The 103,889-nt window shown below is 49.3% G+C and overlaps 6 protein-coding genes across 7 annotated transcripts; 2 read left to right on the top strand and 4 right to left on the bottom strand.

Annotated features, from left to right (window-relative positions):
• Window positions 1-758: 758 nt before the first annotated feature.
• On the bottom strand, window positions 759-10,985 carry LOC122378178 (BRO1 domain-containing protein BROX-like). Its single transcript, XM_043358934.1, has 11 exons — window positions 10,918-10,985; window positions 7,334-7,354; window positions 6,467-6,670; window positions 5,706-5,801; window positions 5,450-5,535; window positions 5,081-5,173; window positions 4,605-4,780; window positions 3,780-3,861; window positions 3,452-3,602; window positions 1,621-1,789; window positions 759-1,420 (listed from the first exon to the last, which is right to left on the bottom strand). Exons 1-11 carry the CDS (start codon window positions 10,983-10,985, stop codon window positions 1,307-1,309), a joined length of 1,260 nt encoding a protein of 419 aa, XP_043214869.1. The 3' UTR covers window positions 759-1,306.
• A 3,673-nt stretch (window positions 10,986-14,658) lies between these two features.
• On the top strand, window positions 14,659-34,705 carry LOC122378181 (synaptotagmin-14-like). The gene is made up of 10 exons (XM_043358937.1): window positions 14,659-14,809; window positions 21,248-21,415; window positions 22,012-22,221; window positions 26,274-26,494; window positions 28,376-28,543; window positions 28,810-28,918; window positions 31,121-31,278; window positions 31,869-32,038; window positions 33,370-33,511; window positions 34,124-34,705. Exons 1-10 carry the CDS (start codon window positions 14,797-14,799, stop codon window positions 34,319-34,321), a joined length of 1,557 nt encoding a protein of 518 aa, XP_043214872.1. The 5' UTR covers window positions 14,659-14,796; the 3' UTR covers window positions 34,322-34,705.
• Window positions 34,706-39,642: 4,937 nt separating this feature from the next.
• LOC122378179 lies at window positions 39,643-42,328 on the bottom strand. The gene is made up of 4 exons (XM_043358935.1): window positions 41,428-42,328; window positions 41,018-41,067; window positions 40,327-40,537; window positions 39,643-40,011 (listed from the first exon to the last, which is right to left on the bottom strand). Exons 1-4 carry the CDS (start codon window positions 41,473-41,475, stop codon window positions 39,643-39,645), a joined length of 678 nt encoding a protein of 225 aa, XP_043214870.1. The 5' UTR covers window positions 41,476-42,328.
• A 3,289-nt stretch (window positions 42,329-45,617) lies between these two features.
• LOC122378184 lies at window positions 45,618-51,858 on the top strand. Its single transcript, XM_043358942.1, has 7 exons — window positions 45,618-45,818; window positions 47,156-47,373; window positions 47,831-47,960; window positions 48,615-48,751; window positions 50,222-50,322; window positions 50,834-50,949; window positions 51,167-51,858. The coding sequence occupies exons 1-7, from the start codon at window positions 45,755-45,757 to the stop codon at window positions 51,256-51,258; spliced, it is 858 nt and encodes a 285-aa protein (XP_043214877.1). The 5' UTR covers window positions 45,618-45,754; the 3' UTR covers window positions 51,259-51,858.
• Window positions 51,859-55,043: 3,185 nt separating this feature from the next.
• Window positions 55,044-73,569, bottom strand: LOC122378182 (carbohydrate sulfotransferase 12-like). Of its 2 annotated transcripts, none has more exons than XM_043358940.1 (6): window positions 72,446-73,569; window positions 69,747-69,943; window positions 63,307-63,500; window positions 61,858-61,997; window positions 58,594-58,700; window positions 55,044-55,726 (listed from the first exon to the last, which is right to left on the bottom strand). In XM_043358940.1, exons 1-6 carry the CDS (start codon window positions 73,041-73,043, stop codon window positions 55,484-55,486), a joined length of 1,479 nt encoding a protein of 492 aa, XP_043214875.1. In that variant the 5' UTR covers window positions 73,044-73,569; the 3' UTR covers window positions 55,044-55,483. The 2 variants fall into 2 exon arrangements, with proteins under 2 accessions (XP_043214875.1, XP_043214874.1); XM_043358939.1 differs by having other exon boundaries at window positions 63,307-63,503; window positions 72,446-73,565.
• A 3,941-nt stretch (window positions 73,570-77,510) lies between these two features.
• Window positions 77,511-87,310, bottom strand: LOC122378183. The gene is made up of 7 exons (XM_043358941.1): window positions 87,167-87,310; window positions 84,783-85,003; window positions 84,273-84,402; window positions 83,398-83,534; window positions 79,797-79,897; window positions 79,355-79,470; window positions 77,511-78,031 (listed from the first exon to the last, which is right to left on the bottom strand). The coding sequence occupies exons 1-7, from the start codon at window positions 87,210-87,212 to the stop codon at window positions 77,856-77,858; spliced, it is 927 nt and encodes a 308-aa protein (XP_043214876.1). The 5' UTR covers window positions 87,213-87,310; the 3' UTR covers window positions 77,511-77,855.
• Window positions 87,311-103,889: the final 16,579 nt, after the last annotated feature.

Raw genomic sequence — 103,889 nt, forward strand, 5'->3', positions numbered from 1 at the left:
ATGCGATTATGTGGGTCAGGCAGCCTTTGGAGCCAGCTTAGGTCACGTTTTGGTCAAGGTCAGGTCAAGGTCAGGTCAAGGTCAGGTCAAGGTCAGGTCAAATTAGGTCAAATTTCAAAGTTGGTATTTTTGCATAAAATTGGTATCGAATCGATGCAGCTCGTCACGGGGAGTTCAATGGTGGTCTTTGTTTTGCCGTTCGATGTCTAGAATCGCTAAAAATTGAGTTCAAAAATTTGACGTCATGATTTTTGAACAGTTTTTTTCGCTATAACTTGGCCAAAAAACGAGATATCGATCTGAAATTTGGTATGTATATAGAAGAGCGCTGGGACTATCACATATATTCCGTTTTTTCGAAATTCGGAAAAATTTTGGATTTTTTCAAAGTTTTTCTAAAAAAATCAATTTTTTGAATTTTTTTCCAAAAAATTTGAAAATCCGAGATAGCAGTTTTGTAGCGCCGCTTTTTGTCTACTAGACCATATAAAGAACTTTGAAATTGCTTGATAAGTGTAGATTTGGTGAGCGTTTCAAGATTGCATGTTTTTTGCTCATTTTTGCTCGAACATGACCTCAGTTTGACCTCAATAACTCTTGACCTAAGGTGACCTAAGACTTGAAATTTGGTGTGAAGGTGTCAAATTGATGCCCAGGAAGGTACTGAAAATTTGGCGGCGCTGCGCGCCGCCGTTTTCTTGCTATTCAGGAAAAACCACAGGGGGGCCAAAATGGCCCCCCCCCCAACGGGGCGAGGGTGCAACGCCAAATATCCCATTGAAAAGGCATCCCGATGAATGTTCACAGATCAAGACAGCGTCCTTACTTTCAGGCTGGCATGTATCCAAGAATACTGATTATTAAAAGTGGCGTAGGTTTCGGAACTCGATACGCGGTTAAACTCCGAATTAACACGCCAAGAAGAGAAGATCACACAGTGCCCACCTGCGCTCGTGTAGCGGCCACCCCGCAGCACCTGCGCTGGTATAGCGGCCACACCATCTCTGGTAATTTACCACGCCCCCTCTGAATTGCTCCAACTGTTCCTACAAGACCCGCGCCTGCAGCACGGGGAGGGAAGGAGAGCGTCGGCCCCAACACACCCGCAGCACTGGCTCCATCCCACGGGCCCCGCACAGCCGGACAGGGTAGTTGGGCCAGCACGCGCCCGCAGCACTGGCTCCATCTGGCTCCATCCCCACGGGCCCCGGTACCGCCGGGCAGGGGTAGGGTAGTTAGGCCAGCACTGGCTCCATCTGGCTCCATGCCCACGGGCCCCGGTACCGACGGGCAGGGGAGGGCCAGTTTAGGAGAGCACGCACCCACTGTGGTTGTCCTGGTCCTTGTCGGTGTCATTCTCGTTGACCTCTTTGACCGGCGGCAGATCGCCCTCGGCCTTCTCAGCTGCCGCCGCCTTCTTCTGCGAACCACGGCAGATCGTCAGAGGCAGCACAACGCAGACACACAGTGAGTCAGGAAATGCGAAATATCACCTCCGTACTTTTACTGATAAGACAAGGAGGTTGAATGCTCGAAATGGCCAATCTCCAACAGCAAGTGTGCGTGCAGTCATGCCCCTCAACTCGAACAGAGTGATGAGCTGCGGGGTGTAGCTCTTACCGCGTCGGCGGCCCGGTCGCCCAGCCGGCTGACGTCGAACGCGGCGAACGTGACCGGCGTCCAGAGCGGCGACGGCGCCGGCATGCCGAACTCCTCGGGCGCCACCAGGCCGTACGTGTTGTCGCGCAGCTCCAGCGGCGGCGCGTCGTACGGCACCTTCTGGTGGTAGCTGAAGGCGCAGCGCACGCCCGTCAGCCACGCAGATGGCACTGACACCAGAGACAGTGGGGATGGAAAGCGCAACGCCCACCCGGCAGCCACCGGGCGGCGCTGGGATAGTTTCGGGAAAATATTGTTAAAGATAGGACAGCATCTTATGGCGAGATCAGTAACTTGTACGTGTATCACAGGAAAGTCCCGACATTTGGTACCTACTCATATGAAGCCGTTCTCCCGCTCGGTACCTACTCACATGAAGCCGTTCTCCCGCTCGGTACCTACTCACATGAAGCCGTTCTCCCGCTCGGTACCTACTCACATGAAGCCGTTCTCCCGCTCGACACCTACTCACATGAAGCCGTTCTCCCGCTCGGTACCTTCTCACATGAAGCCGTTCTCCCGCTCGGTACCTACTCACATGAAGCCGTTCTCCCGCTCGGTACCTACTCACATGAAGCCGTTCTCCCGCTCGGTACCTACTCACATGAAGCCGTTCTCCCGCTCGGTACCTACTCACCTGAAGCCGTTCTCCCGCTCGGTACCTACTCACATGAAGCCGTTCTCCCGCTCGGTACCTACTCACATGAGGCCGTTCTCCCGCTCGGTACCTACTCACATGAAGCCGTTCTCCCGCTCGGTACCCACTCACATGAAGCCGTTCTCCCGCTCGGTACCCACTCACATGAAGCCGTTCTCCCGCTCGGTACCTACTCACATGAAGCCGTTCTCCCGCTCGGTACCTACTCACATGAAGCCGTTCTCCCGCTCGGTACCTACTCACATGAAGCCGTTCTCCCGCTCGGTACCTACTCACATGAAGCCGTTCTCCCGCTCGGTACCTACTCACATGAGGCCGTTCTCCCGCTCGGTACCTACTCACATGAGGCCGTTCTCCCGCTCGGTACCTACTCACATGAAGCCGTTCTCCCGCTCGGTACCTACTCACATGAAGCCGTTCTCCCACTCGGTACCTTCTCACATGAAGCCGTTCTTCCGCTCGGTACCTACTCACATGAAGCCGTTCTCCCGCTCGGTACCTACTCACATGAAGCCGTTCTCCCGCTCGGTACCTACTCACATGAAGCCGTTCTTCCGCTCGGTACCTACTCACATGAAGCCGTTCTCCCGCTCGGTACCTACTCACATGAAGCCGTTCTCCCGCTCGGTACCTACTCACATGAAGCCGTTCTCCCGCTCGGTACCTACTCACATGAAGCCGTTCTCCCACTCGGTACCTACTCACATGAAGCCGTTCTCCCGCTCGGTACCTACTCACATGAAGCCGTTCTCCCACTCGGTACCTACTCACATGAAGCCGTTCTCCCGCTCGGTACCTACTCACATGAAGCCGTTCTCCCACTCGGTACCTACTCACATGAAGCCGTTCTCCCGCTCGGTACCTACTCACATGAAGCCGTTCTCCCACTCGGTACCTACTCACATGAAGCCGTTCTCCCACTCGGTACCTACTCACATGAAGCCGTTCTCCCGCTCGGTACCTACTCACATGAAGCCGTTCTCCCGCTCGGTACCTACTCACATGAGGCCGTTCTCCCGCTCGGTACCTACTCACATGAGGCCGTTCTCCCGCTCGGTACATACCCACATGAAGCCGTTCTCCCGCTCGGTACCTACTCACATGAAGTCGTTCTCCCGCTCGGTACCTACTCACATGAAGCCGTTCTCCCGCTCGCACTTCTCCAGCGTCCGGTTGAGGACGGGGCCGAGTTTCCTGAAGAAGAGCAGCCGCTCGGGCTTCACCTTTGCGCCCACTCCCTTGGCGGTGGCGTACTGTTTACACAGCTCCTCGGCCTCGCCGTAAACTGAAAACGCCGCGCCGAGCAGACCGGTCAGGTAACGTACAGCGGCAGGACAGCCGCTCGGACCCGCGGGGCGGGAACTCGCGCGGGGAAGATAACGCACAGTTTATAAAGGCAGGTCAAGTGAATGTGGACAAACGCATTCGATGACTACTGCACGATCGATGTAGAGACGCTCACATTTCTTGCTCTCCTGCAGACAGCGAATGGCCTCTCCACATTTGTCCTCTGCCAGCAGGTTTTCGCCCAGATAGTTGTACGCCTGTCGGTGAAATGGAAACACCAGTCAATAACTAAGGCATTTGTGATCCTGATCTCGGATCCGTCGGGATCATAGATCCCGTTCTTAATTTATCGAGAGATCCGTAGGGATCATGGATCCGAGTCTAATATTTTTGCTTGAGATCCAGTGAGATCATAGATCATTTATTTTTGTCAACACAGAAATCCAAAAACTGACTCGTTGCAATTACTCACAAGCGTTCTTATTTAGTGACTTATGTGATAGCACATCATAAGCCATAGTTTTATGACACTTACTGACATAAAAACACTTGAAAACTTAGTTTCAAATGTTGTGCATGGTGAGATCCACTCAGATCATAGATCTATGTTCTTGGTTTATCATCAGATCCTGTGAGATCATAGATCGAGGATATTTTTTTCACGCCGAATCCGGTGGGTTCATAGATCCGCACCTGCAGTTTGCTTCGAGATCCACTGAGATCATAGGTCCATCACGCTGATCCATGCACATGTCTGGTATGGATCATTCTGGTACAGCGTGAATGTGTCCATAGAGATTCACGAACGTTTACTAAGATATTCAACACTATGACGAAGAATTAACTTATTTGGAAGGGAAGACCTCTTAGGATTCCTGTAGCCAGTGTTTGGGAGAGGCTCCTGTATTCGGCGTTAAGGGACTCCTTTATCTGTGTAAGGAGACTCAGATGAGCAGTGTGTGTGGTGTACCAGTCTGGAGGCCTGGCGAGGGGCACTCACATAGGCGGTGTAGACGGCCGCCTTGAGCTGCAGGTACTTGCTCCAGCGCTCCACCTTGCTGGGGTCCAGCGAGCGCAGGGCGTCGGCTGCCGTGGTGAACATCTTGGACGTCTCGTGGGCCAGCGCCGAGCACAGGCCCGCAGAGTGTTTCAGCTCGATGGCGCGAGCCATCGTCACTGCGCGGGAGTAACGAGGGGTCAGCGACCACCGGGCCGGGGGGGATGGGGGCGTCCTGGTCACCGGGCCGGGGGGACGTCCTGGTCACTGGGCCGGGGGGGGGATGGGGGACGTCCCGGTCACCGGGCCGTGGTGGGACGGATTGCTGGTCGGGACAATACTGACAAACAGGACAGTGCATTGGCTCGGTGACGTCACTCACACTCACTCTCCTGCGCCTCGGCGGTGCACTGGGTCGGTGGGTGACGTCACACCCACCCTCGGCAATGCATTGTTTGGCTCGGTGACGTCACACTCACCCTCCTGCGCCTCGGCGGTGCACTGGTTGATGGTGGCGGTGATGACACGCGTGTCGCAGTCGCCCTCCTTCAGCGGTTCGTCCTGCAGCTGACCTGACATAAGGCGACATCACACACACACAAAAACGGTCAGAACCGCACCCGAGTACAGAGCCCAATACATCACTACGACCAGCGTTAGCGACACTACCGTATACGATGCATCGCCAAACTGACCATCGCTTCCTTATCCCATACGACATAAATGCCACTAATTTTGCTGACGTTCAAGAGTAAAAGCCCCAATGGATCAGGTTCTTAGTTGGAGCCGGACGCCGCGGCCGGTGCGCAGGTTTCGCTGCGCCGACGGCCCGCCATCTGACGGCTCACCGATGTAGCGGTCGTGGACGGCCTTCACGAGTCCGGCGGCGCGCCGCAGGCTGCCGTGGACCTCCTTGGCATCCTCCATGGTGATCCTGGCACGGGCGTCCACAGGTCAGACCGGAGCCGAGCTCAGACCGGCGGGTGACAGGCAGCGGTGGTTTCATTTCATTTCATTGGCCTATACTGTGAGCATTCCGTAAGTACAGTACTACCCACCCCGGCGGGATGGAGCTTCTTACGATACGCCCCACCAGTTTCTCACCCTTCCTTTCCAGCGATCCTGGCAGCGCGCTTCATGTACCAGAGTGCCACGTTTTGACACATGCTGACGACTTCGAACACCGCATCCTGGCGAGCCCTGCCGCGCACATCGGCACAACGAACTCAGACATCGGCAGCCAGTGGCAGCATTGGTTACTGGTTAGTCAGGGCGAAGTCAAAGACCGTACATGGTCCATCACAGGGCGATACAGGATTGTTAAGGGCCATACAGGGCCGTCCAACAAAGGGCGGTATGGTTCGTCACGGGGCGGTATGGTTCGTGACAGGGCGGTATGGTTCGTGACAGGGCGGTATGGTTCGTGACAGGGCGGTATGGTTCGTGACAGGGCGGTATGGTTCGTGACAGGGCGGTATGGTTCGTGACATGGCGGTATGGTTCGTGACAGGGCGGTATGGTTCGTGACAGGGCGGTATGGTTCGTGACAGGGCGGTGTGGTTCGTGACAGGGCGGTATGGTTCGTGACATGGCGGTATGGTTCGTGACAGGGCGGTATGGTTCGTGACAGGGCGGTATGGTTCGTGACAGGGCGGTGTGGTTCGTGACAGGGCGGTATGGTTCGTGACAGGGCGGCACGGGGTCCATGCAGAGTGACGAACGGTCCGTCCGAGTGCAGTATGTCATGGGGCAGCAGTCCACCGCAGGACGAGACACAATCCGTCACTGGGCGGAACAGGGCTCTGATAACAGGCCTGCGTGACCTCTGTCCCGGCGGTCCCTCGGCCTGCCCGGTGCCCACTCACTCGGGGGTGTTGCCGAGCAGCGTGTGCGTCCAGCGGAATCGGAGCACGTGCCGCAGTTTGCTCTCCTGTCCCGGCTCGTCGGGTGCCTGCAGGAAGGCCGTGAAGAGCGCCAGGTAGGCGGTGAGCGCCGACTCCAGCTCCACCGAGCCGTGGCCGGCATCTGGCAGCAGCTCCAGCAGCCGCTGGCGCGCCTGGCGCAGCTCGCTGGAAGGTGCGGGGTCAGGAGTGACAGAGCGATGCAATGTGCAATGCCCACATAAAATCTGCACCATGCTCACAACAAAAAGTCTGCAGCAATGATGTAGCCTGCAACAAGACAAGACCTCTTTAAAATTGACATACCTACTGAACTCTTGCCTTTCCATATCTTCCTAGAAATAAATAAGCTGCATTATTTCTAAAGAAAAAGGATATCAGACCTAGGCAGCCATGATAGAAACTCAAATCACAAAAAACTGCCCTGCCAGACTGCAAATGATGACAGCAGAGTCAACAAGCAGCACCAGCCAGGGTGACAACTCTGCACCAGCCTACACCAAGTGACCAACCAAGCTGGAAATCCATTCCAGCTAACAGCAAACAACACTTATAAATTTTACTAAGCAACTGGGAACTTTTCATTTCGGTGATGGAAAACTGCAATGTAATATATATTAAACCGCGAGTAGGTAGAACAAATCTTTTAAAAGTCTAGCTGATAAGCGAGACGTTTAAACCAAAGCAGTTGAAGCCAGCAAAGCAGTTTAACACAGTGCCGATGGCAGGCTTGGAATGAATCACTATCAGATATGAAATCAGGAGGTCAAAACACATTGTATAGTGTGCATTTCATAATCAGATTGCCACTCCGACCTAATATATAGGTACTCATAATGCAGGCTTGTGCCACTTCAATCCAAGGAAAATCCACATTATATCTGACCACATCACTGCAGTCCGATTTAAATTCAGACTGTGATAAAACGAATTCAATTTTATTTTATGTCATTGCCAAGTACTATATTCGGTACTCTCTTAGCAGACGTCACCCCAATTGCCAGATCTAATGGCCAGTTGAAAAATCTAGAGACTTTTTGAAAAGTCTCTAAATGGGCAAGAAAATCACCCTAGGGGTCAATTAGGGGGCGGGGAACACGAATTTGACACTTATTTTGGCCTAACTCCCCTCCTTCATCCCTTAATCCTCCCTTAAAGGACGGGGGGCGTCAAAAGTGCCTCAAGGATTCGTCTGATCGCCAAAATAAGGGTCGCAATCGATTCCTCGCGTCAATATGTGGCCGCAGCCTCACGTTCCAGATGTGTGCAGCGTATCCCTTATCCCTTAATCGTCCCTTAAAGGACGGGGCACGTTTAAAGTGCCTGAAGGGTTCGTCTGATCGCCAAAATAAGGATAGCAATCGATTCCTCAGGTCAATATCTAGCCGTGGCCTCACGTTCGAGATGTGTGCAGACTGCAGCGTATTCCTTATTCCTTAATCGTCCCTTAAAGGTCGGGGCGCGTTAAAAGTGCCTGAAGGGTTCGTCTGATCGCCCCCTCCCTACGGGGCGCGATTTAAGGGGCATTTAAGGGGTAAGGGACCGGTGCCAAACATCTGGACTGGAACCCAAAACTGCGGCTAGATATCGACCCAAGGAATCGATTGCGACCATTATTTTGGCGATCAGACGAAGACTTGAGCCACTTTTGACGCGCCCCTTCCTTTTAGGGGCGGTTAAGGGGTAAGGGACCGGTGCCACACATCTGAAACCCAAAACTGCGGCTATATATCAACCCGAGGAATCGATTACGACCATTATTTTGGCGATCAGACGACGCCTCGAGGCACTTTTGACGCGCCCCGTCCTTTAAGGGACGATTAAGGAATAAGGAATACGCTGCAGTCTGCACACATCTCGAACGTGAGGCCACGGCTAGATATTGACCTGAGGAATCGATTGCTATCCTTATTTTGGCGATCAGACGAACCCTTCAGGCACTTTTAACGTGCCCCGTCCTTTAAGGGACGATTAAGGGATAAGGGATACGCTGCACACATCTGGAACGTGAGGCTGCGGCCACATATTGACGCGAGGAATCGATTGCGACCCTTATTTTGGCGATCAGACGAATCCTTGAGGCACTTTTGACGCCCCCCGTCCTTTAAGGGAGGATTAAGGGATGAAGGAGGGGAGTTAGGCCAAAATAAGTGTCAAATTCGTGTTCCCCGCCCCCTAATTGACCCCTAGGGTGATTTTCTTGCCCATTTAGAGACTTTTCAAAAAGTCTCTAGATTTTTCAACTGGCCATTAGATCTGGCAATTGGGGTGACGTCTGCTAAGAGAGTACCCTATATTCAACTTACCTGCAAATTTTCAGTGCTTGAGGCTCTGATGCAAACAGTTTCAAATCGAAATTCACATGACCAGTTGCCTTCAAACCTCCTCTATGAAACCATTGAGACATGGCTTATAACTGGCTCACTGTATTTAACAAATACCAGTAAGTTCACGCCAGATAGGCAATGGTCTCAAACACTGAAACCATTCAATAACTCAAAACTTCGGAATGAATGGGAATGAATGGTAATGAATCATCATTCGCAAAGTTCGACGGATTTGCTACTGCAAGTTTTGTACTTTGTGCGCCAGTTTGCGAATCAAAAGTATTTTGGCTGCTCATTAATCTGCTCCTCCCTGCAGCCAGAGAAGCCCAAAGAAAGGAAACAAAGATTTTTGCATTACAAAATATTTTTTAATGCTTCATGACTGTCCATTTATAGTTCAGTTTGAAGAAACTTGAATTTTTCCAATTAATTTGTCAAATGTCACGCAAGCACTTTGACTCAGTGCTGATTTTAGTTTTGTCAGCAGCAGCTAGAAATATGACCTTGAGCAGGAGCAGCATCGCAGCAAGGGACATGAACAGCCTTTGAACGGTCTAAACAACTGCCAAGAATAAATAGTCGTTCCGAAACCGTTTAAAGTAAAGCAGCTTTAAGATAGGTGGCTTTTGAAAGATTTTCTGTTCTGGGTTGCGCCTATTATTTGAGATTTGAGTTTGAGATTTGATGCTCCAACCACCTTCTTCTACACTTAGCACTGTTAAATTGGATTTTTATTTCTTAGCCCCACAACAATTGTTTAAAGGAAATAGTTCACTTTTTAACATGGGTTTTGAACTGGAATAGCAGTTCCGTAGCTTGGGCTGAGACGAGCATAAATCAGGAGCTTTTACAGCCCAACGATCACCCTAGGCAAAGATATTCTATTTCTCGTCCCGAAAAAGGTGTCTTGCGTTGAGGATGTGTGCCTTGCATATATTTCCATCCAGTATGAAAAGAGCATGGGTCCCGAAAATTCTTCAGAAACTAGAGAAATTATCTACGAGAACTCTAGAGAAATTATCGTACTGATCAATTAGGACATTCAGGGGAACATTATCAGATCGAGCAGATCGCCCAAATGCCGGTGGCTGCGATAATTTCTCTGTTTCTGAAGAATTTTCGGGACCCATGCTCTTTTCATACTGGATCGCGTGTGCCTTACAGAAACTGAAAAGTTCTTCCTATATCAAAATATAGAAAAAAAATCTTTTGTTATAAAAAGGTTTTATCTTCTTTGCTGATTATTTTGAACATAAAAAATAATAAATCGTTGCAAAAAAAAAATAATTTCGTGAAAGTGAACTATTTCCTTTAAAAGCTTGCTAAAATTCATTTTACGCGTAGGTACGACGGAGTAATTCTGCAAGCAGCAAGCACTGTGCTTTCTTTATGTTGCTCCACCCGGGTATATCTGGGGTCGTAGGTCAGCCACTGGCTTCACTCTTCAGATTCCAGACGGCCTCTCATGCCACGGGCCAACCGGCCAATGTTGAGGTCACGACGATGAGGTCGTCGCAGAGAAGAGGTGCGCGAAGGTAAACATTTTTTGAACCAGATTCGAACGAGATTGGACTGGACATTTCTATAACCAGCCGGACCCGGTCGAAGTAAGAATCGGAACCAGGTAGACCCGTTGATCCCTTAAGTCAATATGAATAGGTACAACCTATGTAGGTACCTACCTACCTACAATCATTAGGAAGTATCAAGTAAAACAGACTTTTTCATATGGGATCAGGTGCTTATGAGCTGCAATGCGCAAAAAAAAAAACACAACATGAGCAAAAGCTGGTTTTCCTTTCACCTATACCTACTTCATAAGTAGTGAGTAAGAAGAATGGTTCACGGTATGACCCGGTTGGACCCGTCAAATAAAACAAAATCAGATACCGGTCTGGACCCATATAAGTCCAGACCAATTCAATAGCCCGGTTCCTCGGGTCCACATTAAACATTTTGCCACCTCAATCGCAGAGCCACAGAATCGCAGACCGCAGAGTCCAAGAAAATGTTGTCGACCATCCTCCGGCGCAGGCCTGCGCAGCTCGGACCCGATAGCCCCTGTTTTGTGTCAATTTCCCTCCTCACTGCAGACGACACACGAGTCCGAGCTGCTTGGTGCCGTACCACCGGCCTGATCCGGGGCAGAGCTGCATGGGAAGGCGGCCGATGTGGCGGAGGCACTGCGTGCTACTCCCCTGTGACCGGTCCACAGCTGGTGCACGTTTGTCGCCTCACTTTTGCCCACGGGGGAGACCGAGCACTTCATCCGGTCCCCAGAACCCGGCTCAAACAGCGAGAGGCCTGAGGTGAAAAGCCCGACTCAAACAGGGTGAGTCCTGGCCAAACACCCGACTCAACCAGCTGGCGAGCCTAAGTGAGTCATCGTGGTACAGTACCCACCGAATCAGCCGTAGTGCAGTGCAGTACCACTCAGGCGTATTACCTAAATACTGTGCGCGAGTATACCAGCCCGCAGCATTGTACAAGCTGTGGCTCAGTATTTTACCAGCCGGGTGCAGTAGTTTACCAGCCTTGGTGCGGTACCGTACCAATCGTATCGCAATACCGTACCAGCCGTGGTGCAGTAGGTACCTACTGCACCAGCCGTGGTGCGGTACCGTACCGGTCGTATCGCAATACCGTACCAGCCGTGGTGCGATACTGCACCAGCCGTAGTGCGGTACCGTACCAGTCGTATCGCAATACCGTACCAGTCGCGGCCGGATGGAGACAGCCGCCTCGAGACTGGACGCTGGACCTGGCGGGGCGCTGTCTAGTGCCTAATGACTCTGTCACCGCGGCTGAATGGCGACACATCTGCCTGGGTGAACAGGGGAGTAGGCGCTGCCCACGCCTCGCGGATGCAATCGAGCGAACGCTCCGGACGAGGCCTGTGCGGCCGGACAGCTGAGACCGAGGGGCAGTCGTATCAAGGCATAAGGCATTGACATACATCCTCCAACAAATGTGGCCCGTCCCTCCCATCATCGTCGCGGCAACGAAACGTCATCATGACTTTAACGCTCAAGGTGTGCAGTGTTAAAGGTAGACTGCCACCTTTTTTTCACAAAACGGTTTTCACTAGAGCTGAGCCACCTACCGGGTGTCCCAAAAGTAAGGTCATGATTTAAAACTTAAATATCTCGAGAGGTAAGAGTCCGAATCACTTCCAATTTTAACACGTGCAAGGTACATCCATAAAATTATTTTCTTGCATGCTTAAACCATTTTTGATCATAACTACACCGAGCAGTAGGCATAAAACTGAGAAGGTCGAAATTCAACTCTTAGAGAGGGTCCGTCATTAAAACAAAGGGTAAATACCGCCCAGTTTTCGGCCCTAAGCAGACCCTATCAGCTCGCCCTATCTCTGAACTCATGCATAGTTTCGCCTCAACCGGTAAAACGTCAGAAAAAAGGTATAATGTACGCACAGGGCATGTATACTTATCCACCTGTGCTTCGAGGTCCTGAGGACGACAGCGGGAATCGGGTGACAATAAATCAAGAGAGGTGGCCGAGAGTCCTCCCAGTGGTTCTTCCGCTCGTCGCAACGCAGCTGTGCCGACACCATCAGCCAGCAGTGGTTTCAGCAGGATGGAGACTATGCTTGCACCGTCCTGAAGATCATGTATTGTCTCCGAGAGTGGATGTGAGATCCCGTAATTTTCAGTCAGGGCAACGCCATTGAATGGCCTCCGCGGTCACCTGACGTTACACCTTCATATTTTTATTCTCTGGATACACAACGGAAAGATTGTCTTTTAGGACAACCCAACGAGCCGGGAAGAACTAAAGGATGATCCCTTCGAGCAAACATAGGCGGCATCTCACCAGAGAATCGCTCCAGAATAGTGGAGGAAGTCAAACGTAGTCTATTCATGCACGCGGCCCGAAATGGTAGCCATGTAGAAAAGCAGCAAATGTGGGGCTACGAGCCAATGTATTGACTCATATGTATGTCAGAATAAAATTTTTATAAAATGCTCTTTCATATGATGTCCTATTTATATCTATCCATCGCGTATTTTTGGCAGTGTGGCCAAAACAAATGATGACCTTACTTTTGGGACACCCGGTATGTCCCAGACTGAAGTCGGTTTTCCGAAATTCGAACCCGTTTGCGAGAAATCGGAGACCAAAGTTCAGTTTGATGCCATTTTTTTAGTCCAAGAAAACCGACATCTCTACTGTTTATCGATAACTTTGAAACATGAATTTTCTTATCTTTTGGTAAATATATGTCAAAACTTTGATTGTTTCGAGATCAGAGAAGAATTTTGGAGTATCAAAATAAAAGTTAAACTTATATATTCAGTAGTTCATTTTTTCCAAAAAAGTGTGGGAAATGGGGTTTAACATGGGCCAGACCCATTCCAAATGAGCTATGATTTTTTAAATGTTTTACGAACTTAAATGCAAAATAAATTAAACATGGCCAATTTCTTATGAAATCATATATTAGTAAATCATAAAATACCTTACTTTTTCAAATAAAATGTAATAATCTTATGACCTTGAATTCTAGTGATGTGTAAACATTGTCGCTAGACATTAACCGATTGATAATTGTATGATAATCGACAATTTTTTTCGCGATTCACGTGATGATACTTTGTCAGGTCAATTCTAAAATTTTGTTTTGTCCAGGGAATAAATCATAGGCCGATCTGAGAAAACTTTTTGAAGGTGGCAGTCTTCCTTTAAGGTCAGACAATAAAAGTATTAGTTGTAGGTGACCATCGCACATTTTTATTCTGAGCGATAACTTTAAATGCCGAACCACTTACCACGGCACAGAGATTGAGGTACCTACTCGTACAGGCGATAGCCATGCCGTTCCGGCGCCCGAGGTACGGTCCCTTGCAACCTTATAGGTATGATAGTGTCCAGGGAGTTATTTGAATGCCAAGTAGTAGCTTTTATTAGTTTGGTAAGAGATATCTGTCTGCTTTCTTTGTCGTTTATCTTCTGAGTGCTAAAAGAGAGAGCGAGAGAGAGAGAGCGAGAGAGAGAGAGAGAGAGAGAGAGAGAGAGAGAGAGAGAGAGAGAAAGAGAGAGAGAGAGAGAGTCGTCTCGTTTATCTGTGTTTCTTCCGCACCACTAAAGTGTAAACAATCAGTTGTATCGAAATTTTGTCCGTCGCCTCTCTGGCAGGACCCCGTCCTACTGACATCGGTGCCCCAGCCCTGCTGTTCCTGTATTCCGTTCTCGTCCCCTGGCTGCCCAACAGTAGCGTAGAATTGAATGCGCGATAGCCTCGCAGAAAAACGCAATTACCGGCAGTGCGCTGCCTATAGAATTCCGAGTCCGTTAAAGTCTATGTAGGTAGGTACCTAGGTACCTAGGTATAGTACCTATCAATAACTACCAACCAATAAGTAGCTAGGATCGTGGAATAAGTGCAGTACCTATAGGTAATACCTTTTCATTTTTGTGCCTTTCCATGAATAAAATGAATCGTAGGTACTTCAAAACCAGTTTTAGAACTTTATTATTAGGAATACCTAATGGAAGAGCCACCATTAATGAGCTCAATGACTCATTTTCCATGTGCCAGTTTAGATACGGCCATTTCCAGTCTGAGGACATTTGTGAAGGGACAGTGTCGCCTTGACACAATTGATTGTTTGTAGACTTAACATTTCCGTCCAGGGAACCGCTCGCGTCCTGCCTGGCGCCTGCCCCGACGGCGGGACTGTTTCATTGCTGGCCGGTATGTATGTACTGTAACAGCGTTCCGTCGGCGGCGCGGCGGGCCGCCGGGCCGCGGCAGCTCGCCGTCTATTGATCGCCCTGCCGTCGGCGGCGGCGGCGGCCGCCCGGCCGGCGGTCAGTAGACGGGCCGACGCGCCGCCGGTGTCTGGGACGCTGTGTCGGCGCGCTGCGGCCGCGGACTGCCAGTGAGCGGCTCATGGTGACGACACCGACAGCCGGCTCCGCCCGCCGAGCGACGCCGCGGCCATGGCAGATATCGGTGAGTGGCGTCCGCTCCCGGGGCGCGGTGAGGCGCGGCCTGCCCGCACTGCTCGGAGCGACTGCGAGACAGGCAGTCTGCACCGACAGGACTGGCGGGCCGCGGGCGTCTCCCCTGCACCCCTGGTTCAAACTGCCGAGTGCCGCACTGAGACAGTCAACACAGATTGCCAAGCACAGCACAGACCATGACAATATACAGACTACCTACTCAGAAGTGGACTGGCACTGACGGCCACTGGTAGACGACACAGGATTACACAGGATGCATCATTCACATGGTTGTCAAACAAAAACAAAACAACATGCTCCGAACGACCTTAATCGGAGTCGTGAAATATGAATTTCTGATTCGTAAGAAATGATACATCAATGGGTCCTACAAAGAAGTGCTTGGTACCTACATACCTACACAGGCGGCGGAACGGGGAGGGCACCGGGGCACTGTGCCCCCCTTTGATTTTGGTATTTTAACATTAGCCCTATGGGCGTTGCATGGAAAGAACTGGGACCAAAAGTCGGCAGTGCCCCCTTAATTGAAGGTGTTCCGCCGCTACTGGCTTGGTGGCATTTCTGAACACCTCACAAGACAAGAAGACGTCTTTGCAGCAGCAAGCAAGCGCAATAGTGGGTCAATTGGCAACTAAATATCTATCAAATATGAGCCCAATCAGCTCAGCCGCTCATGAGATGTAGGAACGGTCCCTACACGAGCGCACGTGCAGCACACATCCTGAATGTGATAAATGTAGCTGCGTTTTCCGGTAAGAGGCCATCCATTGTCCGATAGACCATCTCAGCTGCAGGGATTTGGCAGATGGCAAGTGCCGTAACGAGCGGCCGAATCCATTTAGAGTATACTCGCTAGTCGTAGGTAGGGCACAGTGAGACAAGTCACCCCTAAGCTAAAAATGCTCTCGAGGACAATCTTGAGGAGGATTGTCGCTAAATGAGCGGTTTTATTATCCCTCGCCCTGGCAGGGGGTTGATGCAACCCCCTAAGGGTTTTCAAAGATAGCGTAGTAACGGCGACGGGCAGCGCCGCCAAATTTGGCACAGCCTATGGGGCAGCCTTTTTACATATGACCTGAAAATTCCAGGTCCCGGAGTGACCTTGGGTCAGGTCAATAGGTCAGAAAGACCAGTACAAGGTCATGGTCAAATTTCAATTTTCTTTACGCGCCTGTCCAACTCACAGTTTTGGACTGATTTCCTTCAAACTTCCAGGATGTGTTAAGTTCACCGAGTTGTATAACATAGTTCGTTTTTCTATGTCACTGACCTGAGGTCAGTTAGAGGTCATTACGTCGTAATGTTAAGCTTATGGGAAAATGTTCTATTCGTATTCGGAAAACAGTGGAGATATCCGCATCGTTTTATCACTTTTGTGTTTTGAAACCACAGTCCTACTTAACCCGCGCCCCACTGGGGGGGCTATTTATAGCCCCCCTCCCGTTTTTCAGCAATAGCTTCCAAATAGCTTGACCGATCGACGCCAAACTTTCAGCACCTTCGGCTGCATTAATTTGACACCTTGTGTCAAAATTTGAACTTCGTAGCTACCATAGGTCGGCCGGAAATGACGTCAGAGTGACGTCATGTTCGTCCGATTTCGACGCAAAACATTGAACCACGGCAATCGCTCCCAAGAGCTCAGTTTTTAAGCTAGATCCAATTTCTTTGCATGAATGGACTCAGAATTGACCGCGCTATCAAACTGATATCTCGGATTTTCAAAATTTTGAAAATTTTGAAAATTTTATATAATAATATTCAAAATTTATATTTTTATATGTTTTTCAAAAAGTTTTTGACTTTTCGAAAAAACCAGAGAATATGTGACAGAACGTATGATTATGACTAACTCTAGCAAGTTTTAGCTAAATATCTTCAAAAATGGCCAAGTTATACGCATTATTGCAAAAAATTCACAATTATTAATTTTTCAAATCAATTTTTCAGCACGTATTTGACATCGTACACCAATATAAATGGCACCATCGTGTTCCTGAGCTCAAACTGCATCTAATAGACACCTTTTTTGTTGAAAAAAATTAACTTCAAAATTTGACCTTTTTTGACCTGAAAGTGACCTGACCTAAGCTAAATTCGACTCAAAATGACCTCGAATGACACAGACGACATCAAATTCGAAATCTATGGCCTAAATGGACCATAAAGCATGTGTCACGTGACCGACGCATGACATAATATTTCCGTGACCTGTGATGACCTGACCCTGACCTGAAAATCAAAGTACAAGTTTGGTACCCTCAAGGTATCTAGAGCATCTGTTCACGAGTGTGGAAACCAAAAATGAGCCCGATCTGACTTGTAAGACGGCGGCCAGAGCCCAAAATGTGAACAAGCCAAAATGCTAATAATTTTTACTTTGACCTGACCTGTGACGTCATCGGTGACCTCGAGGTCAATGAAATTAGGTTTCGCTCGACAGTTTTTCCGGGGCTATCAGACGCCGTTTGAATTTTGACGATCGGCCCAGTAGTTTCGGAGTTAAGAGGGGGGGCTATGAATAGCCCCCCCCCCCCCCCCAGAAGGGCGTGTTATACACAGACCCCAGTGGGGCGCGGGTTAACAGTATGTCACTTGGGGCTTCTTTGTTTGGTGTACTTATCCATGGGTCAGGTCAAGTGAGGTCAACTGAGGTCAAATGACGTTTGTGCCAATAACTTGTCACATAATACAGTTAAAGCTTTCAAAATGGTATCATTCTGTTCCTCTTGAACAGCCGAGTCGAATGGTATTTCTAGTCGAATGGTTTTTGGTATTTCTAGGTGCCATAGGAGCCAATAGCGAGGGGAGGGGTTAGCATCAACACGGGTCACGGCCTGGCCCCCTGCCACGCCGTGTTATGGAAAATGTCTTGCCAGGGCGAGGGTTAAAACGTATTCATTTTGCCAATTGATTTATTACGCAAAACACCCACCAAACTCCTGCATCTTCTCCCGCGGGGTGAACGCCCACCCCGCGGCGGAAGATGCATGAAAATACAACGCCTCACGATTGCTTGGAACGCGTTAGCGATAGAGAGCTAATAATTGGTATAACTGACCTTTGATCCAATCAGGGTGTTTGGACACCAACAGTTTTTAATGTCAGGTAATGTTTCTGATCCTTGACACTTCCTTATGACGTTCATGTTGCAAGGGGGCCTCTTGGTCCAAAAATGTCGAAACGCTCTCAGTGCGAATGAATCTTTCCCAGAGAGGCGAAACCCTCGCCGGCCGAGGGGGGAAAGGCGGATGCCGCCCCCCATAGGGTTTTTCGCAATAGCTCCGAACATGCTGGTGATAGAGAGCTGAAACTTGGCATACCTGAACTTTAATTCAAGCCGGATCTTTTGACACCAGCCGCATTTTTTGGTCAGGTCAGGTCACTGACCTATGACGTCATAAGTGAACCTCTGCACGGTCTTAAGATGTCGCAACTTTGCAACGCCCTCACTGCCAGAGGAGCTATTACAGGGAAATGAAACTTGCAGGATCTAGTATCCATTACGAGCCTCACAACTTGTATATCTCGGATTTTTCCTTAAGGTCATATGAGGTCAGGTCATTTTCGTGACCTCACCATTATAAGTCAATGGGGGAAAATGAAAACTGCTATTCTGGCGCCAGGAACGATCTCCAACTATCTCAAGCACGCAGAATCGTGATTTGATGCACTCCTTGCAAGGTAAGATGCGTCACTTTTGCAATGTTGACCTTGCGTGACGTCATTTATGACGTCATCAAGGTCATATTAGTTTTTCGCCAATAACTCCCGATCAAATTGAGCTAGTGAGTCGGGAAAGCCACCAATGGACTCAGGAAGACCTGCCGGATCGAATGATATGCGAAATGACCTCTATCGACCTGGGGGCGCTGACCTGACCGTGACCTGAGGTCAACACCCTAAGTTGACCTGACCCAAACAAAAGTATATCATTCGGCGCGCCTGAGCGAGGCGAACACGATGCTGCCAAAATCGCGGCTCTGCGGCCGTTTTTTTGCGAAGTTATTCACCAAAAACTGAACCGTACCTTAGGGCACTTGACTTGACCTCAGAGGTCTCCGGTTGACCTAGGACCTTTAAGTCGGGAACCAAGCTCTGCGTCTCGTAACGGCGCACACGCTCGTTTTTTCCGGGACGCGCTAGCTTCACCAGGGGCGAATCGGCGTGGGGGGGGGGGTCGTACCCGCCCCCTCCCCCCTTCCTCCCCTCGGCCGGCGCGTATGTAGAAAACCAAAAGGTCCGGCGAGGGTTAAAGTAAGTAGCTTTATAGCAAGCTTCCGAGTAATCATAACTTGAAGGTACCTATAATTCAGATTTCTCGTAATGGACACATTTTCCAGTGCAGTGTGTCAATTTTACCTGCATCCCGATGTTGAGAGTGTCTAGAATGGCGTTCGTGCAAAAGAGACGCTTTTCACTTTTCTCCCATTGACAATTATACCTAATGGAGAGGCCGCAAAATTGTCCTGACCCTAGGTCGCCGATATCAAAATTCCGAGGTATACATTTTGTACATACTGTTACTCATATCAATCGCTGAAAGTTTCAAGGCGATCGTTCAATCGGTGTAGCTATGACGAGAATTGAAACTTTTTCTGAGGTGAGGTCACTTGACCTGACCTGGTGACCTGACCTTGAGAGCCCTGGGTCTGAAATTTTCACAACATGTTTGGAAAAGATGCATAAACAGGTGTGCCAAAAACGGCGGCGCGATACCTGCGAAAAAACGCAGGGGGATGTTCAAAACACCCCCGGCCCGGCGCGGGTTAATAAAAACTACTATTTTTGGAGTTTTTGCCCTCTGGAGGCTAAGCCGTTGACCTGAGGTCAATTCTGAAGACACAATCTAGAAAGAACTTTAAAAGGGCTATCGAATGCGGCTTGCTGCAGCGCTGTCGCTCTATCGGTTTCCGAATTACGCACCGACATTAAAAAAAAAAATGGTGAAACAGGAAACATTTTAACTTTGGTGACCTCCGGTGACCTCACCATTGACCTTACCTGATAAATGACCGAAGTGTCTTCGTCCTGCTTTTGGGCGCACTTTCGAATGCCACTTACCATGTGTCGGTACGTGGCCCAGGAGCCGAATTAGACGGGGGAGGTGGTGTGCACTGTGCAGACACCCCCGGCCCGGCGCGGTCGGCACCGAGCAACGGCCTGGCGCGGGTTACCTTTTTTTAGCCGCGTTTTTAAATCTAGTGGTGCCTATTATTTTTTCAGAGACCAGTTTTACCAACAGAAAAATAGCCGCCTGCCGGAATTTTTTGCCTAAGGACTGCTTCACATATGGAGCGTAAACGGTAAAGCCCTATCCGCTTACGTGCCCATCGCGTTTACGCTACGTATGTGAAGCGGTCTTCAGGCAAAAAATTCCGGCAGGCGGCTATTTTTCTGTTGATAATACTGACCTCAGTTATAATATTTATTTCGAGTAAAAGTTCAAAGGGGCGGAACAAACGGCCATAAACACCATCCAATTGATATGTCATTTGTAGGATCAATGCTGTCTTTCGATTCTAGATATTCCAAAAAGTGACTCGAAGTTCCGATGCAGTTTTATTGACACGAGGTTCATGTATATCTATCAATTTTTCAGGGAGGCTTTTGGCAAAATTTTAGAGCAATCGTGACCAAATTACGTGTAAAATGGCAGGGTGCCGTATTGGTGCTCCGCGGCCGGGGTCTTTCAGCTGGTCAGCCAGGAGCTCTCCCTTTGTCGTGGACACATGGCCGGAAGGGTTCGTCCTGGAAATGAGAGCTCGGCGAAATTCCTGGTGTATCCTTAGTTTATCATCAGTGTGCGCGGTCGATTGTCAGCGGCCTTGAGCGAGGCCGCCCAAACGGCGCAGCCCCCGATCGACCGGCTGGGGGTGAGGCTGGGCGCACGCGGTCCGCCCGGCGCACGCCACCGGGCCCGGTCAGCGGCCACCGCCGGCCGGCCGGCCGACACAGCGCACAATGGATGGGCTCGATATGTGTCTCGACAGCGACAGGCGCCCGCTTATTGCGTCCCTTGCTGCATAAAGCCCACAGGAAATGAGCAAAGTGTGGACTGTTGACACTCGGTTCTGCGGGTGCAGTCGTAAAAGGAAGGTCATTATTATTCATGTGTTAAATTCCTAACGCAATGCTTGTTGTGCTTTTTTAGGCACTGTAAATGATAATTTCGTATAGACCCGTTACTGTTTAATGTTCATGGGAAACTGATGAGCTGGGTTTTCAGTTTTCACTTAAGCTGTTGACTTCAATTGATATAGAGATGGCAAAACCTGGTATATCTTTTCACCATTCACCGCAGTGCCGGCCTGATCTGCATGTATGCGTGTATTGTATTTAGCTGGCGGCGGATTCCAGTTTCGGTGAAGTGTGCCATCGCCCGCCGCATTTCCAGCTGACCGGACAGTCTCCGGCTGTTTGGCAGTGCCGGCCGAGGCCACCGTGTTTCTCGGCGCCGTGGCCATCATGGTGCTGCTGCTGCTGCTCGCCTTCCTCTACATGAACAAGAAGATCTGTCTGTACGATCTGGGCGGCGGCTGCTGTGACGAGCTGCTGGCCAAGCCGGCCCACCACGCCGTCAGCAGCGAGATCCGTGAGTGACCCGCCCCTCGCCCCCAGCTGCTGACTCTCCCCGTCAGCAGCGAGCTCCGTGAGTTACCCCTTTCCATCCTCGCCTCCACTATCAGCCAGCTCCGCGAGTGCTCACTCCCTCCTCCCTGAGGCAGCTCCAAGTCTTCCTGCACTGCGGCACAGTCTCGCTCCCAGGGGTCCCGGGAACCGGTCTCATGTTTGCCATTTTGTCATTACGCCATCATATTCATGTCAGTGTTTGCCATTACGTCGGGGAGACATCCGCGAAGAGCTGTGAAGGTCGCTGTTGAGTATCTCTACGTCTCGTCGCCTAGTGTCTCATGTCTCGCAGTCTGGTGTCGCAGTATATGCCAGTAGTGTCTCATGTCTCGCCGCCCAGTGTCTCATGTCTCGCCGCCCAGTGTCTCCGGGTGTCGCCGCCCACGCAGTGTCTCCGGGTGTCGCCGCCCAGTGTCTCCGGGTGTCGCCACCGAGAGCCGTGTGTCACGGCCGCCTGTGTCGGGTGTGACCGCCGCGCGTGTCTCCGGGTGTCGCTACCAAGAGCCGAGTGTCACGGCCGCCTGTGTCGGGTGTGACCGCCGCCCGTGTCTCCGGCAGATGACGGCGAGGACAGCTGCTCGGAGCCAGACGAGGCGCTGGTGCGGAAGCTGCGCCTCTCGGCGCCGCTGGGCCGGCCGACGGCTCGGCGCGGAGAGTCGCTGGACGCCGCCAACCCGATGGCCGGCGGCATTGGCTACGAGAAGCCGAGCCTGTACCGCCAGTTCAGCCTGCAGCCGCCGCCGGCCGGCGCCGAGCGGCCGGCCGCAGGTGAGAGGGCGGCCCGGCCTCGGGACCGACGCAGTGGCCACACACAGCCCAGCCCGGGGAGTGGGCGCCCCAACATACATCCTGGCGTTTTATGTAGATCGGGGTGTCTTACATTGGCAAGGGTAGCATCGATAATGAAATGTGTCCGTATCGCCAAAGCCCACTGCATTTTGTATGGCTGCACTGACGCCATTCGGGTTCCCGGTTCTTGCTCTTCCCCTCTCCCGCTCTGCTCCCGCCGCTGCCGCCGGGCCAGGCGGAGCCAAATCGACCCTGCGCCCCACTCGCGGCGACCTCCGGCGACTTCGTCAATTACTAACCAGCGCGGCTGATTAAATGGTCCTCCAGCCGCGGCGCCGTGTCCGCGGCCCGAGGTGCGGCCGCGCGGCGCACGGTCGATGGCCGCTTCCGGAGCCGCCGGCGGTGGGGCGCCGCCAGTTGGGTGGAGCCGCCGTCCGCCTGGCCACTGGCAGCAGCCTCCGCCTCCGAACAGTCGACGTAACGGCGGCGCTGGTCCCTGGGCCGGACCCAGGACCGGGACCGCTCAGCACGGTCCAGGTGTACAGTCTGTCCTAAAAGTACCGCGCAAAGTAGCGGTGGATCCATCACACCTGACCGAGGAGGGCCTGTTTGGTATCGGTACCTACACCAAAAAGTTGGTATCCGATTGACATATTTAGCTGGCTGCGCGACTGACTCTCAGACGCGCCTCCAGCCCGACACCATGAGAAAGTCGACACACCAACACACCGACACACCGACACACACCGACACACACCGACACACCGACACACACCGACACACACCGACACACACAGACACACTCAGACACACTCAGACACACTCAGACACACCGACACACCGACACACACCACACACCGACACACACCGACACACCGACACACACCACCACACCGACACACCGACACACAGACACACCAACACACCGACACACACCGACACACCGACACACACCGACACACACACAGACACACCGACACACACCGACACACACCACACACCGACACACACCGACACACACCCACACCGACACACCGACACACACCACCACACCGACACACCGACACACAGACACACCAACACACCGACACACACCGACACACCGACACACACCGACACACACCGACACACACACAGACACACTGACACACTCACACACACCCACCGACACACACCGGCACACGCCGACACACCGACACACCGGCACACACCGACACACCGACACACCGACACACACCGACACACTCAGACACAAGACCCGGCAGCGAGGAGCCGCGCAGTCCCCGGGACACGCCGGGAAATCAATGCGTGTATAATGCACGGTCCGACTCAGGTAGCATTGACGTCACGCCAGGTGTAATATATTCGCCGCGCTGTGCCACGGAACGCCGCGCCCTGGGTCAGCAACAGCCGACAGCGACTCCGCTGTGGCGAGCCAATGATGGATTCGATCTCTGCGCTGAAAACTAGTACCTGTACTCTGCGGCCTGCACATGTGCGGTTCTGTTTGCCGGTATGTAGTATTTTAACGTAAGAACAATAATGAAATACGTAACGAAAACAGAGTTCAAAAATAAGCGCCAAGAAAACACGTCCAGCCTCGACCGGCCGCACCGCGCGCACTGCCTGACCCGACCGCCGCGCCGGTCAGCTCGGCGGGGTCGCCGCGGTCGTGGCGGCTGCCGATTGGTCCGCGCCGGCCCGGTGCCGCTGAGTAGGGCCCGGCGCACACAGGCGCGGCATGACGGAAAGTTTCACAACACAGGATCACGATACCACACGGTACAACTGTCTTTTTTGGCATATGCGGAAACAGCCCCCCGGCCCGGTGCAGGCTAGGCAAAAACCAATAGTACCTACATACTATCTCAATCTTCTTGTCAATTCGCAAGTCAAAATATCGATTATCGACCTTATATAATAAGGGCGATAAATATCGACTTTAGGCCATCGTATCAAAATTCCGAGACATACAAATTTTAGGTAACAATGATCTTATTACATCCTACAATTTGCAAATAATTCGGTCATTTACTGCTCTGACATGGTGAAAAGTTCCAAAAAAGGTGATTTGAGGTCGGGTTATTCAAGGTAGCCTGGTGACCTGACCTTGAACGGTAAGAGGCTCAAACTTTCACAGTGCATACCATGTGCAAAATTGATGTGGGAATAGTCATACCAAATAGCTCAGCGCTTTGCGCCGCAGTTATTCCGCTATTTACGAAAAACTCAGGATGGCGGATGCCCCCCCGTCGGTGCGCCGGTTAAGCAGAAGCCTGAAAATATTATTATCATTTTAATATCAAAGTGTCTTGAAGTTGCAATACTGTAGAAACGTTCAATTTCAAACACAAAGACACCAGAATGAATTTGTGTTACGAGTATCTATGCATATGCCGCGCATTTACTGTGTTTTAGAGGCGACATCACAGTGCTAAGTCACCTTATCAAAATATATTGCAAATGAGAGTGGGACGTCGGTCGCTGCAGGGGCCTCGGCGGCACCCTCATCTGCTAAGTGGCGGCCTGCAGGCCCGGACGGGGTGGTCCAGTGACGTCACGAGACCGCTCCGCGGAGCTGGACGGCTGGCGGCTGTGGCGCGCGTCCGCCACCGACCGCCGGCCCACATCACCTCCGTCGTAGTCAGGCTGTCAGTCGCGGCGGCCGTGCGGCGCGCTCTGCTGCCGGCCAGCAGCAGGACGTGATCCTACGATTGGAGACTTGTTTATAGAGCCCAGTCCCAGGAAACATGCCAGATCGCGAGAATGCGGTCACCGCGCCGGCCGGAGCACCGACAATGGAGAACCGGCGCGACAGGCCTTTCTGGGGCACAGTGCAAGCCTGGAAGGCCAATCTCGGTTTGTTTGTTTGTCCGGTAAGGTCCATTCAACTGACCATCATGCCGGTAAAATCACCCACCGACATCACTGCCGACCACTAGGCATTGTGTCTGATTGTAGCAGGTGTGAATAGCAGCGATCTGGCGGTATCCTCGCCAGCCTACTGCCCCCGCCAGCGGTCCGGGCCGGCCCGGAAGGGCTCACAGGGCTGTCCGGCTGGCCGAAATGTCTGCAGCCCGGGTGTGACAGGGTCAGGACCGGGCCGGTCTGGTGCGACTCAAAGGAGCCGGACGCTGGCCAGCCCGGCCGCGGCGGCGGCTCCCCAGTGATTCGACCCGGGCTCTGTACACAGCCCAGACTCTGTCTGCCCGGGCCCGCGCCCCCGGCAGGGGGAGGGGTCACCCGGCGCCCCCGGCAGGGGTGTGGCCGGTCAGTCGGAGCTCCGGCGGGGGGGGGGCGGTGAGGGGGCATGGCCAGTCAGCCGACAGACACGTGATTCCCAGTTGTCGGCTTCTATCGCCGGCTCTGGGAATCTGTCCAACAGTCTAAAAAATGAATGAATTGTATGAACAGATGAATTAAATTCTTCCTACAATGAATTGGTTGCAAAACAACTAAACTGCTCGGTAACGTTTTTCATGTGTTATGTCGAAAACGTACAGGCTGCATATTTTTCGGTTTAATTGATTTAGTTAGCTACCATTTGTACCTCCACAGCATTTTTGCTATTGCGTATTTATTCATATCATTTTTATAACAACTAAGCTTCCATGCAACTTTGACTCATGACAGATGTGGTAGCACAGCTCCATTCATGTCATACATTTTCCAGAGTCATGGCTAATCCGAAATAACTCTGCTTCTTCAGATTAACTGCAGGCGCCGGAAGTCTGACAAGACTGGGCAGTGTTTGCTCCCGGCTAATCGAAACTCTGACACAAGGCCTGTAAATCACGCCGCTAATGACAGCCACTGAGGGACGCTGCCAGTGTTTATACGGGCCACAGCCTACCACTGCGGAAGGACCGCGACAGCAGACAGCTCCATCAGGCATCCACTCCCCGCCCTCGGCCTCCTTCCAATGTACAGCCCTAGTCCCTCCGATAGCAGACAGCTAGCAGTGCCAGTCGTCCCACACCCCGTGCAGCGGACGCTGGCCCCTCTGACACGCGGCCGTCTCTGGCCGGCAGGCGCGGGGCTGCAGGCGGCGCGCACCGACCTCAGCCTGGCCGAGCGGGGCAAGGTCGGCGGCGGCACGTCCTCGTCCTCGTCCTCGACTACCTCGGGCGAGGACGAGCTGGCCTCGGCGCTGCGGCAGCGCGACGTGCGCCGGTACCGGGCGCTGCCGGCGCGCGCGCCGCGCAGTCTGAGCGGCTCGCCGGCGCACGAGCCGCCGCCCGCCAGCACAGAGGTGAGAGACGAGTAGCACAGGGGTGAGACAGGCCCGGCAGACAGCACAGAGGTGAGACACGGCCCGGCACGCGCCCATCCGCCAGTGCTCAGGACGGGCGATATCGATATTTTCCCTTTGACGCTTTTATCGACAATAATGCTGGTTGCAATAATATTGCAATGATGTTATTCACTAAACCATGCGTAAAAATTCCATCATGGTTCACTTCCAATATATTCTATATAACTACTCGTGAGATGAAATGTGTGCTGTTTTGCAAGTACATATGTAATGTTTGATTGTTCGACTGAATCTAGCACCTTAAATTCGCATATTGTGGATGGTTTCGTTTTGTCAACTAACGTGATTATTTCTTTTACGTCCCATGCATTTTTCCGACTAGAGTTGGAATGCAATTTATCGAATATTCTCGTATGCATCGGATATTGTTGACAGTTCGTGCAACTGCGCTGCGTCGTGCGCTCTGCCGCGAGGTATAACTATAGAACCAGCGCTGCGGCACAGCATGTGTACAGGCGCTCGTTGCTAGTGACATCTGGTGACAGGATTTGAAGTGCTGGGTTGGATGAACGCTGCGGCACAAGCATGTGTTCAGTACAATGACATCTAGTGACAGGATTTGAAGTGTTGGTGTGGATGAAGGCTGCGGCACAGCATGCGTTTAGGCGCTTGTTACTAGTGACATCTAGTGACAGGACTTGAAGTGCTGGTGTGGATGAGCGCTGCGGCACAGCATATGTTCAGGCGCTGTGTACTAGTGGCATCTAGTGACAGGACGAAGTGCTGGTGTGAATGAGCGCTGCGGCACAGCATATGTTCAGGCGCTCTTTACTAGTGACATCTAGTGACAGAATTTGAAGTGCTGGTGCGGATGAAGGATGCGGCACAGCATATGTTCAGGCGCTTTTTACTAGTGACATCTAGTGACAGGATTTGAAGTGCTGGTGTGGATGAAGGCTGCGGCACAGCATGTATTCAGGCGCTCGTGTTTAGTGACGGCTAGTGACAGGATTTGAAATGCTGGTGTGGATGAGCGCTGCGGCACAGCATACCTTCAGGCGCTTGTCAATAGTGACATCTATTGGGAGGATTCGAAATACTGATGAGGATTAGACGCGCCGATCAATATCTGTTGCTTTGTGTGGGATGCGAGTATGTATAATAGGTAATATGTAATAATTAGAAACAGAGTCCTCGCAACCATCGGGTTTGCGCATAATTTTGGCTGCTGTCGACCATACCTGGTGCTGTAGCATGGATCAGCCGGTCTGTGGAACATCCGAATGCTGAATCGTCACTATTCGCCACGCCTGTCCCGTAGCGCTGTACCGCCGCCGCCACCTCCAGCTGCACTCCAATTGGCCGCGCCTGCCACCCACTCCGGGGAGCTGTAACGAGCGGCTCGCAGGGTGCGGCTGGTCGTAGTCGGCCGTCGAGAGGCTCGGAGACACCGGCCGGCGCCGGCCCCCGCGGCCGCGGCACGTTACGGCCCGGCCGGGCGGCGCGGGCGTGCTCTCGGCGTGCTCAGCTCCGGTTTACTGCCCGTCCGAGGACACTCGAGGCCGCGGCGGCGACCCCTCCGGAGCTGGGCAACGGCAACCGATAGCTTTGGAGCGCGCCACCGTTTGTCCGATGTTTGTCAGTTTATTACTGATTTGGAGTGGCAATGCTGAAAGGGGCGTTACACTATATAACAGTACACGTATCCCTAGCGGGTGAATTGACCGGCACGAGTTTTGCTGCTGTATTTTCGCTGGGCCTGCTGAGGTTGATTTGTTGTTAGACGGGATGAGTTCGGTCCATGGAGCGATGTGCAGCCGTACATCCAGCGACTGCGTCACCGCGCAGCGCTCACCGGGCTTCTGCACCTCTCCCCAGGAGCGGCTCTTTGACGTTGCCGACCTGGATTTGGACGGCTGCGGCTCGCGCTGCGGCGCCCTCGAGGTCGCCTTCGCCTACGACTACCCCACGCGCAAGCTGACCGTGCAGGTGTTCCAGGCTCGCGATGTGCCCAGCAGGGACCGGGGAGGAGCCAGCAGTGCTCAGGTCAGTGGCCTCTCACAGACACGCATACACACAGACTGAATGAAAGTCACCTGCAGGGTCGGACCGGCTCTGTAGGGATTTCTTACTTCATTTGACTCTGTCTATCACTGGGTAATGTGCATATGGACGGTGCTAAATAAACTACAAGTACAAATTCAAATGCAAATATGTATAAATGTACATTCAAGTAAAAATGCAAATTTAGGTAAGAAGAAGTTCTGACTGTCCCACAAAAGATAGCTTACAGACATATTTAACTGTTTTAGGTGCGGCTTGTCCTTTTACCCGGGAAGAAGCAGAGGCTCAAAAGTCGCGTGCAGCCCAGCGACAGGCCGCAATTCAACGAGGCGTTCGTATTTAACAAGGTCAATCCAGGTAAGCAGTGTTGGCTACGTAAAAGGAATGGCCAAGAGATGCATTTAGATACCAAGATAGCGCTTTATTGGCTTAAAAAAGGCTGACTTTAATTCCTGGTGTTGAATAATTTGCCCTACCTAGAGCAGCATAGCTAATGCAATGATCATTGATCATCTAACATATTCAATTAGGCAGTTCCAATAAACCTACCGTTATTCGGTGGTTTATATTTTTGGTGGATTCCATACGTTGAAAAAGGCGATGTCGGATGTGAGTATCTATAAAGTCACAAAGAAGCCCCTGCTAGCACTATGAAGACGGGGTAAGTTAGAGAAATGCACCCCTTGCTCGCTTCACCCTGCTAAAAGAAAATAAAACTCAATAATGATATGTGACACTGACTGAGCGGTGTTGTGTCACTGACCGCTGGTGACCTGCGCTACGTTGTTGACCGGTGACCTGTGCTGTGTCACTGACCGGCCGGCCGGTGATGGTCTGCTGTCACTGACCGGCCGGCCGGTGGTGGTCTGCTGTGTCACTGACCGGCCGGCCGGTGATGGTCTGCTGTGTCACTGACCGGCCGGCCGGTGGTGGTCTGCTGTGTCACTGACCGGCCGGCCGGTGGTGGTCTGCTGTGTCACTGACCGGCCGGCCGGTGATGGTCTGCTGTGTCACTGACCGCCGGCCGGTGATGGTCTGCTGTGTCAATGACCGGCCGGCCGGTGGTGGTCTGCTGTGTCACTGACCGGCCGGCCGGTGGTGGTCTGCTGTGTCACTGACCGGCCGGCCGGTGGTGGTCTGCTGTGTCACTGACCGGCCGGCCGGTGACCTGTGCTGTGTCACTGACCGCCGGCCGGTGATGGTCTGCTGTGTCACTGACCGGCCGGCCGGTGACCTGTGCTGTGTCACTGACCGGCCGGCCGGTGATGGTCTGCTGTGTCACTGACCGGCCGGCCGGTGGTGGTCTGCTGTGTCACTGACCGGCCGGCCGGTGGTGGTCTGCTGTGTCACTGACCGGCCGGCCGGTGGTGGTCTGCTGTGTCACTGACCGGCCGGTGGTGGTCTGCTGTGTCACTGACCGGCCGGCCGGTGATGCTGTGTCTGCTGTGTCACTGACCGACCGGCCGGTGGTGGTCTGCTGTGTCACTGACCGGCCGGCCGGTGGTGGTCTGCTGTGTCACTGACCGGCCGGCCGGTGGTGGTCTGCTGTGTCACTGACCGGCCGGCCGGTGGTGGTCTGCTGTGTCACTGACCGGCCGGCCGGTGGTGGTCTGCTGTGTCACTGACCGGCCGGCCGGTGGTGGTCTGCTGTGTCACTGACCGGCCGGCCGGTGACCTGTGCTGTGTCACTGACCGGCCGGCCGGTGGTGGTCTGCTGTGTCACTGACCGGCCGGCCGGTGGTGGTCTGCTGTGTCACTGACCGGCCGGCCGGTGATGGTCTGCTGTGTCACTGACCGGCCGGCCGGTGGTGGTCTGCTGTGTCACTAACCCGCCGGCCGGTGGTGATCTGCTGTGTCACTGACCGGCCGGCCGGTGGTGGTCTACGTGTCACTGACCGGCCGGCCGGTGGTGGTCTGCTGTGTCACTGACCGGCCGGCCGGTGGTGGTCTGCTGTGTCACTAACCCGCCGGCCGGTGGTGGTCTGCTGTGTCACTGACCGCCGGCCGGTGGTGATCTGCTGTGTCACTGACCGGGAGGCCGGTGGTGGTCTACGTGTCACTGACCGGCCGGCCGGTGGTGGTCTACGTGTCACTGACCGGCCGGCCGGTGGTGGTCTGCTGTGTCACTGACCGGCCGGCCGGTGGTGGTCTGCTGTGTCACTGACCGCCGGCCGGTGATGGTCTGCTGTGTCACTGACCGACCGGCCGGTGGTGGTCTGCTGTGTCACTGACCGGCCGGCCGGTGGTGGTCTGCTGTGTCACTGACCGGCCGGCCGGTGGTGGTCTGCTGTGTCACTGACCGGCCGGCCGGTGGTGGTCTGCTGTGTCACTGACCGGCCGGCCGGTGATGCTGGGTCTGCTGTGTCACTGACCGGCCGGCCGGTGGTGGTCTGCTGTGTCACTGACCGGCCGGCCGGTGACCTGTGCTGTGTCACTGACCGGCCGGCCGGTGGTGGTCTGCTGTGTCACTGACCGGCCGGCCGGTGGTGGTCTGCTGTGTCACTGACCGGCCGGCCGGTGGTGGTCTGCTGTGTCACTGACCGGCCGGCCGGCCCGCAGACGACCTGCCGTCGGTGGGTGTGCGGCTGCGCCTGTACGGCTGTGAGCGGCTCCGGCGGGAGCGGATGATCGGAGAGGCCGTCGTGCCGCTCACATCGGCTAACATGGAGCAGCAGACGCCGCAGTGGCTAGTGCTGCAGCCGCGCGCCAGCATCACCGTAAGCGCCGCCATCGGGCGAGCGGGGGGAAGGGGGGACGGCATCACCGCGGGTCTCCGTGACTGCTACGAGGATCAACAGCACAGCCAGGTGAAAAGTGCGCTTGATTGGTCTTAATTAATGTTTTTGATGTGACCCGTGTGACCCATGTGACCCATGTGACACAGTTTGAGCCGGGTGACCCAGTCTGACCCATGTGACCCAGTCTGAGCCTTGTAACCCGGTCTGACCCATGTGACCCATGTGACCCATGTGACCCAGTCTGAGCCATGTGACCCGGTCTGAGCCATGCCATGTGACCCAGTCTGCCCCATGTGACCCAGTCTGACCCATGTGGCCCGGTCTGACCGCGGTGGCTCGTGTGACCCATGTGGCCCGGTCTGACCGCGGTGGCTCGTGTGACCCATGTGGCCCTGTCTGACGCCGGTGACCCGTGTGACCCATGTGATCCGGTCTGAGCCATGTGACCCGGTCTGACCCATGTGACCCGGTCTGACCCATGTGACCCGGTCTGACCCATGTGACCCGGTCTGACCCATGTGACCCGGTCTGACCCATGTGACCCCGTCTGACCGCGGTGGCTGGTGCAGGTGGCACCCAGGGGCAGTACGGGGGACGTCAGCTCGCTGTCTCGGAGTGAGAGCACCAGCAGCACGCAGAGCATCCACCGCGGCGGGCTGCCCGAGCTGCTGCTGGGCCTCCAGTACAGCGCCGCCACCGGACGGCTGGCCGCCGAGCTCATCAAGGGCTCCCAGTTCAGGTCAGTGCGGGACTCAGCTCCCAGTTCAGGTCAGTGTGTGTCTCAATTCCCAGTTCAGGTCAGTGCGAGACTCGGCTCCATGTTCAGGTCAGTATGGGACCAGAGGTCTGCTCGCAGTGCAGGTCAGAATGGTGCATGGTGTCGCTGGGACATATTATGGTCCAACTGTAAGTAGTGAATAAGCGATATTGTTCTCCGTCTGGAACGCCCCGCACATTTTTTCACGAGGAAACTGCATGTTACAGAACGTGACACGAGTATATATGTACCAGAGATTACAGGTGATATTGGGTTCTCGCGGGATGCATGGCTAGAAGATGTCTGTGCAGTGTTGGAGTGACCAGTGAACTGTTGCCGGCTCGGTTCTGCCTATGTGGGTGGGGCGTCCGCTGGCCGGGCCGCCGCGGCTCCGGCCGCCGGCCGCCGGCAGCGGCGCGGGCCCCCGGTGTAGTGACGCGCCGGCCCGCTCACCTAGCCTGGCCAGATCAATAGCCGACCAGCGGCGTCGCTGCCTGTGTAGCGGTGTACGGACGGCGCGGGCACACCGCCCGGTCACTCACCCGAGTCGGCTCCGGCTGACTACTGGCTAGGCAGGCTGATCACCTATACTACTGGATAGGCAGGCTGGTCACCTATACCACTGGATAGGCAGGATGGTCAGCTTAACTACTGGCTAGGCACTTGGTAGACTCGTAACCTAGTCTTTTACAACTGGCTAGGCAGGAAATCAGGCACTCACCTGTGTAAGTTCTGGGCTGGCGAGGATGACATCTAATCGGCAAGATTATCTAGGGCGGACGACGGGAACATCAGTAGGGATTCTGTGACCTCTCTCTCTCTCTCTCTCTCTCTCTCTCTCTCTCTCTCTCTCTCTCTCTCTCTCTCTCTCTCTCTCTCTCTCTCTCTCTCTCTCTCTCTCTCTCTCTCTCTCTCTCTCTCTCTCTCTCTCTCTCTCTCTCTCTCTCTCTCTCTCTCTCCAATACACACACTCTCTCACATTTTCTCTCTCGCTCTCTGTCTCATTTTTTTTCAATCATCGATCGCTTGACCTGGTGGAGGGCAACCTCCTAGTAGCAATTACGGAGCCGGGCATGCTGAAATATCGAGCCCGCTACGGAATACGCCGCGCTCATAACGAAAAATCAGCGAACGTTCAGTATTGACGCGGCGTGCGTCGATTCGCGCTGAGCCTGCGGTGCGCTGGCCGTGGGGGCTGGACGGCCGACCCTGGCGGACGGTGTGGGATCGACTGGGCTCTGCCGGTCCGCACACGTCTGCTAGCGGGGCCGGGCGGTGGGCTGCAGCCACTCAGCCGCTCCGCTGACCGGCAGGTCGAGCTGCGGCGGCAGAGCGCCCGACACCTACGTGCGAATGCACCTGCTGAGCAGCAGCGGCCAGGAGCTGGCCAGGAGCAAGACGTCCGTCAGGAGAGGCCAGCCCAACCCGCTCTACAAAGAGACGTTTATGTTCCAGGTCGGTCACACTGCTATCGGGATATTTTAGATCCTACTCCGGTCGACGTGTTCTGACACACTATGAACCGTATTATTTGATTCACTTAGTCAGAAATGTCCATTCTGTGTTATTCGACACTGCACAGGGGGAAGAGAACTCCCATCACTTTTAGCCCACGATCGAGCAAAAGCTTCACGGAAACATGTTCGTGTCTCGTGCAACTGTCCATAAAGATCTTGCATCCTTTATTTTTTACGAGTTGTACGAGCTTTTAGTTCCGATTCGTCTACGTGTTCTAGATAGGCACTTGTGAGAAAAAATCAGACGGAATAGTATTACCCGTATGTCGACGAGAGAAGGGCTAGCAGGAAGGTCCACCTGCCTTAGAGGCCGGCTACCTTCGCCATAGGGACCCTCTTGGCTATGGTCCTTCGAAAGGCAAAGATTTGTGACCAATGTATTACAAGTTATAAGACATAACAAAAGGCATCATGAGCACCGGTTCCCAGGGGTGCAACGTTTCCTCGGTGGTCTGTATCAGGCAGCAGTGTTGTGGCAGCGGCACACAGCGGTAGCCGGCCCAGCTGACACAGAGTCTCCCCTCCCCCCCCCCCGACTCTGTCCGGTCAGGTGCCGCTCTTTCAGCTCTGCGAAGTGACACTGATGGTGAGCGTCTACAACAAACGCAACATGAAGAAGCGGGAACTGATCGGCTGGTTCGCGCTCGGCTACAACAGCTCGGGCGCCGAGGAGCGTGCGCACTGGTCCGACCTGCGCGCCGCGCGCGGTGTACAAATCTGCCGGTGGCACGTCCTCTGCGAGCACTGAGCGGCGCCGTCGCAGGCAATGGGCGGCACTGCGACTCTAGACGGCCCCCGTCTCAGGCGATAGGCGACACCGAGCCGTCAAGCACCTCTCGCCACGGCAGCCGGCGCCCTCTATTTTGGGAGTACAGATGCGGCTGGCAGCCGGAAATTTATCTCGCAGAGGGGTTAGTGATATGACTGTGTGTCAGCCGCGTGCATGGTATGACCTGTGGACGCTTTGACGACCTCTATATGCGTGGGGGGTCGCTTTTTACATCTCCAGCGGTGTATGAGATTCATGTATCAGTAATTTACCCAATATTGCGGTCAATACGTTATGAATGGTAATTTTTGAAGTGTATTGAATCTATGCGAGTTAATCAAATGTTTATGGCAATATGGGGAATTTTACTTTTCATCTGGTCGCCGATAGTGATAGTAAATACCCTGAAAAATTTATTAACGACCCACAGCATCTATCAAAAATTAGGCAAAGTGTGGATTACTGCATGGATGAGGGAATTAACTAAAACATCCAGGTCAATGAATTGCTCCAAATGCTGTGCAGATATTGTTTGCAATTTGGTTCCCACTTCCCAGTTTCATTCAGTTTATACTGCAGTGTTCATGACTGATTACAAGGGTTGGGTGATAGGATGACCGACGGTGGTGATAAATGCAGTATCAGTTAAATCTCAGTGAACCAGCACGTGTGTAAGGACAGAAACTAGGCGAGACCTGCGGGCGACTAATACCTGTTTTTATATATCAGGCCGGCTCGCTGCACGTGTAGTCGAGTGTGTGCTGGGCTCAAATGGCGGCGTTCTCAGCCGATTGGATTGTGCTGTGTGACCTACCGGTTGGTGTTTCGCACAGTTTTTACACTTTTAATGCCGCTGTCGACGTGTCAGATCTCACACTTCAGGTGATGTCCATTGTCTATCGCTTAAACTGATCAGTGATCATGAATGATGGCACATTAGGCTTCAGTCGTGTAAATGTCGCGTGCTATCCGATCATGCGATATCTGGGATGCGTGTATATCAGCCTCAAAATCGTGCTATTATTTATCAGATAGCATGTTCTACTTAAATCAAGCATAGAAATATCACATTTTACTCCTCACTTAATTGCACGATTGGCTTGGACCACATTCGTTGGGTTGGGAAATTTTATTATGGAGCCAGTTACTTTACGCTTAGCATTTCTAACACGCAAAGGAAATATACCTACCACTGTCCTCAAATAAGGCTTTGCTACAGTTTTATGATTTTTATGCTTAAAATGATCAAAAAGAAATGGATAATATATGCAAAGGAATTTTTAAAGTATTTTTTAAACAGGAACAACAATTTCCATATTTGGTAGAGGCCAAACAGTGCTTGCAGCGGTAGCGTAGCACACGTTGACCAATCATAGGTATTGCGTACCTAGTTCAAAACCAACTTCATGCCAATTGGTCGACGTCGGCCTCTGCCATAGGTGGCTGCGTTCTTGGCATTCTTCCGTAAGGCACCGCATTCCTGTGTTTGATTTCGGAAACGAGAAAGGGAATATCTTTGCTTAGTATCGTTGCTTAATATCGTTTGACCGTCAAAGGTTCTGATTTGTGCTAGTCTCAGCTCAAGCTACAGGAATGCTAGGTATTTCAGTTCAGACCCCACGTTCAAAGTGATATATTTCCTTCAACTGAAATGCCTACACGACTGAAAATATATTTAATTTATTTAACGATAAATAATTCTGATAATTAAACGGTAAAATAGGGATTCTACTCGAATATCGCCTGCTCAATTATGTGTTGTGTTTCCTCACGCGTGTGTTATTGTTGTGGGCGAATACGCCAGCCCGCCGGGTATGGCGCCCCGTGCTTTGGTACGTGTTATCTGCTGTTGGCGGTGCGCGATTTTCGTGAGAGCTTATCTGGACAATGACTCGTCACTTTTGGTCCAGGAGCTTTCCTAGCGAGCAGCGTTTGAGCTCGGGCGTGTACGTGGCGAGCAGAGCGGCGGTTTGTCTGGTTACCTGCTATGCCCTGTGTCCGAAATGGTGCGCACTGCACAGTGCAAATGTTGGTGTTGGTTGCACGTTGTTTTGGTTCCGGGATGGTCGGTCAGGCCAGGTCTGCTGTGGCCTGTCCGGCCGGGGTACGCTAAGGCAGAGCGCACAGCACGACCTGTCTAGGCCGGAGCACAGGCGCCCTTTTCCAGCGCACCGTTCCGTCCCTCTGTACCATTGGCTGGGCGAGAGACACCGGTGGGTAGCACACGGGACCCTCTAGGTGAGTGCTCCTCCGTCGAGACGCTCCATGCCTTGCCAGTTCAGTGCTGGTGGTGTCCGCAACTCATTCTTACTCTCCTGTAATTGTTAGTCGCGGATCTCATGCACTAGCTGTAAACTGCGTTTGTTTACAGGCATTTAGAGCTTTTGAGGAACGAAACATTTTTTTCGTTTGGAAGCATCATGGCAACAGTAGATAATAAAAATTGGTCACGCCAATTTAGCCGCTGACACCTGGTATCACTGATCTGTCACTTGACCACCCGGTGACTTACGGCGTCACTTCATTGACATAGGCGCACTGCTCCCGCTTGGCTGCACTGCAGTGCACATTTCGCGCCTCTAGGTGCTGTCAGCGCGGCGGTTGGTGGCGTGACCCGTCGGTTGGTGCCTCCCCCATCCCCCAGTGGTGACCTGCCGTCACGAGGGGGAGGGGGTCCGGTAGCCCGCCACCACTGCCCGGCGCTGGTCGGCACCCCGGCTGCCCCAGTGCGCGGCGGTATCTGCTTTCCGCCGCCCAGACGAGCCGCGGTGGCTCCGGACTCTCCCCTATTTTGATGTTTGAATATAAGATCTTTGAAGTATTTTCGCTATTCGGACACCCGCTAAGAGGCGTCCTTTGAAATGTTGCCACAATACATACTTGCTCTTGAAATGCCTGTGTTTTGATACGGATATCCGAAACAACAGGCAAACTCCAAGGCCTTGGAGTGGCCTTGCAAGGTCATAAATATTTATATGTATCATATAGCATCGGAATGCAGATGCAAGAACAGCTCCGTATGACGTCATATTGATAATATACCTGCATTCGACATTGCTGTGCATTCATACAATGGCCATGGGTCAAACTCGAGTAATGAAAATTGAAAAATGTGACTATACATACAGCTAACGGTAACGGCTAGGCTAGATAACGATATGCGATATACCTACCAGGAGTGTTCCAAAAGTTCCGGGCTCAGCCCAGGGCCCCAGCCATGAGGGAGTTGGAATTTCGGCCTCCAACGCGATGTGTTCACTGATGTGCTATTGGGAATGTCCACTTACGTAGCCATTAGCCAATCTGTCAGATTGGTTCAGGGTGTGCTAGGATCGCCCGCGCCCCGTAGGGCTATCGGCGGATCCTACCACACGTAGCTGGGGGGGGGGGGGGCATTTCGCCCCACCCCCCTAAGGCCTCGGAAAGTTACCGGCTGATTTTCAAAATTCAAACGGCGTTGGATAGCCCTACCAAGGACCTACCTTGTGACCTAATTTCATTGACCTCGGCCTAACCGATGACGTCACATGTCAGGTCAAGGGTCGAATTTTCACCGTTTACAGGCATTTCAAGAAATGCATTGTAAAATCGGGTAAAAAGGAATGCCATTGAAAATCATTGATTGGGAACTGTCCGTCAAACACATATCCTGCTATTTGAGGTCACTAATACCCGGTCAGGTCACAGAGGTCAGGTCACTGAGAGCCAGAATACAAAAGTATAGTGTGATACATGTTTTATGGTCCATTTTACATGACAAATGCGATTATGTTGGTCAGGCAGCCTTTAGGACCAGTTTAGGTTATATTTTGGTGAAGGTCAGGTCAAGGTCAGGTCAAGGTAGGTCAGCTCAAGGTGAAGGAGCCTGTCCCGTAGCTCAGTTGGTAGAGCACCGGACTCCCGGTAGTGAGAGCCCGGGTTAGAGACGCTCCGGCGCTCGATATTTGAGACTCCTGACGGGTATGGTCTGCGGTTGGTGGGAGCATCCGCAGCCAGCTGAAGTCAGTTGAGTGGAACATTGAGGCCGTTTCCGGCTTTGAAGGACACGTTAAACTTTGACATCTTAATTCTCCCGTTACCAGGAATTGCGCGATCGGACGGTAGGGTAGGGGTCGGGGTCTACGCAACAAGCTCTGCTTAGCGTGGGCTACGGCTCTGTTAATCCGTCCATTCAAACATTTGAACTTAATTTATAAAAAAGGTCAGGTCAAATTAGGTCAATTTTAAACTTGATATTTTACATAAAATGGGTAAAGATTCGATGCAGCTCAGCACGGGGAGTCTAATGGTGGTCTTTGTTTTGCGCTACATGGTCTAGAATTGCTAAAAATTGATTTTAAAAATTTGACGTCATCAATTTTGAATAGTTTTTTCGTTATAACTTTGCTAAAAAAGAGGTATCGATCTCTAATTCGGTATGTAGATAGAACACGATATGGACTATCACATGTATATTTCGTTTTTTTTAATTCAAAAAAAAAACTTTTTGGATATTTTTTTGGCTAATATATCAAAAAAAATATTTTTTTTGATTTTCGGCGGTCAAAATCCCTAAATTTCAAAAATCGGAGATTGCACTTTTGTAGCCCAGTTCATTCTACACCTTTTATGTCTTGAACATTGTTATGTATCTTGAAAGCTGTAGAGCTGACAGCTCTTCCCGCGAAGCCTTTTTTGTGTCGAAAATACAAGAACATGACGTCATTCTGACGTCATTTGCCGCCAACTTACCAAAGTCTCTAGAAATTTTTGTCACAATGTTTAAATTGATGCTGTAAATTGATGCCCGGAGGAGTCCTGAAAGTTTGGTGACGACTGACGATATCTCCAGCCGTTTTGGGAGATATCTACGGAAAAGTACAGGGGGGGGGCCGTTTCGCCCCCCCCCCCCCTACGGGGCGAGAACTAAGCCTCGCCGGCCGAGGGGGGACGGCCATAAGATTTTTTCTCGATAGCTCCGAAGACGCTAGCGATGGAGAGCTGAAAATTGGCAAACCTGACCTTGATTCAAGCCAGACCTTCTGACACCAACCGCATTTTCGGGTCAGGTCAGGTTGCTGAACTATGACATCATAAGTACCTAAACCTCTGCCGGTCTTCAGATGTCGCAACCTCGAAGCGCCCTCACTGCCAGAGGAAAATTTCACAAAGAGATGAACCTTTCAGGACCTAGTATCCATTAGGAATCTCACAACCTGTATATCTCAGATTTTTACCAAAGGTCAGGTGAGGTTAGGTCATTTTCGAGACGTAGTCAATGAGGAAAAATGAAACCTGCTATTTTGGCGCCGGGAACGATCTCAAATTACCTCAACCTTACGGAATCGTGATTTTATGCAATCTTTGCAAGATTTGATACGTGTTACCGGCGGAAGCCGGATCGGCGGTGCCGTGCACAGCCGTCGGAGGCGTGCCATCCACGGCTGGCCTGGCCACATCGGCGCGATCAGCGTCGCGTCGGCACGTTGCGCCTCGATGATGTCGAGAACCCTCGGGATCAGGCGAAACGGCGGGTTTACCCAATTGTTCTCGGCGCCCCAGTCCGTCTGCCCCAGCGCGTCCACTCCTGACGAGCATGGGTCCGCGAACCGACTGTTGTAGGTAGGCAACAGGGCCGTGCCAACCGCCGCGAAGCGGTCCACCGTGTGCGGCCCGAACATCCGGTCCAGCTGTCGAAAGATGGACGGGTGCAACACCCACTCATGACGCGCCGACATACGAGACAGGGTGTCGGGGCCCGTGTTCGAGACACCCGCAATGTGATGCGCTACCAGCGAAACGTTATTGTCAAAAGCAAACGACCAGATGTTCTGTGCGATGCTATCTAAGCTAACATTGGATGAACCGAATTTGTTTATATGAGCGACTGTAGTAACATTGTCCGACAGAACTTCTACTGTTTTTCCAACTATCGAAAAACGGAACGAGCGAAGAGCAAAATAAACCGCTAATAGCTCTCGATAATTCGCCGACTGTCCGCTCACCAGCTGATCCCAGAATCCGGACGCCAGCTGACAGCTGGGCGTGGAGAGAACGGCCCCCCAGCCGGAGCCCGACGCGTCGGTGGAGAGCTGCAGCTCGCAGACAGCCGGCGGCACCAGCAGCCTGCCGTTCCAGCCGTCGAGGGAGGACACCCACCACGACAGGTCCTCTCTCGCTCCTGGCGACCACAGGAGCCGAGCCTCCCAGGATGACCTGGAATTGAGGAGACGGTACACATTCCTCAATTTCAGCTTTGCCGGAAAGACTGCCGCCAGCATGCTGATGCACCGGCCAGCGATCCGAGCTAGCAAACGAGCCGAAATGAAACTACGCTTCAGCGCCCTCGAAATGTCTTGCTTCAACTTTCGAACTTTACACTTAGGAACCGTAATCACAGGAGGGCTCAAAGCGGTAGCACAGCGAATTTCAAAGCCTAAATAAGTTACCGACTCCGAGGGCGTGAGATGTGACTTTTCAAAATTCACAGCGAGACCTAAGGTACTGAGCGTCTCTAACAACACACCAAGGTCTCGATCAATGCTTGCTTTTGTGGAGCATAAATAAAAATCGTCAACATAGGCCATGAGTGACAATGATTTGACATCACGCAAATATTTAACAACGGCACGAATACATTTGTGAAAATAAAACGGAGAGCATTGTAACCCAAAAGGTAAGCAGCACCACACCCACCAAGAACCACCGTACTGAAACCCTAAATACTTGCGATATTGTGGCTCGATCTGAAAATGAAAAAATCCGTCACGTAAATCTAAAGTTACAGCCTGCTCAGCATCACGTACTATTTCGGGTAAAACATCGATACCTTCAGACGAAAATCGTGGTGTATCACAGTGTGAGTTCACATACCTGAGGTCACATATCAGTCTGAACTTCCCACTAGGTTTCGGCACAACCTTTAGTGGGGACACGCAGTGAGGCGTCTCTGACACTCTCTGAACGACACCTCTAGATTCCAGGTTAATGAGTTCATTGTTCAAAAAATCAACTTCAGTATCAGTGAACCTTGGATTAGAAAATACTTTTGGTTCAGGCTCACTTGAAAACGGTATGGGAACCCCATCCGTTACCCATTCGATTACCACATCAGACGCGCCGATCTCCGACCAGGCCGCCGGCCGAAGCACCATGGTTCCCGTCACTCAGCGGCGTGCGGCCCCGGCCCCGCTCCGTGCTGCAGCTGACCGGGCCGGGACAGGTCACGTGACGGCTGCGGGTAGCCCGGGCCGGGTCGACCGCGGCTCCTCCAATCAGCCGACGCTGGGCCCGCGCCGAACCGCGCGGCCGCCGGCGGCGGACCGCGCCAGCGGGCACGGTCGGGCACGTGACTGACCTGGCGTGACTGCTGCCGCGCCCCGGCGATCGTCACCGCCCGCTGAAGGTTTTCCACCGCGCCCGGCGGGAAAGCCGCCGGGTTTTGTTGCAGAGTCTTGAAAAGCTGAGCGGTCGTATCGTCGAACTGATTTGAGACAAGCAAGTTGGTATATTCTTCTTGTAAGTAACGGGTTTGGGCTAACGCGACTATAGTGAGTTGGTTTATCACAGGATCCGTAGCAGAAGCGGTTGACAAAACCTTAAGAACGGTTTCCTGGAACCTCGCGCACCTTTGAATCACTTGAAAACGCGGCAGGTCGTTCTTCCCCACGCCGGCGCGGGAATCTCCAACGACCAAGTCCTGCGGTAACTTGATCTTGGCCACTCCTTCACGAACAGTCTTTAGTTCTGCCTGGAGATCACTGTAGGATCCAAAATCGAACCCCTCTGTACTCACGGGTTCAGTCGGCTCAATAGCCTGTTCTGGTTGAGCCACGTGCCGACGACCGGCGTTGGGCTCCTCAAGGCGGTCGTTGATTGCACTCACTGACGCCTCAATCACAGTGAACCTGTCTGACAGGGCACGGATAGCCGTACTCAGCTCTTCCATCACTGGACACGGAGTCCCACACCGCCTCTAATACCGGCGACCGGGGAGCGCCCGAGCTGCGCGAAGGGCGAGCACGCACTGCTGGGGCGGGTCAGACTGACCCGCCACCAGCTCCACTAGTGGCGGGTCACAGTAACGTTGGTTTTATGAAATTCACTTTTGCATTGTTGACCTTGCGTGACGTCATTTATGACGTCACTAGGGTTATAAGAGTTTTTCGTCAACAACACCTGATCAAATTGTGCTAGCGAGTCGGGATAGCCACCAATGGACTCGAGAAGACCTGTCGAATCGAATGATAAGCAACATGACCTCCTTCGACCAGGTTCGTGACCTGGAAGCTCTGACCTGACCGTGACCCGAGGTTAAGTGGTAAGCGGCATGGGGTACGCACGGACAAGGTCTACAGTTTTTACTAAAGTCGTTTTCAGGTCAGGTCAAAGATGACGTCCCAGAGGTAAAAAAGTCGAAATGGCGGCGCTAGATATGAGTTTTTCTCGAATAACTTTCGAAGTAGCCTAAACTATTGGCACCATCCTGATCCTCTTGTCAATTCGCATCGATCCATATATAAGTTGACCTCGAAAGGTCAAGGTCAAAGGTAAACCTCAGGTCACGTGACCTAAAGGTCAAAATGTATATCATTCGTTGCGCCTTGACGACCTGATCACGATGAGACCATCCGCGCGGCTGTATCTCGTTCCTGTGAGGAGTTATTAGCAAAAAACCTTCGGTGACCCTTGAAGTCACATGACCTTACAGCTGCCCAAGAGCAAAAACGGCCTCAAGGTAGTCAAGGTTGATCGTATATAAGGTCATTTATGGTACATATATTGGGCCATTCCGACGGGTTTTAGTGGAAAACAGGAAGTTGATTCTTCCTCCACTGACTTATAATGGAGAGGTCAAGAAATTGACCTGACCTTAGGTCATCGATATCAAAATTCCGAGATGAAATAAAAATGTAGCTACTAATGAACTTATTACATCCTGCGACTTTCGAAGGCCTCCGTCGTCTACTGTAGCTCTGACACGGTGACAAAGTTGCAAAAAAGTGATTTGAGGTTGGGTCATTCGATGTTACCTGGTGACCTGACCTTGAAAGGTAAGAGCGGTTCAAACTTGCACACCTTTTGTAGAATTGATGAGGGAAAAGTCATGCACAATTTCGCGGCTCCACATGCCGCAGTTTTTACGCTATTCACGAAAAACATCAGGGGGCGGTCAACCGTCCCCCCGTCGGTGCGCGGGTTCAAAGGTTGCCAATTTGGGTTCCACAGATGCTTATATATATATATATATATATATATATATATATATATATATATATATATATATATATATATATATATATATATATATATATATACCTCAATCCTCATGTTTCAAATTATCAGACCTTATTTCTGAGGTCAAATTTCCAAATTCAGCTCTCAAAGTCAAATTAAATTTCATTCAAAGCGCTTCGACGACAGTAACACGATACTGGTAAAATTAAGGCTGAGACACTCTTGAGTCAAAAGTTATTGAAGAAAAAAACATTTTTTCGTAGAAACGGCCATTTTTCAGTTTTTGCCCTCCGTTGAGCTGAGGTCAAATCTGAGGACATATCCCAGAAATAGGGCTAAAGGGGCTATCGAATGCGCTATTTCGCGACGCTCTAGCGTATCCCTATTGGTTCCTGAGTTATGCGCCGTTGTTTCGAAAATTGTTCAAATAGGCAAAGTTTAACCATTGATGACATCTAGTCACCTGACCTTTGACCTGACCTAAAACATGACTGAAGTATTTTGTCACTATTTTTGACGCTCTTTCGATTTCCGCTTACCGCGTGTCGCTACTTGGCCCAGGAGCCGAGTTAGACGAGGGACGTCAAAACACCCCCTCCCCCCTTCCAGCACACCACGGAAAACTGAGACCAACAGCACGGCGCGGGATAATATGTTTAAGATCTATGCAAGATTTATCCCCCGTTTCCTGACTCCAGAAAAAAGGAAGCTCGAAAGGAGGCGTAACGCAAAGTTTTAGCCCGTAGATCGGACAACGATAAGTTGTCATTGGACAACTTGCTACCGTGGAGGAATTGTGGGCGTCAAACGTTGCCCCTGAGGGCATGATCGAGCTGCGCAAGTGGAAGCACACTGAGTAGTGGCCACCAAATAAGTACAACGTCGGGAAATCAGTCGGCAAGGTGATAGGGGCTGTTGTGATAGGTGATAGATGGATCCTTCGATGATAGTTGTGAGCGGCAGATATCGAGGAGAGATCAGAGAAGCGCGAAGCTGGCAAAAAGTATGCGCCTGATCTAGGACAGGACCACGCACCTGCGCACATGAGCGGAGTGACGATCAGTGAAGCGATGAGCTGCGGCTTCGAGTTATTGTAGCACCCACCTTTTTCTCCGAACCCTGCACACCCTGGTTGCCCTTTTTCCCCAACACAAGGAAATCGTTTCGCAGTCGCATCTCCTCCGACAGCAGGGAAACGAAAGCAGCCGTCTTGGACGTGCCGGATGGGTCCAAAAAAAAACCTTGGTAGTTGGTTATACTCGTATAGTCCCTGATAGCTCTCGTGAAGCGCTACGCGAAATGTGTTTGTCTTCACAATGTTTTTGAATAAAAGAACATTTCTGGTCTAATATGTCGATGCCGTATCTTTGCTCCTTCATAATCGGTCCGCGAACTTTTTGAACGCCCCTCGTAGCTAACGGTCAGGCTATGGCCGGATGACGTTGAAACCCTGCGATTATGTGCATGTGCACTGTGCAGTCAGTCAAAAGTTACGCGCAATAGTGCGGGGGATCCATCAAGCCCGACCGTGGCAGGACTGCTAAATTTGGGTCACCGAAGCAATTGACATCCTCGTCCAATCCCCAGGTCAATATGGTTCGGTGACTTTCAAATTATAGCAGGCCCTTCCTCGGCCAGACTTAATGGATCCACGGCACTGTGGCGCGGTACTTTTGATACTGACTGTACATACATACCTATAGCACGGGGTGAGGTAATAGCTTGCCATTGGTGCCATCTTTGGCAACCAGGTGACTCCGAGTGTTTTTTGTTTATCTGTGACCAGGCTAAGCAAAAATATGCCCTTCACTTACTACTCGCGAATACTACTCCTTTGGGAAACAGTGGATGTCAGATTTGACCGAAGCCTCGCCGGGACATGCCTTCGCTGTAATGTAAGTCTATCAAAACATGCCGTCTGCCGCCGGAGGATCCGCCATCTCATCCGCCGACCTCCGATGGCCAAGGTCACGTACGGCACACTGCGATGACGTCACTGTCGCTGCGTCACCGGGCAGCCGGTCGGGTCCAATGGGAGGCGGCGGTGCGGCCGTGACTCGGCAGCTGGCACCGGCAGCGGCCTCGGGACGCGGCCGACGCGGGCGGCGGGCTCGCGGGCGGAGACGTGGAGCCCGCGGCTGAGCAGACACAGCAGCAGTCAGCAGCAGCAGCCCGCCAGCAGACTGAGTACCGAGCATGGCGGCGTGGCCGATCTGCGGGGCGGCCGTCCTACTGGTGGCAGCCCTCTGCCTCCTGCCCGGTGAGTTGATCCGCTTTTTAGCAATCAGATGCAAACGTTCCAAATTCCCCTGAAAATCGGAAAATGTGTTCGCAGTTTATAGTTAAAAGATGCCTGATACATTCATGTAAACTATGTCAGTTTAAGAATTAAATCAATTGATATTCTTCAAGGCGTTGATAAGGACTGGAATGTTGACGGAACTACGGCAGAACCACAAGAGTGCACTTTTGCGACGCTCAATGTGGTATTAGGTATATTGATTGGACAGCATAGAAAAAAGGATTGAACTAGCATGGAGTTTAGACGCTTAGAAATATTGGTGATTGTTTGGTCATAACTTTCGGACGAAGCATTCACCCTGACAGCAGCAGTTAAGTCCCGCTCCCACCCCCTCCCCCCTCCCCCCCCCACCCCCGACCGGCGCCGGCGCCGGGCCGTAAATGTTCGGCGGGAACCCCCGGGCGCCGACTCGTGCCCCTGAACCGGCCGTCTGCAGCTGCCGGAGTCTGTAGTCACGACTCCGCTCCGGGAACTGTGTGGTGACAGCTCGGATTTGAGTCGCTCCGGCACTTCATACGAGGATATAAGACTCTTGACGGGGGTGGTGTGCGGTTTATTATTTACATTTAGATTAGCCCGTTACCTGCAGAATAGCCTGATCGCACGGCAAAGGTCGGGGCCTGCGCAACAATCTCTGCTTAGCGGGGGCTCCGGCTCTCTAAATAACTACCCGGTCATAATTTCATTGTCCGTGTCCTCCCCGTGTGTGGCGCTCGTTTCATGTGGGGCCGGACGGTGCGGGATATGGATTACACTGGTCGTCACCTGATCTGCGCAAACGCTGGCGTGGGGGGGGGGAAGGGGCAGCATCTCACTGACCACGCTGTGACTACCGACCACGACCTGAGCCGTACTCCCCGGCCGCTGACCACGACCTGAGCCGTACTCCCCGGCCGCTGACCACAACCTGACCCGTACTCCCCGGACGCTGACCACGACCTGACCCGTACTCCCCGGCCGCTGACCACGACCTGAGCCGTACTCCCCGGCCGCTGACCACGACCTGAGCCGTACTCCCCGGCCGCTGACCACGACCTGAGCCGTACTCCCCGGCCGCTGACCACGACCTGACCCGTACTCCCCGGCCGCTGACCACGACCTGAGCCGTACTCCCCGGCCGCTGACCACCAGACTGGACTGACTCTGATAAGCCGGCTGATCGGCTGGTCCATTGCCAGAGTGGCGCAGACACGACTGGTCCGCTCGGTCCCGGCTCACGGTGTCACCTGTTCCTGATGCCCCGGCGCTTGGAGAGGCCACCCACCCTCCCTGACGGTGCCGGGCCGCGCCACCAGGCAGCGGAGCGCTGACAATGGGCGGCATCAGCGTACCGGCGCTGAAAATCCGCGGGGACGTGGCCCACCTGAGGTGCGGGTACCAGGAGCACGACGGCGAGGGCGCCGGTGCCATCAACGTCACCTGGTTCAAGGACGGCGTGCAGTTCTACCACGCCGTGAACCAGGGCCTGAACGTGGACATCACACTCTCCGATGTGCCCGGCGTCGAGGTCGACGTGAGTATCGACGACCGAATGGCGCCAATCACGCATATATTGAGTGCGTGCACGGTAATGTCCGTGAAGTTGACGTCCACGCTAGCACTTGTGTCTAATGCCTGAAACAGACTCTTTCCGCAGTCAGGAAATCGCATGTGAGAGCCTATTCAAATACATGGAAGCACGCTCGCATCAATCGCACGCACCTCCCGGATGCGATTGATGCGAGAAAAATTATAAGTATTTAAATAGGCTCTCGCATGCGATTTCCTGAACGCGGAAAGAGACTGTTTCAGCCTTACGACAAGAAGGAAACGACTAAGAAATGAGCAGGGTAGTGCAGCTTAAATGCAGACTAAGGATGCTTGAGAACTCGCTAATAACAGAATGCAACATACTTAACCGTTGCGAGCACTTAGCGGTGCTGTGTAATTAAATCAAGCGTGTTGGATTACTTTTGACCCATCGTTCGCAGAAAGAAGATTCGGGTTTTCGCTCGCTGACTCTCAAGTCGGTGAAGGTGAACACGGCCGGCAAATATCACTGCGTTGCCTCGTCGGCCAAAAACTCGGTGTCTTCGCAGGAGCAGAGCATGCTCGTGATAGGTGAGCGTTAATGTTTCCTTCCGTGAAGTGAATGGTGAAAAACTCCTATAACGAAAACTTATATAAATGCTCAATATTTGTTACAAGAAACCACACAATGAAGAGTTTGTTATGCTTTACGTAGCAAAGGGCATTACAAATAAGAAACCATTTACCTACCTACATAGCCACCTAAGTAACTGGTAACATGTCTGCTAATCGAGATGTCTTAGTTCAAGGCTCAAGCATCATGCGGAATTATTAATTAATTAAGCTGCTCTTTTCATTGGGGTAGCTATTTTTTTCTAGATGCTATATTTTAGGCACTGCGATATAAATTAATTCCCTATGGATTATACTATCGGTCTCAAGATAAGGGCCCAGGCGACCTGTAGTTCGGATGCGTTGAATACCCTTACCCTCGCCACAACTTGAGTGTGGGTGGGGTTAAGTGGGGGTGAGGGGTTCACTCAGCCCGAGCTGTGGCAAGGGTAATGGTATTCATCGCATCAAAACTACAGGTCGCTGGTCGCCTGGGCCATTATCTTGAGACCAATAGTACATGTGAAGCAGTACTGCTTTCTTTCGGTCTTCAGATTTTTAATTGATGCCAGATTTGCTGCCAGTTGTTTGTGTTTATTTGCATTCCTTGGTACGTGTCCCGTTGCCCCACAGCCCCGCCCACCTCTGACCCGGTCATCAGCGGGTTTCGGGAGGCCATCTGGGTGGCCAACGGTACCCTCGAGATCAACTGCACCGCCGGCAAGTCCTTCCCGGCAGCCAACATCACCTGGTCCGTGGACGGAAAACCGGTACGTGCGTAGCGATGCCCCAAAATGATCCCAATAGGATGGTGTATGTAGATATTACACACGACACACATGAGACAACTATAGCGATGTCATTTCGTCATATAGGTGACCCTTATCTCGACCCCTGCGGTAATTGCTTATCCGAACGCACCCTGCCGAGCTGGAGCCGATTCTGTCATCCGTTTTACCCCTAAACGGATGGGTGCAGAAAAATGGAGAAAAGCCACTCAAGCAATCTGTCGCTCGGCTACACTATCACACAAGGTTAGCAACGCCAGAGAGACATGCATCTTCATCATTTGGGTCATACAAGGGGTAAGCTTCATAGACAAAGCTAATCTTGACCTTCCTTCTATTCATGCATGATGATATTCTTTCCATTGTCTTTGTCGCAGGGCAGTTTAGGCTGCTCACTTCTGTTAATTACCGTGGCAGTCTCTGGGGTATTTCACCTCCCACCTCTGTCGGGGCAGGGAGGGGGTCGTTTAACGTCCCCAGCCGATAACTCGAGAACCAATAGTCGCAGCGGGTTGGACGAGGTGGCAAACGACAGTTTGTAACAAGACGTTTTCAACACCCCCCCCCCCGCCCAACAGGCCGGGGGTTAAAATGGGTTGTCTAGTATCACTGCCCCCTCGAACCCCCAGTACTGGCCTCCTTGTAGACCAATGATAGACCTCGCCATTAGTCTGCTCAATGGACTTATGTGTCAAAAGGATGCCGACATACAGCATCCTTTTGCCGTATGTAAATTTAAGCTTTGCGGACTTACGTGTGAGGGCTGGTTTTGCTCTTTCCCTCCCCTCCTCCTCCCCATGGGATGCTGGCTAGCTGGACTTACTTTTAAGCGGCAAACTGATCCATGTTATATCAGCTAGGTAAGCGTACACGGTAATAAATGGCACCACTTAAAAACAACTGGACTTCCCAAATAGATAGTAAGCCGGGTTGTTGTTTGTTCCTATTAAGCTACCACACTAATATTGCAAGCAGCCGAGGAAGTCAAACTGTGTATTGCCATGAGAATATAGCACGCTCGATATGAAGCTTTATTTTATATGAATAATGCAATGTTAACTATGCTCCGATGTGTTTGCGATGTACCAGATGGCCGTCGTGAAAACGGCTAATATACTTGAAGCATATTAGCCGTTTTCACGACAGCCATCTGGTACACATTTGGTGCACATTTGGTGCAGATTAGGTGCAGATTTGGTCAAATTAGGTTCAGCGTGTCTCTTAATAGCTATCAGCTAGGATTGCACTAATTGCTTATATGTCTGCTTTATCAGCTTATCAGAGAGTATCATCGATTAAAACACCGAAATAAATTCATAAAATGAAGATATTTGTTGTAAAAGAGATTAGGTGCAGATTTGGTCATATTAGGTGCATTCGCCGGATAGCCCGTCGTGAAAAAGGCTATTATAGACCGCCCTTCGCTCAACGTACATTTCAATCGTTTGACAGGCTGACCATGGGCGGCTGATCCGCTGGCCCACGGAAGTTGACGAGGAAGGTCTGCAAACGGCCCGAGTCGGTCTGACGCTACAGCTGGGCCCCGACCCCAGGTAAGCCCGAACAATGGCAGCCAATACCCGTCCCCTACCTGGAATGTCCTGGGACAGCCAAAAACGCGTTAGCCTGTAAATGAGTGTGATGAAACTGCGTCTGTTGTTGGGAGGCTGTCCCTTCTCCAAATCGGAGTGTCTCCGGAGGCGGCCCGGAGTCGGCTGCCAAGCGGCAGTCGTGGCCCGGAGTCGGCTGCCGAGCCACAGTCGTGGCCCGAAGTCGGCTGCCGAGCGGCAGTCGTGGCCTGGAGTCGGCTGCCGACTGGCAGTCGTGGCCCGGAGTCGGCTGCCGAGCGGCAGTCGTGTGGCACAGGCACCGGACAGATGGCGCGGTGAGCGCACCTCGTACACCTGCCCAGTGCCTGCAGTTCCACGCTGGGATTCGGTCACCGCTGGGACGCCATCCGTCAGAGCTCCTCAGCAAAAAGGGCTCCTCGGCAGCCGATTTCTTTTATTTAAAATTTAATGTTCTATCCCATTCACCATTGGATCACAATGTTTTCTGTTGCAGTAAGGAAGAAATTCACGTGACATGCGAAGCCGACATCAAGAAAACGGTTATCCACATGGGAACGGACGTTGCTACAAGAGACGACCTTCACTACCGACGGACCACGGATTCAAAAAGTACGGTAGCTGCTCGAACTCACTGTTAGATAAATTTGCTGTTTATTTTTGATGATGGCTGAGAATATGTATGCATGCATCTTCAGGTGGTGCCCTTTAAATTGGATGTATGCAGCGTCGCACGTAAAGGTATGATGCGTGCAGGGCTGCTTTATCAAACGAGTCCAAATGTTACTCGCCTTTGCGCGGTGTGACGGCGCGGTGTGTTTGATTCCAGTTGGTCCGTCGTCGGGCGCGGCCCGGTGGCCGGTCGGATGGGCCGCGGCGCTGCTGGTGCTGCTCCCATCCGTCTCCGCCCGCTGGACGTAGGCGCTGACACCGGGGTTTGGCCAGCGGCACCGTCTGAACGACCAGCACAACTGCTGGCTGCCTGGCCGCGAGCGACTGCTGGAGCTCTGACACGGCCAGGACCAAAGGCTGAACACCTGCCGCTGGACACTGGACCAGCCTTGCTGGACAAGTGATCGCTCCCCTGCAGTGTATGTATGTACCTACTACATAGGTTAATTAGATGGTCCTTTCTGAAGATGGACCACTCGTCCTTTGGTTGCTGGATTTCTTGGATTATATAGCACAATGATTGACGCGCAAGTTAGAGTGTGTGTGTGGTAATGACTCTGAGACTAGCTGATGAGAAAGAGCTCATCGCCTTTTACATATACAAGAGCGTTGATGAGGCGAACAATTTTGACGGATGCATCGAGTTAAAACACCCGTGTAGGATTCATCATTGCCTTGACATTATGGATGCGTTAAGGCTCCCTGCAAATGTTTTGACATCGGCAGTTGAGTTTTGTGTGGTGCGGTTCAGCCTTACCATGACTTCAAGGGTAAACGCTATTTTCCGCTGTTTTCCGTTGCTATTTAATCAGCTAGTGCATGATCTTTGAAATATACTTAATGAAAATACGAAGTTGAAACATGAATTGTGACGAACACTAATGTAACAAACATTTCAATTTTAGCCATTGCAATACGTACTACATATGATCTCTACAGCATAGCGATAACTAGCCCTCGCCCGGCGAGGGGGGTGATGCGCCCTCCCCCCCCCCTAAGGTTTTCCGCAAATATGTAAAAACGGCGGCGAGTGCAGGGGCGAGATCTCCTATGGGCCCACCTATCCTGTACATTTGGAGTTCCTAAGTGCCATAGGAGCCAATCGTAAGGGGGGGGGGGTCGTACCTCTCCGTCCGCTTTATGAAAAAGGCCCTCGCCTGGCGAGGGTAAATAATGTCACTGTACCAGCTTCTTTAGTACGTCTTGGTACTATATAACTAAGGTATTTTCTTATCCCTGATGTGGTACCTAGCCACCATCTAATCAATATCATGCCTTTTAGACTGCTTTTTAGATCTGTGAGTAACGCCTAGCCATGCACGTGCTATTCTGTATGGCTGGTCATTGTCCCGAAAGTATAACCACGCGTTATATGATCGATACGTGAGGAAATGGGGCACGATGTTACGTTTAAAAAGTTTGGCATAAATGCCCAGTTACAAGCCTTTTGATTTCATTGCTTGAAAATGCATGGAATTGCTTGAAAGTAGGAAATGTGATCACGTCTCCCATCAAAGCAATTTACCTACCGAAATCTCATTTTTCAACCACCGGAATGCAAGGCAAAAGCATATCTGATCTCCCTGGCTGCATTTATGTATATCAGTAACATAGTCGGGAACATAGCAATAAAAGGATAATACAAGAAAGCCGTCAAATACAAAATTATCTTACATAAGAGGATACCAGGATTTCCTTGCCCTGTCATTACTCTCTCTCTCTCTCTCTCTCTCTCTCTCTCTCTCTCTCTCTCTCTCTCTCTCTCTCTCTCTCTCTCTCTCTCTCCCTCTCTCTCTCTCTCTCTCTATCTTTCTCTCTCTCTCTCTCTCTCTCTCTCTCTCTCTCTCTCTCTCTCTCTCTCTCTCTCTCTCTCTCTCTCTCGCCGATGGAGCGGGTCCCGGGTCATTGGGAAGGCGTCAGCGCCTCGGCCGCGCAGTAGTGGGATGCAGCTTCTGTTGTGGGGTAATGGGATGCACATGCCGCCGCGCCAGGGAGGCCGCCTCCTTCCCCGGACGGCGCCGCTGCGACAGGAGCGTGGTGACCGTGTCTGACGGCAGCCGGGGCGGTCAGTGGGACCCCGGCGGCAGATCGGCGAGATCAGTACCCGGCTCTCAGCTCTGGCTGGAACGGGGAGCTCGGCGCGCAGGGCTGGCGAATGGCGATGGAAGTCAGACTCGCTGTGAGCGGTAAGCTGATCTGTTGTGAGTCGCCACTGGCAATATCAGAAGAACGGTGCGGAACTCTACCATGGCGGATACCTCCATCCCTGCGATGCCTCTAACGGCGTGCTATATCGCCTTTGTCATGCTGTTTGTGTCGCCTGCTATTCTGGTATCTCCATTCTCTAGGAGGAGGAGTCGGCCCGACAACCCACCGCCCTCCTATGAGGTCGGGATGACACATTCACCCAACGTCTTCATTATTCGCGTGTGCAATATGGACGGCGCAGCTAGTGCAGTAGGTATGATACAAGTGCATATCAAAAGAATGAGGGCAGGCGGATCGATAAGCAGGGTGAAGTAAGGCCACTATCACGGGTCGGTACCTACCGCAGCTTTGTTGGCGGTTTCACGTGCACGTGGGCGTCATCCACGTGCTATGCAGTTGTTTTGGAGGTGCTGTTTTGTTTGTTTGTTTTGTTGGGTTAGGCCCTTTCGGTCCAGTAAGACCATTTCAGAGCCGGGAGGATTATAGGATATAGGGGGAGACATTGGTCTGGGCAAGCACCCTAGTGAGTCGCCGGGGCTGAGCCCATCCGAAGACAGGCCACCCAGCCCCAAGGCACTCACTGCACCCGGCTACGGGGTGCGCTCCCTCGGGAGCAGCGGTGCCGCTCCAAGGGAGCAGCCCGCATGAGATAAAGTTGCCTGTCCAGCCCGGAGTGGGGTGGCGGTGTGGAGGAGAAGGATTTCAGTATCCTGAGGATAGAAGCATTGAACGGTGGAGGTGCTGTTGTTTTGCTGTTATTTGTTCGAAAACAATGCGGAGTGTAACCTCGATTTCAATTCTATTTCGGGTGTGATTTCGATTTCGGTGAGTTCTAGTGAGCACGAGACAGTTGTTCGTCTCGCCCGGACAGGGTAGGGCGGGGAGGGGGGGGGGCTGCAGCAGCGTATGTTCCCGCCTTCGCCAGGGGCCTGGGCAGACTCCTGCCCGCAGGTCAAGTTCAGGAGAACCGGTCCCGAGAGTGGTGCGCGGACCGTCCTGGCGACCTTGAGCCGTTTATTGACCCGGTCCGGCCGGAGCGGGCGCCGGGCAGCCGCGCTGACCGGTCCGCCGGGCGCCGCCCATCGGGCTGAGGCGCGCTACCGCCTTTCGTGGGCTCGCTGTCACGGGAACGTCACGAACGCAAATAGGGATGTCGGAGACCAATAGGGGAATGGCGTTACCACAATTAGCATGATGGGTCGGGATGATCGGACACCCAGTTTCTTGAATCCCACAAAAAAAAAACTTGAGACAGATGAACATCAAATATTACGATTGGATCTATACCATTTGGTAGATATCCAAAATGAGTGAAGTGCATCTCTTCTTCATATAACTATTGTCGATCTAATCTAGCATGCCTACATAATAATACCTACAAATGAAGTTTACAGCAAGTTTTACAAAGTCACACGTTCATACAAACTGCACCATCGAGCTATTGAGTTTAACTGGAGCTGAAAGGCAGGAATTCATGATTTGAAGTTTTTGCCTGATCAGCATCATACATTTCTACGTTCTCAAGCCGAAATTGAGCTTGATGTGACATGGGGACATAACCCCAGGTTAGAAAACGCATCGATGTCGAAAACTTCTATTTGAGCTTCGTTGTGACGTGACCAGTGACCTCCAGGTCTATGTTATTAGGTCTCCTCCGTCAATTTTTCCGGAGCTATCAGTCGCCTAATGATAATGGAAAATGAAAGCAGCAGTTTTGGAGATTAGACGGGGCTTTAGAGTAAAGCCCCACCAGTCAATCTCACGAATAATAGCTACACCCAGCGCTCAAACGCCTTTTACACCTGCCAAGTTTCAAAATGAAATGCAAAAAGTGTGGCATATATTGACACATACCAGTAACCAGCCCACTTAAAGTTAGGCACTGCTCTATGCAGCGCTCCGGCACGCAATATGGTATACAAATATGTAAGTACATTCATTTCGTACCGCATTTCGTCCACAGCCCACATAGTCGCTGAATCACACATTTTAATTCCTGTTGATTGGCAAGACCCATGGAAATGGCACCTCAACCCCAAGAAGCTCTCACTGGCTTAGTATCACGTCGCTTATTGATTGATATCAATTGATTTCGTACACCACCATACATCGTGTGGCAGCGGTGAATCGGCTACCTCTCAATAAAACCTCTAGCGCGCCCTTCCGTACATTCGTGTAGCAAAGCTCATTACATTGGCAAGGTGTAAGCTCTTTGTTGAGTCCAAACGGAGCATATCCAGGGGAGAGAGAGGTAGCAGAGTGCCGGTCACTCGAGGTCACACGGCTGTCTGCGCTGACAGTGGCCGGACAGGTCCAGCATGACCCTCCAGTCGTAGCCGAACATGTGGAAGTCGGGCCGGAAGAGGCGGCGCAGCTGCTGCACCGAGTCGCGCCGCAGGGGGCCCAGGTAGGCGCGCAGTCGTCCGTCCAGCGCAGAGGCCGGCCGCCGCTCCCCGTGCAGCCACGGGATTCCCACCGTCTTGTATATTCCCAGCAGGTGCCACAGGTACTGACAACACACAGATATATACTGTCATGCACCCAGCGTCTGCAAGACAAGTACTGAAGATACGGATATATTAAGAACTTTAGCCCGCGCCAACTTCGCACCGACGCGGGGGGCGGTCATACGGCTGGATCATTGTCATTGTCAATCTACATCAAATCATATATATGTTACAGGGAGTTTGAGAAATCCGTGAGTTTGCAAACTCCCTGACCCATCAGTGAGTTTGCAAATTCACTAGGGAGTTTGCAAACTCACTGACCGGTCAGGGAGTTTGCGAAATTCCAGAGCGATTGGGAAAAATAAAAACAAGTGTGCAGCAGGTGGGTGGCATACCTGCCGTCCCGTGATGTTGACACGCGCACCGACGGGGGTCTGCACCAACTTAGTACCGACGGGGGGAAGACCGCCCCCCCCCCTGAGATCTCGAAAACGAAGCAAGATAGCGACAAGAAGTAAACGGCATCGGATACGCACGGACAAGGTCTATAATTTTTACCAAGGCCATTTTCAGGTCAGGTCAAAGATGACTTCACAGGGGTTAAAAAAGTTAAAATGGCGGCGCTATATATGGAGAGAGTTTTTTTCTCGAATAACTTTCGAATTAGCCAAGATAGGAACAAACTAAGGATATCATCGTGATCCTCTCGTCAATCCGCATCGAATATTATATATGTTGACCTCGAAAGGTCAAGGTCAAAGGTTGACCTCAGGTCACGTGACCTCGAGGTCATCATGTATATCATTCGATGCGTCTTGTTGAGCTGAACACAATGAGACCATCCGCGCGGCTGTATCTTGTTCCTGTACGGAGTTATTGACAAAAAAAACTTTGGTGACCTTTGATGACGTCACATGACCTTACAGCTGCCCAACAGCAAAACAGACCTCAAGGTAGTGAAGGTTGATCGCATATAAGGTCATTTATGGTATATGGGGCCATTCCGACCCGTTTTAGTGGTAAAAACAGGTAGTTGATTTTTCCCCCATTGACTTATAATGGGGAGGTCGAGAAATTGACCTGACCTTAGGTTACCGATATCAAAATTCCGAGATAAACAAATTGTAGCTACTTATGACCTAATAACATCCTGCGACTTTCAAAGGCCTTCGATATATACTGTAGCTCTGGCACGGTGACAAAGTTGCAAAAAAGTGACTTGAGGTTGGGTCATTCAAAGTGACCTGGTGACCTGACCTTAAAAGGTAGGAGGTTCAAACTTGCACACCATGTGTAAAATTATTGACAAAATGGTGTTACCAAATTTCGCGGCGCGTAGCGCCGCGGTTTTCCCGCTATTCGCGAAAAACCTCAGGGGGGGGCGGATATCCGCCCCCCCCCGTCGGTGCGCGTGAAACAAAGGCGGCTAGTTGTACGGCCTATTTAAAGGTAGTGTGCCACCTTTGAAAGATTTCCCATTTTATTTTTCCTAGGATAAGAAGCTTCTGTTTTTTCCTAATATCGCAAAAAAAAATCAAAAATGGGCCTGGAATAGTGCCTTTTTTGCCTAAAAGTTTATCGGTTTTTAGATATGTATAACAACTGTAGTGGACTCACCTGCAAACAGGCGTCGGGCAACAATCGCGAATGCGGCGCACTTGTGACAATAAGCAAAGGTCATTATAGTGTTACGACCATACGACGTACGGGAATGAGTTATCAGCTGTCTAATCGTAGACAACACAATGTCGAGCCTTAAACTGTAAGCCCGTATTGGTATTGTTTCTTTTATTTGGCTGTCGAACATTATTTATGGTTTGAAATATGATTTTATGTAAAATAATTGATATGAAAAAGCCGTCTTATTAGTTATGACCCCATTTCACCACACGCAAGTGGCAGAAATGACAATGATCAGCTGACGCATTTTTCTTGGCCGAAGTCAGAGCGCGCAGCCCGACGCACCACCACCGCACCACAAAGTATGAGCAGAAGCCGCGCCCAAAGCCAGGGCCCCGGTAACGTGAGGTAGCCGAGTCGGGGCAGCGTGCGCTGACCCAAGCCGGGGCCGCAGCTTTGGGCGCGGTCTACCGCATCCCCGCGGGCAGCCCCGGGCTATCACATGACACCGGGAGGACGCGCGGCTCCGGCTTGGGTCAGCGCACGCTGCCCTGACTCGGCTACCTCACGTTACCGGGGCCCTGGCTTTGGGCGTGGTCTACCGCACCACCTAACAGGCGTGTTCGAAACCGCAGGAGCTGATGATGAACGGGTTTATCGAAACTTGATTGGATGAGCATATCGGTAATAGCGATTTCAGTGTGTGCATTTATTGTTCATAGTGGTGTGAAATGTGGTTGGGGTACGACCGACAACCCGTCGGGGCGAATTTCGCACTGGGGTACTCAAAATTTGAAGAATTTAAGACGTTTCCATGAGTTTTGAAGGTATGGATAAGTTCTAAAAATCCGGTTCTCCTTATCTGGGCCATTAACTCCATACGGTCCAAGAAAGCTGGCACACTACCTTTAACAATCGCACGCTGATAAAAAGCCTACAGATGTAAGCTTACAGATGAGGTGTAAAACGCAATTTTTCGAAAACTTTTGCTTCCAGGACCCCAATTTCGAACTTTTTTACTTTTTTTTAGTCAATCTGAAAGTTCACAATAAGAGCAATCGAATGGCGTTTGTTCCATCAAGATCGAACGTTTGGTTTTCGAGATATCAAGGAGGGGCCGAAACGGCCCCCTCCACCAGTTAACGTAGTCCAGAAAGCCCACCAGTAAAAGGTTTAATGCAAAATATCCACATTTGTTTATCTCTATGTCATCGAAATTGCAGGTGACCACTAGACCAGGTCGGTTGTCCACGTTACCTACACTGCACAGGCCGACCACTAGATCAGGTCGGTTGTCCACGTGACCTACCTTGAAGTCGTCGGTGCCGGTCTCCAGTTTTCCGATGACGTCATAATTCATGTGGCACGGGGCGCACTGGCGCCAGTACGGCGTCCAGTGGCTATCGAATGAGTCTCCTGGCGGCGAAACAGCATATCATTAGCCGCGTTTACATAGGGCTAGTTGCCAGATAGTGGAATTCCGTTAACGAGACATTTATTCCACTAACGAGACATTTCAGGCACATTCCGCTAGTTCTGACAACCTATCCGGCCTATTAGCCTATTGGAATAAATGTCTCGGTATCGGAATTCCACTATCTGGCAACTAGCCCTATGTAAACGCGGCTAGTGTGAGGCTGGCTGTTTTAGGACAGGGCGGAGACTGGCAGTGTTCCATCTCAAAGAACATTCAGGAACGGCATGTCAAACATGTGCACTGTGCACATCACGCAACGTGAGCCGCTAAGGCCCGACCTCCGTGGCACTAGACCGTCGAGAAGGGGCGACCCGTGGCGTCGCGCCGGGACAGAGCTGGGGACCGGAGAGCGCGACGTGTGCCTCGCCCAGACACTACGCGGTGCGTGTTCAGACCATCTGACCCCGACTGCCAATTTATAAGTACTGGGAGTAATAATTAAAACTTATAAATTATTACTGGAAGTAATAATTTATAAGTACGGGGATACCCTGTAAGTAGGGTATCCCCGACTTTGGGATACCCTGCTTACAGGGTATCCCCGACTTTAGGATACCCTGCTTACAGGGTAGGTATCCCCAAAGTCCCGTAGCGTCCATTTTACCACGATTTTTGCCTTTGCCATGATATATGATTATACAGTAGAATCCGCTTAATAAATCCTCGAATAATAAACCCAGCCGCTTAATATGACCGCTTAAGCTGTTCACGGATTTTTCCATATAAACCCATAGTTAATAAATCCGCTTAATAGGTCCACGTACTCCACTTACTAAAGCCACTTGGGAGTATATAAGTTTGTAGTGGCATCTCCACATCAGAATTGTGGCATCCAGCCCGCTCCAAAAGAACCGCACTGGAGCAGCGGTCTGCAGCAGTGGGAGTTCTAAAAACCGAAGGAGTTCAGGGCTACCAAGAGCGCAATCACCATGCACCTCAACGGAATGTTCCCGGCATAGCAGGCACGCTCGACTGTTTCGTTGGCATAACAGGCATGGCGGGGAGTGATCATGGGTGGACATGTCGACTATATCGCTGTGACAGCTTTGCAGCGTGCGCTGGTCACTTTCAGGGGCTCCACTACGGTCGCAGGCTGGGGGATGTCATTGTCCAATCCTAAAACGCACGCCTTTATGCATTAGGCAGCATTACGAAAGTCAAATTATTGGGGGTCTGGACCCCGCGACCCTACCGGTAGTGCAGCCCCTGGTCACTTTCATTAGAATAAGCAAGGCAATGAGGATTATTAGCCAATACGTTTGTATTGCAGGGGAACGAGACGTGAAGCTGCGAACATGTTTTTAGCCCTATTATTGGTGGGGGGGGGGGGGGGGGGGGGCTGAATCGGCCCCCACCTGTAGTTTTTTCGCTTTCGACGGAAATGACTTAAGCCAGGGGCTCGAAATTTGGTGACTTTTCCTTGCTATTCATTAGGCACATTGCGTCAAATTTTTGAGCTTCTGGCTTGCGCAGAGGCATCTCCAGGACGAGTTTCTCGGGGGTAGTTTTGGCCCGGCTTTGACCGTTTCATCACACTGAATTTCACAATAAGAGCAATCACAATAAGAGCAATGGAATGGCGTTTGTTCTATCAAGATCGAATATTTAGTTTTTAAAATATTAAGGAGGGGCCGAATCGGCCCCACTGCGCCAGTTAGCGTAGTCCAGAGCTTCCATGTGCTTCCATGTATTTGAATGGACTCTCGCATGCGATTTGCTGATTGGGGAATGAGTCTATTCCAGGCTTTAGCCCTCGCATGCGTAGGGGGGGGTCGGATGGACCCCCCCCCCCATGGTTTTTCGCGGATAACTCGCGCAAAAAGGGGCTGATTGCGACGAAACTTTCAGTACACTCCAGTTGATCAATTTTACACCTACTCTAAAAACTTCATGACCCTGACCCAAGTGACCTTTGACCTGTGACCTATTTCTCGAGGCCATGTTTGGCCGGAATCGCGATTCGGCCTACGTCGGCTCGCATTAGCCGCGCGTTTGCAAGCTTTTCGTCGTTTCAAACGTTCAAACATGTGATTCAATGCTGCTCCTATGCATTAGGGTGGATGTCAAGGTCACCTGAAGGTCAGGTCAGTGACCTTTGGTGACCTCGGTTCACTTTTTCGAGTTTTACATGTCTCTAGGCTAGTTTTTGGAGCTGAATTCAAATTTAGCAACCATTTGAACATTTACGAAGTAGTTTTGGTGCCTTCGTAACATGTTACGAAACTGTCAGTGGCGGTTGACACCTACTACGAATACTCGCCACGACCCGTACTGGTTGACCTGACCTGACCTGACCCGACCTGGTCAAAATGCTTAAAGACATCATCTGTGATCAAAACTAATACGATAATCGCGATTAGCACCCCGAAAAACCCCAGAGCAGCCACACTTTACGACTTTCTAACAGGTTTCGATTTTCCCGACCTTTGGATCATTGACCTGACCTGGAAGGTCAACCAATGACCTAGGACCTTAAAATTGGATATCATCGGCTTCGTCTCGTGACGGGCAACACGCTCATTTGTTTGCGAAGCTCTAGCTCGATCAGGGGCCAAACGGCAAGGAGGGGGGTCCAACTGACCCCCCCCCCTACACATTAGAAGCTGGCAAACGCCGCACACATGCGAGGGTTAATGGGGGGGGGGATTTATCAACCCCCTGGCCCGCGAGGATCATTCAATAGGCTATGTTGTGTATTTAGGATGGTTAATTCCAAAGTATTGCACCATCCTGCACAGAATTATCAAAACAGGGAACCAGTCGAGAAAAGGAGGTTCCAAACAAGAAACCGGTGGACCAGCAGGTTTTGCAGACCAGCCACTCACAAAATGACTGGAGGGCAGGACCCGTGCTGTGCGCTGATGTGCCCTATACAAGCAGACCTATAAATGGGATCCAGCTATCCGCTTGCCGTAGCTTTTCTAGTTCCGTTTTTATCAGCACCAATTACAGGTATCACATTCACCATAATATTGTCTGAGGTGGGAATATGCAGTCGGACTCTGAGCTCCTAGGGCACCAAGGTCAGCGGTGCAGACTCCTGAGTACATTCCAGAAGCGCTCACCAGTGAGCTGGCCGCTCAGGATAGCGCTCACCAGTGAGCTGGCCGCTCAGGATAAAGTCCAGAAACTCCTGGAAGGTCGGCACGTTGTTCCGACGCTCTGTCTCTTTCTTGTAGTCTGCTAGTTCTGCGTAGTATGCCTTGCTAAGCTCGTCCTTCTTGTCTGGATAATTGCTGCAAAAGACGGGAAGCATTTTCAGAGACGTGCTATCCGTGACATTGCACAGGTATCCGGAAAGGTTCAAAGATTGTTCAGGTGTAATTTAACCCGCACCGGGCCGGGGGAGGTTTGAACACCCCCTGCGGTTTTCGCAGATCATGCATCTTTTCTACACATGTTGTGAAAATTTCAGACCCAGGGCTCTCAAGGTCAGGTCACCAGGTCACGTCAAGTGACCTCACCTCAGAAAAAGCTGCAATCCTCGTCATAGCTACAGCAACTGAATAATCGCCTTGAAACTTTCAGCGATTGATAAGAGTAACAGTATGTACTAAACGTCAATCTCGGAATTTTGATATCGGTGACCTAAGGTCAGGTCAATTTTGCGACCTCTCCATTATAAGTCAATGGGAGAAAATTCAAATGCGCCTATTTTGAACGAATGGTGTTCAAAACCCTCTCAAACATCAGTTCATGGGTAAATATGACTCACTAAATCGGAAACATGCACCTGTGACCCTTCTGTGTGCACCTGAGGTCATCTCAGGTCATAAACGGTCACCAGCAGTTTTTTGGCTATAACTTTTGATAAAGACGTGCTAGAGCGATGAAAACACGTCGGATGTATTCAGCTCGACGATACGGATCGACTGATATGCAACATGACCCTTTCTGGTCAGGTCATGACCTTGAACTGAGGTCAAATTTTCAAAATGAAATTTCAAGGTCAACAAATAGTTCATTCGACGCGTCTCGACAAGAGGAACACGGTGCTGCCAAACGTTATGTCGTGGCTCTCTTGAGTCAAAAGTTATTGACAAAAAAAAACATTTTCGTGAAAACTGCTATTTTTACAGTTTTTGCCCTCTGGAGGCAAAACCGTTGACCTGAGGTCAAATCTGAGAATATCGATCAGAAAGGTCTGTAAAAGGGCTATCGAATGCACTTTTTCGCGGCGCTGTAGCTCTATTGGTTCCCGAGTTAGCCCTTGGCAGTTTCCAAATTTGTTGAAATGGACTACATTTGACCTTTGATGACCTCTGGCTCTGGCGACCTTACCTTTGACCTGACCCAAAAAAATGACCAGGGTATTTCCGTCATTATTTTTTATGCTGTTTCGAATGCCGCTTACCCCGTGTCGCTACGTTGCCCAGGAGCCGACTTAGACGGGGGTGTTCAGACCCCCCGGTCCGGCGCGGAAGTCGCGGAGCACCGGCCCGGCGCGGGTTAAGGGGTTACTGTAGCGTGTCAACTGGAACACATTCTAAGACACAAAGCACCAAATTCTAGTTTGAAGTGACCATTGTGTGAGCTTTGACGTACCTGTACATTGTGATAGCCTTCTTCAGAATAAATCGATGCTGATGTGCCGCGAAGATGGCTTCACGGAGCGCCAGGAGGCTGGTGTGGTTGGCTCGCATCACTTTGTCCTCGTAGGCGGAGATGAGACGGTCCATCGGGTGGCGAACGAACATCACCTTTATGTATTTTTGGCGGGCCATCTCCAGCTCTCCCGGCTTCTGACGGGCGGCGAGAGGGAGAGAGAGAGATAGAGAGAGAGAGAGAGAGAGAGAGAGAGAGGGAGAGATAGAGGGAGAGAGAGAGGGAGAGAGAGAGTGTGTGTGTTTAGGCTACTGTTCGAACTTCTTTGCACTACGCTAGTCTAGTTATTGATTGCGTTGCTCCTCTTTGTTAAAGCTTATTCAACAGGTACTACATTTGGATTTAACTTTCCGATATAAATCGGTGGTTCTTTTCCACATCCTATTTTGGTTTCTGGGTAGCACGTAATGGTCTAGAAAATACAACAAAAAATTACAGACTCGAATACTATGCATCGATAACTCTTTAATGCAGCTAGCTTAGCATTGCTTCTTATAAATTGAGAGGTCCCCAATCAGGTTCAATCAGGTCCTCGAACCATCTTCAGTGCCATAGAGCATAGGTACAGTAACAGTGGCAGATCCAGGGGAGGGCAAAAAGGGCAATTGCCCCTCCCAAACGGCAACATTTTTAACCCTCGCATGTGTGCGGCGTTTGTCAGCTTCTAATGTGTAGGGGGGGGGGGATCGGTTGGACCCCCTGCCGTTTGGCCCCTGATCGAGCTAGAGCTTCGTAAAAAAACGAGCGTGTTGCCCGTGACGAGAGGAAGCCGATGATACCCAATTTTAAGGTCCTAGGTCATTGGTTGACCTTCCAGGTCAGGTCAATGACCCAAAGTCGGGAAAATCGGGACCTGTTAGAAAGTCGTAAAGTGTGGCTGCTAAGGGGTTTGTCGGGGTGCTGATCATGAATATCGTGTTAGTTTTATCACAGATGATGTCTTTAAGCATTTAGACCAGGTCGGGTCAGGTCAGGTCAGGTCAGGCCAACCAGTAGGCGTCGTGACGGGTATTCGTAGTACGTGTCAACCGCCTCTGACAGCTTCGTAACATGTTACGAAGTCACCAAAACTACTTCGTAAATGTTCAAATGGTTGCTAAATTCGAATTCAGCTCCAAAAACTAGCCTAGAAACATGTAAAACTCGAAAAAGTGAACCGAGGTCACCAAAGGTCAATGACCTGACCTGACCTTCAGGTGACCTTGACACCCACCCTAATGCATGGGAGCAACATCAAATCACATGTTTGAACGTTTGAAACCATGAAAAGCTTGCAAACGCGCGGCTAATGCGAGCCGACATACGCGGAATCGCGATTCCGGCCAAACATGGTCTCCGAAAAGAGGTCACAGGTCAAAGGTCAATTGGGTCAGGGTCATGGAATTTTCAGGGTAGGTGTAAAATTGATCAATGCGAGGGTACTGAAAGTTTCGTTGGAATCGGCCGCGTTTTACGCGAGTTATTCGCGAAAAACCATGGGGGGGTCCATCCGACCCCCCTACACATGCGAGGGTTTAACATTTCGCCTATATATAACATACAGTGCATGGAAAGAGCCACCAAATTGTTATTGTTTGCCCTCTCAAAAATCTGAGCTGGATCCGCCAGTGTCTAGCAGACCAGTCCGAGCACAGTCTGGTGTATGTAGGCCCTCGCACAGGAGAATGTCTGATATACTCCCCATTGTTCTCAGCAGTAACCTGACCAAGGCTGACCAGTGTTTTGCCATAACCGGTTCTTTGAACTGACCAACCAGTCCAAAGAACGCACACAGTTGAGAATCAGGCAAGTCCAAAGCCTTTGAAGCTCAGTATTTGACAAAAAAAAACAAAAACATTGATTTAGGATTTTCTGTAGGGTGCCAAACCTAGACGTAATTACGAGCGAGCGAGCGCAGCGAGCGAAGCGAAGTCTTTTCAATATAACGGAAAAATATCAGTACAGGGTGTTGCAGATAAATTGGGACTAAGTTCATGACCTTACAAAAAATTTGGTATGCGGAGGAACATCATGGAAATTTGACACAATATAATTTCAACCATTGTTTTTCATTTGCTATTGAAATTTTAATCCTAACATATCGCGCAGTCATGGAGCAGCGTCGGAGGGAAACGATTGGTGAGTTAGTTCGCGCCGGACAGAGCGCGAAGGACATAATAAGTTTCACTGGGTACCCAAAGTCTACCGTGTACCGAACTATCCCGACTGTAGGAGCTGGAGGGGATGTCGCTCGACGTTCTCACACACCTCGCAGTGACCGAAAACGGACACCAACATTCCTGAGCGGCTTGAAACGCTCGATACAGGCCAAACCGAGGACCTCGATGAACAAGCTTGCGCGTGCCCGTCACGTGAGCAAGAGCACCATCAGCAGAGCCGTGAGAGAGGACCTCGGGATGAAGTCGTTTACCAGAAAACGACGAAGCCTCCTGACCGAACCAGCAAGAGCGATACGAAGGGAGAGGGCACCGAAGGTCCTCAATCTCCTCAAGCACCTCGGGAGTGACGTCAGAGTATTTGTCGATGAGAAAAAGTTCATCGTAGAAGAGGTCGCCAACCGCAGGAACTCGCGGGCTATCGCCTACAGCCCTGATAAAGTGGCTCCCGTGATGAAAGGCAAAAATCCGGCATCAGTAATGGTGTTCGGGGCCGTCGCAAGTGATGGCCGCATAATGCCGCCCCATTTCATGCCTGCTGGTGTGATGATCGACACTGACGCGTATTTGACCATCCTGAAGGAGTCTCTCATCCCCTGGATGATGAAATACTATGACTTGAGCAAAGTCATGCTGGTGCAAGACTCCGTCCCAGCACATGCTTCCCAGAGGGTGCAAGATTTCCTGAGCCAGAGGATCCCCCTATATGTACCCAAGGACATATGGCCCTCCAACTCGCCTGACTTGAATCCATGCGACTTTTGGATGTGGGGCGTGGTAGAACAAAAGTCCAACTCGACCACTCCTGCCAACGTTTCTGACCTGAAGAAGGCCATCAGGAAGGCAGTCAGCACCATTGACCAGGACGAGGCCCGGCGCGCGTGCTCCGCTTTCCGGCGCCGTCTCGAGAGGGTGCGGGACGCCGACGGCGGTCACATCGAGTGACAAGGCTGTTCGTACATGACACAACACACGTGCGAAGTTTCAACTTTCTGTGTTTTCATTCACCGTATTAATAGCATGTTGAAATTAGGTCTGAAAATTCCCAATTTACCTGCAACACCCTGTATGAGCGGCCCGGCCCGGCCTGTAACGCTTTTGAGAGGCTTGTATCTCAGCAACCGCTGGACCAATTGGCCTGCGGTCTTTTTTGCTGGGTATCCTCTTTTTTGCTGGGTATCCCTTCTACCCCGTAATTGACTACTTTTGACACATCTCAGTGACCGTCGTGGCACGTGCCACGTGAAAAGTCTACTTTTGACCTATGTGAGTGACCCCCACTGCACGTGCAAAACAAAAAAGAAGAGGTGCCAAGTTTGTTCCCATTTCAATAACTCGGTAATTACTGGGGCGATTTCGCTGAAACTTGGCATACAGGTAGGCACCCACCAGGCAATGCATTTCCACGTGTTGCGGTTAGGGTGCTACTGCACGTACGCACGTGCAGGGGGCGCTTCCAGATCTCGAGAACGGCTGGGCCGATTGCGCTCAAATTTGGTACACGGTTGGGGACCGGTTAGTAGGGTGCCGTGCAAAAGTCAGTTTGGACCCCTTTTGCACGTGCGCACGTGCAGAATGCCGCTTCCAGATCTCAGGAACGGCTGGACCGATTGCGTTCAAATTTGGCACACCGCTAGCGACCGGTTAGAAGGGTGCTTTGCACAAGCCCCGTTGGAAGTACCCTCTCGCCCTTCCGCACGTGCAGGGCTCACTATCTCGCTCGCTCGTTCTTCGCCCAAAAGGCGTTTTACTGGTAGTACTAGATATTACTAAGATAGTACTAAGTACTATCTTACTAAGTAGTAGTAAGTAGATAGTACTAAGTAGTAGATAGTACCTACAAAGCTCCTCTGTCCTATCGCGTTATGGAAAAGGCGCTGGCCTGGTGAGAGTAAGATTATACGTCATAAATTGCAATAAAGCACACTTTTTGCCTCTATCAATAGATAAAGAACGTCACTCTGATTTTATTAAAGATGATATTATCGTTTTGATGAGGTCTCGAAAACAACAGCATATATCTCCATTTTATACTGTTTTGCACAAGTTCAGTTTCAGAGCCAGGTCGTTCAAGGTCAGATTACTAGATAATAATGTGAACTCAAGAAAAATAGGTAAATGTTCGCCAAGGCAACACTGATTGAAGGATTGCTTGGATTTTTCTGCACTTGGCAAATGTGACATATAATACATATAATACGCATGTCTCAGATAATTTTATATCGGTGAAACGAGGTCAGGCTAATTTTGTGTTCTACCATAGCTTGATAAATGGAAGGTAATCTAAATACGCCTCTTTCAATATCGTACGGGGACCCGCAGTTGCTACTGTACACGAGCCCCATCTCTAGCCGTCTGTCCTGTCCAGTACCAACCGATAACATTGATATCGACCGCCGGTCCCTGTACAAGAGCAGCTGAGGTTTTCTTTGCGTGCCCTCTGACAGCTTATCGTTGTTCCCTGTGAGGGTGCTGGGACAATTTACTCAGGGTCGCTGTACAGTAGCAAATGCGGGTCCCCGTACCTATGTCAGATTGGTATCGAATGACAAAATGTTGAATTACACCCTTAGACCCACGTGATACCGCTGAGTTCGTCTAAAGTAATGGAAGAACATCAGCATTCTTTTGATAATCAATAACCATTTTCCCGACGGGCCTTCTGGTGAATGCAAATCAATTTGACCAAATCTGAACCAAATCTCTTTTAACCCGCGCCCCACTGGGGGGGAGGGCTATTCATAGCTCCCTCCCGTTTTTCTGCAATAACTTCAAAACCGCTCGACGTATCGACGCCAAACTTTCAGTACCTTCGGCTGCATCAATTTGGCACCTTGTGTCAAAATATAAACTTCGTAGCTACCATAGGTCGGACGGAAATGACGTCAGAGTGACGTCATGTTCGGTTGATTTCGACGCAAACAATTGAACCACGGCAATCGCTCCCAAGAGCTCAGTTTTTAAGCTAGATCCAATTTCTTTGCATGAGAGGACTCAGAATAGATGGCGCTATTAAGCTGTTATCTCGGATTTTCGAAATTTGGAAAATTATATATAATATGCTTGAAAATTTATATTCTTAAAATTTAAAAAATTGACTTAAAAAAACGGAATATATGTGATAGAACACAAACTTATGACTTACTCTAGCAAGTTTTACCTGAATATCTTCAAAAATGGTCAAGTTATACGCAAACGCATTATTGCAATAATTCACAAATATAATTTTTCAAATCAGTTTTTCAGTACATATTTGACATCATACTCCAATATAAATACCAGCATCGTGTTCCTGAGCTCAAACTGCATCCAATAGGCACCTTTTTTGTTGAAAAATTTTAACTTCAAAATTTGACCTTTTTTGACCTGAAAGTGACCTGACCTAAGCTAAATTCAACTCAAAATGACCTCAAATGACACAAAAGACATCAAATTCGAAATCAATGGCCTAAATGGACCATAAAACATGTGTCACGTAACCGACGCATGACACAATATTTCCGTGACCTCTGATGACCTGACCCTGACCTGAAAATCAAAGTACAAGTTTGGTACCCTCAGGGTATCTAAAGCATGTGTTCACGTGTGTGTAAACCAAAAATGAGCCTGATCTGACTTCTAAGACGGCGGCCAGAGCCCAAAATGTGAACAATCCAAAATGCTAATATTTCTTTCTTTGACCTGACCTGTGACTTCATCGGTGACCTCGAGGTCAATGAAGTTAGGTTTCGCTCGACAGTTTTCTAGGGCTATCAGACAGACACTGTTTGAATTTTGACGATCGGCCTAGTAGTTTCGGAGATAGAAAGGGGGCTCTGTAGAGCCCCCCCCCCCCCCCCGGGTCACTCGCGCTATGGAAAATACCCCAGTTATGCGCGGGTTAATCGAAAATAAAGACTGATACTTCAAAAATAAGTTATGTAGGCATTAAAACAACCTAAACTGACAACTTTTAAGAAACACAATGAGCCTAATTTGACAAAATCTGCACCAGATCTGCACCTAATCTGAACCAAATGAGAACCAGATGGCCGTCGTGAAAAGGACTAACACTAAATTTTCAAGGAGGCATGCTAGAGCGATGAAAAAACCTTTGCTGTTTTTAACCCAGCAATCCGTGTCTACTGACTTGTATCGTTATTACTTTCGCGTGGGGAGGGGTCTCACCTCTGGTCTGAGTACCCCGGCGTGGGAGCGGTGCCCAGGGGGGGGGGGGGGTCTCACCTCTGGTCTGAGTATCGCGGCGTCAGCGTGCGGGCTGGACAGGCTGTTCGTGTACACGGGTACGCCGCGCCCCTCGAGTTTGAGCAGAGTGCCGAGCAGAGACGTGGAGGCCACCTTGTTCACCAGACACGCGAGCGCCTTCAGCCGGGGTGCCGAGCTCAGATGGGAGGCCTTGATCTCCTCCACCAGGCCACACTCTGTCCAATCACAAATATGGGCCGATCATACCGATCGTGCTGCTGCATCATCGTGACTTCCTTTGCCTGAATAAGTTCTATTAAAAAGGCCTTTGTGATATTGTTGTGTTATAAAGAGGAAGGGCCGCTTTTTCGCCTAGCTTAAATTGTTATACTCGTATATCAGAGAGAGAAAGAGAGAGAGAGAGAGAGAGAGAGAGAGAGAGAGAGAGAGAGAGAGAGAGAGGAGAGGAGTGAAAGCAGTTACACTCCTAATTGACAAATACTAGATAAACATTTGGATCGATATATTTTCCTCTTCTCATAGCGCACCTATACTATTACTTAACTCATACCGCGCCCCAGTAGTGGTCTCAGCCAACTTCGCTATTGTGTGTGTGTGTGGGGGGGGCATATGTTACCACCCACCTCTAAATCAAAAACTAAGAGGGCTAGGAAGACGCGGTAAAAAGCAGTCCATAGCTCTCAGTGCGTACGTTTGAATGTATTCCTGTCATTTTTCATCTTAGGGTGATATTGGGGTTCCCAGAGGTCATCAAAAGTCAAACTTTGCCAGATGTCATTATATTTTTTCAGAAAACATGTCGTTATTTCAGGGACTATGATAGCTAGAAAAATGCATGGAAAAGCAGTCGATAACTTTTGATCTCTCCTTTTGATGAGGTCATAAGCAAAATTGATGTCAGGTCATCGGTGAAGCCTCCATAGGTCAATAATTGTGAAAATAGCTGTTTTTGGATGAAACTTTTTTCACTTTTAACCAGCAAAGATGCAGAATTGGCATTGGCACTATCGTGTTTCTCTCCTTCAGTCGTTTCGAAAAAAATATATTCTACCTGGAAAGGTCAAGGTCAAACTTTCACCTCAGGTCAAGGTCACGTGGTGACCCAAATAGGTTATATTGCATGCCATTCGATGCGTCTCGACAAGACAAACACAATGAGACCATCCCAAGCGTTCTATCTCTTTCCAATCGCGAGTTATTGGCAAAAATATGATTGTAGCCTCAAATGACCTCGGATGACCTTTCTAAAGGCTATCAGCAAAAAATGATACCTTGGTCATCACGGGTGGTTTAAATCATTGTGATTGTGAAATATTTGGACTGTTCCTATGCGTACACACGGATCTAGAGGCATTTTCATTTTTCTCCATTGACTTATAATGGAAAGGTGACGCCACTGTCCTGACCTTAGGTCACGGATGTAAACAATCCGAGATATGCAAACTATAGGTGCCCATAGCATCATGCCATACACCAAGTTTAAAACCTCTCTGACAAACACTGCAGGCTGGACCGTGGACATGATTGGAAACTTTTTAGGCTTGGTCAGTTAACTTGACCTGGTGACCGCACCTGACATGACATGGGGGCAAAAGTTTCACACATTGTCGAAAATTGATGTACAGCAAGCTACTCCAAGCGGCGCGGCGCGTTTTTTATTCACACGCAAAAAACGCGACAGGGTGGTAGCATGCCCCCTCCCCACTGGGGCGAAGGTTTAGACCTGCTAGGGAAGACCGGGGTAAAGCAGCCAACCGGAGCAAAGCGGCCACCCTTCGTTTTAGCCCCGCACAACTGGCGTCAGCTCCAGTTTATGGTTGCCGTTATACTTCTCTTCGCGGTTGTTCGAATGGCCCAGACCGGGATTTCCGGCCCGTCACCATTGTTTCGTGGCAGACAGAAAGGCAATGTTCCCCAGATTGTTCTTATTATCCCAATATTCGTACGCTTTTTAAAAAAAAACGCGTCCCACGGGGGCGCGGTTTAAAAAGCGTACGAATATTGGGATAATAAGAACAATCTGGGGACCTGAAGAACAAGGTCATATCTCCGAAACCACAAACCACAGAAACTTGAAAGCTTCATTGGACATCAAGAAAGGATAGAGAAGCAGTTATACGAAAACTCAGGCTTCCAGCTCTAAAAATGTTGAGTGCAGAGCAGAAAAAAAAACTACCTAGGGGTGGCAACCACACCCCCACTCCCCACCCTCATGTGCGGAAGAGGATTAAGCTGAAAATGGCCTGAAGTGACACAGGCGACACCGAATTTGAAATCTATTGCCTAAATGGGAGCAAGGAAGTCGTCGGTTTCCGCTTTACCCCGGGGTCGGGGCATAATGATCAAAACGCAAAGGTTTAACGTTTTGCCAATATATCCTATATGTTATATGACACCTTTAGAAATGAAATAAAGTTGAAATAAAAAGGTAATTTGATTGGGATCACGTTGGCAGAGAAATCTTATTTCTAAGTTTCAAAACCAAACTACGGCATCACAGGAAACGCTAGAGTGGCCGCTGTGCCCCGTCCTATCTGCTGTGAACAGCCGTCGGCACAAGACCGCCGCTTTCCGTTCCGGGCCGTTCCAGTTCTTAGTCGACTGTGTGACACCTGCAGGTACAACTACACACAGAGCTGAACCAGCCGGCACACCAAGGTGTTTCGACTGTTTCACTAGACGTTTCTGTCCCGGTGCGTGTGGCGTGTTCCACTCACTCGTGTCTCCGCCGCGTGTTGCGAGGTCCGGGCTGCAGCCGTCCCCGTCCCCGCCGGCCAGGGTGACGTTGAAGCGGCGACAGGCGGCGGTGAGCACCTCTCTTCGCCGCCGCTGCTCCCGGTAGCGGCGCCACAGCCACTCGGTCGGCAGCGGTCGGTGCTGCTCCTCGCTGGCCTCGGGCACAGCTCGGTCCCAGCGCAGCAGCCGCTCTGTCGGACGGCCGGCGCTGCCACCCCCCGGCTGAGCGTGACCTGACCTGACCTGAGCTGGCCCATCGTGAGTGGCTGGCTCCCCAGCGGCCACCGCACTCTCGGGAATACCCAGGCCGCTGGAGGGAGACGTCTCCGGAGCTCGCCTTTGGTCCGAAATGTGTCTCGCAGCCCCGTAGAACGGCAAAGGCTGTTCGGGGGCTAGTCGCTCCGAGAACATGTGACTGCGGTGCCCCGTGGTTTTGCCGAGGGCACTGTTGAGCGTGGCATTCGGCTGCCTTCGGAGGAGCACCTGTGTGATGGCCAGCGTAACCAGAACGGTCAGCAGACACAGTGAACGAGTGCGGCGGAGCGTCGCACCCGGCGGGGCCGGAACGCAGCGCAGCATTGTGCCGACCCACGCCTCCACCGCAGGCAGAACCAGGTGCTAGCGCTGTGGATCGCAGTTGGCAGCCGGCCACGCTGCTGTTCGCGCGAGTGCAATACACATAGGCAGTTCCGGGACACTGGTTTACCCCGACATGTGACTTAGTGGCGGCCGTCTGGTCACGCGACCACCGAGCGACTGGCAGCTGGTGCCACCGTTCTGTCTGAAGATGCACGCACCAGCTCGCTCGACATACAGTCGGAACTCAGACTGGTGCGGCCGCACTCCTGCGGCACGGACACACACTGACACACACGGGCAGAGAGTGACGGGCCGAGCTAGGAGCCGCCGGTCACAAGTCCTCTGAGTCGCCGGCGCGGCGCTGCTACCACACCCGACGAGTGACGGACGAACGGTGTGCACGGCTCGGCCGCTGCGGCACCACTGAGCCCCAGCGGGCCACTGGCCGACACACGCGGTCAGCGCGGCCAGAAAACCGGACTGTCTGCGCAACTAGAGCTCTGCGAGCATCTCTGACAGGTGGACGGTGAAAACAGGGCGCCGGAGGGCAATTAGTCGCGTGACTATTATAAACTTCTCGCCTTCCACAACATAACTGTCAGGTGCCCATTTCGAGAACCTTGATCAGATCGCCCCAGGCGCGGTGTTTTCACCGTCCATCCCCTAACAGAGCTGGAAAATGGAAACAAATAGAATCTTCGAAGGAGGAACGGCAGTTATACGCAAGCGATTGTTAACCCTCGCCGAACCCATTTATTTTCTACATACGCGCCGGCCGAGGAGAGGGGAGGCGAGTACGAACCCCCCTCGCCGTTTTGCCCGTGGTGGAGCTACCGTTGAAATAAAACGCGTCGCCGAAAAACGAGCGTGTGCGCCGTTACGAGACGCAAAGATTGATACCCGATTTTAAGGTCCTAGGTCAAACGGTGACCTCTGAGGTCAGGTCAACTGCCCCAAGATACGGTTTCGTTTTTGGTGAATAACTTCGCAAAAAACGACCGCAGAGCCGCGATTTTGGCTGCATCGTGTACGTCTTGCTCCGGCGCGTCGAATGATATACTTTTTGTTTGGGTATGGTCAACTTAGGGTGTTGACCTCAGGTCACGGTCAGGTCAGCGCCCCCAGGTCACGAAATTGATCAAATGAGGTCATGTCGCATATCATTCGATTCGGCGGGTCTTTCTGAGTCCATTGGTGGCTTTCCGGATTCGCTAGCTCAATTTGATCGGGAGTTATTGACGAAAAAATAATATGACCCTAATGACGTCATAAATGACGTCACTCAAGGTCAGCATTGCAAAAGTGACGCATCTAACCTTGCAAGGAGTGCATCAGATCACGATTCTGTGTGCTTGAGATAGTTGGAGAATAGCACGGCGCCAGAAAAGCAGTTCTCACTTTCCACATTGACTTATAGGGAAAGACGGGGGAACACCGACCCCCTTAACCAGTTCATCATTGTGTGTTCTATCACATATATTCCGGTTTTTGCGAAAGTCAAAAACTTTTTGAAAAATATTTAAAAATATATTTTTTTTGTAATTGTAAATACATATTTATCACAATTTTCAAAATAAAAAACCGGAATATATGTGATAGAACACACAATGATGAACTACATTTGCAGGTTTTAGCCCAATATCTTCAAAAATAGCCAAGTTATTCGCATTATTGTAATAATTTTACAACTTTATGTTTTTTTTTTCAAATCCATTTTCAGTACGTATTTGACGTCGTAGAACAATATAAATGGCACCATCGTGTTTCTGAGCTCAAACTGCATCTGATAGGCACATTTTTTGTTGACAAATTTCATTTTCAAAATTTGACCTTTTCTGACCTGAAAGTGACCTAACCTCCGGTAAATTCAGCTGTGAATGACCTCAAATGACACAGACGACACTATTTTCGAAATCTACGAGTAAAATGTACCATAGAACATGCGTCACGTGACCGATACATGATATACCATTTTTGTGACCTAGGATGACCTGGCATTGACCTTAAAAATTCGAAGTAAAAGTTCGGTACCCTCAGGGTATCTAAGGCATCCGTCAAGGAGTGCGTAAACCAAAAATGAGCCTGATCGGACCGGCGGTCCGGTGGTCAGAGCCTAAATTGTGAACTAGCAAAAATGTCGATAACTTTTACTTTGACCTGACCTGTGACGTCATCGGCGACTTCGAGGTCAATGAAGATAGGTTTCGCTCGACAGTTTTTCCAGGGCTATCAGACGCCGTTTGAATTTTGACGATCGGCCCAGTAGTTTCTGAGATAGGAGGGGGCTCTGGAGAGTCCCCCCCCCCGCCCAGTCACTCGCGTTATGGACAATACCCCAGTCATGCGCGGGTAACATGTGTGCCAAAAACGGCGGCGCTCCTTGCCGCCGTTTTGGAAACATCTGCCTGGCGTAGGTTTTGCTTAAGTTTTTGACCAGAATACCAAACTTAATTACGCTCTTCGACCACCAAATTGCGTAAGTAGATGGCTTTTGTGCAGGTAGTACTTAAGTATGTCGACCTGAATACGAACTTTATACTTACGCAAAAATATTTACTTACGCCGTCAACCTGAATACGGGCCCTGTTTTACAATTGAGCAGCTGTAAGTTCATGTGACGTCATCAAAGGTCACCGAAGTTTTTTTGCCAATAACTCCTTACCGGAACAAGATACAGCTGCGCGGATGGTCTCATTGTGTTCAGCTCGTCAAGGCGCATCTATTGTTAATTGTTATGCATGATGACCTTGAGGTCACATGACCTGAGATCAACTTTTGAACCTGACCTTTCGAGGTCAACACATACATGATTCAATGTGGATTGAGGAAAGGATCACGATTGTGCCATTAGTTTGTTCCTAGTTTCCCTACTTCGAAAAATATTCGAGAAAAAAAAACTCCTCAAATCTGGCGCCGCCATTTTGACCATTTTGACCCCTGTGACGTCATCTTCCACATGAACTGAAAATGACCTTTGTAAAAATTGTAGACCCTGTCCCTGCGTGTCCCATGCCGTTAACCGTTTTTTTCTATCTTGCTTAGTTTTCGATGTCTCAGGGGGGGGGGGGGGCGGTGAAACGCCTCCTCGCTGGTTCTAGCTTGGCGCGGACCTCCGTCGATGCGCGGGTTAAATCTTTTAAAATAACAGTCAGAGTAGGCTTGCTCAGAGATGTAGGAACAGGGGTCGGAGGGGCTATCAAGAAGGTGGGCATTCCACGATAGATCGACCAAAGACGTACACCCTCATGTGCTATTTTTTTTTTTTTTTTTTTTGCTTAAGATTGGTGTAATGTGTTGTGATGGGCGGGCAGCCAGCTGTGGCAAGGAATTTATTTCGAACAACGGTTTCCGAGATATAGCCTCAGGCAATTCCTGGAGGTCACGCTGCAACCCTATGTTCGGCGGCTTATAACTCAGACACTATTGATTTGCTATGAGGCCAAGTTTATCTTTCAACTCGCAATCAACCAAAGAACGTTTTCTCTATCTCAGATTTCCGATTTTTTTAAAATTTCGATCACCATTACATCTTGACCTATTTTTCGAAGAGTGACTTTCATATTTTCCCACTGAAAACTGCAATTTTGTCTGATGACGATTAAGGCCTTATCCTGCGCCCCACTGGGGTCTGCGTATAACGCGCTCTACGGGGGGGGCGGCTATTTATAGCCCCCCCCCCCTCCTAACTCCGGAACAACTGGGCCGATTGTCAAAATTCAAACGGCGTCTGATAGCCCCGGAAAAAGTGTCGGGCGAAACATAATTTCATTGACCTCGAGGTCACCGATGACGTCACAGGTCAGGTCAAAGCGAAAATTATCGATAATTTGTTTGTTCACATTTTGGGCTCTGGCCGCCGTCCTACACGTCAGATCGGGCTCATTTTTGGTTTACGCACTCTTGAATAGATGCTTTAGATACCCTGAGGGTATTAAACTTGTACTTTGATTTTCAGGTCAATGTCAGGTCATTACAGGTCACGGAAATGTTATGTCATGCATCTGTCACGTGACACATGCTTCATGGTCCATTTAGGCCATATGTTTCGAATTTGATGTCGTTTTTTGTCATTCGAAGTCATTTTGAGTTCAATTTGGCTTAGGTCAGGCCACTTTCAGGTCAAAAAGGTCAAATTTTGAAGTTGAAATTTTTCAACAAAAAAAAGTGTCTTTCGGAAGCAGTTTGAGCTCAGGAACACGGTGCTGCTATTTATATTGGTGTGCGATGTCAAATACATCGCACAAAATTGACTTGCAAAATCAATAATCGTGAATTTTCTTGCTTTAAAGCGTATGTAGTAGAAAACCAATAGGTCCAGCGAGGGTTAACGTTTCTATTTGAGACATAGCTATGGTCCTTACGAGCTTGTGGGAAAACATTATTGAAACAGAGTCGCAACTTTCGAACAACGAATGAGGTTATAATTATGCACCTAATTACAATACCTCGCCAGTCACGTTCCATGTAAAGTAATTAGTAGTGTATTCTAAACCGGTAATAACTCTAAGACTTGTGTAAAGGAAGGCAGTATAATTGATAGCCTCTAAGTCATCAAAACGTGCAATGTCCCACACATTTGAACATGGGTAACAAGAAAAGGATATCACTGCACTGGCCGTCACTAGGCATTGCCTAGTATTAGTCAGTTGACCCCTAACGTTGCACATGGACGTAAGGAGAATGCGCCATCATCCACAACCGATAGCAAATGCGCATAGTAAAAACATTTTGCCATTCGTCATCAATGCGCATCAAACGGTCCAACCAGTCCCGCTATCAAGCACGACAGGCGTCTCCCGGTGCGGCGCTGATCTAGCAGTGCCCCCCGCCGGTGCGGCGCTCGGCAGTCCACAGTGCGCCTGTCCCCCAGACGAAATGCAGCAGCAGCAGCAGCAGCAGCAGCAGCGGAGTGCCCGCCGGAGCCTTGATGGGCGCGGCGGGGGACGAGTGGCCCGCCGCCGAGCCGGACCCAGCTCCCGGCGGCGTCACTGTCGGCATAACGTGTGTGACAGGTAACTGCACCGCTGTTCACCAGGTGCGGCCAAATTTACGCATGTACACATCGCAGGACTGCACTAAAACATCACTCTGGTGAGCATGTTACCCCGCCACCCGGGGGGGGGGGGTGGGCAAAGGGCATCCTCTGTGGTTTTCGCAGATAACCTAGAAACGGCTGCAAATTTCGAGTCGCTGCTTGCAGTACCTCTCCGGACATCAAGTTTACACAAATCCTGAACACATTTGAGGTCTTAGGTTATCTCAGATCATGAGTTATAGAGGCCAAACTAAGGGATAACGTTCGGCCATTTTTGGTCAACGAAGAATTAAAAAACTAAGAAACAACGAAGAGAATAAAAGATTTGCCATAAGTACATAAACCCATTGCAATTAAAATGTTTACTTTTAAATTTCCAAAATATAAAAATGTAAAGATATTGAGATTTTATAACTCAAAAATTAGATCTCCTGCTACATTTGTCAGAAATCAGAATCAGAATTTTCTGGTATTCTGCGCACTGGTATTTCTAGTGCCTTCGCTCGCTTCCCTCGTTCTTTTTGAATTGTCAGAAGCTGTCAGATGCGGTTGACATGACTACGAGTACCCGGCTGGACCCCTACTGGTTGACCTGAGGCCAGTTTTACCAATAGAAAAATAGCTGCCTGCCGGAGTTTTTTGCCTAAAGACCGCTTCACATATGGAGCGTAAACGGTAAAGCCCTATCCGCTTACTTGCCCATCGGGTTAACGGTCTCTAGGCAAAACAAAACCTGCAGGCGGCTATTTTTCTGTTGGAAGAACTAGTCTCTGACCTGACCTGACCCGACCTGACCTAAATGCATAAAGACATCATCTGCGATCAAAACTAACATAATATTCGTGATCAGCACCCGAAAAATCTCATCCATAGCAGCCACACTTAACGACGTTCTAACAGGTCCCGATTTTCCCGACTTTTGGGTCATTTACCTGAACTGGAAGGTCAACCGATGACCCAGGACCTTAAAATTGGGTATCATCGGCTTTCTCTCGTCACGGGCAACACGTCGTTTTTCCGCGAACCTCTAGCTCGATCAGGGGCCAAGCGCGAGGGGGCGAGTCGTACCAAGCCTTGTACCGTCGAAGGACGCAAACTGGCCTGTGCCTGCGAGGGTTAATCATCTGCTTCTTCTGTCCCTGCTTTAAAGAACAGTGGCTGTCATTGCTGTTTCTTTTATGGTGTGGTTTACGAGGACCTCCAGCTTGCAGCTGCCGATCAAAATACGTCGTTTGGAAACACATCGATGCAAACATGTGGACTAACAAAAACTTACATGTTTTGTCAACAGTTTTGGCAAAGCGGAGCCTATGCAACGTTGAATGTTTCTCGGTAGGTTGAGTAACCGTCTTCTCAACAACAGCATCGCAAGTGACATAGATTATTTCATTCCTGAAAAACAAAAGAAGCACAGCAGTGTCAGTCGAGTCAATTATAATGTAACTGCCTGCGTCGATCGTTTGTACCATTTATGCTTCTTATTGGCCGTTTGTGTGGCTCAACACACAAACACTTCTATCGAACGCCGCGCTCAGAAAACGCTTCCTCACCGGGGGGAGGGGGCGTTTGTCACCTCACCGCAGAACGTAGTTAGCACCAATACAGTCAGTACACACCAATACAGTCACCAATACAATATCACAGTACACAGTAAGTTTTTTTTCGAGCGCGAGCCCATGTGATAAATAACTGCTTCAAGGTAATTATCGCCATCTCACCTTATATCATGACCTAGCTGGATGGATAAACCGAGCCTAGAAGTTTCAAGTCCATCTTCATCAACTTCCGTGGGATATTCAATCAGTCTATTCCTCTCAACCTGCAAAAGGAACGAGAGCGGTAGTAAATTTATAAAACGACATCTTTCTAAAACCAGCATTTATTCAAAGCCTAGGGGAGAGCGGGGAGAGTAGTTGTATCATGTCCAAGTTGTATCAGGGCGAATTGTGCCAAACTTATCCAATAGATGGCGCTCGTGACACGACCAGCCGACGAGTTTTTTTCCGGGCGCCACCTTTCCCTGTTCTGTCGTGTGGCTGGGTGGACGCGTCTGGAGGTGAGAGCCGATTTTATGCTTTTTTAATGTCATTCTAAAAAAAATAAGTTGCAAGAAAATGTGTGTTTTTGGCATTTAGATGTGCACGAATTTGAAAGATTTTTGTAGCGGCGGTGAGGGTAGGTTCTAAGGCTGCGTGAGTGAAAATGGATTTCTCCAGCTGTCCGCTGTTTTTGAGCACGAGGATGTTTTTCCAAGATGGCGGCGAGTTACATGTTGTATCAGAGCCGGGTGGGGTATGTTGTAACATGTATGTATGTATGTATGTATGTATGTATGGGTATGTTGCTTTTGATCGCGGAAGCTAAGCCCTGGCTTGCGTTTGTAGGTAGCTAGTCAATACTCATTTCATTTCGGCACAATGTGTTGGCTTCTTTGCTCTTAACGTTGATGTTTCGTTCGTTTCGATGTTTCGTTCGGATTGACCTAAGCTTGGTCTAATAAAAGTGAAGCCTTTGAGCATATACATTGTATTAACCCCATTTAATGTTGTTGTTATGTTCAAAACCAGTAGAAAGCACGCTCCCTGAAGCGTGAAATAGTGATACAAATTACCCCACCATGTGATTCAACTCACCCAAGCCATGGGGCAAGTTGTATCAAAAACATTATTCTATTCGGCAGACCGTAGAAGAAAAACTGGTAGAGGTAGCGGAAAAGTTACTTTGCACAAAAAGCAGAAGAATCAAGGAAGGAGATAGTATGGAAATAATGAGTTTATCACGGATAGTTACGAGGTTATGGGTCTCGGAGTAAAAACTGATACAACCCACCCCACTCTCCCCTACTACACGTATATACACCTAGAGCTGGGTCTCTGCACCTGCACGTGGCATACATGTTACTAACGTCGTTCAAGGTCATGACTGGTCAGAAGCTGTCAGAATTTGAATAAATAGAGCTCATATTTGGTATAGGGCGGATAGGGCTCATCTCGAGAACGGCTGGGCCGATTGCGCTCAAATTTGGTACACGGCTGGGGACCAGTTAGTAGGGTGCCGTGCAAAAGTCAGTTTGGACCCCGCTTGCACGTGCGCACGTGCAGAATGCCGCTTCCAGATCTCAGGAACGGCTGGGCCGATTGCGTTCAAATTTGGCACACCGCTAGCGACCGGTTAGAAGGGTGCTTTTCACAAGCCCGTTGGAAGTACCCTCTCGCCCTTGCGCACGTGCAGGGCTCACTATCTCGCTCGCTCGTTCTTCGCCCAAAAGGCGTTTTACTGGTTTTACATCTGTTGTGTAAGTTTGAGTCACCTATCTTTTAAGGTCAGGTCACTAGGTCACTTTGAATGACCCAACCTCAAGTCACTTTTTTGCAACTTTGTCACCGTGCCAGAGCTACAGTAGATGTCGGAGGCCTTTGAAGGTCGCAGGATGTTACAAGGTCATTAGTAGCTACAATTTGTTAATCTCAGAATTTTGATATCGATGACCTAAGGTCAGGTCAATTTCTCGACCTGCCCATTATAAGTCAATGGGGGAAAATCAACTTCCTGTTTTTGCCACTAAAACGGGTCGGAATGGCCCCATAAGCCATACATGACTTCATATACGATCAACCTTTACTACCTTGAGGTCTGTTTTGCTGTTGGGAAGCTGTAAGGTCATGTGACGTCATCGAAGGTCACCAAAGGTTTTCTTGTCAATTACTCCGTACAGGGACAAGACACAGCCACGCGGATGGTCTCATTGTGTTCAGATCGTCAAGGCGCATCGAATGATATACATGATGACCTCGAGGTCACGTGACCTACGGTCAACCTTTGTCCTTGACCTTTCGAGGTCAACATATATATCATTCGATGCGGATTGACGAGAGGATCACGATGATGCCCTTCGTTTGATCCTAGCTTGACTAAGTCGAAAGTTATTGGAGAAAAACTTCCCATATCTAGCGCCGCCATTTTGGCTTTTTGGACCCCTGTGACATTATCTATGACCTGACCTGACAATGATCTTGATAAAAATTGTAGACCTTGTCTGTGCGTATCCCATGCCGTTTACCGCTTGTCGCTATCTTGCTTCGTTCTCGAGATCTCAGGGGGGGCAGTCATCCGCCCCCCCCCGTTGGTTCTAAGTTGGCGCAGACCCCCGTCGGTGCGCGGGTTAAGATCTCGGAAATTCAGCGGCCGATTTTTAAAATTCAAACGGTGTTCCGTTTGAATTTTAGCCCACCGAGAAACTACCTTGTGACCAAACTTCATTGACCTAGGTCAAACCGATGACGTCACAGGTCAGGTCAAAGATCGGATTTCACCGTTCACAGGCATTTCAAAAAATATGTTGTGAAATCGAGTAACTTGGTAAGTTAATGATGATATAATCGATGGTGAATTGTTCGTCAAACACATACTTTGCTATCTGAGGTCACTGATAGCAGGGGTCCCACAGAGGTCAGGTCACTGTGGGTCACAATATGAAAGTGACGTGTGATACATATTTTATGGTCCATTTTACATGAAAATGCGATTATGTGGGACAGGCAGCCTTTGGGGCCAGCTTAGGTGACGTTCTGGTGAAAGTCAGGTCAAGGTCAGGTCAGATAAGTCAAATTTCAGAGTTTATATTTTTGCATAAAATGGGTAGGTACCCATTCGATGCAGCTCGTCCCGGGGAGTTAAATGGTGGTCTTTGTTTTGCCCTAAGTGGTCTGGAATTTCCAAAAATTGAGTTTGAAAATTTGACGTCATCATTTTTGAAGTTTTTTTTTCACTCTAACTTGGCAAAAAAAAGATATATCGATCTGTAATTTGGTATGTAGATAGAAGACGGTAGGTACTATCATTTATATTTCGTTTTTTCGAAACTCAAAAAACTTTTTGGATTTTTTGGCTAATATATTCAAAAATATTTTTTTTGGGGGTCAAAACTTAACAAAATCCGAGACAGCAGTTTGTAGGTTTTTTTAATTCTACACCTTTTATGTTTTGATCATTTTTCTGTATCTTCAAAGCTACAGGCCTGACAGCTCTTCTCGCGAAGCTCTTTTTCCGGTAGAAAATGGCAGAACATGACGTCATTCTGACGTCATTTGCGGCCAACCTATCATAGCCTCTGGAAAGTTTTGTCACAATGTGTAAAATTGATGCTCAGAGGGGTCCTGAAAGTTTGGTGGCGATATCTGCAGCCGTTTAGGAGATATCTACGGAAACCTTTTGGGACCGTTTGGCCCCCCTACGGGGCGCGGGTTAATTTCCTTCACTTTCTGCGTCAATTGCAGTACACTAACCCAGCGTGAGCAGCTTAAGCACAGCGACACTTACCGGTTTTCCGTCCACGGACCAGGTGATGTTCGCTGCCGGGAGGGACTTGCCGGCGGTGCAGTTGATCTCGAGTAAACCATTTGGAATCCAATCAGTCTTCTTCAGACCGGAAAGTACCGGATCAGTGGTAGGTGGCGCTGTCAAGAAAACGGATATTAACTAGCTTGCAAAAAATCACACGGTACGCGGAAACTGCTGATTTGGTCAATAACAAAGCACTTGCAAATCGGCGAACCGCAACTTCATGCGGAACCAAGCACACAAAAAAGAATATTTGCCCTCGCCGTTATGTGAGGGAGGGGGGTCGAACGGACACCCCCTTGGTTTTTCACGAATAACTCACGTAAAAAGCGGCCGTCCGCGACGAACCTTTAACCTTCGCCCCAGTGGGGGGGGGGGCATATGTTACCACCCTGTCGCGTTTTTTGCGTGTGAATAAAAAACCGCGGCGCTGTAGCGCCGCGCCGCTTGGGTTAGCTTTTTGCACATCAATTTTGGACAATGTGTGAAATTTTTGACCCCAGAAATTTATGAAATTTTTGACTAGACCATTTAAAGAACTTTGAAATTGCTTGATAACTGTAGATTTGGTGAGCGTTTCAAGATTGCATGTTTTTTGCTCATTTTTGCTCAAACATGACCTCAGTTTGACCTCAATAACTCCTGACCTAGGGTGACCTAAAACTTGAAATTTGGTGTGAAGGTGTCAAATTGATGCCCGGAAAGGTACTGAAAGTTTGGCGGCGCTGCGTGCCGCCGTTTTCTTGCTATTCAGGAAAAACCACAGGGGGGCCAAAATGGCCCCCCAACGGGGCGAGGGTTAAATGGTTGACGCAATCGACCTGAAAGGTGACTACTGCCCGAAGTTAACTTACCCATCACAAACAAAGTTTTGTTTCCAGAGGTCACCGAGTTCTTGACTGAAGTGGCGCTGCATCCATAGCTTCCACTGCTACTGATTTCAAGAGACATTAGAGTCAGGCGCCCAAAACCAGATCTTGATTCCTGTCAATGGAACAAATGTAACTCATATATATACCTACAGTAGTACTGAGCACTTTGAAATAGCAATGGGTTACTGCATGCGCATATTACTAGCACGAAAATGTAGAGAAGTGCATGCAAAACATTTCCAAACATCCATTATGTCTCATGATATGCTTGTCAGAGTTCTTACTCGTAAATCACCTTGCCTGGCATAGCTCGTATCAAAGGAAAATGCTGCTCATTTTGCACTGCAACTATGAAAAGTTAATTTGAGTAGGAACTTTTTCCAAGGACTGGTCTGGATGGTCTCAGCAAGGTTACAGCATTGATTAAACATAGGAAATAAGCTAATGACATATGAACTCACATTATTCTTATCACATTACAACAAAACTCACATTAACTTTGATTCCTGGAGTTTCCTTGACCGTGATGATTTTGCTATTGCCGTTGTTCACTGAATGGTAGAACTGCATCCCATCTTTATGCCAGGTGACGTTCACGGTTCCTTGGGACTCTTCATAGGTCTCTTTTACGAAACCACACTCCAAGATGACATCATCTCCAACTCGGTTCAGACCACTGACGCTTATACCGTCCATCGTCAATGAGAAGCATCCTGTAACAGATCAAAGGAAGCAGTCATCACCGGAGACACGATCAAAACAGTTAGTACCAGTAAAACGCCTTTTGGGCGGAGAACGAGCGAGCGAGATGGTGAGCCCTACACGTGCGCAAGGGCGAGAGGGTACTTCCAACGGGCTTGTGCAAAGCACCCTTCTAACCGGTCGCTAGCGGTGTGCCAAATTCGAACGCAATCGGCCCAGCCGTTCCTGAGATCTGGAAGCGGCATTCTGCACGTGCGCACGTGCAAGCGGGGTCCAGACTGACTTTTGCACGGCACCCTACTAACTGGTCCCCAACCTTGTACCAAATTTGAGCGCAATCAGCCCAGCCGTTCTCGAGATCTGGGAGCGCCCCCTGCACGTGCGCACGTGCTGTAGCACCCCAACTTTAACACGCGCAGTGGAAGGGTTGCGAGTACTACGCCCAGTGGAAGGGGGGGGGGGCGGATGTCGCCCCCCCTAAGATCTCAGCTCCCACTGGAGCTAGAAAGACGAAATTTGGAGGGTAGGTGGGGGCCATGGGGAACTCTGTTGTGTGTGAATTTCATGACCCTAAGTCAATATCTTCAAGGTCAAATGAGGTCAAATGTGGTCAAATCTGCCATATTAGCGACTTTTTTGCGTTTACACGCCGATAACTCAAAAAGTTACCGGCCGATTTTTTTTTTAACTTTCACTATCCGAAAGAGCAAACATTTGTGAGTATGTATGGTGAATTTCTAGATAATCGAACAATAAATATGGCAGTTAGAAGCCTGCTAAGGGTAAGATGTCGCCGGCTGAAGCGGCATCGGCCGACGCGGGAAACGCGGCAATCACAATTTTGTGTTTACACACTCATAACTCAAGTTGTTACCGGCCGATTTTCAAAATTCTTTGACCATATGATTGCCTGTACATTTCTCAGTCTTGTCACCGAATTTGACGCGAATCTAATATAATCAGCGGTAAGGAGCGCGATGTAAAGACGGAACCGTCCCGCCCCGGCACAGTCTACAATTCAGGCGGCGCGTAACGGCTAGCGCCGGCCGCCGCGCCGCCGCGCCGCCGCGGCGGCAGGATGTTTGACTTTACACCGCTATTACTAGAAAAGTTGTGAACCGATTTTCTTACTTCTTGCACGAGAAGATCCGCAATTCAATTCTGGACAGGTAGCCAAAATTTCACATTGATATTATGCTTGCGGCGCGAGTTATTGGCGAAAAACAGGAGGGGTGGGCGAAATCCGCCCCCCCCCCTTCCACTGCGCGTGTTAACACATGCAGATGAATTATCTGATGGAGACCTAACTGTGTACCGAGTTTCCATTCAATCGGCCCAACCGTTGTGCCGTAATTGAGGTTGCAATTTTGGGGTTCTTAAAAAATGTCCAACTTTACCACGCGCCACGTGCGGTGGTTGGCAAGAGCGCATGGTGGCCATCACACCACAGAACTTTTACGTCCAAGTGACATTCAGTAAAGAAGACCGCTTGTCAATCGGATGTCCCGTTCCTAAGATATTAGCTATTGAAGAACGTCCCCACGGCCGGCCGGCCGCTCATACTCATGATTTTCCCTTAAAGGGGCCCTCCCACCTTAATATGCATGGGACCAACATCATTTCAGATGTTTGAACGCTTGAAACCACGACAAGACTGCAAACGCGCCGCTAATGCGAGCCGACATACGCAGAATCGCGATTTCGGCCAAACATGGTCTCGAAAAGTAGGTAACGGGTCAAAGTTCATTTGGTTTAGGGTCATGAAATTTTCCGAGTAGATGGAAAATTGATCAACTCGAGGGCACTGAAATTTTCGTCGCGATCGGCCGCTTTTTACGCGAGTTATTCGCGAAAAACCGAGGGGGGTCCGTTCGACCCCCCTATACGGGCGAGGGTTAATCTATTGGCGCCCTTCTGGGAGAATGGCGCCCTTCCTTGTCATGGTCTCTCGGCGCCCTTGTAACCTTCTGGCGCCCCTACGTCCCCTAAGTGGCTTGGCGTCCCTACAGCTGGGCACCCACATTCATTTTGGGAAAAAATACACCCCTGTCTTTCACTCTGCTTCTCTGTATGCTTCCCAGTCTCTGTATCTGTCGGTCGGTCTCTTTATCTTTCTGTCCCTCGGTGCCCTCTCTCTCTCCGTGCACAAGGTGTTGGCTGCCTCCTGTACTCACCCGACACGCAGAGGAGACCCACCAGCGGAACCAAGGTCGTGCACATGGCGCCGACAGCGTGCGGACCACGCTACCTCCAGCAGAGCAGCCCACCGAATGCCAGCCCCGGCGCGCTCCAACGCTGACCTTGAGCGTCGGCGTCCGACTCTGCGCCCGCCTGCCGACAGCGCCGCGCCGGTGCGTGCCGCAGGCAGGATGACGTAGTCTATTTCGGGACGGTCGGGAGTCGAGGTGGCAAAATGTGGACCCGGGGACCCGGTCTATGGACCCGGTCTGGACCCCGATGGGTCCAGACCGGGTCCCCAAAATATTTGGCCGGGTCCAACCGGGTCCTATCATTTCCCTGTGCTTTATGGTAAATGTTAATTTCCTACATGCCGGGGTATGTCTTAAGCACAGCACGAGCCGGGCAGTAAAACTATGACCAAGAAACTGTCGGTGTCAAAATGCCATGTTATTTGATAGGCCGGGCAGGAAACAAAAGTTAACTGCCTGGGTTTACTGCCCAGGGCAATGACCTCTAAACTACAGTTTATCGCATTAGCCCAGAGGTATAGGGGAAGTTGGGGCAATGCCGGAGTTGGGGCAAAGCCGAAATTCGAGATATTTCGAAAACCGTAAGACATGGATGCCACCTGTCAGTGATGCTCTGAAGCTTAAGTGACTACAATTATCGCATGTTTGTTACGAGTCGTCATTCGGAATACTTCGGCTGTGAGGGCGCCAAGAGCGTTTTCAAGGTACGCGTTCCTTGTACTACATGCGCCTTTGAAGCTGCATTTCTTACTCATTATGCTACCGTTTGTCTGGCCAATTCGGTCAAGTAATCTTCAGCATGTCTTTGCATAAGTGTGCTGCCTATTTGACATTTATACGGCACGTTGAAAAGTTATGGGCCTGCAAATGAAAGTATGGCTGGCTGGGGTAATGCCGAAAACGTGGAATTACGCACGTTAAAGCATGCTACGTGGACTTTACTGCTGTAGAATAGCAACGCGAATTTTTAGTCACACAAATTACACTTTCAACCGACACAACGGCCTGTTACCTATAAGAAATTATTTACCTGGCATTTTCTTATTATATCACACAATTATAACTTCCGGTGTGCACCAAGCATCCTCAAGCTCTTAAAACGCGTGTCAGCTTTAATAAATTCTGGATAAAGTTTGAGATAAAGTGGCAAAACATCAATGTCGGCATTCCCCGTAGATCATTTCTCCCATTTTCGGCTATCCCCGCAGTCCGGGGCAACGCCGAAAAAGTCACTTCTTTGATGTTTTTAGTTTGTGCGCTTAACGGTATGCGAATTCATCAAATGCGCCTGGTATGTTTGAAAGGCAAAAGACTGGCCTCTCGAATGACGCCAACAAGAATAGCTTATGTTGTCTACCTTGCGTGCTACGGGCGTCAGAAAAAAAGTATTCGGCGTTCCCCCAACTTCCCCTAATTGATAGGGAATGTATAATTGACATAATTATTGCATGATATTTGCCGCGTAAAATTAGAAAACCAACATTTTTTGGTAAAAAATATCTGCTCTGCTTATCAAGGGGTTTGAAATACTTTGTATTGGTTACAAAGCCGAAATTATGGCAAGATATGCTTCTATTAATCGAAATCCGTTATCGCTTGTTTTTTATCTTCGTTTGATATGTCCACTGATACCTTGGGCGTAAGTTATTGCGTTATTATTTGACAGTTGTAGTCCTTTCCTCAAAACAAACAAGTAAAATATGGAAAATATAATGTATTTCACAAAAGCTTAGCCATAGGTCATCAACAAAGTACGATTACATAAATAAAGAAAAGATACACTGAAGGACAAAGATTCTTGCAAGAGCACTGGAAAATTCACGTTTAATCACTAGGAATATTATACCTTCTACCTTCTTCTTGTTCTTATGTCGTGGCAAATTATTCATGTATGATGTTCCTTGGATATTCAATTGTTGTGCCATTCTGAGTTGATATTTTCAGACGCGATTCTTTTTGAAGGGAGGTATTTTGATGCATTTTCTTCAATAAATTTCCTTTAAAGCTTTATCCACAGCAGTAGCGCAATCACTGTTCGGAAATTATGGACAAAACAATTGTATAAACGTGTCACCAAAACCTGTCGAAACTACTTTGCAGGTATACGGCATGTAGGAAAAATCTTACTGACCTCAGAATATATAATCTTTTATGCTTTGGAAAACATAGTTGATGCAGTTTCCAGTCCATAAGTCCCAGTTCCAGTTTTGAAATTTAATATTTCTGCAGATTGGGCTACCTTTTCTGTAGCATACTGGTCAGTCTCGCTTCAATTTCTTATCTTTTCACCTACAACAAAATAAACAAGTTCTAGCTTCTAAGTGCTGGCAATCCAGGAAATTTTTCACCAAATGTTTGTGCCTTCCATTATAGGTGGGAGAGACTGGCAAACAAGATAAATCAAGGTGTCAAGCTCACAAGACCCATAGCCAACGCAAGATGTTGGATATTTGTCATTTGGGTCATGACTTGACCCGAGGAACAAGGTCATATCTCCGATACCAAACACCACAGTAACTTAAAATTTTCAGTGGACATCAAGAAGGGATAGAGGAGCAGCTATACGAAAACCCAGGTTTCTAGCCCTAAAAATGTTCAGTACATAACAGAAAACGACCTGGGAGATGGCAGCCCCCCCCCCCCATATGCGGGCAAGGTTTAAAGGTCGTTTATGATTGATTCAAAGCCGCTAATCAAAAGGCCGTGTAAGGATTTTTGGATGAATGGAAATTATTATGCCACAGTGATAGCCAATTTGATTAGTCTCGCTTACCTTGGTATGCGCTTCTTGAATGTTTGTACAGAACTCAGTAATTCTTGCCCTCGTGTCCAAATCCTTGTAAAACTCAGTGGCTTTACGCTCAAAGTAAACCTTAAGTATGGCTTCTTGATCGGGTTGATACTTGATTATCGTCACTACTCTTGAGTTTGCTGGTTCTTGTGGTTTCACACAGCGTTTTACAACCACGAGGCCTCCAGACTGCAACACTGCCCGTGATTCCAGTATGTATCTGCCACTTTTTCAGTGCCGCACCCTGCCGCGCAGCTCATTTGAACAGCTGAACAAACAGCTGATTTTGGCATCGTGCCAGTCACGTGACAACGGTTTTCATGGTCAAGTCGACACGCACTTCTATGACCGATGCGGTTAGAGCCACACTTCCTGCCATCTAGCGGCTACCAAGCGAGACTAAATGGGCAAATTTGGCATAGGTGGCGCTGGTGAGGAATCAAGGCTAGGAAATATGCATGGAAAGGATGTGAGGAGTGGAAGACGGTGAATAATTCTCACACTCCCCAGGCGAGATGCTTGACAGAGGAGTCAAGCATGTCATGTGTTTTCTTCTGCCATGAGTTGGTTGTTGTTAAGTGGTGTGATTGAAGTTTGATGTGAACAATGATGATGATGATGTGGTACACTTGTTTGTGCGCTTGATTGCAGGTTCTACAAAGAACCTGACCGGATCAGATCCTGAACCAGTTGCCTCTGTCCACTTGCCGCTCGTCTTGCAGGGCGAACGTTCGGGCGCGAGATGTCAGCTGGTGGTTCTGTCCTGAGACTGTTTCCGTCCACTCGACTGTTACACCCATCCGCGGATGTCCCAGCGTGAACAGCCCGCACCTCGAGCGGGTACAACAACCGCGTGGCATACCGACCTTGTCCTTTTGCAGTCTTCAGGATGACCTGTCGGACGCGACCATCGTTGCTGTGAATGAGTTGTAGAACACGTCCCATCTGCCAGTAGACTCTGGGCCGGTCCCTCGTGTCGATCAGAACAATGTCTCCCACCGATATCTTGTCAATCCACTCGGACTGGAACACGTCACGTGAAGTTTCTCTCAGACTCAGTAGATAATCACTGTACCACATTTTCGTGTATTTATCTTGCAGCCGTTGCTGCTCTTGTAGTGTGTTGTTCATCTGTTGATGCACATCATCTGGAGTTGAAGTCCAGAGTGGGTCGTCGCGGTCGTCTTCGCAGATCAGCCGCAGACGTGGGTTGGAGTGCACCTTCAGGATTTTGTTGGGAGTCAGAGGCTCGATCTCTTCCAGTTGACTGTTGACGTATGTGATTGGTCTCCCGTTCACGATATCTTGAATCGCGGCAAGGTGAGTGATGAGCTCGTAGTATGTCAGTTTTGCACGACCTACTGTTTTGTGCAGACACTGTTTGATTGTTTTGACTTGGCGCTCGTAAACGCCACCCACCCAGCTTGCGTAGGCTGGAATGGTCTTGTGGATGATGTTGAGTCTTGCCAGATGTTCTCTGAAGTCGTCTGATAGAAAGAAGTTTTCCATCAGCCTCTGAGCTGCGATGAAGTAACTAGCGTTGTCTGTGTAGAGTGTGTGGGGAACACGATATATGCTGCAGAAGCGAGAAAATGACTGGATGAATGACTTCACCGTCAGGTCCGGTACTACATCCAGGTGCACCGACCTGATGGCCAGGTCGGTGTAGAGAACGATGTACACTTTTTTCATCTCTCCATTGTCATCTTTGACATAAATATGTCCAGTGTAATCAATCGCTGTATCGTGATAAGGCTTGAGGAAACGCACTCTCTCCTTTGGAAGGTCTGTCAGCTTGGGGTAGGAAAATGCGAGACTGTTGTGCTTCTTGCAGGTGATGCAGTCTTTCAGTATGCGCTTCACCACCTGTCGTCCAGCTGGTATCCAGAACCCACGTTCTCGTAGAGCTGTGAGAGTAGTGCCGATGCCAAGATGCTTGCACTTGAGGTGTTGATCGTTGATCAGAAGTGAAGTGAGCTGATGTTCCTTCGCTAACAGCACAGGATTGAGCGTTGAGTATGAGTAGTAGTTGAGTCGTGACAGCCTCCCTTTACATCTTAGGATGTCACCCTCATCTAAGAAGAGATTGAGGTCGTTCACGAGTTTGGGCGGCGGTTTCGACGCCTGATTTTCTTTTTCTCGCAGGAAACGCAGTTCTGCTGGGAACGACTTCTGCTGCATGCGGCGAATCCAGTAGTCCTCGGCTTGCTTGTAGCAGTCTACCTGTCTGCCTTTGAGCTTGTTGATGAAGTGGTAGACCCGAGCAGTGACACCGTAGAGCCTCTTGAGACTGGAATATTTACCAGGGTCCAGCAGCTGCTGACTGGTATCTGGATCGTGCTGTTCTGTGAGGTTTGTGTTGACCTGCATCGCGCGTTTGGTGGCTTCGGACAGACAGTTGAGCGTGTTCTGAGGCCAGGCGTCTGTGTCGGCCAGCCAACTCGGGCCTGACAACCAGGTGAGCATGCTTCTTTCGAACTCTCTGTACGAAATACCTCTGGTGACCATGTCGGCGACGTTGTCCAGCGTGTTGACGTATCTGAACGTCACTTCACAGTTCAACAGCGTTTCCAGGTCCTTTTTCTTCTGTTGGGCCGTCTTCAGCCTGTTGATGGTGAATCTGCTCTTGGTCTTGGTGCCACTGTGAAGCCATTCCAAGACCACCTGAGCATCACACCATACGAATACATCATCTGGCTTGATGTTCAGTGAAGTTGCGATTGTTGACACACAATCGAGTGCCATCAGTACAGCAAGAAGTTCAGTTTGTGGGATGCTCTTCTTGTCAGGGGCTAACTTGCTGTGACTGTAGACAAGAGATGTCTTCTCTCCTTGTTTGATGTAGCAGGCGACGCCGTAGCATGATCTGCTGCCATCACAGAACACGTGGAGTGTGATCGGATCGTCTGATTCCAAATCAGCAGTCTGTCTCGGGAATGTCAGTGATTGGAGAGCCTCAAGGTCCACTCGAAGCTTGGCCCACACAGCCTTCACTTCAGAGGAAACCTCTTCATCCCAGTCGGTTCCTTCATCCCAGACCTGCTTCATCAGGATGCGACCCCTGATCGTGACTGGAAGAGTGAGTGCAAGCGGGTCAAACACCCGGCTGACGTTGCTCAGCAGTCGTCGCTTGGTCAGCCTCCTGCTGTCATCAAAGTGAATGTCAGCGAGTGACATTGTGTCAGTTTTGGTGTCATATAGATAACCGAGTGTCTTCTCACTTGATGATGAGTGTGAGTGAAGAGTGCCTTCACTATCCATTGTGTTTAGCAGGGTTGGATGGTTCGACTTCCAACTTCTGAGGTTGAATCCTCCTTCCTTGAGTATCTTAATACTCTCATGGTAGATGTCGGTGAGTTTGTCCAGGTCGGAGGAAGTGTAAAGGAAGTTATCCACATACAGGGATTGCTTCAGGGCAGAGATCGCCTCGGTCTCGCGGAATCGCTGCAGGTGCAGTTGAAGGATGTGGTTGAGGATGAACGGACTTGCGTTCAGTCCAAAGAGAATGGTCTTGAACCTGTACGCTTTCACGCCCTCTTCAGTCTTCCACAGGAAGCAGAAGTGATCCTGGTCGCTCTCATACTTCAGGTGAACTTGTAAGAAGGCTTTCTCGATGTCAGCCATCATCATGAACTTGTTGGTGCGGAACCTTTGCAGAAGACTGGTCATGTTCGTGAGCAGGTTGACACCTGGGAAACAGGCATCATTGAGTGACGGCGAGCCTGTTGTCTTGAAGCTGCAATTGAAGACAGGCCGTATCTTGGTTGTAGTCTGCTCGTCGGTTTTGATAACCGGGTGATGTGGTATGAAGACTCGTCTTTTTGAAACAGACAAGTCGATTTCCTCGATGATTCCATCGTTGACTTGCTGTTGAAACACGGCTGAGTACTTTTCTACAAGATTTTTCCGCTGCAGGGACTGGTGTACCCTATCTGTAAGGGCCATGGCGTTGTCAAAGTTTTCGGGCACCTCTTCCACGTTGGAGTAGAAGGGTATTTTCACGAAGTACTTTCCGTCGCGAAACTCCACTTCGCTCTTGAAGTCCTCGAGGACGTGTTCATCTGCAGCTGTCAGTTCAACATCGTCTTCGTCTTCGTCACGGAGAGTCTGCGTAGTTTGGCTTTTGACGTTCGTCTTCTCTTGAACTGTTGGTGGTTGCCCATCTTGTTCCCGCTGGACAGTTAGTCTTGGGGTTGAGTTTGAGCTTGAGCTTGAGTTTGTGTTTGTGCTTGAGTTTGAGCCTGAGTTTGAACTTGAGCTTGAGTTCAGACCTGAGCTTGAGTTTGAGTTTGTGCTTGAGTTTGAGCCTGAGTTTGAACCTGAGCTTGAGTTCAGACCCGAGCTTGAGTTTGAGTTTGAGTTTGGGTTTGCAGTTTGAGTTTGAGCATTTGAGTCAGCTACGAGGCCTGCATCTTGAGTAAGCTGACTCCCTTCTTGATCTTGAAGTTTGGTAGCCTCTTTGGTAGCATCACATAGGACTTGCGGCTGCGCTTGCTGTCCTACCGTGCTGGCTTCAGTTTGTTCTTCAGGTGTTGTTCGATGCTGATCTTGTTGCTTGATGTTGATGTTGGTCTCGTTGATCGTTTGTAGCAGTTCTTCCTCATCCTCGGGCGTCGGTTCACTTGTCGGACCAGACAGGTGAGACAGGTGGTCTGGAACCAGACCAGCCAGATCTCCGAAGATGATGTGCCCTTTGTCGACCTCGTAGGCGACACTCTGTCCCAGGCTGACTGTCCGGAGAGGGGTGAGGTCAGACAACACGTTGACGCCCAGCAGACAGTGGATGCTGTTGATGTCGTCAGTCTCTTGATCTCTGTAGAAGCAGTCAGCCAGTATGACGCCTTCATGTTGCAGTTGCTTCACCGCACGTGATACGCCTGGGAGATTGTAACTGAGGTCCATGTTTGGATCGATGAGGAACTCTGCCTTGATCATGCGTTTCGGTGTGATTGCGATCTCGCAGGTGACGACTCGGTGTCTTTTCTCTTCTGTACCGATGCATGTCTTCACTGTGAACGTCTCCTCGTGTCCCTTCTCCTCCAGCTTCAGCTTCTCTGCCAGTGCCTGACTGATGTAGCTCGCCTGACTCCCGTGATCTATCAGCGCTCTGGCCACTTCTGCTTCTCCACAGGCACAGATGACCACTGACGTCGTCGGCAGCAGTGAACGGCGGCCGTGCTGCTCGCTCATCAAGCAGAGTCGACTCTGGGTGGAGTTTCCTGGAACACAAAGTGCAGTAATGTGCGACTTGTCTCCACAGAGGGTGCATGGGTAGTTCAAGCCCTTGTCCTTGCCGGGGCAGCTGGACAAACTGTGTTGACCACTGCAGGCTGTGCACAGTTTCAGTTCGGCCAACCGTGCACGACGTTTTGTTGCGTCCTGAAACGAGTTACACTTCAGCATCGAGTGTGTGCCCTGACACAGTTTGCATGGTTTGTATTTCAGAGCCTGCTTCTGTGTATCAGTCTGAAATGTGCTGATGTTCTTCATGGGTGCATGTTGAGTTGTGTGAGCAGGTGTCTTCGACTTTCCGGTCGGAGCAGTTTGCTTTGACGCCTGAGAGTCTGGGTGTGGTTTCTTTTCTGATAGTCTCTCAAGTGTTCGGAGGATGTCACCATAGCATTCCAGCAACTGTGCTGTTGTGGGTGTCATTGTGTCCATCCGTTGTTTGAAGTTTGTTGGTAACTTCTCCCATAGTAGGAAACTTATGATCCGGCTGCCTAGTGAGTCGCCATCTAGAGCATCATATCCAAAGGTTTTCAACTCATAGATGGATGTGCGAGCTGTGTTCATGAACTTGCGTACAGCCTCTAGGTCACGTGCCGGAGGGGCTTGTAGTTCGTAGATCTTTCTGATGTGATTTTCAACAACCTTGTCTTTGTTCAAAAACTCCTTCTTCAAGAACTGCACCGCCAACTCGTAGTTGTTGCTGTCATTGGAGAGGTGCTTGATCTGGTCCAACGCACTGCCTCGTAGGTAGGTCTTCAAATACAGCAGCTTGCTTCCTCCACCGATTTTGCTGTTTTTCCCAATCAGCTCCTCGAAGAGTGTGAAGAAGTCATTGAATTCCATGACATCTGCTTGTGTGCCACTGAACGTGGGCAGTTTTATTTCCTTCAGTTTGGCTGTTGTTTCTGTAGCGATGACACCCTGCTCAGCAACATCAGTCTTCTTCTTGATTTTCTCCATAGCTGTTTTCATCTCCAGTTGGTACTTTACCTGTTCGGCCAACTCTTCTTCATATCCTTCACCTTCTCCATCTTCATCAGCCAGCTCCGTAGCAATTGACATGTCATATTCCTCTACTTCCTTCAGCTTTTGTTGTATGCTTGACACACAATCACTTGCAACGTTTGGATGTACTTCCTCTTGCTGCAGGCTCTTGAGCGTTAGAGTGATGACACGTTTGACATGACCTCGTTTGACCTTCAAACTTCTCAGGTCTGGCTTTGAGTCTGTCATTGTGCCTAAACGTTGAGATAACAAGAAAAAATACAATTATGGCGCAGGATGAGCAATGTTACCACAATCTTGTGAATAACAACCTTATAACTATATGATCTGGTGAAGGAACTATCAATCACTTGCGACAGTCCAGAGATCTTCAACCAGTGAAGCGACACGATCAGCAGCTCGGAAAGTGTCAGTTTGTGAGTGTGAATGAGACGACACAATCAGCAGCTTGGATAGTGTCAGTTTGAGGCTTGAGTTTGCGAGTGTGAATGTGACACGAGCAGTCAGTCACAGAGTATGTTTGAACTGAACCACTTCAGGTTCTGCGTGTTTGATAATGACGAAAAATATCACCCAAGGAAATAGTTGACACAGAGGGAAGTTTGGACGATGAACAGTGAGTTACCATGAGTTTTACAATTTTCTTCTATGTAAGGATTTTTGGATGAATGGAAATTATTATGCCACAGTGATAGCCAATTTGATTAGTCTCGCTTACCTTGGTATGCGCTTCTTGAATGTTTGTACAGAACTCAGTAATTCTTGCCCTCGTGTCCAAATCCTTGTAAAACTCAGTGGCTTTACGCTCAAAGTAAACCTTAAGTATGGCTTCTTGATCGGGTTGATACTTGATTATCGTCACTACTCTTGAGTTTGCTGGTTCTTGTGGTTTCACACAGCGTTTTACAACCACGAGGCCTCCAGACTGCAACACTGCCCGTGATTCCAGTATGTATCTGCCACTTTTTCAGTGCCGCACCCTGCCGCGCAGCTCATTTGAACAGCTGAACAAACAGCTGATTTTGGCATCGTGCCAGTCACGTGACAACGGTTTTCATGGTCAAGTCGACACGCACTTCTATGACCGATGCGGTTAGAGCCACACTTCCTGCCATCTAGCGGCTACCAAGCGAGACTAAATGGGCAAATTTGGCATAGGTGGCGCTGGTGAGGAATCAAGGCTAGGAAATATGCATGGAAAGGATGTGAGGAGTGGAAGACGGTGAATAATTCTCACAGCCGCTTTCAAAGGGAAGTGGATTCTGATTCCGATTCCACCAGTCACTGGCAAGGTGGAGTTGATTCTGATTCCGACTATAGCTTTGTCTCAATCCATCCATCTTAACCCTCGCCGGCACGGGGGGTTGATGCAACCCCCCTTAAGTTTTTTGCGAATAACTCGCGTAAAAAGAGGCCGATTGCGAAGAAACCCTCGCATTGATCAATTCTACCCTGAAAAAGTCATGACCCTGACCCAACTGACCTTTGACCTGTGACCTCTTTTCCAAGACCATGTTTGGCCGGAATCGCGATTTGGCGTATGTCGGCTGGCCTTAGCCGCGCGTTTAAAAGCTTTTCGTGGTTTCAAACTTTATAAAAGGTGATTTGATATTGCTCCCATGCATTTGCGTGGGTGTCAAGGTCACCTGAAGGTCAGGTCATGTCATTGACCTTAAGTGACCTCGGTTCATTTTTTCGAGTTTTACATGTTTCTAGGCTAGTTTTGGAGCTGAGTTCGAATTTAACAACCATTTGAACATTAACGAAGTAGTTTTGGTGCCTTCGTAACATGTTACGAAGCTGTCAGAGGCGGATGAAAGGTACTACGAATACCCGTCACGACTCCTACCGCTTGACCTGACTTGACCCGACCTGGTCTTAACGCTTAACGACATCTGTGATCAAAACAAATATGATATTCGTGATAAGAATCCCGGAAACCCCCTGGCAGTCACACTTTACGACTTATTAACAGGTTCCGATATTCCCGAATTTTGGGTCATTGACCTGACCTAGAAGGTCAATTGATGACCTAGGACATAAAAATTGGAGATCATTGGCTTCCTCTCGTGACGGTCAACACGCTCGTTTTTTCCGCACAGCTCAAGGTCCATTAGGGGCCAAACGCCAGGGGGGATCGTACAAACACCTTGTGCCGTCGAAGGACTAAAAATGGCCTGTGCCGGCGAGGGTTAATAGGCTAGGGAGGTATCTTAACAACCCTCTTCAAACTCAGCTCCAGGGCCACGCAGCGACACCCAATTAGAGGCAATCGAAAAACATCCAAAATAAGGACAAAACACCTCGGTCATTTTTTGGGTCAGTTCAAAGGTCAGGTCACCAGAGGTCACTTAAGGTAAAATCTTGGTTAGGTTAGGTTAGGTTAGGTTAGGTTAGGTTAGGTTAGGTTAGGTTAGGTTAGGTTAGGTTAGGTTAGGTTAGGTTAGGTTAGGTTAGGTTAGGTTAGGTTAGGTTAGGTTAGGTTAGGTTAGGTTAGGTTAGGTTAGGTTAGGTTAGGTTAGGTTAGGTTAGGTTAGGTTAGGTTAGGTTAGGTTAGGTTAGGTTAGGTTAGGTTAGGTTAGGTTAGGTTAGGTTAGGTTAGGTTAGGTTAGGTTAGGTTAGGTTAGGTTAGGTTAGGTTAGGTTAGGTTAGGTTAGGTTAGGTTAGGTTAGGTTAGGTTAGGTTAGGTTAGGTTAGGTTAGGTTAGGTTAGGTTAGGTTAGGTTAGGTTAGGTTAGGTTAGGTTAGGTTAGGTTAGGTTAGGTTAGGTTAGGTTAGGTTAGGTTAGGTTAGGTTAGGTTAGGTTAGGTTAGGTTAGGTTAGGTTAGGTTAGGTTAGGTTAGGTTAGGTTAGGTTAGGTTAGGTTAGGTTAGGTTAGGTTAGGTTAGGTTAGGTTAGGTTAGGTTAGGTTAGGTTAGGTTAGGTTAGGTTAGGTTAGGTTAGGTTAGGTTAGGTTAGGTTAGGTTAGGTTAGGTTAGGTTAGGTTAGGTTAGGTTAGGTTAGGTGACACATACGTCCTGATTGTTCCAGATGTTATACATCGGTGCTGAAAATTCCAGATTTTCCCAAAACATGGTCCTATGTTATCCTAAATATCTCTTAACACGTTAATGTTATGCAAATGAGTCCTTGCACACTCATTAAGGAAGAACGAACCTATCGTTTGACACCTTTTATTTTTTCCTACCATTTGTAATAACAAAGCTAGAGAAGCGCAAAGTTGGTCGAAAAACGGCGAAAAATGATCTCCTTAGAGAGCGTGTCCTTATTATTCCAGATCGGTACTTAAAAATCCAGGGCTAAGGAATGCCCTAATTAATCCAGATTTTATGCAAATTGTCTTCTTTATCGTTTTTTGCAATTCAATCATATGCAATGAGTCATGCTGATTCTGAAAATCCAAGTGAAATTATTGTAGGAAAAAAACTACTTGAGTTATTAAGCAACAAACCTCTAAGGAATTTCCTTAAGATTCCAGCAAAAATTTTCAATCGTTTTTTTTCAACAAATTTTGGTACCAGACGATCAATCATGTCCTTCTGACTCCAAAAATCCAAGAAAATTTTAGGTAGGATAAAAATTGCGAGTTATACGCTATATTTAGTTTTTACCCAAAATCAAGAGAAAAACTAATGAATATTTTTTAATAAAAACCTTCTAGTCCTATGAAGTTTGACATGCTGAGTTCAAAAAAGCAAGTCTCAAATCTGTATCTTGAGTAGTTTTCCCACAAGAAAGAAAAAAACAATTTTTGCAAAAAATACATATTTTTTAATTGAACCACCTGTAGCATCTACAAATTTCAAACAAGATGTATTGTTATGTATTAGAAAAATTGCTCTTTGGCAGCACTACAAAACTGCTATCAGCGATTTTTAATATATGGTAGTAAAAAATAATAAAAAAATCGGTATACAGCACCCAACATTTCAGTTCAGCCAAAGCTACAAATATAACCACTGTAAAGACGTCCTAAACAAAGTCAATTCATTCTTCTTGGTGATGTTCCTTATGTAACTTTTTGTCCTCTTTCAGAAAATCTGGTTTTAAAAAATCTATCTTGTATAAAACTCAAAATTTTTCAAAAAAACTTAATTTTTTGAAAATTGCTTAAAAGATGCTCCAATCAATTCTGAACATATTACTAATATATTTGCGTTAGAAAATATCAGTAGTTTTGATGATATCGTTCATTTAGTACGGCTACTACACGGTTTCATAATGTTAAAGAAAACCTTGTTGACAATTTTTAAGGATGAAAACGAGTATCAACTGTTGTAAATGTTTGTGATTATTAATAAGTTCGTCCAGCTCTATCAGAAGAAAGAAAAAAAGTCAAAATTTTGAGAAAAAAAATTTTCAAAATTTTTTTTTGTCAAAATTTTTCATTCAAAATACCACTAAAATGTTGGTAATAGGTAGCAGAAGCACCCCAGAAGAGCAAATAACCAAAATCGCGGTAGTTTGCTCTCTAGAGGTAAATCTTTGAAAAATTTTACAATATTTGATCATCTATAGCTCAGGAACTAAATAAACTAGGACAATGTTTTACATCTTAATGTATAGAACTTTTGATGTTCTATTAGACCTGTAACCTATAGTTTAAGTACTTTGTTATTTTAACCCTGAAATTTTGAGTCAAAAGTACAAAAAGTTTAAAGTAATTTTTCGCCTAGTTCTCAAAACGATATCAAAAAACTTTACTTACCTTTTAGATAGACGATAAGAAGTTCTACAACATATGCCCATCAAAATGATAACACTTCCTTTTGTTTTTGTAACAATTAGTGTCAAACATAGCAAAAAATACAATTTTCAAACAACTGTAGAATCCGCACTGTACAAGTAAGGTATGATCTGAGCGCACCATTGGGCTTGTCTTGCAGAGAGCTTTCCAATGATACCCAATTTTGATGTTTTACTTGAAAAACAAAAGATTTGGAAAAACTTAGAAAATTTACAGCACCACGTGAAGTTTCTAAGTGTTTCAGTAGTACTATTCAATGCTTAATATCTCGTTAAGTATCCATATTCGCTTAAACATGTATATTACAAACTTTGATATGACCATCTCAAGAACATTTTTGCAAATTTTGAAAATTTTGAAAATTTTGAATTTTTCAAAATTTGTGTCTTTGCCATTTTAAAGAGTGGATTATGATAGAATGCGACGTTCTGAATCGAAAAAACATAACTTATCTATATACCAAAATGACCAGAAAGACCTTAGAAACGGCCTTGAAGGTGAAAAATTTAAGTTCAAGGTTGTTTTAATAAGATATCTCGGCTATTTTTTAACGAATGTCAAAAATCTGGGTATCATTCGATAGCTCTTGACGAGGCGCGTCGAATCATATACAGCAAAATCTGTTATCACCTTTTTTGAAAAAGATAATCCCAAAAAACACACTATTATTTTAATTTTTTCAGAAAATCAGTCTGCAATGAAAAAAGCCGCATAGGCGATATACTACCCCGGAATCGGTAGGCCGCTCAATTCCCTACAAGCTCAATACACAAAAAATCCGTTTGGATGAAAATTTTTAAAGATATGAGCAAAAAACCAAAGGCAGTTTTGGGAAAAAGTACGTAAAGGGTTGAAATTTCAAAGGCCTCTAGAAACTTAACGAAATAGGCTAGAGCGAATTTTCAATTATCATTAGATTCAGCTCGACGAGATCTTTCTGATTATGGGCATGAAAAAGTCAAAAACTCAAAATTTCGAAAGTTACAAGCATGTATTTTTTCAATGTTTACACCTAAATATCTATGAAACCTGAGCAGATACGCGAATTAAATACCTATCATTTAAAAGATGTTATTGTGCTCTATTGATTCCATGCAAGAAAGTTTTTGATCCACTTTGTAGGATTGCACAATAAATCAATCAAATAATAGTGATAAGTGAGTAATTTTCCAGTTTCTTGGATTTTACTCGGTTTTGAGTTAAGTGAGCGAAAAACTAAGACCAGGGTTGGATGCGCCATGAAATTCTGCATCTAATGGTGGGTTGATTTTTGGTCTAGCGCCATTTTGAATTTTGATCAAAAAATAGCAAAAATTCATTAAAAAATCATAGCTCGCTTGTTTACCAACCGATCTTTTTGAAACTTGCAGGGTGTATGGACAATGATACAGCAAATCGACTCATGCCGAAAATTTCCAAAAAAATTTGAAAAAATCAAAAATTTTGGGCAAAAACCAAAAAAATTTTTTTTTTGATTTTAACCCGCAAAATCGATAGAGGGCATCAAACCAAGGTGCATGCACGAAAAAAACCGTTTTTTGATCCATAAACACAGCCCCAGGAACCGCTGAAAGATCAAGGGTTGATGCGTCAAAGTGGACATTTAGAAGACCATATCTCAAGAACCAGTGCACCGATTTTCAAAAATCTTTTTTTAAAAGATACATCTTAACAAGTTCTATCTTTTATTCAGATGACATTTTACTCTCAGTTTTAAGAATAACGAAGCAACCTCAAAAAGTGCTAATATTAAGGTTTTTTTGCGTTTTTGGAGGTGATGACGTCATTTTTTTGAAAAAAGTTATTTGAAAAAGTTGCTTAGCGTCGCAAGATACATCTAAAACCGTTTTGTTTTTGCAAAAATGTCCATAAACAAAAAAGTTAGTTTTTCCAAAATTTTGTTTTTTCATCCCCATTTCCACATTTTTTGCCCGATTCACTCAAAATTTCTGTCACAGATAGAGCTCATCAAACCCTATCGACTGTTGAAAGAATCAAGTTGATCCGATTTCTAGAACCGACTCTGTGCAATGTTGACTGAGAATCGGGAAACTGTTACCCGTCAGGACTTTTCGGTACCTATGAGGATATGTAAAGGCGGACCCCGTCTTCGTGAAATTAAGCAAAAAATTAAAAGCCGAGGTAGGATAAATCCAACAGTAGTGTTTTATGCAGGATAAAGAGATACTGGGAAACCCAAAAAACCAACCCCTTAGGAAAAATTTTAACGAATTTAGGATAAACCAAAATTTGGGCAAAAATGCCCAAATCGCAAAAAACTTAAAGGGCTATATCTTTTGAACGAAAAGAGATACAGGGTTTAGGAAAACAGATTTCGATAGAGAATTGATGGGGCTACCCTTAGAAAAAAGAAAACCCTTAAAACGACCTTTTAAACCCTTTTTAGGAAGGTTCAAAGTCAGGTCCTGATTTTTCCAGCCCCCTGGAACTATCAGGACAAAATCTGGAACAATGAGCACAAATGGGTATGTTAGGTTAGGTTAGGTTAGGTTAGGTTAGGTTAGGTTAGGTTAGGTTAGGTTAGGTTAGGTTAGGTTAGGTTAGGTTAGGTTAGGTTAGGTTAGGTTAGGTTAGGTTAGGTTAGGTTAGGTTAGGTCGGTTAGGTTAGGTTAGGTTAGGTTAGGTTAGGTTAGGTTAGGTTAGGTTAGGTTAGGTAGGGTAGGTTAGGTTAGGTTAGGTTAGGTTAGGTTAGGTTAGGTTAGGTTAGGTTAGGTTAGGTTAGGTTAGGTTAGGTTAGGTTTAGGTTAGGTTAGGTTAGGTTAGGTTAGGTTAGGTAGGTTAGGTTAGGTTAGGTTTAGGTTAGGTAGGTTAGGTTAGGTTAGGTTAGGTTAGGTTAGGTTAGGTTAGGTTAGGTTAGGTAGGTAGGTTAGGTTAGGTTAGGTTAGGTTAGGTTAG

The sequence above is a fragment of the Amphibalanus amphitrite genome, unplaced genomic scaffold (genome assembly GCF_019059575.1).
Source record: "Amphibalanus amphitrite isolate SeventyFive unplaced genomic scaffold, NRLGWU_Aamphi_draft 000056F_arrow, whole genome shotgun sequence".
NCBI lineage: Eukaryota > Metazoa > Arthropoda > Thecostraca > Balanomorpha > Balanidae > Amphibalanus > Amphibalanus amphitrite.

Coding starts and splice junctions, on each gene's coding strand:
- LOC122378178 (XM_043358934.1), bottom strand. CDS start 10,985: ATGCAGCTCTGCCCCGGATCAGGCCGGTGGTACGGCACCAAGCAGCTC. Junction 4,781..5,080: donor CACCGCCGAGGCGCAGGAGG/GTGAGTGTGACG, acceptor ACTCCCGCGCAG/TGACGATGGCTCGCGCCATC. Junction 3,862..4,604: donor CGGCCGTCTACACCGCCTAT/GTGAGTGCCCCT, acceptor TTTCACCGACAG/GCGTACAACTATCTGGGCGA.
- LOC122378181 (XM_043358937.1), top strand. Junction 31,279..31,868: donor AGCCGCGCGCCAGCATCACC/GTAAGCGCCGCC, acceptor TGGCTGGTGCAG/GTGGCACCCAGGGGCAGTAC. Junction 33,512..34,123: donor AAGAGACGTTTATGTTCCAG/GTCGGTCACACT, acceptor CTGTCCGGTCAG/GTGCCGCTCTTTCAGCTCTG.
- LOC122378179 (XM_043358935.1), bottom strand. CDS start 41,475: ATGGTGCTTCGGCCGGCGGCCTGGTCGGAGATCGGCGCGTCTGATGTG. Junction 41,068..41,427: donor AGATCGGCGCGTCTGATGTG/GTAATCGAATGG, acceptor TTTCATTTTCAG/ATCGAGCCACAATATCGCAA. Junction 40,538..41,017: donor TTTCAGTACGGTGGTTCTTG/GTGGGTGTGGTG, acceptor CCTCAATTCCAG/GTCATCCTGGGAGGCTCGGC.
- LOC122378184 (XM_043358942.1), top strand. CDS start 45,755: ATGGCGGCGTGGCCGATCTGCGGGGCGGCCGTCCTACTGGTGGCAGCC. Junction 47,961..48,614: donor GCAGAGCATGCTCGTGATAG/GTGAGCGTTAAT, acceptor GTTGCCCCACAG/CCCCGCCCACCTCTGACCCG. Junction 50,323..50,833: donor CAGCTGGGCCCCGACCCCAG/GTAAGCCCGAAC, acceptor TTTCTGTTGCAG/TAAGGAAGAAATTCACGTGA.
- LOC122378182 (XM_043358939.1), bottom strand. CDS start 73,043: ATGCTGCGCTGCGTTCCGGCCCCGCCGGGTGCGACGCTCCGCCGCACT. Junction 63,504..69,746: donor CCGCGATACTCAGACCAGAG/GTGAGACCCCCC, acceptor GCCGCCCGTCAG/AAGCCGGGAGAGCTGGAGAT. Junction 55,727..58,593: donor CCGGCACCGACGACTTCAAG/GTAGGTCACGTG, acceptor GTGTGTTGTCAG/TACCTGTGGCACCTGCTGGG.
- LOC122378183 (XM_043358941.1), bottom strand. CDS start 87,212: ATGTGCACGACCTTGGTTCCGCTGGTGGGTCTCCTCTGCGTGTCGG. Junction 84,403..84,782: donor CTCCAGGAATCAAAGTTAAT/GTGAGTTTTGTT, acceptor TTCCATTGACAG/GAATCAAGATCTGGTTTTGG. Junction 83,535..84,272: donor CAAAACTTTGTTTGTGATGG/GTAAGTTAACTT, acceptor TTTTCTTGACAG/CGCCACCTACCACTGATCCG.